The sequence below is a fragment of the Chamaea fasciata genome, unplaced genomic scaffold, assembly GCF_029207755.1.
Source record: "Chamaea fasciata isolate MVZ Bird 193981 ecotype frontalis unplaced genomic scaffold, bChaFas1.0.hap1 SCAF_1, whole genome shotgun sequence".
In the NCBI taxonomy this organism is placed as follows: Eukaryota; Metazoa; Chordata; class Aves; order Passeriformes; family Sylviidae; genus Chamaea; species Chamaea fasciata.
The window spans coordinates 95,721,969-95,866,147 of NW_027094086.1; the positions used below are offsets into that span (position 1 = coordinate 95,721,969).

Sequence of the window (144,179 nt, forward strand, 5' to 3'; positions counted from 1 at the left end):
TTAAATGCTGACTTCAGCCTGAATCCCAGGATCTTCACCCATCCATTGCAAACCATGGCTGCTACATAGGAGAGCAGATTTCTGGGAGCCACCTTTATGTCCTGGTAGTCCAAAGGCACACAGTGGACTTTCTCCACTTGTCCAAAAGGTGATTATAAGTCTCCTGCTTGGGCCTTCTGGATGCTGTCATCCCTTCAGTGATCTGGAGGATCAAGGTCCTGCAGCCTGGCTCTGGTTTTCTTTGGAAGGCAGTTTCTGTCTGATGGCATCAGAGAAGCAGCAGCCTGGTGATCTTAGTGCTGCTAGGATAACTCTAAGGCAAGGTTTGAGAAGAGGGGATGCCCCAGGCCCGTGCCCCGCCCTTCGGAGCTACGGTCTCAGCGCCATCAGTCAAACGGTGAGGGGGAGGTGGCACGGTGCCGGCCACCGCCCCCCCGCTGCGTGAGGAAATGGCTCTCACGTGAGGGAGGCGGCAGCGCCCGGTTCACCCTGCCCGCTGCCCTAGGAGGAGGCGCCAGCGGGTCTGGGGCCGTCTGCACCATGCCGACGAGCTTCACAGTGGTGCCGGTTGAGGCCCAAGACGAGGAGCGGCAGCGGAATGGGCAGCAGCGAGAGGAGGAAGATGAAGGCGACGAGAGGGACCGGGGCACTGGTGAGAGAGTGGGGAAGCGCCGGGGGTCAACGCGTAATGACAGCGTCGGCTCTTTGCGTGCAGAGGAGCGAGTCTGCCGCATGTGGCGGGCCGGCGGGCCGCCGGAGAGCCCCCGAATACTGTGGAGGGGCCGCATCGCCTCTCTGCAGCGAGCGATGCTGGGGCTACCTGTCCAAGTGGAGAAGTGCGCTGCGGGAAAGGGCGAAAGTCTGGCGCCTGGGGTGGCTGAGAGAGCTTATTTCTCTTTGTTTCCATTAGTCAGCGCCGCTGGCCGAAAGGAGGAAGTACTCATGGGCGGCTCCAGCTGGGGGAGCGAAGCAACCCGAGGTCGGGCGCGGCGCCTGCCTGGGGCAGTGTGGGGCGGTCAGTCTGGCTGCCGCCTTCGACGGGGAGCGGGCGGGAGCAGCGCCGCCCACGGCGCTTTAACTGACGGGGAAAATACGTAGAATCGTTTAGATTGGAAGAGACCTTTAAGATCAGATCATCAAGTCTAACCATTAGGCTCTCTTAAAAGCTAACTGCTGTTGGAGCTCACTAAAGAGAGGGCTAGGAGAAAAGATTCAGACTGTGGAGAAGAGCACAATTTTACCTGCCTTGCTCCAGGTGTCTGTCCAGCCATGTGCTTTTCCGTCAGATATAGCGTCTAGGGTTAAGTAGGTGTTGCTACGAGATGCCGTCGCATTTGGAGCCTTGCTTCTTGCTAGGCCTCGCTCCTGAAGCATCCTAGGGGAGAATCAGGTCGGAGGTGGAGCTCGGGGATCGTCAGGGTCTGCTCAGGACAACCCCTTCTGCAGGGACACTAGTATTTCTACCAGCGTTGCTGGGGAAATGAGTGATTTTTCACTTGGATGACAGGGCACTGCTGGGAAAGCAGTAATTCTTGTGGCTCTTAACACTTCTTTTTCTGAAGAGTGTTGCAGCAGCAATACCAAGTATAGTGTGTGAATCACTGCTAGTACTACGAGAGTTAGTTCACATCTTGCGCGTTATTTTCGACCCTCTGCTACAATCGGTTACTTCCGTAAAGGTGTGGGTAGGGGGATAAACTTTGTTAGATGATCACAAGTGAATAAATTGGGGTTTGTTAAAGGCATCTTATTTTTGTGGTACAGATGATAGATAAATAAGGCTAATTCCGTGTGATGTGGGATGTGAATGTAAAGAGATAAAACCAGAAATTTGACAAACTTAATATAATTACACTATTTTAGGAAGCTAATATAGTAAAACACCAAACTGACAAAGTTGGGTTATTTTCTTTCAAAACTTTCTAGTCTTAAACCTTACTTACCCGTAAAAGATATTTATTACATATGGTTGCTTTTCCCGTAGTCTATTCAAATGATGAGTGAGTGTTCTAATACCTGCCTCTTCTTTTTCCAAACTAAATGCAATAGAAAAACCAAAAGAACATAAGCTGTGGCAACAGTTTGTTTCTTGTACTAGATGGTACTAGTAGTATAGCATTAATATGGACAAATTTTCTTTCGGTAGAAGAGCTAGTGAAAGAGGCATGGTGTATGGTGTTTACTCAGATGGCTTCTCAAAATACTGAATATACATACAGGCATAGTTAGACAGGATTTGTTAGAGTATATGTATATATGAAGCATCTGAAAGCCTTGGAACATTTTTAAATCCTGGGAAGGTGAGAGGAAGAGTGGAACTGCTACTTTCATAGTGGTTTATCATGACCCTAAAGGCCAGAGATTAAAAAAAAAATAATTCTTGATGTGATTTGGTAGTTTTTTGGGGAATAGTAGTTAGAGTTGTGAGATATGTTTAAATACTGTTACGGATCTATATCAGTCAAGTGGATGAATTTATGTATGACTCTTCCTGTGTGTCTGTAAAATTGGAAGTAGAGAGGAAAACATTGGGAAGACATTGATTTGTACATAAATTATAGGTGAAGAGCTCTGACTTCATGAAGAAATTAAATGCTGCCGTCTGACAGAGAGTTGGGAAGTGAAAGATGTACTACTTAGTGTTGCTTTGGGTATTGTATGGAATTGTTTAGTTAATGCTGTGTAATCAAATAATTGTTCTTGAGTTTTTCTTCTGAAAACTAAAGAATTCTGAAATGTTAGTACAGCTAAAAGCTGCAGTAGTTAAGCCTATGTAAAAGCCTGCTTATCAGAGAAGGACTTCTTGCCATTCTCACTGCTCCAGCCTTGAGAAAAAGGCTAAGGAGTAAATGATTTCTTTCCTTGTCCTCCTCTGCATCATTGGGTTTACTTTTTTTTCACTGCACTTGACCATCAGATGCTTCATTGGCCTGGTTCAGCATCCTAAACCGTGAGTAAACTAAACTGCTGCAGAGGTAAAAATCATGCTTCCTATGTTTTTGAGTAAAGGTGAGTGCTGTAAAAAGTGAGAATGGCTAGGTTTGTTTGAAGGTGAGAGGTGGGAAAGCTGAGAGTAGAAATGAAAATAAAAAAGAGGAGAATGGGAACTTCCCATTTGACTTGTCCTTAGCCTGTATAGCTCAGCATGTTATTTTGTTCCAGTTGTTTAGAAATCTAGCATGTTAGCAGTTTTGATTGAATTATCTGTCTTAAAAACCAGGTCGTTTTTCCTTGCCTGCACTAGTACCTTATTTTAAAAAGAACCCCAACCTACCAAATGCACAAAAACCTGACAAACCTGTCCCATCAAACTCAATGCTTTTTTTTTTTTTTTTTTTTTTTTTTTTTTTTTTTTTTTTTTTTTTTTTTTTTGGGAATGTCTAGTCATTTGATCAACAGTGATTTTGATTCTTATTAGAGAGGCACTTATCAATTAGGGGACAATTTTGTGCATTTATCCCCTTTCGCACATTCTTACCTGATACTCATCTGTGTGGTAAAGGAGTAACCTGGGATATTCTTACTCTATGATCTGCACTCCTTCATAATAATCTGAAATTCCATAGCTTTGTATTTTCTGACTATATGATGCTTTGATGTATGTGAGGGAGGGGGAGACATTTGTGAATGGCTATGGGGTTGGAATGTAGCACTAGTCACAGTAGTACTTCAGAAGAGGCAGAATGGAAACTAGTACTTCAAGTGAACAATACAGTTAAGGGTGCAGTCTGCTGACTGAAATATTCACAAAGTAGCAGGAAGCAGATATGCCTGTGTCTTTTAATATGTTTATAATATACTACAAAGAAAGGGTAGTCAGGAGATAGTAAATGGTTGAAGAAGAGAAGGAAATATGAGTCTGTAGGCAGCAAGGTAGGAAGTTTTATAAGAAATTCTGGGTTTTATTTGTGTTGGGTATTTTGTTTGTTTTCTTCACATGTTTGTAGTAAATGTCTAGATAAACCTGACAAAATTTTGTAAAATTGATCAGCTTTCTGTTCCTTAGCAGCTCTGTGTATCAGGTGTTTCAAGGCATAGCTAGCATTTTTTGCATCCCATAGTATTATTTAGCTTGCCACAGCGGTTTCTTAATTAGAAACTAATGTGAGAAAACTCCTGCAAAATCTTTTAAAATTGAAGACTATTAAATACTAGGAGTAGCAATGACAAACCTGATCATCTACAAGAAAGTCATCATATAACTAATTGGTATGGAGGCTGTGAATTTCTGTAAAATGTTATTTATTGAAATACCAGGTAATGGTCGACACAGGTATGTGTGTATGTACATATATGTGCAATAAAGGATGATAGGTTAATCTCACTGAGAAGTCTAGTGTATTTTCAGTCAACTCTTCAACCTTTACAGCCTTTCCACAGTTGACCATGCTTGCAACAGATGTTATGATCAGAGAAAACTAGATTTTAGATGTTATTCAAAGATATGACCCCAGGAACTAGTTTGCTCCTATCACTAACATCCACTTAACAGAACTGAAATACTTTGAATGAAGTTGTTTAAGGCTGGTATAGAATGTGTAATACATTTATGCATAACCTAGAAAACAGGAACATATTTAATTTGAAAGAGGATGAACAAATTTTTCTGCCAATCTTAAAAAGAAACTTTTATAATTTAAAAATATTTGTTTTTAAAATGAGCTTACAAAATTGCTAGAATTATATTTTAAAGTGTTTATCTGCTACATCTTAAGTAGAATAAATGCCAAATATTTGTACATAAAATCAATGTTTAAAACTAACTAACTTGCTTAAGATCTACTAATACGTACTTGGTGCATAAAAGAGAGTTTTTTAATAGTAGATAGGTCTTTGGAATAGGCTAATAATACTTGTTGCTAATCTCTACTGATCTGTTTAGTGGAGATATTTTAAAGTGAATTTATTTGTTAGAAATAAAATTTTAAAAGTACTTTTTAGATTAAGATGTGGGATGTTTCAGTGACTTGATCCTTCCCATTTCACTAAGCAGGGTGTTTATTGCTGATGAAAATCCTTCAGCTTAATTCTGTTTAGAGAGTTCTGTGTCTGTCAGGTAGTTTGTGTCATGTGCATGCTTCTTGCTGCCTGAAGTCTTAATGACTTGTTTCAGGATTAATCCCATGCTAGTAAGAAACAGGATTTGAGGTCTTACACTAAGCTGGGAGGAAGGAACTGTCTGTTTCCTGTTTCAATTCTTGATACCTGAAGAATCAGCAGAGGAGACTGACTTAATTTTCCTTAATCATGAGTGAACAAGATTATGAAGAAAACGGACCAAATCCAAGTGAGTCTCTTTAAAAGACAATACTGTGGTTCTGATAACTTTCTTACTGAAATAGAAGGTTCCTGTACTTCCAGCCATATTTTAAAGAATTTATAGATTTTTTTAGTGTTTTTATTAGAAGTAAGTTGTGCTTGATTAAAATAGTAGCCTAAGTAAAGAAAAGCTAAAATTTAGCAATGTTGATAACTTAGGTGATGGATGTAATATGAGAATCATCCATTATGTAAAGAGGTTTATTTACAAGGGGCTTACATAAACTTCGTTCTGCATCTCAAGACAACATATAAGTTATGCTAATTGTTAATAAAAATACTGCAATAAATTTGTGATGTAGTAAATATATTTAGACATTTAATTACTAAAAAGAACCCAATAACATGAAACTTTGAGTTAGGTTGCGCTGAATTCTTAAACCAATGTGGCACAAAAGTTGATGCAAGATGTGTTCAGACAAGTTTATTGATGCCTTTTTCATCATTTGCATTATAGCAAGGGAGTGGCTTTTAAAAGCTTGACTATGTTTTAGAGCTCTAAGAAGTGCTTCAATATGTGGATTTAGATTAGAATTGTTAAAATATTTAATTTGTAAGATTCTATGACTTCTCTAGTTACCTGCCAATTAAAACCTTGAGCATACAGGAAGTAAATATGCATGATAGAGAAGACAGAATTATGGGTTTTGCCACAGGCAGCTTTCTTGGATATGTTGCTCATATATATCTGTTTTATTGACTTTTAAATTGTATGTATTTTACTTTAAAAAGTTTTGTTACATTAACATTAGATGTTTACTGTCTCTTGTGCAAATAAGATCTCATTTTCATCTTCTCAGTTTGCAGTGGTTTGTTTTTAATGTGACCAAATACTATCTGAATAAAAATGTTACCATTGTTTTTATTTAAAACTTACCTTTCGTCTTTGTGTGGCTAACTAGAACCTACCTCAAGGGACATGGACTATGATTAAGAGTTGCCCATTGCAAACTATGAAGAGTTAGGACTTTTCTGTGAAGGATTATTCTCCAACTGCGGTTCTGCTTTAGAAAACAGCATATAAAATAAGTGGTTTCTAGTGGGAATCAAAGCTTTTCTAGTGTTACTACATGTACTTGTTTGGAAAACAGTTATGTGTTATCATAGCTGCGCCATCTTATTTGAAGTCATGTGGTTCAAAAGTTTATATAATTCTCACTCCTTTGAACAACACCTGTATTCTTTTGCCACATACTTTTATTTTTCAGATAGATATTAAACTCTTACAGCATGTCAGGAGAAAAAGATGCTTGCTTTTTTTGAACAAAACGTGTTTGAATACAAAAGTAAATAGGAGCATTAGGAGATTTACTTGGATATGAATAATGATGGCAGACATAGTGTGGGACGGTGAGGAAGCAGTGAATCTGGAAAGGATTTAGGGGTCAGACTGGAATAGAATATCATGAGCTTGGTTTGATGCTGTAGTAAAGAGGGCTAGCCTGATCCTTGGAGTAGAGAGGTGACGATTATACTTCTGTAAATAGCATTAACTGAGACTGATGTTAGAAGGCTGTATTTGATTTTTAAAGTTTGAAATTTTTGGTATTATGTTACTTAAAACCTGTACAGAATGTTAACACAAAAATAATTAAAAAGTTAGAAAAATTTAAGTTTTAGGAACTTAACTTTTTCAATTTTTTCAAGAGATAGGTTGAGATGATTTGAATAAGTATAGTTCCCTTCATAGAGAGAAAATACTGTGAGTGGTTAAATTTGGAAGCAGTTACTAGCATGTTATAGCTAGAAGTTTGAAAGAGCCAAATTTAAATAGAAATGTGAATAATTTGAGATTTTTTTCAGTATTAAACATTAATCATTACATAAGTTAATAGGGGTTTTTTTCCTATTTCAGTTCTGAAAACATCAAGAGATACACTGCTTAAATGTCAGTATGATTTTTTCAAAGTTATAGAGCTTAATGCTCAAATGAAATTCCACAGCCTGCAGAAAGATGGAAAATCGATTAGATAGTCAAATGTTTTTGTCCTAATCTCTTGAACAGGGATCATAGTGCAAATTTAGGATCACTAAAATGATAGTTTCCTTGTCTACCTCTAGCCTTTCTCTGCCACTTTCTCTATAATAAGACAGCTGTAACTTTTTTTTTCATACTCTAGTTGTGATTCAGGGGTTGGGAAGGAAGCAGAAGTGGGAGGTTAGTGCTATTGTCATGAATGCTAAGGAAGTTGTTTCTCTTCGAGTAATTGCTCATTCCTATGCTGATTGTCTCTGGTAACAGCACATGCATTTTTAATTAATTGTTCAATTCCTGTGAGGAGCTGTATGATACGGGGATGCAGTTGGGTGAGTAATAAGCATGAGAGGGGAGTTGCAAAACTGTTAGGGTTTGAAGGGACTTCTGGAGATCATCTAGTCCAACCCCTGAATAAGAGGGCCACCTCTTAGATGAAAGTGGCATCCGCATGTTTGAGCTATACTGTTGGGTTCTGTTTTACACTGTATAAAATGGGCCAGTTTGGATCAGCTTAGAAATTTTTAACTGTTAACATACCTTAAAAGTAATCCACCTGTCAATGTTTGTGAGGATCACTACTCTGAAACTTCTGAAGAATATGAATTTGGACACCATGCTGTCTTTTGCCTCTGTGACCAACACTGAATTGTGACATACAAAAATTTTTACCTAAGTTTTGTTTGGTGTGTGGAAGTGTTAATAAGAAATCATCTGATGGCATTGTCAGAAAATGTAAGGCCAGCACAGCTCTGGGATAGTTTGTGATAATTTGTGTGGGTTACACTGCATTAGCATTTGGGGGACTGGAGTGTATGGGAGTGCACATTGTGATGATATGCATCAACACACTAAATATCACCTTGAGACATATCTCCTACCTTCTCTTCTTGCAGCTGTATGTCTTGCTTGCAAAAGAAAATTGTTGCAGCTAATTTCCATGCAGATATAACCGCTCATTACAGTGCTTGAGTATCTGTAGAAATCAAGAGTAGGGCTTTTTGCATGTCCCATCAACACAGCAAATACCACTCAGGCTTTTAGGAAAGGTACATTAGTTATAGCTTTAATTTATCTACTGGTCCAGCAGTAAGCACAGAATTGTGCTATGTTATATGACCATTCTGTATCAGATTAAAAATTGTAATAATAATTTTTAAAGTTGGTGTGGGGGTAGAAACATAATTTTTGAAACTTAAGCTTTGATGACTTGTGTTGGGTGACATAGAGTATGACAGCAACAGGCAGATTTTTTTTTTTTTTTGTGTCAGAAGACAGATGAAAGCATACCATAAACAAACCCAAAGAAGATTGTTTTTTGTTTTTCTGTTTTGTCTTTCTTGTGGTCCAAAATGAAATACTAGTCTAGATTTAAGATTTTGGCCTATAAACCCTCATAAACTGAGTTATTTTCAGAAATTAAGCAACAGGAAGTGAAGATTTTTGGAGCGCTTGGGTTGCAGAAACTGGATTTCAGAAGAAATGCAGCTTAAAGACATGTCTGAAACTACATTGGAAGTTACAATTTTTATTTTATATTTCACTCAGCTCACACTTGAGAAGAGTTTGAACAGATACAATTTCAGAGAAACCTAAGGAAAAGCTGATTTGCTTGCCAAGCATCAGAAGGGGCTGCCCAAGGAAGTGGCTGAGTCACCATCCTTGGTGGTGTGGGTGTGGTGTTTAGGGACATTGTTCAGTGGTGAATCTGGTATTGATAAGTGTGTGGTTGGGCTCAAGGGCTCTTTTCCAACCTACATGATTCTATGATTTGACTATCTGTGGTGGTTTAGCATGAATGTAAAAGGTTTTTTGTTCTTTAAGGAAGTTATAGCATGGATTGACAGTTTGGCTAATGAATAAGAATGTTGTACATGCCTCTGGAGACCCAGTCTTAAATCAAAGGTCCCAGGTGACTCGGCCCTTTCCTTTTCCGGCTGGCAAGGAGCCAACATCACCTCATAAGTCAAAAGTTCAGGCTAGGCCTCCCCAGGGCCAAGCCTGGCCAGGCTTCGGGGTGGTGGGCCACTGCCTGTAGGAGAGCTGCTTGGACTGGCAATGTCCCCTCTCTCTCTCGGCTCTTTTGACGGGGAGAGGAGGAGGATTGCAAATTGGCAGTGCTGGCTCTGCACCAGGGGCTGTGACGACCGTGCTGTTGGCTTGGCTGCCAGAGCCTCTGGTTCGAGAGAAGGAAGAATCTTGAAAACTTTTCTCCAGAGCTCCAGGGAGCTGATCCAAGTTCAAGTTGCCTTAGATCTGACCAGGAATGGTGAAGGGTCATCCATCAGCGTTCCTGAGCATGCTCCTTCTCCCTCTTTCCTTCCTAATCACCTGTGGCCTTGAAGTTCCAGGAGTCAGCTAGAGAAGAAAAAAAAAAAGACTCTGGGCAAAGACATTAACCCTTTTCCCTCCATGGAGGACAGACATATGAAATGTAGAGAGACAGCATTGAGACAAAGTCAGCAAAAGAACTGATAAAGACTATGGAAAGAAGGGATGGAGGAAGTGAACATTTCTGACTGGACTTCTCTGGATGTGAATTATGGAGAAATAGACTATCATAATACTGTTTGGTAGAATGCGAGTTCTAGTCAAAGGGTTATGTGTACTGATGTAAATGAGATTTAATTGAATAGAGTAAATCCCCAGCTCCTAGGAAAAAATAAGGAGGTCTCAGCCTTTGAGATGAAGATGATTCTGGAAGAATTAATTAGGCCCTGGCTCCTGGGGATTAAAAAGAGGTCTCTATTTCTTTTGAGATAGAAATGATTTTAGAGATAGAAGAATAGAATCCTTGCTTTATACTAGAAAAGCATTCTTAAATCGGTACCCCAAACATGTGGAAGCCCATAAGCAGCCTGAGAAACTGTTAAATAGATGGGACTGCACAGAATCTGCAAAATTTTGGGCAGTTGCAGATTTGTGACATTGAGAGCCACCAGACCTTTTCTTGTGGTATGTATCTCCATAAACTCTAGAGAGGCTCCTCTCCCCAAGTGATGCAAGCTTGTGTTTAAATGGTGGAAACTGACTGAAAATCATAGTTTTCTCTCTGTGTTCAGTGGGAAAATGAACAGTTTGGAGTAGAGGGGAAGGTATTTGAATATCTCATTTTCCTTTTTCCTCTTTCCTTAGTGTATGTTAACAAAATCTATCTGTTTCTACGTTTAAGTTGAGCCTGTTTTGCCTTTTTCTCCCAAAATCCTATCTCCCGATTAGTAAACAAAATTCAGTGAATGTTAAACCACTACATAAATAGTGCATTAGCCAAAAAACTAAACCAAAACCACTACACTATCTTAAAGCTTCCTCACAGAATTCAAGGGGATAGGGTTAAGATAAACCATAGATGGCTTGGGACTTACTAGTAAAATGAAGTAATTATTTCTTTTGTGTTCTGTGACACCTCAGTAGAAGTACCATAAATAGACTTTTCCATTGTCCACTTGTTGCATGAGAGGCAAGATTTACAGCGTTTGTGAAAAGTGTTAATCCTGTCTTTATTTAGTTCTGGTTTTCTAATAATTTCTTTTCTATGGAATCTTGTTTTGCAGGAAAGATGAGCTAAAGATGAAGGTAGTTTGTTTCGTTAATTTCACCATAGCTGTTGTCTCTGCCTTGAGATTGTGAAACTAGTTCTTTCTACTGAATGTTGTAATATGTGTCAATTTGACTTATGTGTTAATAAGGCTCACTGTTTATCTAAACATATTAAATAAGCATACTTCAAAAGGTGATTTTTTTTTTTAGTTTGAAATGAAGGTGATTTTGTTTACAGCAGTGATGAAAACTCAAAAGTGTTCATAGGTGTTTTTATAAACATATTAGCAATAAAAAGAGGATCAAGAAAAAGCTGTCCTTTATTGGATGTGAAAGGTAACATTGTAACAAAGATGAGGAAGTCTGAGGTGCCTTCTTAGCCTCAGTCTTCAACAGAAAGACCAGTTATCCTCATGGCAACCAGCCCCTGGAGCTGGTAGAGAGAGATGGGGCGTAGAACTGACCTCCTATAATCTAGAAAAAGTAGTCAGTGATCCAGTGAGCCACTTAGACACTCTGAAGTGTATGGAGCTGGATGGGACCCACCAGAGTGTACTGGGAGAGCTGGCAAAAGAGCTTGCCAAGCCATTCTCTATCATTATTGTTAGTCATGATGAACTGGGGAGGTTCCAGACAACTGGAGGTTAGCCACTGTGGTACATGTATGAGGTTCAATAATGCAAAGCACCAGGTCATGCACAACAACCCCATGCAACTGTACAGGCTGGGAGAAGAGTGACTTGAAAGTGGCTCATCAAAATAGGACCTTGGAGTGCAGGTCAACACCTGTTTGAATATCAGCCAGCAGAGTGCCCAGGTGGACAAGAAGGCAAATGGCATCCTGGCCTCTATTGAAAATAGTGTGGCCAGCAGGACGAGGGAAGTGATTGTTGCTCTGTACTTGGCACTGTTAAGGCCACACCTCTGTGTCCAGTTTTGGACCCCTCTCTTCAAGAATGACATTGAGTTGCAAACTGTGTCCAGAGAAGAGCAATGAAACTAGTGAAGGGTCTGGAGCACAAGTCCGATGAGAAGTGGGCTGAGGGAGCTGGAGTCATTCAGCCTGAAGAAGAGGAAGCTCTGGGGGTACCTTATCACTCTCTATAACTACCTGGAAGGAGTTGTTGCAAGGTGGCGCTTGGCCTCTTTTCCCAGGCAGCTTGCAATATGGCTAGAGAAAATGGACTTAAGCTGCACCAGGGGAGGCTCAGGCTGGACACAAGGAAGAATTTTTTTACTGAAACGGTGATTAAACATTGGAATGGACTGCCCATGGAAGTGGTAGAGCCACCATCCCTGGGGGTGTTCTAGAATTGACTGGATGTTGCACTTAGTGCTGTGTTAAGTTGGCATGGTAGTGTTCAGTCAGAATTTATACCTGGTCTTAGGGCTCTTTTCCAACCTTAATGCTTTTATGATTCTATGGTTCTAATGATTTTATGATAATTGTAGAAGTAGTCAGCAAACTGCAGATGACAGAGTACTTGTCAGTTTGCTTTTGTGGTCACTTTTTTAGCATTGATTCTCTTTCAGGTGAAGCTACAATAATATTTGACATGATCAGCATTACCTATCAAAGTTCTGTGCGCAACATACATGAATACAAAACGAGAGCTGTATTTGAGAAACAGGACTTTATTGCAGTCTGTCACTACCAGACTGTTTTGAAGACTATAGTTAGAAAGCTTTGAAATAGGCAGAATATTGGTTGTAGGGACTGAAAAAGGTTTCTTATTCTTCAGATCCTAAGTTCTGCATTTTTCCGTTTGAAGCCTGTTAGGTGCATTTAACAAGACAGGTTTGTTAGAGATATTGTGCTCTGAACTTTTTCTTATTGGAGCAAAGCCAAGTAACTCTTTGTTTAGAAATACAAACATATGAAGGACAGCTTCACTATTCTCCTGCCTACAATTTAAAATACTTCCTGTGTAGTGCTGAGATACTGATTGTTATGTTCAGAACTGGTTAGACAAAACTACAGTCTTTAATCTCAGAATTATGAATACTGATTCACTTTGAATTTTTTGCTACCCTTTTGGTGTTTAGATTACTCTAACGATACCCACTGAAGGAATAATTCAGTGGCATTATACTCTGCATGAATGCAAAACAATAATTGAAACTTCCCAGCTCACTTTTTGAAGAGTAATCCTTTCTGAAGATTTGGAAGTACCCTGAAAGGAGTAGTAATATTTAGTTAATAATTAGAGGTACCAGCTGTCAGTTGGTGAGAAAGTCAATAGAAGTGTCATCTCAGCAACACTGAAATCAAGCAACCTTATTTTTATTTTAACTTGGAATGCACTTTTTAATGAATGGTTTATAAAAACTTCAGAAGAAACAATGGGGTGATTTCAGGAATGGAGCTAAAAGTAAAACAGTGTTCCAAAAATCCTGGAAAGAAAATGCAATGTCTTAAGCAAGAAGTCCTAGTGCTCATACGCTTTAGCAAAAATGATAAGAGGAATCAGGGTGTATTTGTTTCAGGACAGAGTTGCTTTTTGTTGTCTGTGAAAAAGCTAATTGAACCTTTCTCTAAGTACAGTGGAGCCCATTAAAGGAAAAATGCCAATTTCTCAGATAATCTTGTGCGAAATCAACATGTTCCATATCCTGTGAAACATCTCAAGGTGTTAGTTCATGAGGGAGATTCCTATGTGTCACAGTACTCCTTCTGCTGGCCTTGCATTAACCTTTGTTGGAGGAGGGGCACCTAACCAGGCTGTAGGACTTTAAGTAGTGGGAGACCAAATGTAAACTGTAGAGAAACAGAAAAATGAAAGTTGGAGGATATGGATAGAAGGAGATATATTGGATGTGTGAATTCATCACCGTTTCTTTTCTGGACTGAGGAACTAATTTTAGAGCCCTAATTTTTAGGACAGTTGTTATCCTCTGTCTCTTATGATAGTATGTGGTTTCTATGTCATGATACCAACAAGTATAGTGATATTGTGGAGAGTGATAGGAAATTAGTGGTGAGAAATCCACAGTTCCTCTTACGTTTGAGGGACTGAAATTTATTTCTGTCTGGTTTACAACCAAGATATGTTGTGCTGAGGCTAGTGTACACATTTTCCAGAGCTTACTTCTGGGATTTCATGTGCGGGTAAGTGTCCTGTTGGGAGCAGAGAGAGGAGACAGGGGAAAAGAGTACAACTTTTTCCCCAACTATTCTTCAATTCTGTAGTGAAGAGACTGTGTAGGTGCTATTGTGTAATCTGTGAATATAAGGGCAAAAGGTGGACAAGCAAAGTGGCACAGGCAAGGACTTGAGATTATTTGGAAATGCCAGTGTTGTGACAGTATCAGTATGTAATAGTTTTTGTAGTTTTGTAGTTTTGTGGGCTGAAAGGCAGTGAAAGTAATGCTGTATTTTTTGAGAGGTGTGCCAGAGCCGGCCAGTAGTGCTACAGGTTAATAGAATTTATATTTTAATAAGGAATGGATTAAGTATAGCATGTCATAGAAGGGTCCCCACAACCTTTGCAAAATAATTCCTTTTGCATAGTATTTCATAGATTCATCTCCTCTACTACTGGAGATGTTTTGAGGCAGTCAGTAAAGTAATAAAAAGGTTGGTTGTGGGGTTATTTTATTCTATACCCAAAACCTTTGTGTGAAATGCAATTATCAAGTGTTTTTAGGAAAACTAGAAAGGGTAGGGGACAGATCAGTATATGTGTTAAAGAATAATATTTAAGAGTTAGGAGATGGAACACTATGCAAAGATTAGACTATTAAACTAAACTGAATTTCCTTAAATGTTTAGCATCTGCATGTCTGAGATGAAAACTGGGTTTGTACCCACCTACGGTGTTATTTAGAACCTGTTCTTAAATCAGAGCCTTTGACTATTCCTTTTATGGTATAATTTTTTTTTCTTTTTCTTTTTTTTCCCCTCCTCTCTTTTTTTTTAATTGTGTTACTTTTCCACTAGGGGATGGTATTGCCAGGGAAAGTAGTCCATTCATTGGCAGTGCAGAATTGGGCAGAGGAAACATGTATGAAGGAAAGAATATGGCTCTCTTTGAGGTAAGTTAAATACTCCAAAAACATATTTTACCTTTAATGGAGATGAGCAAACACCTCCTTTCTTTCTGTCTTAAAATACAGTGGGGGAGAAATGAGTTTTAGTAACTTTTTTCATAGTTTGGTTCCTGCTAACATTCCATTTCAGTGGATTTCAATGATATATAGGCAAGAGCAGTAAATATTGATGTGCATTAATGTGAATATGAAAGAAGTCTTCATGCATTTAAATTTTTTGGGCTCTAGGATCTAGACATTGTTAGAGAAAACTGCTGGAAATTAAATCTATTTAAGAAAGCATGTCATGGGTTTTGTAAAGAGCATGTTATTCTATTCCATCTGGGTGGAGCAGAATTGCTTATCTTTGCCCAAATGGGTCAGTGTCACTTATCAGATGGTGGAGTGCTACTTATCTCTCTTCACTGTTTCACTACTTCCATGAGAACGTCTTCTGCTAATAGACCATTAAAAGCTCATCAGTGACATTGCACATTACACTGCACTATTGTAAGCTGCTCCACACAGGGAGGAGGAGCCAAACCATCTTAACGTAGATAAAAAGGAGCCACAGTCCAACTAGGTATCCAGTTTTTCCACCAGATCCCTGGAAGAAGACCGGACCCATCTCACCATTACTGTGAATTATTAAAAAAATGTGAATATCGCCCTAATGCCGATATCCAACTATGACGGACGAAAGACTCTCTAACAGTTTAAAGTTAGAAAGTGTATGTTTAATTACGACGCCGGACAGCGTGCGGGATAGCTCCCAAACACACGCGCGCCTACAGAAGATCACAGGGTCTTTTTATGTACAGAAGTATTGAATACCCAAAACACAAATGTATATTCATGACTTTAGTACATCCCATTCCCCGCTTCGTATGGTAATTAGCCAAAAGCTATTAAGCATGCGTGGTTTGTTCTTTGAAATGGGTCAGTGGTCTTTTTTTATGGGGCAGGGTCTCAAAATGATGAAGTAAGTGAGTCTTCTTCACTTTGACTTTTTAACCTTTCAGTGTTGTGTGACAACTGAATCCTGTTTTCCCAGGAGTATTTGATTTATGAATTCATTGTCCTTCTTGAAGCCTATTGATTAGTCAGAATACACAAACATAAGTTGACAGGCCTCATGATTTATCGGTTCCTTAAATCCAGCTTCTGCATATCAAAAGGGAAGTCTATCTGTCTTACTTCAGCAATATCTGGTTTAACTAAAGTCTTTAATTCTTCAAAATTAATGTTTCAACTAGACCCCTTTTTTTTCAACAAAACCATCTCTACTCCAACAGAACCACATCTGTCACTCCAGGAGGGCTTAGTTTGGACTACTTCTAACACCCTGACCAACAGGGTGTCAAGTTATACTTCTGCCTCTGTCAGAGTTTTTCTAAGATTTCTTGTTTGTTTATTTGTTTGCTTATTCTTCTGTACTACAACATCTGTATTTTTATATCCCTAGTAAAGAACTGCTATACCTATTCCCAAAATCTTTGCCTGACAGCCTTTTACTTGCAAATTTATGATAATTTAGAAAAGAGAGGGAAGAGCTTACATTTAAAAAAAAAGCCAACCCTCCCTGGCAGATACCTGTCTCTCTAAATCAAGACAAAGCAGTATTCAGTTTTAAAAGGATTAGCAAAATAATTTGTTCAACGGGGCAATTACAGACTTTTCATAAAGCAACAAAGCTATAAAACAAAACTTATAAGCCATGACTTAGTTGTATTGTCTAACTACAGTGTAGAGCACACCATAGCAATTTCTAATGCAAATATAAATGTGTAAATAAATATAATATGTAATATAAATCCATAATGTATTTCTAATGTAAATATCTAAATATGTAAATATCTTTATAATGGATGTTTCATACCTTTTTAATCAACTGAATGATTGCAATCAATTGGTGAAAAAAGTATATTAATTTAGTACTTTTAAGTGCCACTTTTGCAATTAAGTAGTATTTGTAGTAAAAACCTTAGTGGTTCTGCCCTAGCAGGTCTTGCTCTGATGCTTGCTGTTAACAAAAACGAGGTGCTTCCAACATTGCTCAGCCACCTTGCCGTTGCATTCTTCTCAATTTTTTCTTGTTGTTCTCTTACGTTTCTCTCTTCTTCTTTCCAGTACCTTTGCACAGAGGACATGGTCTTTCATCTCACTCTGTGCATGACACAAATAATGTATATTTACTGTTTTTTTGCTGTTTTAGAGAAAATTGTGCTAAGGATTGGAGTAATGTTGATCATTAATTCTCTTTTTGACATGTATGCAATATCTTAGTATCTTTGGACAGGAACGATGTTATTAAAGTTCTGTCATTAATTTTCTCTCCTTCAAGCTCTATTCCATAAAGCCATTTCCAAAATTTTACATGGTTCCGATTAGTTGCTGTATTCCTCAGTGATGATAATTTGGCCATAGCTGCTTTTTGTCCAAAATCTGTTGTTTTGAATCATGGCTTACATTAAATCAGCTGATATCAAACCATTACTTTTACATATCCCAGATTAGAGACATTGCTGTTAACAGTATCATGTTGGGAGCCTTCTTGTGACTTCATTACCACTGGTGGTGTTGTGGTAAATCTTTTTTGATACTATGTGTGTTTCAGAGTAAGTTTCCTACAATCTTGTTTTTCTAGTGTTTTCACATGTTAGAGTTGTATAAACTGTTAAAAAGAAGTTTAGCTGTTATGACCATTATCGTTACCTAATCTCCCAGGCAGAGATACTTCTTGTCTGTGTTTGTCACCCTGATCTCTTGTCTTCTTTTCAGTGTTCAATTTTTTGTATTTAATTGAATTATCCATTTTTCTGGGATCCATTTTTCTTGGAATTCTTGTGTTGTATATTCTTCGAGATTTTATTATTTGTTTTAGCATGTTTTTGTTTCGTAGCAGATAATTGGCTAAAGAAAGATGGGCTGACTTCTGTGTCAGATGCTATTGCATGTGTCCAATTATATATTATATATAGAGTATATATTTTCAACAAGTTAACACTTTGGAAGTAGTATGCCTGGTGTAAGATAAAATATGTAAGCCTGCAGCAGTAGACTTCAGAAAAATACTTAAGTATTTTAGGGCTTGAGAAATCATTTGCAGGCACTCTCTAAACACAAGCAAGATGCTGGAGAAACACCCTAATGACTCAACCCTACCAGTACAATCCACTATAGACTGTGTTGTGATAAAAATAGATTTTCAAAATTACAGTGGTCTTTCTCTAGGTTTTCCTTACATTTGAACTGCATATTGTGAGATAGTGTAAAAATATGAATGAAATGGTGCAACACAGCCATGTAGAGAGAAACTTCTAGAAAGAATAGAACTTTCTTGTTGGTTTAAAGCTGACTGGTATTTTGTCATGCTAATTTTTTAATTTGGCTGAATAAGGGCTGACCTGTTGAGTATGTGTTTGAAGTAGTATCACAAAATGATGACTTTTAAAAAATATATATTTAATAAACGCAGTGTTCTTCAAAACCCAACAGGAAGAAATGGATAGTAACCCCATGGTGTCATCTCTTCTGAATAAACTAGCAAACTATACTAATCTGACTCAAGGAGTGGTGGAACATGAAGCAGATGAAGACAGCAAACGAAAGGAAGTCAAGGTATTTGGATTTCTAATAATTTATCAAGACAAAGCTATAAAGCTAGCTGTAAGAGGTGCATTTTTCAACCTGAAAAGAGAATATGTGGATACCTAAAAACGGGAGTAAGATTTGTAATGCCATGTTTAGAATTGAAGCATTTGCAGCAGTGCTTGTGTTATTTGATGTTCTTATTAGCGTATTTTAGCAAGACTTTGCTGTAAAGCCCCTGGGTAAAACATGCAAAGCTAGGATCTGTAACATAGAGTATACTCAGTTTCTTCTTCCTTTCTTTTCTTCTTCCTTGTGAACTTGTGCAAGCATTCCTTCCTTTTACCTATCTCTAGTCAGCGTACAGTAGGACTTTTTTCAAATTTATTATTATATTTTAACTGCCTAGGTTTTCAGGTAGTTATATTAAGGCAAATTTGAGATGAAACAGGTCACTTTAAAATCTATAAGCATATTTGCACCTCTTAACATGGTAATAGTTTTTTTGAGTAACTGTCTTGGTTTTGTATGTTGGAATAAGTATTTTTAAAACTTAATGGATGCATTATGAGAAAACACTTTGTTGCAAACATCAAAAAATATTATACTTGGGAGAGAGGAGGGCATATACTCTGCTTGACACATTGCTAAACACCCTTCTTGCTAGAAGTGGACTGAATTCATCAAGGGTTGTCTGTCTACAAAGTGTGCTTCTCTGTATCTGTAGAATTGGAATGTATGCTACAGCTGGAGTCTGCAGTGGCGTGTTAGATTGATGCCTCTGTGAGCAGGGGTTGTTTTGGAAGGAGAATGCTTGGATCAAAGCACATGACCTGACAGAATATAAGCACTTACAGGCAAAGGAGGGATTATGGGCTGCATGGTGAGCATGGTGACTGAAACTAAGAAAATTAAGGTAGATGCTGGCAATGGACAGTGCTGGGGGTCACCTGTCTTTGTATAGAGGAAGGGGTACTGCTACAGAATATATATGCTGAGCTATGAAGAAAAGAGGAGAAGCACATGCGAATGAATAAAAGGAAAATGAGCACAGAGCAGAAAAGACAGAGATGAAAACATTTTTGAAAATAAGCTTAGAAGGGCAGCTCATTTGATTGGAAGGGAGATTTTGAGTGGACGTTGGTACTAGGAGAGTAGGGAAAGGTCAGGAATAAAGTCCAGCTGTTTGTTTAACTTTTTGCTTTTCCTGCATTTGTCCATGAGCGTGCCTTCTTTGTCTAGTTGTGCTTGGGCTATATTTGTTTCAACTCATCTGAATATAAACTTCAGATGTGAGAAAAATAACACTGATCTTCTCACACTTTCCTTAGTGTGAACCCTGTTGTCCATTCAGCTGCTGTGTAGAGTTTTTTGTCAATGCAGCACTGTATTACTCTCTCTGGAGCTGATTAGCCAAATGAACACTGTGTCCTCACTTGCATTTGATCTTGTTTGTGTGCCGTGTGGTGGCCTGATAACACAATTATTATGTATGTGTCTTAATTTCATTTCTGAGATTGTGATAGTTAAATGGTAGCCTGTCAGAGTAGCATTTTTGATGTTGTGATTGAGACAGTAGTGTTGATGCTGCACATGGATATTGCCCAAGATGCTAAAAATAAAAAATATAGTCTAAATGGCATTCTATGTTTCCTTATAAGTACTTGGAAATTTAGTATTTTCTTAGTAATTTTGATAACTTCTAAAGCATCAATGCTTGCTTATTTATTTAAATCAATTGCCATTTTTCACAGCCCATGTTGTGATTTAAGACCATCTTACGTAACTGGAAATCTACTGTGTATAACTGTTGATTCTAACTAGAGTATTTCAAAGCCTAATTTCTCTTCCTAAGTGTAGAAGGCTGAAACTTTAGTGATGAAGCTTGAATGATTTTGTGTGTGTCTTAGTGTATGATGATCACTAGTAAATAAAAAGTACACATATACTATGTAGTGGCAGGTTTTACAGTTTTAGAAAAAAGAAATTGTAGTCAGCTCTGCATTACTTCTTGCTCTGTCTTAATACCTTCCCTTGTCTTTTCTAAAAAATGAGAATAGTATTGAATATATATTTTTTTATGCAAGCTGTGTGGCATTTTGTGATCAAATTTTGCAGAATATAAATGATATTTTGATTATGGCAGTAATTTATCTTCAACCTGTAACATTAGCCTGTAACTGGTATTTCATAAAAAGTTTGTTAAGTGTTATAATCAACAGATTAAGGGTCATCCTATCCCTATCAAGGTTTTATCCTAGTTCCTGTGGAACAAGAGAGTTTGCTATCAGAAATAGTGTTCTCTCTTTTCAGGAATTTTTTTCATAAATAGCATGTGAATATTTGTGAAGCTGAACACTCTGAAGCTACCATTCAGTTTCACTTGGTATTTGTTTGTGGAGCATTTGTGATAAGTGTTTGTGGAATAAAGTGCTTATGGATTTAAATTTTTTAGTGCAAAGGAATTGATGTTCTCACTTTGTTTCCAGGGTCCACAAATGGGCACTTTTATTGGCGTATATCTTCCCTGTTTGCAAAACATCTTGGGAGTCATCCTCTTCCTGCGTTTAACATGGATTGTAGGAACAGCTGGAGTTCTTGAGTCTTTTATCATTGTGTTCATGTGTTGTGCTTGTGTAAGTTAAACTTATTTTAAACTTCTTTAAACTTATTTTAAACTTATTTATACTTCTTTTTTAAACTCTTGGCCAAATCCGCTGTTGGAAGTGTAATGATACCTTCTAATATATGAGTATCAGGGAAAAATAAGCATATTTAATAATATTGGTTAAATTGTACTGATATTTAACCAATATGGTTGAACTGAGAGAAATGGGTTATATATTTAAGCAGTGAGTGTCACATGTCACTCTAACCCGTATGGACATTCTTTCAAGTTGATCAAAGTAAGCTTTTGTTTGAAGTATTATATGTGTTTTATTAAATTAGTCTTTAGCAAATATTTCATTACTTACTTTGAGATCTGAACTGTTCTGCTTTTTACAACTTCAGAACAAACAGAATAATAAACTACAAATCAAACCACAGCATTGCATCCATAAAGTAATTTTTCAGAATAAGTAATTTTTTTTACCACTTCTAAATGTCATCATAACAATGTTACAATTAGTTTTCACTACTTTTTAATTGGAATAATGAACATACTATTTAATGTCTTGTTTAACTTGTGGTCTGTATTCTTCCAGTTCTGTTTTAAAGACTGTGTCAAACATCTAAGTTAACTAAATCTTCTGCTATAAAGTTGAGTATTTCAGTTGCATGGATATCCAAAAAAAACCATCTTGGTTAAAAAAAAAAATCTAGTTCCATTTGATTACTGCTTTGCCCAGTCGTTCAAAAAAACCCTCCAAAACACTAATATTTTGTATTTCCTCTATTTCATCTTTTCACAGACTATGCTAACTGCAATCTCAATGAGTGCTATAGCAACAAATGGTGTAGTTCCAGGTAATGAAGAATTTTTATCTTATATGGCAAATTCTCATATGATGGAAGTTTAAATCTGGGATAAGAAATTCTTATAGTTCTCAAATATCATAAGTAATACTTTTGTGTCAAATGCATATTTTCTTTTAATTGATTTTATAAATAACTTTTTTATGAGAGATGCCGTCTTTAACTGGACTTTCTAGGAATTACGGTCTGCAGCACATCTTTGTCATCAATCATTTGATCCTGTTTAAATCAAAGATAAGATGTTATAATTTGAATTAATAGAGACTGGTCTTCACACAAAGCGAATATCTTTACAAGGCTACTACTTTTTTCTCTCCTGAAGTTGCCTACATTCCATCTAAACACTGGAGTTAGTTATCTTGTTTTCTGCAAGAATAGTAACTGGTCTCATGTCAGAAATACTTTTCTGTATAAACACTCTAGGTTCTGCCCACCTCCTTAAATTTTCAGGATAGATTGATAAATTGATTTGGCTTCATAAAGTAAGAGGATTTTTTAAAGTTGCAAAATCAGCCCTTGAAGCTCTTACCCTTTTCAGTTTCTCAGAACAATAATTGGTAGTTCTGGTGTTCAGGAATTGGTATGAACTCTGAGCAATTTACCTAATGAACTTAAACTGAAGTTGTTGGGCAGAAGTAAAAGCTAGAATTCGTGAAGGATGTAGAATAATTGTATTGTAATTGTATTTCGTGGATACAGTGCCATATATGAAATAAAAATACAATAGACAATTTTGTTTAAAATATTTGTGTTTTATAATAAAATGGAGTTACTCAAATCAGTGTGCAAGTAACTGAAATATTCTGCTCTTTTCCCCTTCATATTTTTAAAGTTCATCATAAAGGTTTTGTTAAACATCTGTCACAGACTTTGAAGCCTACAGCTCTTACATGAGGCAGGTCTTAATTTTCACTTTTTTGTTGTTGGTGCCAGTTTCTTAGAGAAATGATGCTTGTCCTGCAATATATAAAGAAGGCAGAAGGCACAGATAAGAACCTAGGACTGAAGGACACCTGAGCAGCAGGATCCTTTCTTTTGCCTTAATATGCAAAAGCATTGTATTTAGTAAAAGGATCGGTGATGCATCATAATATCTTTGTTAGTTTCTCGTTCATTTGTATGGAAAACACTGAAGCCTGTGGAACAGGCTGTGCAGGTGAATGGTGGAATCACCATCCTTGAACGTGTTCAAAAAACAAGTACGTATGGTGCTTAGGGACAGGGTGTAGTGGTGTACCTGGTAGTGTTAGGTCAATGATAGGACCTAATGAATGATCTTGGAGGTCTTTTCCATCCTTAATGATTCTATGAGAAACAGCTTTGGACTCTGCACACTGATGTATGTTATTTAGAATTACACACATCCTTTCTCTTGTCTCCTTCTTCTCACAAGCGGTACAAATATCATGAATTTAAGAATAGATGGAGAGGGAGCCAGAGAGAAGAGTTTGCCTTGAGGGAGTTAGTTGACATTCTGAAAGAAAGAGATGAAGTGCTTGAAATTTAGAGCCTTACTAAAATGGAAATAGTGCAATGGAAACAGGGTGGTGATGGTGTAGTTAGACTTAAAGAAAGATGATGCATACTTATGGAAGTAAGAGTGAGAAGAATTGAAGAACTGAGGGTCAAAGTGAAGTAATTGTAATATCAAGTAACAGAATAGAGCTCCAATAAGAAGTCACAGCACTGTTTGTTAGTTTATTATGAAGTGGAAGCATCCCTTTGTATTCACCGTTTGAACTGCTCTGCTCATATGTAAGTGGACAAGAAAAAGTAACCCCTACCCAACACCTTTAAACAGTACTAAAAAAATGTGATCTGTAGTGGAAGTTACAATGGTTTCATATACAGAAAATAAAAAGCATCAGTAGAAAATACTCTGTTTTGTCCTTCTCTCATAAAGCAATTATTTTGGAAAGTTATTGTTTGATGGGGAACAGCTTAAGGTTAGAAGCTGAAAATTCATTCACATCTCTTTATACCTGTTTATCCTTTTCTAATTTACTTCTGTTTAGCTTGTGGAATTTTTCCTCTTTCTGTGGTCTTCACTTTCTGTTCCACGGAAAATGCGCACAGGGATATTAGTCTTGAAATGTACAGTCTAACTGCCTGGATAGTATAGATATTGATTATAGTCTTGGCATGCGTGTATCAGTGGAGACACATGCAGTGGTTATCTTGATTTTGTTAATTGAACGATTCAAATTTTTGCTCTTTACTGCCATCCTTAATCTGAAGGCGTGGAGGTGTTTGTTTTGTTTTGTTTTGTTTTGTTAATTTCACAGCTGGAGGCTCTTACTACATGATTTCAAGATCTTTAGGGCCAGAGTTTGGTGGAGCAGTGGGACTTTGTTTCTACTTGGGCACGACCTTTGCAGGAGCAATGTACATTCTTGGTACCATTGAAATTTTATTGGTAAGTACTAGTTTCTGTTAAGACTAAATGTATTTGGGCTGTTTGGGGATATTGCTGATGAGTGTTCTTAATGGTCTAAAATGCATTCTAGTTTGGTGATTGTTAAATATTTTGATACTACGTTTTCAGGATGTTGATATTTATTCTTACTCTACTTGTGACTATTTGAGGAAGTTAAATTCTTATCAGTAATACAAAAATAAATTCAACACTATTTGATGTATATTTATTCTACTTAATGTAGGAACCAAGCTGAAATCTTTTCTTTCCAAACGATAGTCTGCAAGCCTAGATCAGGCAAGCATTACCAGGGTAACTCACTGCTGCCCAATGAAAAGTAGTGAAAAACATGAAGGGCATATCTCTGATGAGGCAATAATAATCTATCCCACTTCCTCATTTCCAAACTACTGGCTTTGAGTTTTCGTATATTTGCAAAGATGCTGTGGAAGGCTGCCTGTATGGCAGTGGCCCCGTTACTATGGCTTTGCTTCATCCAGGAGGGGCCAATAATTGATCATCATATCAGAAACTGACGATATGCACAGAAGATACTTCAGAATTCTTTCTTGTTACTATGATCCATTTTTCACTAGTCTCCACTAATGCCTGCTTGTGTGATCTGATCTGGCTTGTTATCTGGTCTATAGTAGTAACATGAGCACATGTTGAATTGTGGATTGAATTTGGTGCATTGTTCTCCCTCTCAGAGAGTCATGCTGGGTTTGTGTTGCTAATAAAAATGTACAGGGTTCAGCTACAGGATCTGAAGTAAAATGCTGCCCAGGATATCTGACAAAGACCTCAGAATAGACCCCTGACATAGCCACAAGGAATGAGTATTGCTTTTTTTTTTCCTCCACTGGGACATAGATTATTTGGGGAAGCAGAAATTAGTCATCTGCCCATGGTTTTCCCTGGCAAAGGCTGTGAACACAGGGCAACAAAATCCACAAAAAAATCTTCTGGAGTTCCTTCATACAGACCCTGAAACTTCTGCAATGTCACAGCGTAGGGTTTTCTAACAATATATACTCTGTAATTTTTTAGTTTGCTTTCTTTTTTTTTTCCATGATGATGTGACGATTTTCATCTCTTCCAGCATTCTAGTAAATATTTATTAAACTTAAATTTAATCTAAGAAAATTCTGGTAAATAATTATCTATGTCTGTTTTGGATTTTGCTTATGAATGTATCATGGTAGCCTCTTGTTCAAAGTTTCTTCCTACTTTTCAAAATTATGTTATTGAAAAATAGTAATTTTAGCAGATTTTTGAAGTACTAGAATTGCCTCAAGCCCTAATAGCTGAGCAGAGAGGAGTTTTTTTAGGTGTGCTAGAAGAAGGAATATAGATATTGTTATGTAGTATAGTACACCAATGTCTCAGAACTACGAATCAGTTGGTCTATAAAGTGCTATAAACAGTTTCCAACTTCTTTTCCAGAGGAACGCACCAAAATTTAAGAAAGAGAGATCTGTAAGAGAATCTTGATTGATTGCAGTAGTTTGAAATGTCTGTTTTAGTACGACTAAGCTTTTTACACGAATCTTAAATTGTGCTGTTGCAACTTTAGATCAAAATTTTATGAAGTATAATATTGGGTCTATAATACTGAAAACATTTTTAGTTTATTATGCTTTTGTTTGATTCTTCATATTTTGTTTCAATCAATGGAAGTCTAGTTTATGGTTTGGGTTTTTTTCTTTTATTATTGTTGTGTGCTACTTCCTTTCCCTGCCAAGTTCCTTGGTGGTTTTTCCCATTTGGCGGACACATGAATTTGAGGAGTGGAAGCTCTTTAACAGGAGAGAATAAGCCAGAGCAAAAGCTGTATCCTCTTCTCAAAAGTTCTTCTTCACCCTCACTTTTTCCTTCCTTTTATCTCTACAGTTTCTAAATGCCCAAATTATATGGCTAAACTCATTTGTGAAAACAAAACTGGTATAGAAGGTTAGATTTTTTAATGCAGTTAAATGATTTCTTATTGATGTTCATTATTATATGTACGATAATTTGCCACATCTCTTGCAGACCTATATTTCTCCAAGTGCTGCTATATTTAAAGTGGCAGATGTTGGTGAAGAAACAGAGGCTATGCTGAACAACATGAGAGTCTATGGAACATGTATTATCATTCTGATGGCCATAGTAGTTTTTGTGGGAGTAAAGTATGTCAACAAACTTGCACTGGTCTTCCTTGCCTGTGTGATTCTTTCCATCATTGCCATATATGCTGGAGTTATTAAGACTGCTTTTGACCCACCTGACTTTCCGTAAGTTCAATATCAAATTTGTATGGGTTATTTAAAAGAAAAAAAAAAAGGTGTGGGGATGGAATAACTACTGTAACCATTTCAAGTTTTAAGCTAAGTTTCAAAATACAACCATATTGGCTTCAGTGGTAGGTTTATGTAGTTTAAATACTGATGTACTCATTTGTTATTCTGAGTTACATATCTGAACCTTTCTCTCATTTTTCATAAGTTATGATAACTCTAGAAAATGTTCTTTGGTGCTTAAAATTACTGGCTGCTATTCCATCCACACCTAAGGAGCAAGAAGGTGGGTTTTGCTGACAGTAAATGTAACTGCTTTATCTAAAGATTTAGACTAAAAACCTATAGAATAAAGTAAAAAGGTCAAAAAACCATTGGAGCTATGAACCATAGTTATGAAAAAAACATACTTTTAAACCTTCTGTGTTATGAAGAAATTTTTGAAACTTCCATTTCTCGCTATTTAAAATTGAAACATTGAAGTGTTTAAATCCACTTGTGTTTGTGAAGGCTTTCCCATAAATAAAATAAAATTTTATTGTTGTTATGCATGACACACTGCTTCTCAAGGTCCACAATGTGCTTAATTCTTAGCTCAATATGAGTTAATTCTTTATTCCAGTTATTAGTTGCATTTTAGTTTACCCAGTTATGTGAGTTGCATTTTTGTGCATCTTTATATGTTGAAAGAGGAAACAATATTATATTGCTTAAGACATGATCAGAACAGGCTGAACTTCAGTCTTGCATGGCACTTCATAATAAGAGTTATCCTTTGCTGTATGAATGTTACAAATTCAATATTACTTCAAAGTGTTGGTAATTACATTACAAATTGAGCCTTAGAGCAGTACTTGTGGACTGTTTTGTAACATGATTTTACATGTAGCATGTAAAATGATAACATATTTCTGACTAAAACTTGCGTTTCTTACAGTAACTTCCAGTGAGGAAATAGCAATATCTTTTTGTCACCTGTATAGGTAAAAGAGTTTATGTGGATATGTAGCATAGGTAGGATTTATTATGAAGTTCCTGGAAACCTTATATGTGGCTGCTACTGAAATATTATTGTATTGGGGGAAAAATATAAAAAGACTTTATTTTCCACTGAATATAATGGTTTACATTTAGAGTCTTCCTCAAAATGAGAAACTGCTGCTATTGAGTCATCAAATCAGTAGCAATTAAAAAGAAAAATAAGCAAGGCAAGTGACAAGATAATCTCTACCAACAGTTTTCTGTTAAATCTGCTCAATTTCCGTATGATGCAATACCTTGAAGCTACAATGGTTTATCTGCCTAACATGCATGTTTTATTTCATGTTCTTTCTTTTGTCTTCATAGATATATATCATTCCATTTTTAAGCAAGCCTGAACTCCTAAACATCTTTTCTATAGTTTAACAAAGAAATATAAAAACCAAAGATCATTAATATTCTGTGCTAGTAGGAATTTACTTTTGACAACTGTTTAGACTTTTCTAATTTTTTTTCATTCCTCAAAGAAATAATTTGCTTCCTACTACAGGATTCTTTAATTTGTACTCCCATCACTGTTGTTAAATTTCACTGTTTAACCTTCCTGACTTATTTCCTACCTTTTGGACTGTAGTGTTTCTGAGGATCATGTAAATTTTTTAGTTGCGAGAAAAGAAGGGCATGATTTACTTGCTTAATCTTACTTTCATATTTTCTTCATCAGACTTTCTTTTAATTAAGTTTATGAGGTATTACTTAATTTTACTTCTTTCTTGTAGGACTGAATGCATCATGATCGCTGTTTTTTAGTTGCCTTAATTGATTTTACTTTCTAAAGAACAAATCAGAAGGCAAAATAGCTGCTGGTACCATAAAGTAGAAATATTTGATCCATGTTTTAAAGACTATTGATGATAGTGTTAGATGTAGAAACTATACGCTGTTTTAATAGATGTAGTATAAGCCTTAAGATAGATAGTGTAAATAAGAGGTTTCTTATTTCCTCTTTTAAGTACGAAGTCTAATGGACAAAAAATGGCTTAATTCACAGCCTTGTATTGAAGGAACATTGATTTTATTTTTCTTGTTTATAGTATCTGTCTCCTTGGAAACCGTACATTGTCAAAACGCAGCTTTGATGTCTGTGCCAAATATACTGAAAGCAATAATGAAACGAAGACTACACTTTTGTGGCGTCTGTTCTGTGATAGCTCTTTGCTTAATGCTACATGTGATGACTACTTTAGTCTCAATAATGTTACAGAAATTCAAGGAATTCCAGGAATAATGAGTGGAGTTCTGACTGGTAAGTTGGAAAGCATAGTGATTTGAAAGTTTTTGGACATTAATAATTTGGCCAGTGACTGGTCAGTAATATAGTGGTCCAGTCCGCCACTATTTCTTTACCCCTAATCTGTGTGAAAGATTGCTACCTTGAGCATGCTTCTTCCTATAAAATTTTTGTCTGGTTTTAGAATCTTAGTATCAAGTGCTTTAATTTGGAGGTAATTGGAGTTTTATAGGTACTCTTTCAAAAGCTGTTGTTCAATCAAAAAGATAGTAAAGTGTTTATCACAGCTTTTTTTTTAATGTGTATGCCAAACACACATTTCAATAAGCTGTTCATTAATACATTTTCAACTCTCCTGAGGGAGAACTTGTTTCCAGTTCACAGGTGGTGTTATGAGAATGAAGTTCTGTGGATTGTCCAAGTGATTAAATTCAAGAAAAGCGGTCTACAAAGTGTACAGATTTTCTTCTCTACAGATTTGTGTGGTTGTGGCAGCTTGGAATTCAAATTGCATCTTAATCTTAAATGTGTAATGATTTGTATTGTGCACACACAAATAATGTTTCTGGGAATGAAATGGATACTCTGATACCTCTCCTTTGTGTTCCCTTAAAATAAAGTTTATTTATATAAATATGCTCCATAGGGACCCTAGACCATCACTGCTGCCATAGTACTCCAGTTTAAAATATCACATATAAACTGTACAAATAAATTAAAAGATACTAAATGAAACGTAGGCTTCTCTGAATCTAAATTTGTGTTTTTAAAAAAGTATTTTTCTCAATGAAAAATGAAATTAATTGCTTGTTACAAGAAATGTAAACTTAGAGTATGTTCCCTGAATTTTATAATTTATCCTATGCATATCTACAATTTTTCATAAATAATTTTGCCTTTCCTGCCCCAGCTCAGAAGTCAACTGTATGTTATAATTTTTGCTACCCTGTAAGATTTAAATTGGTTTTTTTACTTTTTGGAGGCTTCAGGCTGAGTACTATTTTTTTTTCTTTTGGAAAGATGTACTTTTGTTCCATTCGCTGTTTAATGTTTCATTGAACAAACAGTCCTGTATAAAAGTATATTTTGCTAATTTATTCTCAAATATTGCTAAGATCTCTAAAGACCAGGAGTCTGCTGAAAGCTCAGAGAGACATGCTTTCCAGTATTAACTGCTCTTTGCTTACCAATAGTGAATTTCATCAGTTCCATTATGTTTACTCACTGAATCTGATAAATTTTCGGGTTTTTTGTAGTTTGTTTTTTTTTTTTTTTTTTTTTTTTTAAGTTCATTGCAGTTGTTTTACCTTCTACAACTTTGTATTAACTGAGAATTGCCAGCAGGCTCTCATCTTGCTGCTAACTCTTACTTTTGGGCTGTTGGAGTGTACTGGATAGCACTGGATAGCACTGGTTACATCCTGATGATCATTCTTGTAGAAACTTACTGGTGACTCTTCTGCATTACGAAGCTGTATTTCAATTTACTTTCACCTGTTGTTTTCTGTCTTTGAACTGTTTTTTTTTTAATCCATGTGAGATTTTCTCTTATCCAGTGTCTGCCATAGATTCCTTGGGTGAGGAATGTTTTAAAAACATGGCAAATACAGATGGACTGATCCAAGTGGTTTGTCTTCGTTTATGTTTCCCTCAAGGAATTTGAATACTTCTGACAATTTTCTTTTGCAAAAAAGAGTTGAGGCTTCCCCAGTTTTTCAAAACTCAAGAAAAACTGTGAATAACTACTAAGTTTTGTCAGAACTCAAAGATAACTCCCCTGTTTCTTGCCTCAACTGCTATTGTTGCTATCAACTGTTCATGTACAGATATGCAGATGCTATTCATGAGTCTTTAGTTTCTTAGTCTCCCTGAAACACTTTTAAATGAAAGAATTGGCTTTCCATTTGTCCTTAGGTATCAATACTATTTCATATCAACCTCAGTTCTTTCATTGTTCTTGAGGATTTCAGGCTGAGTACTGCTTTTCCTGCTTTTGAAAATATGTGCTCCGCTTCTTTTCACTTATTAACATTTCTCTGAACAAGAACTACTCCATAACAAAGCATTTCACTATCCTAGTTACACCTAATGCTAAAACTAGGTGTCTTACTTGTTGAGTGTGGGCACACATTCTGATTCCTAGCCTAAGCTTGAGCTCTCATGGCAGAGATTTCTCAAGGAGAGTTTTCTTTCATTTGATGTATGTTCTGCATTGTGTGAAGACTTTGGAGCTGCAGGTTCTGCACATTAAAGTTTCTTGAGCTGTGACTGGGAATATTCAGATGCCATGACTGGGTGTCTAAGGAAGTGTGCTAAGTCTTCACACTGTTTATTGGGCAGTCATATATAGTAAGTATTCCTCTCTTATATATCTTCTGTGAATGTTGTCCTAACATTCTGCAAGTGGCTGACTAATAAATCATTCTGCAAGTGGCTGACTAAATATGCCTATAACCCTAACAAAAATGATAGTCCTGCAAATAGCTTTAATCAACATTGTTCTGATGTTGGTATCATGTTGGTCTGATACATTGTACCAGTTCTTGTGTATGTATCCTAAATATTAGCTGCTAGAGGAGCCTTAGGAATCAAGGAGTGGTCTTAGAAGGGCCAAATGTCTGGACTTTTCTGAAAAGTTACTCTTTTTTCTCACCCTAAATTTCAAGTCCACTTGGATTATCACTTTTGGGAAAATGAGCATAGGAGAGCTCTGCGTGACATGTTAGGAAATGAGAAAGTGATTTCTATTTAACAAAATATGTAAGCTGATTTTACCCACCTGTGCTGGAATGCACAGTTCCACAATTAGGTTTTATGCATTGCAGTGCTCAGGTCATTGTCAATCCTGTGTCATAATCAATAAAGGACACAAACTCTTGAGTGCTTATTAAGAGTTTAAGTGCTTTTGATTGGCATTTCAAACTGATTTTTGGATTTTCTTATGTTTCATGACAAGTAGATATATGCTCATTTGGAGATCTAGTCTTATTTTACATCACTCATCAAATCTCTACTAAAATTCCTGAAATTTAAAATTCTCTTGTTTCATTAACTCTTCTTATGTCTTCAGTCTTATCTCTAGATCAGTCTGTTACATGTCTTCATTTTATTGTAGTAATACACATAGCATTCCTTTGCAAATAATACTTACTTTTAATCTTTGCTCTGCTTTTTCTTCTGCTTCTCATGCATACTTCCATATATGCTTGCCAATTGTAACATTTTTGTTAAAAATCTGGGTATGAGTACCCTGTCTTTGGCCACTTATGGTTCAAAGTCCATCTTCCATTGTGCTCAAGGTTATTTTTTGCGATTATAAAGGCTGTACTTAAATTCCCTAAACTTGTTCAGGATGTCTGAAAATCTGCTATTTGATCATCGTGGCAGTCCATGGGAAATGTTTATTTCCTTGCTGTAAAATCCTTTGCCTTCTTAAAAGGCCTGGGGAGTATCTACTTTCTTTTCTCACATATGATAGAACAACTTGTCTTATTTTGAAATGAGAATCAGTGTGGTCTGTTCTCACAATCTTATCACTTACACAAGCAGTGTTTTCCACAAATCTAAGCTCTCAAAAGTTACTGGCTCTTTGGCCTATCAGTCTTCAAACAAACATGCTTAGTTTGCTGGGGAATTTGAGCCATATTCTGCTGGGATTTTTTGCTTATCAGTGATCTTCTGGAGTCTGGTTACCCTGCTTTTGTCACCATATGGAAATCTTTTGCCATGAACAGCTGAACCCTGAACTGTTATCCAGGATTGTTCTGTACAGGAGGTTTCAAAGAACTCAAATTACTGTTAAGTGACATTTCTTTTTCATACTATTCCTCAAAATACAAGAACATGAAGTATTCGTGTATACTAAGATTCCTTGAACCAAGAGATAAATTTCGTTATTTTTTCACAATAGTACATCCGTGTGCCTGTGCAATGTAAGTGTACATTATACAAATATGTTAGAATTTAATTCTATATTTTCCTTTAAAAGAAAAGGAAACTTTGCAGGACACCTCACACTACTGCATTTTTTTACTGGCATGGACTGGAATGCCTACCAATTACAGTTGGTAGTAATCATACTGGGAAATGTAATTATTTTTGTATAAGAAAAAGGCATCTGATTCCTAAGATTATTGCATTCTCACTAGTTAATATCCTGAAACAGAGAGATGACACTGACTTGTTTTTTCCCCCCATCTTGTAGATAATCTCTGGAGTGCCTATTCAGAAAAAGGATCAATAGTTGAGAAAAAAGATCAGCCATCAGTTGCTGGATCAGAAGAGTCAAAAATGGGTGGACTTCCTTATGTTTTTACAGACATCATGACCTACTTCACAATGCTTGTAGGGATTTATTTCCCATCTGTGACAGGTAGACACAACTATTTTTCTTGTGTGAGGATGTGTACTTATATCTGGAAAAAAAAACTTTCATGTGAAAATTTTTCATTTTCAGCAATCTTATAGGTGACTCATGCTGTTCCTAGATTCTGTGTCCAAGGTTATGTACCTAAAACCTTCTGGTGCTAGGGAGAGAGATCATGGCTGGTGACTTTTGGAGGTTATAGGACTTAAACAAGAAATCTGTTTAAGGGCCATTTCTATGTCTGCAAAGAAAGCAAAACCCTTGTGTTACTAAATGCTTATTCAAAAAAAGGTGCATACCTTAGAATACTTTATTCTTCATAGACATGAGAGTACAGTTTAATATTAAAATTATTAAAATGAATCCTTAAAATGATTCTTCTGGTGCCCAAGCTGCCTGGTTAACTGCCTGGGATTTGTTTACATGTCCAATATTATTTTGCCTCATTAACTGTGTAGACTTTTTTGTCAAGCTTAGACTGGTTGTATTTCATTTTCCTCAGCTCACACTTGACTGAAAAAACCTAGACATGTTTGTTTTCAAAAGTCCCAACTGAAGTAATTGTAGTATCAAGTAACAGAATAGAACCCCAATAAGAAGTCACAGCACTGTTTGTTAGTTTATTATGAAGTGGAAGCATCCCTTTGTATTCACTGTTTGAACCTCTCTGCTCCCATTTCTTTACTTTAGACTCTTACCAACATTTCATCATATCTGAACCCATGGTAAACGTTTAATTCCATGGAGTTTGACAGTGTTTTTGCACTGAAACATCTTGACATTAGCTTCCACGTTTTTGCTTCTAGTGATCAGGTCAATTCTAGAAGAGATGGCAGAATTAGTTCCCGTATGGGTTTCTTTCCCTCCTGTCACAGTATGTGCTACAAAATAATTCTGTTCTCTTTTCAGATTCATCTGCATGTGTACATGTGATTTTTCTAACCATTCTTTTTCTTGCCTGCTCCTTTCTCTTTTGCTTCTAAGATTTTATTTGTTGGTTTATTGATTTGCTTGCATACATTTACTTGGTATTTTGATGTCTGTTTAGTAGAAAGTTAGTGCATTAGGTCACAATAGTTAAAATTCCTAAGTCCCTATTAATTCATAACATCAATCCCCAGTAGCAAAATTGCTACTCCTTGTATTTCTTCATTTCAAGAATGATTCTGAGGCAGTGCTTGAAAAATATTTTTAAAAATCTGTCTTTTTACTGACCTATATAGGATTTGCTTATTCAAGTGGGTAGTAACACAGATTTCTGAATAAAATTAAGGTATAAATTGAGGATTTGTGCGGGATTATAATATACTTCTGTAGCCTACTCCACTGGTAATTTTTGAGTTAAATTTGGCTTAAAATTAGATGTTCTTATTCTATTAGTTATTATCACAGAGTTGTTGTTTTTATGACATAAATTTTGTCTCTTTTTAAGGTATTATGGCAGGTTCAAACAGGTCTGGAGATCTAAAGGATGCTCAGAAATCTATTCCTACTGGAACAATTTTGGCTATTTCAACTACATCTTTTATTTGTATCCTTTATAATGTGACTTTTTTTCTTGTCTACATTTTGTAAATTCTCCAGGTATAACTGGTTTTTCACTGGAAAGTCATTAGAGTTCCCTGAGTATAAAATAAATGAAATCTAAACTGAAAAGAAAAATTTATATTTGTCTAAAATATAAAAAATATTATTTATAATATAAATAAAATGTATTTATTAGATATAAATTAAATAAATTTATATAAATATAAATATTTGTAGACTATCAGTATTTATAAATATTATTAAAAACATCTTTTTTATTAAAAATATATATATTCTATTAGTGCTTCAATTCCAAGATATAATTGATGCTTTAAGTCAAGTGATCCAAATGTTTTTAGCATTAGGTTTCAGTTGGCAGATTGTTGTCATACTGAGTAGAACCAGATCTTAAACCAAACAACCAGCAAGAGAAGTTGTCGGTCCTTCAAAACCTAGAGTACACAAGTGCTTGCTGAAATACCTGTTCCGTTGCATGGTATATGAACTGGCTACTTCCAATACTTCACAAATCACTATGAATCAAATACAGTCATAAAGAACATAAACTAAAAAATCATGGCAGGGAAGAACTAAAAAAACAAATAAAAAGCAACCAGGAAATAATTCACACATACTTCACTGTCATGGACATCTTAATTTCATACCTTGGTGAAAAATGGTGGGGTTTCCTTTATGTGATGTTTTAGAGAATATTCTTCCTTCAGTCTCAGTAACAGATCTCTCCTGTATAGTGTTGTTTGGTGCCTGTATAGAAGGTGTAATATTAAGAGATAAGTAAGTCATATTCAACTCCTAATATTACGTAATCACAGATTATATTAATAGGACTTATTAGTGGCTCTTCTGTGAAATGTCTATGTGGTATATATTTTTTTGCTTAGTTTAAAACTAGGGGAAAAGCTTGTCTGTTAAACTGAGATGGCTGCAAAAAGTGATCAGGTTATTAGACTGTATGCCTTCAAGAAGCAGAGGCAGAATCTAAGATAAATGTTTGAATTTGAACCAGCGTAATAAAATGTTCTTGATGAGGAAAGTCATAATTAGTATTTGCAAAGCTGATGGATGGGGATAAGGGGATATCCGTTTGGGGGAAATTATAGGCTTTTGAGGAACAAATTTAAAAATTTGAGGGTTATATAACAAGGGTAGTTTATAAGACTGCAGTGAACTATCAGACCTATGATTTCCACTTGACATATTTTTTGTTTTAAAATCTCAGTAGTACATTAGGAGTCATGCTGATTTTCAACTACGTAATTACTTGACGAATTTAAGGCATAATAGGAAGAATAAGGTGAATAAATGTGATGGACATGAGTATGAAGAGAATCTCCAGATTTTGATCAATTTCTCCATTAGGAGAAGTTGGTTAATATGGAACTGTTGTCAGGTTTCACAGTTGTTTTCTTGATGGTGTCTGGTTTTCTTTTCTGAGGTTCATGTTTGCTTATGGTGGTAAAACAGTGTCATTGGGGTACTGTTTAAAAGGTGGTGAAATTGATGCTGAGACTTGAAGGAAAACTGTAAGTTAAAAGCTGGATTCTAATCAAACTAATACAAGAAGCAGCAGAGGATCCACGAAAGGCTTTTGACACTGTTTCTCACAGCATCCTCATAGGCAAAGTCAAGAACTGTGGACAGTGAGGTGGATTGAGAAGTGGCTGACTGGCAAGTCCCAGAGGGTGATGATCAGTGGCAGAGTCTAGTTGGACGCCTGTAACTAGTGGTGTCCCTCAGGGTTCTGTATTGGACCAGTGGTATGTGCTTATTGGCCAAGAAGACTGTAATCCTGGTTTGAGTTAGGAGAAAGAGCATTGCCAGCAGTCGAGGGACAGGATTCTGCCCCTCTATTCAGCCCTGGTGAGGCCGCATTTGGACTGCTGTGCATGTTTCTGGGCTCCTCAGTAAATGAGAGACATGGAGCCTCTGAAGGTCCAGTGGAAGTCTATGAAGATGATAAAGGGATTGGAGCATCCCTCTTAGGACAAAAGGCTGAGGGAACTGGGCCTGTTCAGCCTTAAGAAGAGATGACTGAGAGGGAACCTTGTCAATGTATTTAAGTAACTAAAGTAGGGGTGCCAAGAAGTTGGACCTGGGCTCTTGTCAGTGGTGCCAGCCAACAGGACAAGAAGCAGTGGGCAGAAACTGATGCACAGGAAGTTCCACATGAATATGAAGAAGTTGTTTACTGTGCAAGTCAACAGATTGCTGAGAGTGGTGGTGGAGTCTCCCTCACTGGAAATATTTAAGACTGGACACAGTCTGGACACAGTCCTGTGCAATGTACTCTGGCATGAGACTGCTTGAACAGGGAGGTTGGATCAGATGACCCACTGTGGTTCCTTCCAACCTTACTCGTGGGTGAGGGAATTTTGTAAGCTGTTAGCTCTTTAGAGGAGGTTGCATTGTGGCAAGAGCCTTGAATCCATGGACTTTCATTTACATTCCTGCCAGTTCTTATTTGGCTGAAATCCAGCAGAAGAGTGAAGTGCATGGATTTCTAGTCTGGTCTGGTCTAAAAACTGGGTTTTGAGGCTTTTTCATTATGATTGTCATATCTGCAGTGGGAAAAAGTAGGTTGAACATTTTTCTGTTTATTGTATCTATTGAAATTATTCCTATCCTGTGTTCAGTTAAAAAATAGGCATTAGAATTTGAACTAAGAATAAGTATACAGTTATGGAAATCTTGTTATAGCAGCACAATATGGATTTTATCCTATAATTTTGAGGAGTGTGAATTATCTTTTTTTTCCCATCTGCTGAAAATAGTATGTAGTCTTGCATTCAAACTTGGGCATAAGGAAGAATTTGAACGCTGGCCTATTATATTCACTTCATTGGTGTGTTGCTTGACCCTATTTTAAAAGCAAGTCTGAAAAGACAAGCAGCACTTATTTTCCTTAGTTTTTGTCTTCTTTCACTTCTGTAGACTTTTCCTTTTATTAGGAAAAACCTGAACACATTGGGAAAAAATAATGGTGGTATCACAGTAGAGATAGCCTTAAAATTAATTTTGGCTGTTTACTAGCAACAGTAAGATTAACTACAAGAACCTTACCTAAATAATAAAAAAAGCAGAGTTAGTATTGGATGGGACACTTAGGACTGTAATGAGAGCACCTCTTCCTGACTTCTACCCGCTTGTTTGCTGTAGTAAATTTAAAATTGCATCAGGTTGCACAACAGGAAAAGATGTGGAAAACTCAAAATGGTTGTATCTAGTAATTTCTCTATTTACTTGTTGTATGTCAGTGTCACACTTTTAAAAGGAAAGGCTAATTCTTTTTGTGAATCTCCTGCTTATGTCCCAGGATATACTTGTATTATTAGTGGAACAGTTTTCTGCAAACTAGTTCCTAGCTGTCACGAGAATCTGTAAGATATACATGTACATACTCCTGCTATTGCTGTTAATTCAGAAAAGCTTGCCAAGATATCTGGTAATTGCACCACATCTGCTTAGAAGCAGCACTTAATGTGAAGTGATTATATCTTCTTTAAGACAGCACAATAAAGAGAGATTGCTTGGTTGGGAAGTCCTATAGTGCATGCTCTAACATAGTGTTTATTGTTAAAAAGTACTGTTATCCAGAAAGATTGAAATGTAGGTGTTAAAGCTATAGTAAAAGTTATTTTAAGCTTACTGACTCTTTTTTGGGGTTTTTTTTTAATTGTTTTTTGTTTCCCCTGTTCTTTCCTAAGGTTTGGAGAAGCAGTTAATGGAAATCTGGTGGTGGGTACACTGGCCTGGCCTTCTCCATGGGTTATTGTGATTGGTTCCTTCTTTTCAACATGTGGCGCTGGTCTTCAGAGTCTCACTGGTGCACCCCGGCTGTTGCAGGCCATTGCAAGAGATGGCATTGTACCTTTTATTCAAGTGAGATTTTTTGTGTTCTTGTTGTTATAGTACTTCCAATGTAGCTTCTATTTTGTAAAAAAAAAAACCAAAAAAAAACAAAACAAACAAAAAAAAGACTTAAAAGAAGCATTATTTCTGCTGTTCCTGTGGAGTGTGAAGAAAAGATTTGAAGCTTAGTTTTATTTGTGTAGAATAATAGATCAGGCTTTTGTAGCAAAAGATTTGAGCTTCAGTATTTTTGTGCAGTGCAATTTAATTATATTTGTTTTTACACATAAAAGTTAGTGATTCCAAAGTGAGAATATGGTATTCTATAAATGGAAATAAATGAACTAAGAAGCAACTAATAACTGAACTTTTAGACTCTAGGCTGTGTTTACTGCTTGTATTTGTGAACAGAGTTATTTAATCTCATTATGGAACTGCATGAAACTTCTCATGTTACAGGGATGAAATTCTAATTTTTATTCATTTTTGTAAGGTAAATGAAGTCAGCAAAGATATAACAATAGAATTCTATCCCATGACTCCAAACATGAAAATTTGTTCCCACATCTCTGCATTCTCTGTTTTGAGAAGAAATAAATCAGATTTTTCTCAAAGTAAGGGCACTGACAAACAGAAAATGATGAGAGAATTCTTTCTGGGCTGCTTCTGCAAAACTTAAAGACAGCTACACTTGAGTTAAAAATAAGTAAACAAAATTCCAAAAGATGATAGCATCTGGAGAGCAAAGCTGTGATCTCTTTGGTGAAGTTTGGAATTCGAAAGCTTACCTCAAGAATTGCAAGACTATCTGTATCTGTGACAGGAAATAAATACACTAACTATGCCATGGGGGTGGGACTGAATAGTGGTGGAGTTTGATTTGTCAATGGAAAGGGATTGTGATGCAGTAAATTTTAAGTTCTGGGTAGTATAGAGAAAGAAGCAAGAAAAATTTACATTTGCCTGTAGCAAAAATTTGGTAGAGAGAGGGTGATATTATGTTTACACGTCTGCAGAGTTAGACTTGAAAGGAATGAAGAATCAAAAGGAAAGATTTGTGGTTTGGGAAGTGAGTGATGCAGGATATTTAGAGGGATTTGACACTCAGGGATGCACTTGCTGTTTTGGAGTGATATGGCTGCTGCGTGGACAATCAAGGAAATGCAAGGAAATTATTATAGAAGCAAGAGTATGGCATATTTAAGGAAAAAACCCAAAAGGCTTGAAACATGAGTAGAAAAAAGGGGATTTTGTTATTATGGTAGGAAAATTGATGGAGGATAGGAAGCTAAAAGAAGACAGCATGGAGACTGAATGGGGACTTAATTTCTGTGGTTGAATGGAGGAATATGGGGAAGAAAAAATACCACTGGAACTTCAGGCAAAGCATTTTTCCATCTGTCACCAGTATAGCTGAATAGAATTCTCCACAAAGGAAATTACCACATGCAAAATGGTTTTTGGTAGGGCTCTATGCAGGATCATAGTCTTATCGAAGTTCTCTTTAAGGATCAATATTATGTTAACAAGTACTGAATTGACACCTAATTTCTATGTTACAAAATATACTGGCCTAAACGATATTATCTTTTTACTAGGCATAAATTTCTATGCATATAGTTTTTAATTTTCCTAAGATTATTTTGACAACAGCTGCCATAGGAGTTTAATGTTACATAGTAAATGCTTACTTTAGTAAGCATACTTCATATTGGAAATATGTGGTTTGCAATTTTAGTTTTGGCTTTTCGTAGTATAGATTGCATCATTTTCCTTTGTAACTAATAACTACTTTTACTTCCAGTTAGTACTAAATAAGTTAGTTCATGATTTGCACCAGGGTTTATTATTGTATACAGCTTTCCCTAATCTTACTGTAAACTTGAATTGAACTAGATATTTGGTCATGGAAAAGCAAATGGAGAACCAACTTGGGCTCTGCTCCTCACTGCTGGCATTTGTGAAATAGGAATTTTGATAGCCTCATTGGACAGTGTAGCACCAATTCTTTCAATGTAAGTATGAGTGTGGTGTTTTGTGTTCTTAAGATAAAGTATTTTCTTTTTAAATTAATTAGTTAATTATTTTTCTTTTTGAAATAATGCATGTTAGGCTTTGTTTTCTTAGCAAATTATATTCCTATTTGATCCTGGAGATAATATGATACAACAATATGTTTTGGTTGAACTGATTTCTAGGCACAAAAAAGTTTTTCCATGACAGAGATCTGGAATGCTAATAAAAATATGTTCAACGTTTAAAAACTTGGATTTCAAAATAACAATTACTGCTATTTTAGGTCAAGTGCATCTAAAAGAGACTGACAAAATTCAATATTTTAGAATATGAATAGAATTTTATTTTATTGCCTTTGTCCAGAACGTGATACCATCTGAGTTACTATAGAAAGAGAAGAAAATCGGCTCTGTCCCAGCCAGAAATGATACACCATTATTGTCAGTTATTTGCCATGTTTGTCTCCAGAATACATGTTTGTAGTAGTTTGAAGGCAAAACAAATGAGAGGCTCCAAGTCAGAGATACAATTTAATAGGAAAAAAAAAAGGAAAGAAAGTAAACTAGAATAGATACAATAATACAAAAGACCACTGACAGAGTCAGAATACAACCTGAGCGTAGTGATGGAAGCAGTCCAGATGAGGTGGTCTTCCTGAAGCAGTGATCCCATAGAAAGGTCTGGTAGCTCGGGTCCTCTGGGAATCCAGTGGGTAAGCGCCCCTCTGGTGTTCAGAATCTCAGCTTATATCCAGGCTTGAATGCTTGGTTCCTCCCTCTGGGCAGAGCATCTCACAATGGGATGGTGAGTCATGTGATAAGGCCTGATGGGCCCATTAACAGGAGGTAGTCCAGGAGGGGGTTATCTGTGAGCTGTGTAGCAAAGGTGCTGATGGGCCCATTAACAGAAGATAAGCCAGAGTGGAGGAGGCAGGGAACACTGCCTCACCTGGTTTCAACAGTTCATGAAGATGGTGATAGAATATACTTCAACCCAGGACAATGTTTGAGACTCTATATTATGGTAACACCATATTTTGAGGCCAAATATTCTGTAAGTAATCGTTATGTATGTCTTGTGTTCTTTTGGCCACCGTGAACACAGTGTACAGCAAAGTGGACACCTTCCTTCCCTTTTTTGGATTGTGTTTACATTTTAATGCACATCTGTCTAGTACATTTCTCATTAGAAAATGCTCTTCCTTTCTTAACAGGTTTTTCCTTATGTGCTATATGTTTGTAAATCTGGCTTGTGCAGTTCAGACACTTTTGCGAACTCCGAACTGGAGACCTCGTTTCAAGTATTACCACTGGTAGGGAACAGTTCTACACTCAGATAAGTTGAAATTAACTATACCGTGCTAAATTGTTGATTTTATTGCAATAATAAAACAAAATTTCCTTTACTGACTTAAATGAGTTATGATTCATGCCCTCAATAAGACCATAATTTGTTTTCATGTGTTTAGAATAACACCATAGTAATAAAGTGATCATGAAAACATGTGGCTATTATAGATAGTTTGGAAAGGGATTACAGGATGACATTTTGTTCTGATCACAACCCAAGTGATCTTCTGTGTGAAAATGAGGATGACAAACCGTAAAATCTGCCTTGTATGTATGCTTCAGGAGAGCTGGTATAAGTGTTCAGGAAGGTTAGGACAGTTTTCATTTTGGTTATGCAAAAAATACACAAACCCAAAACTTCTACAGAAAAAAATCTCATTCAGTATACGTCAGTTTGCTCATTGATGATGTGATGACTAGTTTCAAAATATGCTTTGGACATTGCATTTGATAACTGAAGTCAATCCTTTAAAAAGTGAGTAAAGATCAATAATACAAAATGTGAAAGTGTGGAGGTTTTATTTAGTCTTTTTTAATGGGTTAGGAGTTTAAACATTTCAAACTAAGATTGGGAAACCTCTTGATTTTTTTAAACTATATGTGAAAAGTACATAATTTAATTAAAAATAATTCTATTGAGAAATTTTAATGCTGAAATAACCTTAAATACTAGAGCATTTAATAGATCAGCTGACATGATTCAAGGATGTTAGAGTTACTAATGATTTTTGCTTTTAAAGAATTGAGTGAAAATTAAATGTTGCAGTTTTAGCTTTGAAAAAATTTGTTGAATCTGCTCAGTAGTTGCATACTAGTTTGACACCTAACCCTCCAAATACATACATTTGGCAACAATTCCTTTTTATATTTTTCTCAGAGACATCAGTGAGTCAGCTGACACACTATGTGACTACTTCTAGCCAAAGCAGGTGTTGGAACGTTTAGCTGAAATTGAGATGGCATTTTATTTTCTGAGTGAAAGTAGTCTTAGATTAATTCAGGTGTAAAAGACCAACTACTGTTCTTTTACACAAACTACAAGACCAATGTCTTCAGAACTGGTAGAAAGCATTTCCTTAGTTTAAAATTGAACTCAGTGTACTAAAGTACCAAACTAAAGGTACCAAACCAAAGTTGACCATATTGATGCCCTGCCAATGTAGCCAAAGTTAGCTCTAATTTGGAAATCGGGTGAAAATGAATTTGGGAGGTTGTATATGACTAAAAGTATACACAAAACTGTCCATTCTGAGGTAATTTACATCTATTTTTGATAGGTGTGGGTAAACCAGGCAGATAGAGTTAAGTTTGAAAATGCTTTTGTAATTTTTTCAGCTTACAGTTATTCTTTCTTTGTAACCTTTAAAAGATTGTTTTCTGTATTCTGTTGACTTGTGTTATTGGCCAAGAGACAGTCCAGAACAGAAATAAAGAATAGAATTGACGAGTCAAACTGAATTTAAACTAATCACCTATTTTTGCTGGAAGTAACAAAGTTGTTTATTACTGTTTGAATTTTTTTTGCTTAAATTCAAATCAACAGTAATAAGTGATAGTGTGTTTTGAAACTGACCTTACTTGGAGGTACTGAAGTTTCAACACTGACTAATGTAGTAAATCTATTGTTATATCTAATTTAGATGTATTATATATGTTGCACAAAGATTCTGAATGCAATTTTTTCATATAAGCTAAAATTAGGACAATGTATTTTTTATTTTATAGTAGCTAAAAATAGCCTTTGAAGGAGAAACGCCTTTCTGGAAGTTAAATAAGACATTAACTCTATAGAACATTTGCATGCCTATTTAAAACATGGAAAAAAATGGTTTCTTTTAGGACTCTTTCATTCCTGGGGATGAGTTTATGTCTTGCCTTGATGTTCATTTGCTCTTGGTACTATGCTTTGATTGCCATGCTAATCGCAGGATGTATATACAAATACATAGAATATAGAGGGTAAGACCGTATATCTTATTTATTCTATATTTAATATCTTTACCATTAAGCAAAAAGCTCTTTTGTATAAAATAGATACAACTGAAGTAATAAAGTTCAGAGTATTCTTTGAAACAAGGTAAGATCCAACCTCTGTTAAGGGTTGTAAGTTTTCAGATTTGAATTTCTCTGGAAGATCTGTTACAAACTTTTCAAGAGCAAGAACTGACAGAAATAAGAATCAGTACGTCTGGGAAACTCTCATTGGAGCTGAGATGATGGTGTAAACTTTTGTACTTCAGGAACATGACCTCTCAATATCAAGCAGCAGTTATTACAGAATTGTAAATTATTATTACCCTGTGCAGAAGCTCAAACTCTACTTTTTTGTGTATGTGGACCCAATTGCTTTCTAGAATTAATCTTTGAATTGCAACATACATTGCACTATATACATTTGTCAATAGATAATCGTACCTGTAGGACATACTGGACAACTATGAGTCGTAAAGAGCATGCTGTGTTCATAAAAAATTCCAAAAAATAAAACTAGCAAACAACAGAAAAAAAAAATTCCAAAAAACCCCTAAACAACAAATACAAACACTGCAGGTAATTATTATCAGTAAATGTGCATGCTATCCCTTTCTAAGGAAAGATAACCTATGCTGAAAGAAAACAGTAAGATTTTGGAGCAGAAAATTGAAGCTACGCCACTTATTTGGATGAGTGATTAAGCACAGGTCTTAAGTGGATCTGTTGGTAGAAACTGTTCCACCCTGTGGATTCTCCATCTTTTAATATCTCCATTTTCAGATTAGATGCTTTCCTGGATTATAACATCTCCATTTACTGGGCTAATGATAAGGAAATTATTTTCCCGATTTTAGTGAGGAAGTCAGATCAGATCAGTTCTGCGTGCGTGTATATATATATATATATATAGGTGTTTACATAAAATTATGCATAATTCCAAATTCATATATAAATTCTCCAAGGACATTTACATTGTTGAAGGAGATGCTTTTCTAGAGGCAGCAAAGTTCAGAGAAAATTCATGAGTGAAAATCAGAGGGAGGGAGGTGGGCAAGGGAGGTGGACCCCTTGCCATTATAGAATCCATTCTCCTGACCTCTTTCAACCATCCATTTTCTAATACTAGAATTAAAAGGACTAGAAAATGTAGGGAGACTGAAAATGGTCAGCAGAATGGGTGGAGCTTTAGGCTTTCTGGGAGAGAAGCTGGGAAGGAAAGAAGGTTTAGAAGCCTATAGTGGTAATGTTGAGGGCAAGACAGGTTATACTAATCCACGTGAAGTCAAGTTTCACTTGCTGATTTTGCTACTTTAAAGTAATTAATTTTAAGAATCCTTCACTTATTCATTCTAGTGCTAAAAATCAGCTTAAGTAGGTCTCACCATTACAAAAATTGTACTGAAGTATGAATAAACTAGACCATAGTAAATATTTATAAATACAGAAAAAATTACCTTGAAAGTGTCTGGAACTGCTTCACCTTGGTTAGTCTTCACTCTTGATTTAAGTCTACAAGACAAGGTTTTTTCATGCATTCATGCAAAAAAAGAGTGATCATTTTTTTCATCCATTATTCCCCACATGAGAAAAAATACTTGATTTGTATAAATAAATGGGACCCTGTTAAATTAAATCTCTTTTGTATCCTGAAGAGCGGAAAAAGAATGGGGCGATGGAATCCGAGGACTGTCCCTGAATGCAGCTCGCTATGCTTTGCTTCGTGTTGAAGATGGTCCTCCTCACACCAAGAACTGGAGGTAGTAGAGTCCTAAGTTTTTCAGGGTCACTTAATTCTTGAAATATGCAAATATATTTGGAATGCTGCTGGTAAAGCAGTGAAGTAAACATAAAATGAAATTCACTTGGTCTTGTGAAATTCACAACTTGGGCATGGCAATGATGTCATTGCAATACTAATATTTACTGAAATGGAATGTGATTTGTGGTCAGCATCTAATCAACTTTGCTAGAAGTATGGGCAAACTAACTTGAACTTAAATCCATATGGTGTTGACATGGTTTTTGAAAGTGTAGAAGATTTGTAGTGTTTGATTATTTATAGACTTTTCAGATTCAAAGTAACAGTTATCATTGAGTCTCACTGTCTCTATTGAAGAAACACTGCAATTCCATAAGTACAATATTTTATTTTTTGCTTTTGTGTATGTTCCCTCTGAAATACGTTGTACAAATCTACAGAGGACTCTTTATTTGTTTAAATTAATTTTTGTGGTATTCTTTTTTATATAGCTTCATTCAATAGTAGCACTTTCTAAATTGCTTAGATGCCATTTAAACAAAATCTCACATTTTACTGTAATGGAGTTAGGTGTCTACTGCTATTTTTTTTACTTGTAAAAATTAATTTTCCTCAAATCCAACATTACTTAACATTTAAAAATTAAGGACGTTTGCACATTGTCACTTCTGATTAATGTAATGTGATACTTTAATTCTAGTCACTGCTCAGTGATATTATCCTGGGGTGCATGCACATGCAGTGTTCTGTTAACCTTCAGTATAATGGCATTATTTTACCCTTTTTCCTGGGACTGATGAACTTGGCATCTCAAGAGACACCAATGTAATGTAGTGTTTACGATCCTGTCAAATATTTGACTGCTTCAGTTCCAAATAATGTATCTTTCTATTGTGTCAATGTAATTCCTAGAACTGAAGCATCTTGTTACATCTTAAACTGTGCTAGTTTTGAGGTAGGAAGTATGATCCAAATTGTCATCAGTCTTTTGAATTTGTAGCAATGACAGGAAAACTATAAAATGTTGATTTGGAAAAAGTAAGTAGATTGAATATTGATTAAAGGAAATAGAGTGTATCCTCGTCTATTATGCAGTTGAAACTGAACTTTGGATACTCTCGGTTTATGATTAACGGATATGGACCTTACACAGGTAAAGGGATGGGTCGTTAAGAACATCATGAAAATCCAGAAGGATAACTGCAAGTTCAGTACCTGATAGGTATATTCAGAGCAGTGATACAAGACTGGGAAGCTGCTCTAGTAAAAAGAACCTGTGGTTCCCCATAGACAGTAATCCAGCGGTGTGTCTTGGCAATGGCATGCTGGACAGTATTGAAAGGAGGATAGATAGTACATTGAGAAGTAAATATATTGGGAAATATTTCTTTTTGTTTAGCACTCATTAGAATACATTTAGAATATTTCTTCCATGTGTATGTACCGTGATGTAGGAATGACAAACTTGAATGGATATGACCGTAGATGATGGTTGGAGCACAGGAGCATCCCTCCTCTGGGGTGAGGCTGAGGGGAGCTATGCTTATTCAGCTTGGAGGAGGCTGAAGAGAACCCTAAAAGCTATTGTAACTAACTTATGAACATGGAAAAACTAAAAGAAGGATACTAAGAAGATGGAGTAATATTTCTTATGGCGCATTAGGATAGGAGAATAAGAGAACATGATAAAATAATTAAGCATTGAAGAGGTGACCCAGAGGTCTCTTTCTAGAAGTTTTCCAAATGCAACTGAATGGAGCAGTAAACAATGTGATGTGCATTCAGTGTTTAGCCATTTCAAGCAGCAGGTTGCACCAGATGACATTGGAAGAGTGATTTTATAATCTTCTAGGTAAAATTGGTATTTAAGGGAACTTTTCAAAATGACATTGTGATGGATTATGTATTCTGTACATCAGCTGTTGTTGCTATTGCAAATTATGACTTACCTACTTAGGAGTTGGGTGTTTTCCATTGAATTAAGCAATTAATCTGCATTTTATTAATTGTTAATTTTAGTTTTTCAGTTCTTCCTAATGAATGAATATGTGTGTGCACTAAACATTTTTTTTTCCTTTTTTGGCAGACCTCAACTTTTGGTCTTATTAAACTTGGATAATGAGCAGTTAGTGAAACACCCTAGATTGCTTTCTTTTACCTCTCAGTTGAAGGCTGGTAAAGGACTGACTATTGTGGGTTCTGTGCTTCAGGGAATCTACTTAGATAAATGTATGGAAACTCAGAAAGCTGAAGAGGTACGTAAAAGAGAGCTTGCAAATACTTGTCATTTACATTAGTATTTAAATGTTGAATGTGGATCTGGATAACTCATACATTGAATGAAAACAGACTGTTGTAAAATATTGGATAAAACATCTATTTTTGCTTTCAGTACAATCAGTGGTTATATAAAAAGAATGGATTTGTGTATGTAGCAAAATGTTTTATAAAATTTTCTAATAGGATAAGACAATACTGATACTTCCTAGCTTTTTCTTTAATATTGAGAGCCCTGGGCTTACAATCAAATTACATTAAAAAAAAATTTAACCTGCCAAAACAAGACAAAAAACCCCCACAAAAAAACCCAAGCCCCCCCACACAACACTCCCCCCCCAAAAAAAAAACACAAAACCCCCTCCCCCACAAAACAAACACCAAGTTTTAACAAATTATCTCGTAAAGAAAATGGCATATATTTAACAAAAAAATTGATATATGACTAACAAATGCTAATATTTGGCATATTAGCATCCTCATGATATGATTTTCTACATCCTTCTAGAAATACATAGCAGAATTAGGAGTAGTCTTTGCTGGAAAACGGTGAGCAGGATCCTTCTTAAGATGCTTTATTTTATTTTTCTATTTATACCATATCTCTAGAGACAGTAAGATAGGTACGAAAATAATAGTAAGTTGTCTTATAATTTAAAATGATCTCCAGCTATGCTTATGAACACAAGTGAATTTAATTTCAATATTTCTTTAATAATAATACTTGCATTTACTTGCCTATGCAAACTCTCCTACTCCTATCTTTATAGGGTGAGGAAACGTTTGGAGAAAGTATCATGTTTCCTGTATTTTATTGAAATGTCCAAAAGTAGGTTTTGATTACTGTTATATCTTCCATATTGGTCAATTTCTGCAGTGTTGTTCAAAAGAGTACCAGTTGATATGTCTACTATTTTGATCCAAGTAGTCTTCAAAGCTGTGTAAAAAGCTGTGATTTTTTCAGACCTCTTATCTCTTAAATAGATAAGCATTTAAAATCTTGAAATGGACTAGCTAACATAGCTAACTGCCCATTTCATCACTGTTTTCTTTTTTCTTCCTCTTGGTATTCAGGCTTATCCATAGTGGTTTTTAAAATAACAAAGTATAAAGATAGATGGCTTATTTGATATCACATGAAAAGGTTCCAAGATACCAATGACCTTGAAAACAAGTTGAAAAGTCTAGCCATGCTTTATTGTGAAAGTAGTTGTTGCTAAGCTGTTGCTATCAACATGTATGAGCAGAAATCAAGATGAAGAGTACAACATCAGGCTTATGAAATAAAACAGAAAAAATCCTTTAAACTGAAACTGTTTACCCATGAGAATTTGAAATATTATTTGTAGATGGCCTAACTGAGCTGTTTTTCTGAGAGATGGAAAATGGATGAGTTAAAGGGAGGCCTAATCAATGGGTTCTCTAGAAAGTCAGACCTGATGGTAAGATTCAGGAAACTATTGCTTTTAAAATGGAAATGAAGTTGAATTGTAAAAGTTTGAGCATCTGCAGGCATCATTGATTCTGGAAAATTTAAACTAGAAGCGTTTCTAGGAGACCTGTAGGAAATAAAGATTTCTTCTGTCTGTCTTTAAAAATCCCCATCTGTTTAAAATGATAAACCCTCAGTGTTGATGATTTGTATTTCCCTATGTGTAATTTTCCTATTGCAGAATGTTAAGGCCTTGATGGGTGTAGAAAAGACTAAAGGATTTTGCCAGATTGTAGTTTCTCCTAACTTCAGAGATGGAATATCCTATTTGATTCAGTCAGCTGGTCTAGGAGGGATGAAGCACAATACGGTCCTGATGGCTTGGCCACAGTCATGGAAGCAGACAGAAAATCGTTTCTCATGGAAAAATTTTGTTGGTATGTGTTTATTGACTTTCTCATTTGCATTTATAATTCGACTGTGTAACTAATGTATTTGCTGTGTGGAGAAAATGTGCTACTGAACATCTGGTGGAAAATTGAATATTTATCTGTATCTGATTTCCTCTGTAGTGGGTTTTCTCAGCCCTCTTCAACCACAGGCTTGCTTATTTTTCTTCTAAGCAGGTTGGTCACTAAAATCAGTGTCATGGTTTATAAATGCTACTCAGCAATTTAGTGCTCCCGCTGAGACTTTCCAAACAGCACCGCTGTTTGCTTGCCCCCTTTCCTCCTCCAGCACCCCTCTTGGGCTGGGTTAGAGAGAAAAATTGGAGGCAGAAATGGTAAAGATTGAGAGAAGAACAGTTTACTGGAAACAGCAATGAGATAACAAAATGAGCAGTAAGAGCAACAGTGTTAATAACAAAAAGTATACAAAAGAGAGTGATTCACATGCAAAAATGTCCACAATGGAGCTTGACCTAACCACAGCCATGCCAAACCCAACCAGTCCCTCTGGCTCAGAACTGGCGCTGCTCAGCCATTCCTTCTGGCTTTGAGCCGGCCCCATGTTTATTCAACCAGTAGAAACCCCTTCTCAGAAGAGACTCCCTTACCCCTGCCCCTGGCAATGACCTGAGTTGGTATAGAATAACCTCTGGGTCCTAGCCATGCCCCCTCCTGGCTGTTGCAAAAGTTAATCCTGTCCTGGCCAGAACCAAAACTTTATCCACCCTATATTCTATATCATTTATGTCATGCCCAGATCCTACACCTTCCAACTTATATATATATGTATATACACACAAACAAGTATCATTTCCACAGTCAATATCCATTCCTCCAAGATGTCTCTTGAGTTCATTTAGTCCATGACTGCGGGTTCTATTTAAGTGTCTTCCAGAGCAGGAGGGCTGGTTGCAAGCTGCATCAGGAGCTTAAAACTGGTGCATCTGTTGTAGTCCATACTTATTGTCCATGGTTAAGTCCACTTCTTGATCACAAGCCCATCAGTATGTTGCATCTCTTTCCTGACAGCCTAAGATATCATTGGTCCACTGAGTCAGAAATAATTCAGCCTATGTTGTCAATCCGCATCCATTTGAGGGACTTCATTCTTGGCTGCCCAACACACTCGTCTATTGTTGCAATGTACTTCAATAACCTGACTTTTGGGTATGTGTGCATCTACACAGCATGCTTTTACAGCCAGTTCTCTACCCAGGCAGAGGTCTTGCCACAATTCAGCAGCCCAGGTGGCTTTACCTCTGTGCTGCCAGTAGGTCTTTTTCCATAGTTCTAGCCATCCCCACAGAGCATTTGCTACCATCCATGAGTCAGTGTACAGCTAGATCATTGGCCATTTTTTTTTGTTCAGTGATACTTAAAGACAGCTGGATGGCATTCAGCTCTGCAGCCTGAATCTACCTTGTCTCTCAATAGCTTCTGTGACCACATAGGACTCCATACAGCAGCTTTCCATTTTCCATGTATCCCTACAATATGACAGGAACTATTAGTAAAGAGAGCTGTTCTTTTCTTTTTCAGGTAGCTGATTATACAGTAGGATATCCTCAGCATGTGTCACCTTTTCCTCCTCTGATGTTAGTACAAAATTTTCACCTTTAAGCTAGTTTGTGATTACTTCCAAGATCCCTGTGTAATCGAGTTTTCCTGTTTAAGCTTGCTGTGTGATCAGCATGACCCAGCTACTCTACATAATATCAGTGGCATGATGTGTGGAAGGGATTTTCCCTGTGAACATCTAGCCCTGCACTGGCAGTCAGGATGCCAGGAGGAGCTGTGCTTTGGTGCCAATCAAGCTGCTAGGGAAGCTTGAACCCCCTTTATAATATTCAGTTATGCCAGTAGCCCTTTTTCAGTAGGAGTGTACAGGCTTCAGATCCTTTGTATCCCAGATTCCTCAACCCCAGGAATCATTGTTGAGTCTCCCCAGGTACTGTTTGCCAGAAATTCCAGGAAGAACTAATTTCCCTAGCTGCAGTGTAGAGCCCATTTTTCACATCTTGTCCTGTCCTGACTGGCCAAGGGCTACTGCATGAACAGTCTTCTGTTTCATTTGTTCAAAAGCCTTTTGTTGTTCAGGACTGCACTTAAAATCATTCTCCTTCTGAGTCATATGATAGAGAGAACTTATGATTTGACTGTATTCTGGAACATGCATCTTCCAAAACCCCACACTGCCTAGGAAAGTCTGTGCTTCCTTCTTGCTGGTTGGTGAGGATACAGCTGCTGTTCTGTTGACCATATCCATGGCAATCTGATGATGTCCATCTTGTCATTTTATTCCTAAAATCTGGGTTTCCTGGACAGGTCTCTTGACCTTACTTCGCTTCATTGCAAAACTGGCCTCGAAGATGATTTGGGTTATCTTCTCCTCTTTCTCAAAAACTTCTGCTGTGTTGCCCCACAAGATGCTGTAATCTATGTATTCCAAGTGTTCTGGAGCCTCACCCTTTTCCAGTGCAGTCTTGCTTCTTACAGCAGCAACTCTGGTCCATACTGGCAGGACATGGGACAGCTCTCTAACTTGCTTGAGCTTTTCGAATCTGTCTGCAGTCTTGGACAGCCAAGGCACAGGTCATTGGGGGGAAAAAAAAGATGATCTTCATATTGTTAGAGGCAGATAGTTGCTTGAAGCATTGTTTGTTTTCCTTTCATTGACATCAATGCCAATGAATTAGCATACAATGATGGCGCATGCTGTACATATTTCTCCCATGTGGATTGTGTACAATAGACCTCATCTGGATCTACAGGGGACTGTTTGAATTTGAATCCCTATAGATTGCCTTCAGCACAGCTAATTCTCTTATGTGCTGGATACCTTTCTCCATGGTGTTCCACATGCTAGGGTGCAGTACTAGGTCATCTTTGAGAAAATACATTCACTTCATGCTTGACAGGAGTTGCCTCCAGAGGCTGAGAGGTTCTGTCTTCTTCCCAATCCCCTTGCCAATGCTGATATCCCAAGTCCGGGATTTCAGTTGCTTGGCTTCACTACCATCTAGTTTCATATAACAGGCAGCAATATCCCAGCATCAGAGCAGCTAAGTCACTAGGGGCTCACATGACTGGTGGCTGAAATTTTTTTTGCATATCTCATAGCTGACCTGGAGATAGAGATTGGGTGATTATCTCCAGCCCTGCTTGCTTTCCTTCCTCTTTATCCTTCACTAAGTGAATTGATTTTGTCTTTGATTTCTTTTTCTATATAAGGGCAACTGCTACTGGCACAGGTTGTTCCTCTGGTTCAGCTGTAGTTTGAGTGGCCACAGTGCCTGTCAGTCTGCTTTCCTCCTCTTCCTCCTGAGACTGCTGTCTATTATTGCAGAATGTCCAATAAATAGTAGCCAAGGCCCAATATGCTGTAAAACTTCACATCTCCCTGGAATTGTCACAGTGTATTTTGTGTCAAGTATTCTGTTATTTTACCATGATCCTGTAGTTGTTCAGGATTGAAGTTCCAAACCACTGGAGCAGACTAATCTTTCAAAAGCTGTCCCGTTTTCTCCTACTTTCCATGTCACTCATGACCATACACCCTTGGGACAGATCTCTGAATAACCTCTCTAGAAAACTCCTTCCCTCTAAATGTGGTATAGACTGAGAAGACGTGGCAGGCTTAACATCAAGAATATGATTTTCTTAACATCCAAATGGAATTCAGAATTCTCAGAGTGTAACAAGCTGAAGGGGGTGGAAAAGGCCAGGAAAAGGGGGTGAAAAGCTGGGAAAAATTAACCTCCCCCGTTCCCCCCGCAGAGTGTGGATTAGTAAACATGTAAAGGTAGTGCCCGAGGTAAGAGTAGGAGAGCAACAGTCAGTATACATCCCAAATGATTGTCATTGCCCTTGACATTATCACATCATAAACTGATATCCCTCAGTATGTTAGCAAAGAAATCCTGAGCCCTCTTCCTACTCTGAAATATATCATAAGAAGCACATACAGGAATATATACAGGATTAGGTACCACTCCCACATGAACAGACCAAGCAATATTGCGACCAGTTGCTCCATACCTAAAACAAAAAATGCCTAGATCAAATTTGTTTCCAACCTGCTCTGGGCAGTCTGTTACCTCAACACATTGTGCCTCACATCAGACACCAAATAAAGGTCGTTGTGGCTTAAGAATAGAATTCCCTAATTTAGTGTTCCCACTGACACACTCCAAATCATGCTGCTGCTCGCTCATTTTTCCTCTTCCCCTGTGTCTTATTTGGAGAGGGGAATTTGAGACATAAAAGGTAAAGATCACAGGTTAAGGACAATTTACTGGAAACAGCAACAATGTTAATAACAAAAGGTTTACAAAAGAGAGAATGAGGCATGTGCAAAAATCCTCACCATGAAGCTCCAGCTGATCACAGCCATGCCACCCCAACCTCTCCCTCTGCCTTGGAACTGCTGCCACCTAACCACTCCCTCCACCTCAGAGCCAGCACCGTGCTTACTCAACCAGAAGGAACCCCTTCTCTTTGGAAGACACTCGCCCCTCCTTTCAGCAATGGCATGAAGTAATGTAGGGTAATGTCTGGGTCCTAGCCACACTCCACTTTGCTATTGCAACGATTAACCTTGTCCCAACCTGAACTAAGAGACCCAGGATATTCCTCTTTTGCCAAGACACTGAAGATACTCCTCTTCTGCAGCAGAATCTGGGGGGTTAAACTTCTGAATTTAAAACAAAAGCAAAATCTTTGTATGAAAATGAGGAGTTCTTGATTAAATGTCTTGTTTTCCCTTGCAGATACTGTACGAGAAACAACTGCAGCTCAACAAGCGCTTTTGGTGGCTAAAAACATTGACTTATTTCCAACAAATCAAGAACGTTTTACTGAGGGAAATATAGATGTGTGGTGGATTGTTCATGATGGTGGTATGCTGATGTTGCTGCCTTTTCTCCTTCGACAGCACAAGGCAAGGACAACAGAAAATGGCTGGGATTTAATTTTCTAGCACTGAATGGTTCTAAGCATGTCTAATTAAATACTACTTCACCTTGTTCAAATTATGCATGGTAATAGCAATCACAGTGTTACAAACTGTTATAATGTATCTTTTTGGTAGGTTTGGAGAAAGTGTAAAATGCGTATCTTCACCGTTGCTCAAATGGATGATAATAGCATTCAAATGAAGAAGGATCTTCAGATGTTCTTATACCACCTTAGACTGAATGCTCAAGTGGAAGTTGTTGAAATGGTTTGTTACTACATATTTTTAAGTTGCAAATGGGACTAAACTTGGGAAAGCAGATTTAGCTTTTTTCAAATAAAGGGATATTAGCCCAAATATAGAAATTGAAAGATTGCAGTCCCACAAAGAACAAGAAGTTAAGCATCATTATCTTACCATGTTGCAATGCTAGTGTGGTGGTGAGTTTAATGGGTTTGTCAAGTAGAGTTTGAGGTGTTTTATGTGTTAATTCTCACTTTATTTATAAGGACTAGTCCATAGAGCTGGTTCATTCAGGAAGGAAAAAGCTTGAATTTTTAGCAAGCAGTGAAATGGAAGGCTGAATGTGCTTAATCTAATAATCTATGACATATGGTATGAGACAGGATGGACTTGTTTATGTCTCCATGTGTTGTATTTTAGTTTTAAGCCAATATGAGAATATATGCCAGAATTTCGTGCTAGTGTCTTCTGTTTATGAACATTTTTCACTGATGAAAGGATAATGTGTTTTCTGCCTAGCAGTTACAGTTTTGAAGAAAACAAGTGTACACACATGCTCAGATGGCAGCAGTGCAGACTCAGCTTAAATACGTGCTTTCAACTCTCACTTCTAGTTGGAACAGAATAGTAGGAAGTCTGTTCCAAGTGCCTAAAATGTCGATAAAACCACAACAATGTTGTTACAGTAGGATAGTTCACTGTATGAAATTGCTGTTTGAAGATTAGGTTTTAAGAATGAGGACAGAAGTGATTGATCCATTAAATGCTTAGGATTACTCTAATACCATGAATACATTCAGGACCACCGAATGAATACTGGTATGATAGATACACTGTCTAATTGTTGTTCTTCTAAATAGTACTTTTCTTCTGGTGTTTCTAATGCCAATTTCTTTTGCAGTTCGAAAATGATATTTCTGCGTTCACATATGAGAAGACACTTATGATGGAACAGCGGTCTCAGATGCTGAAACAGATGCAGCTATCAAAGAATGAAAGAGAAAGGGAGGTAGGAACTTTGACTTTACAGGATGTTCCGTGAAAAATCTGAAAGTACTATCTTTTGGCTGTGGCTTCTAATCAGTTCCTAGCTAGTCAAAAACTTCCATAACTGCATCGTGTTTCTCTACAATCAGTTTTACTTGCAAGGTTAAAGTTATGTTGGGAAAGAAATAATTTTTTGTTTAAACAGATTTTAAGAGTTTTCCTTTTTTTGTAGAGTGCAAATGTTGGTTAGCAAAACATTTGAGCATCAGTGTGGAATACATTCAGAGCCTTTCCAAACTTGACATCAGTAGCTAAGGTTCATGATTATGCAGCTATACTGATTATCTTTGGTTGTGATTTGGTCTTAGGATCATAGAATCATTTACGTTGGAAAAGACCATTAAATCAAGTTGGATCACTAACCTAACACTGCCAAGTCCGGCACTAAACCATGTCCCTAAGTGCCAAATATACACATTGTTTAAATACCTCCAGGGACTCACCTTCAGCCACCTCCCTTGGACAGCCCATTCAAATGCTTGATAACCCTGTCTGTGAAGAAATTTTTCCTAATGCCCAATCTAAATATCTTCTGGTACTACTTAAGGCCATTTCCTCTTGTCTTGTCATTTGTTACTGGGGAAAAGAGACCAACCCCCACCTCACTATAACCGTCTTCTAGGTAGTTGAAAGCCGGGGCTTCGGAGATTTGAGGGAAAACACGTCAATTGATGCCAAACATAGGGTGCTACAAGGCGTAGAATATGCCTAGGCAGGACCTCCAGGGTTGACAACCCCAAGCTAACGGAGTGATTCAGGATCAGGTGAAAGAGAAGGAGGAGGCTCTCAGTGTGAGATTCCAGCCACAGGTTTATTGTAGCTGAAGGGTCCAGGGAGAGAGAGCAACGATCATGGGGATACAGGATCTTTTAAACTGGGGTGGAACAAGGGGTGGGTACAAAACAGTAACCAATAACCATCCAGTTGGGAAGGTTCACAGGGAGTGGCTTACAAGGTTATGACCAATGAGGGAATACAAAGGGAGAGTACAAAGCCGAGGAGCCAACAGGGTGTTGAGGAGAGTAGAACTTTCTGGAACGGGGAAAGAATCAATCATTGATCAACAGGTGAAGGAGGGAACAAGCCTGGGACAGAACCAATCTTGAGAAAATCATAGGGAGGTCAGGGACAAACCATTGGGGAAATCAAGCACCACAACAGTTGAATAGAGTGAGAAAGTTCTTCCTGGGCCCCCTTTTCTCCATGCTAGAGAGCCCTGCCTCCTTCATCCCCTCCTCATATGACTTACAAATATACCATATTGCACAATGTAATACAAATTTGTTCAAATCACACTGGCTGTGTTTTAGTTTCTGCATTATTTTGAATGCTTTACGAGTCAACTAATTTTTTTGGAAGCAAAATTAGGTGAACAAACTATAATCCTATAATATCAAGATGGAAATGCTGGTTTTGCTGCTCCCCTATCCTTACTGTTTTGCATATTGTTGCAACAAACTTCATTCAGCTGTTTTTAGGAATATTTGTAACTTATAAGTCCTTTCCTTTTGGCTTATGCTTCTACTCCCTCATCTATTCTGCAAACTGTTTCAGTATTATCAAGACTTTTTAGTGGTGTAGAAGATAATGAATGCTCTGACTTTGCCATCACATAAATGATTTCCATACCATGGCAAACAAGAGAATTCTACTGTGTTTAATAGCTTATTTGTAAAACAGCTAGCTTTTTTTCTTGTGGCTTTTCTTTTTTGGTGTTAACCACACGAGTCCAAGCAGTTTGGGGTTTTTATGGTTTTTTCCTTTTTTCTCTTCTCTCTATTAATATTTCACCTCATAGGATTTTTTTAAGGATCCTAAAGATGCCTGCTATTGTTACAGTTTATTGCTGTAAATCCTCTTTCTTACCCATGTCAAGGTAGTTTTCTTTCAATTTGAGCCTGCCTAACATATTTTCAGTAAAAATCCAAACTTTTCTGTACATCTTATTCAGTCTTATTGTTTCTTTGCTGAACAGTAGTATTTTTCCAGTGGAGTTTGAGTGATTTATCTGCTGTAGATTTTGAAGGATTTAACTTTCACATGGTTAGTAGGAGCTAATGCTCTGTATTCTATAGCACATAAATTGCAGAGGAGATGAAAGAATTTTTTCTCAGCTCTGAGTTGGTTGGAATCTGGACTATACTTCAGAGTACTGTTTACTTGGAAGTTTTTATTTCTTTCTGTTCCCTCCATATAATTTTCTTTCTTTATTACTCACTTTTATCTGAACTTTACCATCACCATTATAGCATCAATTTCTTCCTTCATATCAGGCAGGGTAAAATCTGAGACATTCAGAATAGCACTGAATTTATTTCAGGGTCGGAAGTAAAATCCATGATAATTCCAAGAACCTCTAGTACTTACTGCCTTGTCCAAAAATAAAAGTCATATCCATTTATTGTTTCTGATTACGATATCTAAAGCTACCTTGTTCTTTTGAATTTTCATAAGAAAATGTGGTTTGTTTATGTCTTCACTTCCTCTGGAGCTACAAGATTAGTATATGCATTCAGTGTGCCCAGCCCATTCTTACTTTGATCATCTTTTCTTAAATAAGCGGAACCATTCTTTTCAATTTTTTGCTGATGTCCAAAACATTTATTTTATTAGTATCCCTAGTTCAAATTAGCATTGCTTTTCTTTTTAATATCTGCCTTCAGGCATTCAAATATAACCTGGTATTCCAGCTTTGAATAGTGAGTGTAATTTGGTTTCCTGTTACCACCAAGATTAGTACTTTAACCTCACTTCTGTGCCTGTACGCCTTCAAATGAGACTCAGACCTTCCCAAAGAGGAGAATTTAGTTTTGTACAGTGTTCAGTTGCTGTTTCAGTCATAGCCAAGCTTTTATCCCTGAGCAATCACCCTCACCTTCCATTCTCCTGTCACTTTTAAAACAGAACTGATTTGATCTTGCCTCTGGGTTTTCTTGTAGAACTCACCAAATTTTTGTTTACTTTTTTGGAAAATTTTGTCCATCTGCTTCTGTTCTAGTGTAAGTATAATATGTGCCCACAAAGCATAACAGAGGCAACTTAGGTGTTGTAACTGGCAAACATTTATTTCTTTGACTTAGTTATAGTGCTACAAAGCGGAAAGAAAATGTAGAGCCTCGTTCACTTTCTTACTTCCCTTTTTGGTGGTTGGCTTCTTTCTCTGGTTAATCCTCACTAAGGACTCTTGGGCAAGGCAGTGATAATGGGACTTGTGAGAAAGTAATAATTCTTTACACCAACAAATTGTGTTGGGTTGGGCTGTTAGTTAAGATTGGCAGAAATTTGGGTGCATGCAGGTGAGGAGCACAATTATAGTTTGTGAATCATTGGATTTTTAGGTTTTTACAGTTGAAAAGTAGCTTTCTCACATGGTTTATTTTCTTTTTTCATGCTTTTGATTGTAATTGAGTGAAAAAATTCACCAGAATATGTACAAATATGAAAGGATGTGATCCCCAAAAAAAAGTGAATATTTGATCTTCCCATAGAGACTGAAGGACTCAATTGGCTTCATGTTTTCACAAATGTCTGTAAAGGGGCTTCATAAATAACTACTAAACATTTTAGAAAGAGCCTTACAATCCGATACCACATCTCGTCTATTAAAATGAAGAATAGTATGATATCTGCTTTTTTCTGTAGACTTTTTTTTTTTGTCATTGGTAACCTTTTTGTCCCAGATTCAGAGCATCACAGATGAGTCTCGAGGCTCAATTAGAAGAAAAAGCTACTCCAGTCCATTGTCCATTGTCCAAGATGCTCAGGCACTGCTGACTAATGATTATCGAGAGGAAGAGGTAGTTGGACATAGTGCTGACCATGACTAGACATATTTTCCATTGCAACACTTCTAGTACCACTATTGCAAACTGAACTACACATGAACAACTTAATCATTCATTGTTATAGAACATTTTAATAATTTTTTCTAAATTATCTAACCCTATATTTCTTGTCTCTAGATGATGCTTCTGTGACATGAATTATATTCTCACACTTATTTTCTGTAAAAGAAACGTATTTCTGCCTGTTTTTGTAAGAACCAGAAGCAGGCTGTTACATTAATAAACATATTTCATGCTTCCACAAACTATTGACTTTCTTTATAGTTCCTCTGTTGAAGTACTGAAGATTCTTGGAGACCATATTGATATACTAGGACTTTTAAGGAGCGCAAGCCGTTATTAACCCATATATGTCATTACTGCATTCTTTGTGGTGACACTGAAAGGAAATGCACTGATGTAATCAATGAGTTTAGTGTGCACTTGAAGTGTTGCTCATATGTAAAATGTGTAGACTAGTTTGTAGAAGTGCTATATACTTTTGTATTCCCTTTCATCATGGAGTGAAAGAGCAACGTGTTTTGTTTCATTAATTGAACTTAGTATCAAAATAGCACTTACAAAAATGTGCTTTTGTGTTTGCGTTTTTATAAATGTATTATAGGTCCAGAATTTCTCTTGGTCTCACTGTCTTTCTAAAAATGGTAAATTTTCTTCCATTGAAGCTGAACTCACAGTTCCTTTGAAATTTTGTTTCATTGGATACTGCTGCATAGTATTTACAATATTGGCATGTATTTGTTAGCTTTTTTAATTCTTGTGATAGAACTGTATTCACAGTAACTTCTGATTTGTTGTCTTTACCCATCATTTAATCATCTGGGAATGTAGAAAGACCATACTAAGAGATATTTATGTGAACCTCAGAACCGAATTCCAGAATTTGAGAATCCTGAAGAACAGGGACTCGGAAATAATTTGGGGAATACACCAAAGTTCAAAGGCATTTAAAACCACCTGCAGTTATGGTTTATGAGCCACTAGTGGAATTGCTTTTCTGAGAAGAAGAGTAGTATTCGCATCTGCTTCGATTTTATTCATGCTTTTTATTGACCTGCATGAAATTTTTAATTACCATGTATATGGAGGGACCATGACCATGTTTAACATGTGAGTAACTGAGGTTCCCAAGTGGAACAGGAGCTTCATCTAATGATTTAACAAGTCTCTGAATAGCTTTCAGAACTATTAAATATCTTAAACAAAAAGCAAACAATCACAGGAAAAAAGAAATACCACCTCCAAAACAGAAGACTCCAAAGTACAAAAAGAATTCTGCCCCCAAATACCAATTCACTTATAATTTTCGGAGCCTAAGGTACTGTATTTGTGCTACATTTGATGGAAATAGAGAAGCCCATGGATAAAATGTTATGAGGGAAAGTAAATATTTCATCTCTTTTTTCTTTCAAAGAAGCAAGGGGAGTGGAAAATAGAAAACACAATATTCTTCCCACATGCATATGCACTTGTATATTCTTGAAGTTGATTTGAGTTTCTACTGTTAAAAGGGAAGAGAGGGCCTTTTCATGGCTAGATTGGTTGAATGTGATATGCTCTTGCAGGCATAAATAATCTAATATAATAGTCTAAATCTATAGCTGGCCTTCATTTCAGCCAGCCGTATGCTGGCATCATGAGAGTCATGTTGTGTTTCAGCTAAAGGCATGTGAAATGGACAATGTTTACAATATCTGAGAAAATAATGTAACTTGTCAACAATGAGATAACTGGCTTTCAAGTTTTTAATTGTCACAACACCCTGATGTTAATAAAGTACTCTCTGGTGGAATTCAACCTCACTTTAGTTCATTACAAAAGTAATGCTCCAGGCAAGATGTAGTCTTGCAAATATTAACAAATAAGAACATTTTAACAAGCAATTTCACTTCGTTCTGAAGTCACAGTAGTCTCATGTTTGTTCTCAAAGTAAGGTGTATTTTTCTTTAGCTTCTTTGGTTCTACCGCTGTAAAACTCCTTTTCAAAATTTTAAAAACATGTAATTTACAAATGCTGGTTTTGGCTGAACCTTGGGGCGATTGTTTGTTTTGTGGCCAGGCCCAGCTTATCCATGATAAAAATACTGCCTCACGCTCTGCTCCAGCAGTTGAAGCAAGTGTGGCTGCTGCTGTGCCAGAGAAAGTGCAAATGACCTGGACTAAAGAAAAGTTTGTAGCAGAAAAGCATAAAAACAAGGATTCAAATATGTCTGGCTTTAAAGATATTTTCAACATGAAGCCGTAAGTATGCATGTGGTATTTTGAGCTTTTTATTTCATTGTGTGTATTCTAATTGGGGGTGGCGGGTTGGTGGGGGTTACTTGATTTTATCTGGGTTTTGTTTTTTTTAAGAGATTCTGCTTTATTTAAAATTAAATACAAAAATAATCTTTTCATGCACTTAACTTAAATGGCATCCTTGTAAAAATAGCATGGACTTGGGTGGAATGACTGTAAAAAGTCATTCACAAGAATGTTGTGAGTGAAGTTTAAATATGACAGACTTCAAGCTGTAAACTCAACTTCTGGATTGTACCAGAAAGCATGTATGTTAAAAAGCTTAATGATAACTTTTGCTTTCTTCCTGTGGGTAAAAAATTAATCTATATGTTCCTGTATTTTTATTGTGGTTATTATTAGAGGGAGTACCAAAGAAGCAGATAGTCTTTCAAGACAGTCTTTCAAGACGTTTAGCTTATGTTTTTGATTTGGGTGCATGTTTTTTGGATGTGGGGGGTGTTTTGTTGGGTAGAGAGGGGGGTTGGGTTGTTTTTTTTTTTGCTTGCTTGTTTGGTTTTTTCAATGGACATTTAGCCCTCATCTTGTAAATTAAAGAAATACAGAACTTGTGTAAATATATATGTCTTGCTATATTAAGTATTTCCTGTTTAAATATTCCTTAATGTCTTTTTCTTAAATAGGTAAGAGCTACTCCCTGCGTCAAACCAATGTAGTAGACACAAAAACAATGACAGAGGGGAATCAGCTTGGTTTTTTCCTCATGTTGCAATGATTTTAAGCACTCACATGCATCTTTTCTTAGTTCTGGAAGAATGCGCTTAGAAGCATAGCTGAAATTATTTTCTGCACATGACCAAACGAAAACTCTGGATGTCGAGGGAAATCTTAATATTTAAATGAAACGCATCTTAAATCTAGGACTTGTAGGCAATACAGTTAGAATGCATATTTAAAATTAGTACCTTAAAGTCCTAAGTTGTGGATTTGCTTTGAGCTCTTTGGAAACAGTTTGCTTTCTGCATATTCCAAAAATTATTCTGCTCATGCTCTAAAGCATTGTCCTAGGCTGCATTACACTCTAATCATTAGGGGGGTTTTAGATTGATATGTTTGAAACATTTCTTATTACTACTTTGAAATTGTGCAAGACACTGATTTCAGATATTATTATTTTAAGACTACTGTGTGTAGTTGGGTAGAAATTACAGTTCAAACTTGGTGTGCCTGTACAGTATATTAATGTTGTTGACTTAAAAATATACCTGATGCCATAATTTTTTTTCTTATGCTTTTGCCTCCCTTTCACATAGAGAATGGGGAAATCTGTAAGTCTAAATTTCACTTCACTTAAACAACATAGGCTAGGTTCCCTGGTTCTTGTGATCTTGTACATTGTATGCATGCTTCTAAATCATAATTTGCAATGCATGTATTCTTTTGTTCCTTGTTTAATATACTGTGATTTAGCACGTCACTGAAAAAATATTCATCATTGTGACTTGTTAATGTTCTCTTAAGTATGATCAACTTTCTATTCAAGGTAAGTCACAAAACGTGTGTTATAGTTTCTGTAAGAATATAAAACTTGATAGTACTTCTCGGCACTAGCATAATATTTAGTGTTCTAATTAACTACATTAAAAAATGAATATATTTTTATTCTGGAAGAATAGCCTCCCATTGTGTTATAACTACTTGGACAATGGGGGATATTTGTTCACAAAGGCAACTTTTATGTTTCATCAAAAGTCAGTTTTTGCCTGCCTTCTACGAACCCATGCATGTGTAGAAATAATGTAAGTTTGGACATACATTGCATATGGCAGCACACAAAAGTGGAATACTCTATCTCTTGAGTGGAACTCACTTGACTGCTCTGCTTTTTTTCAGAGTTCAGCATTTTCTTAATTTTATCTGCTTAACAAATTGAGCTTCTTATGAAAATTTTTGAAGTTTACTTTGTCTGCTATGTATGATTTCAGTTCTACTAAGACTTGAAGGATAAGTGATGTCAGCCTCAGTTCACATTTGACACAACACGAACCTTTATTTCAGTGCTGAATTTTTGCCCACTCTGTCACAATGTTACACCCTGCATTTTATTTTTAGTTTAACAATGTTTCAGTTTCAATATTTATACATCTCAGTTATACAGTCTTGCCTCTCTTCATAGTTCTTGTTTGGTCTTCTCAAAATGCAGTTCTGCTTCTTAAAACAGCTTCAAGCATTCCTTTGTTCCATATGTAGTTTTTGTACAGTTGGTTCTTAGGACAGATAGCCACCGTGACAGAAAATCCCCCAGGAGGGACTGATAAACTCAGTTTTAGAAATGTCATTCTCTTGTAGGGAGAAGATGGGAGGTGGCAGAGCATGAAGAATCAATTTAATTGATAGAGCTGGTTTCCACTGGCCACTAAATTTCAGGCCAAATGCCTTTTAACTATTTTTTTAAACCCTACTTTTAGGCAGCAGATCTTTTGGATAAGGTAGAGTTTGAATATTTTGGTCACACTGTAGCATATGACTAATTTCCAGCTTTGGCTGACTTTACACAGCTGTTTCTCAGGAACTGTAAGGAAATTCTTTTATTTTGTTCTGAAAAAATCACTACACCATACAAGAGAGATATGAAAATAAGGACATTTTTAAAATCCTAGCAGTTTTTCCTTCTTGTGCACAAATCTGCAACAATTATATTTGTAGATGCAGCAAGGAAAATAGTAGGAAGTTTTGATAATGTAAAGGGGTGAGCTCAATTTCAGTTCACTGCTTACTGCCTTTCTGTTACAAAATGAGAAACTAGCAATGTTTTCAAAATTCTGTGAAGTTTCTAAATTTTTTTCACTGGCTTACAGAATTTTGTAACATTTCCAGAGGACCATGAGTAAAGTCTTGTATTGTACAACATAAATACAGTGATCTTTCCCCTGCATTCCTGTAGTTTCATTGTTTGGAAATTCTTGTATAAATCCAGTTACTTTTTTATAGAAGTCATTGTCCTGGTTTAGGGCAAATTTGGAATAAACGGATTCTTAGTGGTTCTTGTTTGAACTTTAATATCTGTTGAAACCATGGTTTTGATTCATCTGGGTAAAAGATAAGTGACAACTGAAAGATTTGTGCATTTTGACAATTTACTTAGAACTGCTTGAATTTCAGAGTTAAATGTTCTTATCAAAGGTGTTGCATTTTATTTATTTTTAATATGTACAAATACTAGTGTCTATGAAAATAGCTAGTTTTGCATACTTATAATTCCAAATAAATAATGTATGATTCAATTACATAAGTATTATGACAATGCTTAAAAAAGTTTCTTTGCCTGCTAGGAATCAGTCAAATGTGAGAAGGATGCACACTGCTGTGAAGCTCAACGGAGTAGTGCTTAATAAATCACAGCATGCTCAGCTAGTTCTCCTGAATATGCCTGGACCTCCTAAAAACAGAAAAGGGGATGAAAACTGTATCCTCTACTGTATTGATTCCATGTTCCTTGAAATTGAGAATTTAATTTTTGTGATTCTGCTGTTACCTGTTGGGATAACCATTAGTAAGTATGGTAAGCATAAGTCTGCCTTTAAGAAAATGACACAAAGAGAGTTAAAAAAGAAAAGATTTAAAAATCTTGATAGTTGGGGGGAGGGTGTTATTGGTACAAAGGATTTCTTAACTTTGAACTAAATTTAAAATTTCCTCTGCTTATCTTTTTTTGTAAATGAGTAGGGCAAAACTAGGAATTTCCCCCAAGTTAGGCCTCACTTCCACTTGAATAACCAGGTAGCAGGACAGTAAAGGGTGCCACAGAAAAACTCTTTGATGAAATTTTTGAACTCTATTTTTGCATTATATGTCAGACTTTTTGAGAGATTACTAGGTATTTTGTTTCTCTTCTGAAAAAATTCCTTAACCAAATGGTATTTCAGATATGGAATTTCTGGAAGTTCTTACAGAAGGTCTAGATAGAGTCCTCCTAGTCCGAGGCAGTGGACGTGAAGTGATCACCATTTATTCTTAATCTATTTGCATGTGTTTTTCAAACACAATGCACCCCCACCAAAAGAAAAAGTTTTTTGCCATAATTTGAGTAGCTTCATTATGCTCTAGTGCATTGAAAATTAGCTTCAAGCTGAATCTTCTGATGATGTGTTCTTTTTTTCCTACTAAGATGTTCTAATTAAATTATATTTTAAGCAGATTTATGTAGAAAATTAATAAACCGTGAATTAATAAATGGTGGATGGCTTAGGATATTTATATTTAGCGTATTCTGACACTTCTTAAGCTGTGGTAAAACAAAAAAAATTGGTAATGCAATCGTACTTTTAAAGATAGAGACATGTAAGCAACTTTTGATTATCTTAATCTTTGTTCTATATCTAAATAAAAGGAATGGATTTAGGAACAGTTGTCTTTTTTTCTTACCAAAATGCTGCTATGTTGTTTCTGTTGGAATTTGTCGTGGTTCAAGAACCTTTTTTCAGAGATGTAAACAGCCAGTCAAATTTGCCTATGATGTGCATTAGGTGTTTCCCAAAAGTTTGTTATTTGCCATAACTGTTAAAAATAACATTTCTGTAATTAAAATACTTAGGTAGCTGAAACCTCGAGGTGATAGTAAACAGACAAGCTGTGTGGGTTCTTTTCTATGAGGTATAGCAGTTACCGTTATTTTGCACAATTATACCAATGATGAAACAGGAGAGCATCCAACCCATAGGAAGGCTATGGTGCAGAAACTCCACCTGGTCCAAAAATAATTCAACAGTTGATAAACCACAGCAATGTGGTTAATAAAATGCAGTCTTTTGTTTTCAGATATTTTGAAAATTTTGTATGTGTATGCTGCTGTTTGAAATAAAATATGCTCTTCTGAACCAAAGGAGCTCTTAAGTGTTTTTCATTTGAAATTGTTTAGTAATTTAGTTTAGATGCTAGATAGAAACATTTTGCTTGTTACAATTCTGTTCCTTTTCAGGCAATCTTTAGTTTTGTAAATGTTGTTTAAGACCTGAAGTGTATCAGAAGATTGTTCTGCTCTAAAAATAATGGGTCATTTTAAACATATTGTCCTGGGGTGACATTGTGAGGTTTGTATCCCCAATCGTCTGTTGGGTTTGTGTTGGATATGGCCTTTTGTGCCTTTGGTGTTGGGTCTGAGAGCAGAGGGAAGGGAGAGACGTGCAGTTTGTTTTCAGAAACTTTCCTCTGCCACCAGCTGGCCTTGAGAGTCAGATTCAGCACCACACAGTGAGGGATGAAGAGTTTTTTTTTTTCTCCTTTTTTTTTTTTTCAGTAGGCAGTTAGTGAGTGGCTGCAGCGGGGGAGAAGCTTTGCGCTTTTTTTTTTTCCCCTCCTTCCCCCCCCCCCCCCTTTTTTTTTTTTCCTGTTTTTTTCTCCCTTTTTTTGCCTTCCCTTGGAACTGTTAAAATCTCTCTGGACTGAGGACCCAGGGGAGTGCCATGGGGGCTTGCACCTGGAACCCACCAAGATCCATCTTGCTCAGCAACGTTTCCCAGCACCAGAGGGACTGAGACAGAGCAACCACCTCCAGGAAGGACTTCTTTTCTAAATCTGTCATCTCCCCAGAGCGGCACAAAGCTCTTGTCATTGGGTATTGTAGAATTTATTGTGCTGGGGAGTGCTTTGCCTGTTTAGTAAACAGGGTTCTTTCCACTTCTCCCTGAGGAGGTTTTTTTTCTGAACCAGTTGGGGGAGAGGAGGAAGGGCCCCTTAGGAGGTTTCCTCCCAAATCTGCCTTAAATTTCTACACATATAAACCATTATTTGAGGTTTTCTTTTTATTCCTTTATAATACAATCAAGATGTCTGTTGCTCAGACTAGAACAGCAGCGATGCCGTGCCCAAGTCCCTGGCTAGGCTCAAGGCCAGTGTTTTTATTATAACACTCTCAAGTGAAGACAAAGCTATAAACAGCAAAAGCTGAAAGCAGCCATTAATTAGCCATTAGCAAAAGCCATTTGCAGCCACTAGGAAGACAGCCATCCTGTCCCTGTAGTTTAATGCACAGGAACAGAGGGAACATAAAGGTAATCAGGTGGCCCAGTGAACTACTGATGTGCCAAAACCACTGCTGGGATACATCAAAAGGCACTTGGAAAGGCATGATGCACGCTAGAATGCCATCATATACTGCTGGGTTCGACTGCAGCTGTATGCCTTGGGTTACGAATAGGTTTGTGCACAGGCACTCAGAGGTACCTTGGAGGTGCACCAGAGACAATCCAGGGGCTCTAAGCTTGAAATGAAAGGCACAAAAAGGCCCTATGGTCAGACCAGAAGGCACCTAAAGGTTCTAGATTTGCACAGTAGATCAATTGAATTAAAAAACATTCTCAGACCAGTGAGGAGAAGAAAAACATCAGCAGATGCCCCTACTGGACTCCTGAGGGCTCTAAGGATCTGTATTAGGAAATTCTTTCTGCACTGAGCATAAAAGGTCTTAAAGCTCTTCCTTGGGTACAGCATGAGAATTAGATCTGATCAGAGCCTTAAGGCTCTTATAAACATCTCTGGGTTGTTCATCACATTCCCTAAAGCCTACCTGTTGTCATGCAGCTGGTGATAATACCAGTCTGAGTTGAACCAGCGGCACAGGCAGAGGTTCCAACTGCTCCTTCTTTGCAGGAGGACTATAAATCCCTAGGGTTTCTGCTTTCTTGCAGCAGTGCTTACCAAAAAGTACTTCAGGCCAACCACTCAACAAATTAGCTGAATTGCATTCCTTACATGGGGAATCAATTGTTGGAAAAACGTAGCTCTACAGAGATGAGGTAACTGAGAGGCATTTTTAAAGATTTTATTCCATTATCAATCTCATAGAAGGGTGAGACACAAGAGATGTAAGACTCAACACCATTCTATTAGAAATCAAACTGTCTCTTTGTTACCTTATGTTTTTCAGCGTATTGGCTTTTGCCACAGAATGCTACTAATACTTCTAACACCAATCACCTATTATTTTACCCCATGTAGTCTTGCTACAATGCATTTTTCACAGTTCTAATTCTCCGAAATACCTCGTCTGTTTATAAGGCCATTATATGAAACTTGTTTCCAGTTCAATTTCCCTCTCAACAATGTCTTCTCTCTTCCGTGGCCTTTCTAAATCAGCACACCTTAGCTCAAAGTTTTACATGCAGATGTACAAGACTATGTGAACTTTCAGTCAGGCTTTGAAAATCCTATACGAATCTATCTCTCACAACCTGGCAGCAATTTGCGGGTTGTGTAAGAAAGAGGACTGCCCCTTGAATGTGGTGCAAATCCAAGTTTCCACAAGTCACAGGGCAGGCTCAGGGCAGGCCTTTTATCCTGGCGCAGTTACTCTTTGAGAGATGCAGTCAAAAAGCTTTCCAGAAAGATTCTGGTGAAAAGAGAGGTAGAATACGGTGCTAGGTAGCGCTGAGAATTTAAGTACATGGCCTTAGCGTCTTTTGGCAGAAGCAGTGCGCCAGAGCGTTTCGCAGCCAGCACAATGGTCTGTGTGAGAAGCAGACGATGATTCGCCTCCAAGAGAATGAAAGCATGACAGGTGACAAAAGGCAAAGAATGAAGCCACTGAGCATCAGGCTTGTTAATGCACAGCGTTCAGGCTGCAAGAGGAACGTGGCTGCTCCTCACCGGCCTGCTGAATTCACCTTAGATGTCATACAGAAAATGTTCACTGACAACTTGCTTTTGCTGCTACCTATTCCTTCTGCAGCCCTCGGTGGAAGCCCTTGTGCTCCCTGTCAGCTCTGAGATCCAGAAGAACACTATGGTAACTGCAGCAGACAAGGGTAGTATAGCATGCACCAGTGAGATTGAAGTGGTTTACGTGCTGCAAGGGAAAAGGTACAGCCCTGAACTGCCTTTTACTTCTACAGCTTTTTGCTATGGGAGCAGCTGCTGAAAGTTGCCAAGAGAGTTGGGATGGCACCTCTATCTGAGAAGGAGAGTGCAGAGCCACAGAGGGTTGTGCACTTTTTCAAGGCTGTTTAGAATTGGTCAACTTGAAGTCAGCCTTGTGTTCTGCAGAAGCTTACCACACAAAATGCATATGAAATTGCTTCTCTGCATGTTTTGTGATGACGTCCCATGGCTGCGTGTCACATTTGCAAGCAGCAAGACAAATCCCAGCTATGTCTGATTGTGAATGAGCTGTTGCTAGACTTTTGCAATTCGGTATTCTGCTCACAGAAGCCTGGTGCTCTGCCACTTCATTCCTCATTATGTGATTGGGAAAGAAGTGAAACCCTGTGGTAGCATTCTTTCCCACTTTTCAGAGTGTATGCTGCACACAACCATGTGTGGTGTGCACGCTTCTTCCTCAGCTTGATGAACAGTGACACTCTTTCTGTTTTGCAGAGTCTGAACTGTCCATGTTATTCTCAGGAAAAGAAGCCAGGAGAGAAGCACTTTTCTTGGATTAGTCTTTTATGGTCAGCACTTTCAACATAGCCCCACTGTCTAGGGGACAAGAAGGGGACATAAAGAACATTATTCTTCCTGGTATATTATTCTGTGCCACAAGGCTATGCAGACTTTAAGTCCTTGTAAGATTTTCATGTGTGCAATTGTCCTTCTAGCTGAGAAGGATAGTATAGAGTGCATGGCTTTCATCTGAGAAAAATCCTGTGATGTTTGTAATTTTAGGAAGGAGAAGCACATCCCCAGCCAGAGTACTTTAGACAAAAACCGTGGTCTTTACCCTTGCAAACAAAACTCATCCCACCAGGTTTCTGGTGTTAGTTTGGAGAAGGTGTTTAGCTCTCCAGGGGCAGCCAGAGTCTTAAGTTATGGCAGCTTTTCTCTGGGAGAAGTCCTTCAATATTCGTAATTTTAGAAGGCAGAAGCCAACTCCCAGCCACAGGCTGTTGGACAAGAACGATTGCCCTTTTCCATGGGAAACAGAACTCAGCCTCCCAGGTTCCTATTGCCAGTTTGAAGGAGGTGTTTGGCACTCCAAGGGCAGCCAGGGTCCTAGTTTTTGGCAGATTTGGTCTTGGAGAAATCCTGCGATATTCGTAATTTTAGGAGGCAGAAGCACGCTCATAGAGACCCCTGGAAAAAAACAGTGGCCCTTTTCCATGGAGAAGCTCCTGCAGCATCGCAAGTGCGTCTCCTAGCCTGGGAACAGAGAGAACACTTAAGGCATTTCTAGTGGCCTTGGAGGGGGTTTCTGTGGCTTTGCTTGGACCAGGAGCACTGTGTGTTTTCTGTGCTCTCCACAGAGTGAATGCTGCGCTCAAGTCTAATGGTCTCGGCAGAAGATTCTGTGGGTTAGCTTTGAGCAGGAACACTGTGTGTTTTCTGTGCTGTCTGCAAGCAGAAAAGCTAGTGTAGCGTTGCTCATGTCTTTTCCAACAATGGAACAGGGAGAATGCTTCACAGAGCTCTACTGGTCTCGGAGGAGGATTCTGCTGCTTTGCTTGGACAAGGAGCCCTCTGTGTTTTCTCTGCTCTCCACAAGCAAAGAAACTAGTGTAGCGTTGCTCGTGCCTCCCTGAGGCCTGGAATAGAGTGAACACTGAATGCAGCTCTAGTGGTCTCAAAGGGGGTTTCTGTAGCTTTTCTTGGAGCAGCAGCCCTGTGTGTTTTCTGTGCTCTCCACAAGCAGAGAAGTTCCTGCAGCATCATAAGTGTGTCTCCTAGCCTGGGAACAGAGAAATCGCTTTAGGCAGATGTAGTGGTCTTGGAGGAGGTTCCTGTAGCTTTGCTTGGAGCAGCAGCGCTGTCTGGTTTCCGTGCTCTCTACAAGCAGAGAAGCTACTGCAGCATCGCAAGTGTGTCTCCTAGCCCAGGAACAGAGAAATCACTTTAGGCAGATTTAGTGGTCTTGGAGGGTGTTTCTGTAGCTTTTCTTGGAGCAGCAACCCTGTGTGTTTTTTGTGCCCTACCCAGGCAGAGAAGCAAGTGTAGCGTCGCTCGTGTGTCTTGCAGCCCTTGAACAGAGAGAACGTTACAAGCAGGTCTAGGGGTCTCTAAGGGCAGTTCTGTGGGTCTGCTTGGAGCAGGAGCCCTGTGTGCTGTCTATGCTCTCTACAAACAGAAAAGGTAGTGTACCATTGCTCGTGTCTCTTCCAGCACTGGAAGAGAGAGAATGCTTCACAAACCTGCAGTCGTCCCGGAAGGGTATTCTTTGTGTTCACCTGGAGCAGGAGCCCTGTGTTTTCTCTGCTCTCCATAAACAGAGAAGCTAGCATAGCATTGTTTGTTCCTCTCCAAGCCTTTCAAGAGGGAGAACGTTATAACAGCTCTAGGGGTCTTGGAGGGGGATTCTGTGGCTTTGCTTGGAGCAGGAGCCATGTGTGTTTTCTGTGCTCTCCACAGAGAGAACGCTGCACTCAGGTTTAGTGGCCTCGGAGGTGTATTTTCAGGGTTAGTTTGGAGCAGAAGCCCTTTGTGTTTTCTGTGCTCTCCACAAGCAGAGAAGATAGCGTAGCTTCATTCATGTTTCTTCCAGCCATTAAAGAGAGAGAGAACGCTGCACGCAGGTTTAGTGGTCTCTGAGGGCGGTTCTGTGCGTCTGCTTGGAGAAGGAGCCCTGTGTGTTTTCTGTGCTGTGCACAAGCAGAGAAGCTAGTGCAGCATTGTCTTCCAGGGCTGGAAAAGGCATGAGCATTCTTCACTTGGAATTTTCCCTTGTCTGCAGGAGCAAGAAGCAAGGCACTGCTGCCTAGTTGCTTCTTTGCCATGGCAGAATTGCATGTCAGCAATTCCATGTTCTCTTGTGCAGAGAGAACACTGCATGCAGATCTAGTGGCCTTGGAGAGGGTTCTGTTGCTTTGCTTGGAGCAGGAGCCCTGTGTGTCATCTATGCCCTCCACAAGCAGTGAAGCTACTGTAGCATTGCTCGTGCCTCTCCCAGCCCTGGAATGGAGACACTGGACAGCGACCCCTAGCAACGAGCCAGAACTATATAGAGACACAGGAATGATCAACTTAGGCTGGTGAATCATCTACAAATCCTAGAATACCTAGAGCTACACCTCGACCTCTCACTGTAAGTTGACCCAAGGTCAACTGGACCGACACCCCTTAAGCTGTGAGCCCACAGGGAGCCTTAAAGGCCTTAAGAGCCTTCTTGAGGACTGCCGCGAGGACGGAAGGCCCAGATCTGCCTGCACTACAGTAGACAGAGCTGAAGACTCCTCCTCCAGTGTTTCGTTCCCGGAGCAGTGGTGGTGTGTGTGTGCCCCTTGAACCCCCATTCCAAGCTGTTTAATAAAGGCGGTCTAAAGAGGAGCTGGTCTCTCTCTGCCAGTTCATAACAGCTGGGCACTTATCCGGGGTCTGGCCACACCTGAAGAGGACTGTGGGGGATGAGACGGCTGCTCACCACAGCAGACCTCCAAGGATAGCTGGCCGCATCTGGACAGAAGACAGCTTGGGATCGGCGACACAGAGGAGCCTGTAAGTAGAGCCAGTGGCAGGAGTAGGGGACAAGTGAGTGGTGTGTGAATGAGATGGGGGCTGGCAGCTCGGACCCCCGAAGCAATTGTAAACCCCTTAGTACCGCAGTTCCAGACTTCTGCGAGGGGGCTGGCCATGAACAGGGGGAAGCGAGTGACCAGTGAGTGATTGAGGCATCCCCTGGGGATAGTGGGCCCCCGCTCCAAGCGTGCGCAGGGTACCTAGGAGTGTCAGTGGCATGCAGGGGTAGGGCTCCCCCCACTAGGGCTAGGATGGATTGGGTTGCGGGTTCCCAGACCCTACCAGCACCAGATGCCCAAAAAGCCCCGACTTCCCACAGTAGGACCAGAAGTGCAGAGAGGTGTCAATTGGAGTCAATAGGAGTTGCCTATGGGATCCTGACCCAAGAGTGGGGAGGGTATAGAGAGCCCTTAGCCTTCCTATCAAAATTCTTAGATCCAGTTTCAAGAGGATGGCCCACATGTCTACAAGCCATTGCAGCCACAGCAGTTTTGGTGGAGGAAGCACAAAATATAACATTACAGGGAAGGATTAGAATTCACACTCCCCATGATCTGAGAGCTGTCCTTAGCCAAAATGTCCACCGCTGGTTGACTGATTCCAGAATCCTAAAGTATGAAATCACCCTCATCAGCACCAACAGATTGGAATTAGTGACATTGAAAAGTCTCAACCCGGCACAGTTCCTTTCCGGAGAGCCTATCCCCAATCTAGAACACGATTGCCTAGAACAAATAACCCTGCAAAATAAAATCCAAGAAGACTTGGATGACACCCGCCTACTTTATGGGAGGAAGTTGTTTGTCGATCTTCAAGATCTTCGGGTCTTCAAGAGTCATTGAAGGAGTAAGAGCTTCTGGCTATGCCGTGACAGAAGTAACAACCTGGGGAGAGATAGACATTTTAGAAAAGGAGTGGCTGTCTTCAAACTGGTCAGCCCAACACTGTGAAGTGTATGCTCTTGACAGAGGATTGAATATTCTGGAAGGAGACCGAGGGACCATCTATACAGACTCCAGATATGCTTATGGAATAGTGCACATGTTTGGTAAAATCTGGTAAGAGAGAGGATACTGAAATTCCAAAGGAAAATACCTGATCCACAAAAAACTGATAAAATCTGTATTGAACTCTTTATTTAAACTGTTAGAAATTGCAGCAGTGCACATTAAGGGCCACAAGAAACCGACCACTCTCGAAGGAAAAGGCAACCAGATGGCGGACCAGGCAGCAAAGGAAGCAGCATTGGACCAGAGCAAACCCATAAGAGTCCTAAAACTAGAAGAAACTTCCAACTATGGACTGATTAACACCATAGATTCAGACCGAGGATTGCACTTCACTGCTCCAATACTACACCAAGTGGTCAAAGCTCTCGGCATTAAGTGGAGACTACACACCCCCAAAGTTCAGGAAGGGTAGAACGCATGAAGAAAACAATCAAAAATGTGATCACTAAATTGATGGAGGAAACCCAATTGAATTGGTTAAAATGCCAACCCTTGGCCCTACTGTGCATAAGGACTAGGCCATGCGCAGACTTGGGAGTCTCCCCCTACGAGATGCTGTTTGGGCTCCCCTTTTTGATTTCCCCATTTAGCACCAGGAATTACTTAGAGAGAGAAGAGATATCTCTTGAGTATTTGAAAACTACAGGAAAAACCCTGGAAAACCTTAGGAAAAGAGGTTACTTCCCTCAAAGTCACCTTTTGATGCAGACACACATAACATTAAACCTGAGGACTGGGTATTGGTAAAAGTCTGGAATAACACCCCTTTAACCCCAAAATTTGAAGGCCCCTTTCAAGTCCTCCTGACCACCTGAACAGCTGTAAGGACCGAAGTGAAGCTCTGGACTCCCATCACACGGGTTAAAGGACCAGTAACTCCGCCAAACAAAAACCCAAACTCAGGTACAGACCCATCTGAATGGATTGTGACCCCGACCCCTGACAGTCTCAAAGTAACTTTTAAGAAAAGACTAAAGAACTGATTAGAAGACTACCAGATATAGTCAAAAAGACCAAAATCTGCATCAAGTTGAAAAGTGTTACTGTTGTGATTATTATTTAAGTTGTTACTGTTTTTATATATCAATCTGTTAAGGAGTAACCATAAATAGTCAAATAAGTTTCTATCACTTTTAACACTTGTAACTTTCCACTATAAGTCCCCCTTCAGCTCAAAACAAGACTCAGATCTGTAGAACACTCCTCAATAGGCCACCAAATTAGTAAAGAAAGGGGAGAGCAAGAACCTTGGGATGAAGAGAAAGGCCCCCATATAAGGAGGCAAGATCGGGTACTGTGTAATGGAGTACACTGGACTCCTCAAACGGATGGTGTTGATCCTGGTCCTGATAGGAGCTGCAGTAAGCACAGAGGATGAATGCACCAAGTGCTACCATCCCTTATACAACGGAGAGAGCATCACTGCATTAATCAGAGACCATATGGGCATTAGTCCCAAGTGCTACAATGCCTCCCAGTTAACCATCTGCCAGGAAGGCAGGAAGACATATTGGATTACTAAGAATACAGCCTCTTTTAAGCAATGGCTTCTTGGAGAATGTCCTGCTGGAGTACCCTGGTTTTGTTTTGACCATGTCAGTAATTCAGAAATAGCAAAAGATGTGATAAAAGAGAAGCAATTGGCCAAGTCCCCTAAGCAAAATGAATTTGAGATTCCCACAGAAAAGAATTTATTTATAGACCTAGTAGAGAGGATCAGTAAAGAATTAAATTTAACTAATTGCTGGGTATCTGGAAACACAAAGATGACTGAAATCTGGCCTTGGGAAGGTACAAGTTTAAGACCTCTAGACATTCTAATGTGGAAGCAAATGACATCAAAACTTCAAACATTCGGACAAAGAACAAGAGATGGGATTTAAAATCAAAAATAATTGGAGAAGAATGTATAATGAGATCTGGCAAGAGGTATACTACCATAGTAGGGAGGATGGCCTGCAAGAGATACTTGATTGTAAAAGACTTAACCATCAAACGGGTCCCTCAAGAACCAAATAGATATTGGTCACTTGGCAAAAAAAAGAGGATTCATGAGGATGAATGAGCTGAAAAGGGGATAAACCCTTTTTGGCGATTAAGGTTAATATCAAAATACTGGGCGTATCCATAGGAAACAAAAGATAGTTTTCGGGAGGCCCCAGATAATTTATTTTGGATATGTGGTAGTACTGTCTACACGAGTCTCCCTGTAAACTGGACTGGAAGTTGCACAATTGGTATTATTAAACCATCCTTCTTTCTACTCCCTAAAGAAGCTGGATCAGAGTTAGGAATCCCTCTCTATTATAATCTCAGAAAAACCCACTGAAAGAAAAGAGACATTATTAACATGGGAAGTACACAAACCTGGAAAGGTAAGACCTGGACTGCACAAGAAATCATAAGAAGGTATGGGCCAGCTACCTGGGCCCAGGATGAGTCCTGCGGATACCGCACACAAATCTACATGTTAAATAGGATTATTAGACTCCAAGCAGTGCTCGAGACTATATCAAATAACACCGCCCTTGCCCTCGACCACATAAGCACACAATTAGAACAAACAAGATCTGTAATTTACCAAATCTGACTTGCAGTCAACTATTTGCTTGCTGACAAGGGGGGCATATGTGGTAAGTTTAATTTGTCCGAGTGCTGTTTGGAAATAGATGATAAAAGTGCAGTTATTAGAAACACCTCAAAGGAAATCAGAAAGATTGCATATGTTGGTACTCAGGAGTGGACCCCACTAATGGACACTAGTTGGTGGGATGATTTCTTCTCACTAAAAGGGAAATGGTGGAAAAAAGTGGCATTTCTAGCAGTTGCAGCAATCTCCAGCCTATTGTTCTTATCTTGTTTACTTCCCTGTCTTGTCCGAGTTGTACTCTCCACCCTCCAGACCAGTACCCAGCTCTCAGAATCGATCAACCAAAAGCAAGCAAAAAAAATGATGGTTGAGAGCCAAGAAAAAGAGCAAAAGATAGCAAAAAGAGCATATGACAAATACCAGAAAGTAAGCAAATTCTATTTTAAAGAAGAGGAAAAAATTACCATTGATGTGGGCCTAAGCCCAATCAAAAATAAAGAGGGGGTACTGTGGAGAATAGAATTTGGAGTATCCGTTTTACTACCGAGCAGTTTCCCTATCAAACTCTATTTGTTAATTGTGATAAGGTTCCCTCTTGTTAGTTGTTAATTGTTAATAAAGTTAAATTCCTGTTTGTACCTTTCCCAGTTCCTACTTCCCTTGCATTGGGTAAGACACTTCTGCTGCTCCCATAAGGACATGTGCGCATCTCCATATTCAAATGAGGAGGCCTGAAGACTCCTCCTCCGGTGTGTTGTCCCGGAAGCAGTGGTGGTGTGCGCGCGCCCCTCGACCCTCATCCCAAGCTGTTTAATAAAGGTGTTCTAAAGAGGAGCTAGTCTCTCTGCCCATTCATAACACCTTGGTCTGGGATAAGTCCTTTCAGTGGCTTCACTTCCTACTGGCTGTCTCCTTTTTGCCACCAACCTGGAAGAGGAAAAACAACAGGAATAAAGTTTCAAACAGGATGTTATTTGTTCAGGCAGACTGAAGTGCAGTTCCCAGGGAGCGAGTCCAGGCTGTGCCTAGGGGAGCTCCAGGAATCTGGGTTTGATCGTGGGATTAATGGGCTGAAAAAGCACACCCACCTGCAGGGTTTAGTGCTGGGACACAGCAAGGCCTCGGCTCAGGGGCAGCAGTTAGAGCTGGGACTGCAGGAGAACACCTCAAACCCAGGTTAAACATCTGGCATTACACACAGCATGCTCCAGGAGAAACTCAGGTGGGAGAAGCCCCCTGGATGCTCCATGTTCCTTGCCATTGGCAGCTTTGCCAGGGCCTCCTTCAGAATACTGACTTCACCATCCAGCTCCTACAAAACAGAACTTATGGAAATCATCCAGCAATCCATTGATTTCCAGCTAAGAACCAAAGCTGCAGCAAAATGTGTCCAAACTCTACTGCAAACCAGCAGGTCTGAGGAGACCCAGGAATTTATTCCAGAGATGGCATGTTGGTGTTAGTGTTTTAATCTTCTGACACTAGAGCATATTTGTACAATAAAGTCATTATTGAAGCAGCTAACTTTAAGATTTTTTTTACAATAAAGTTGGCCAAAAAAAGAGAGTCTCAAGACATAAGCTGCACAGCTATTTAAAAAAAAAAAAAAAAAGTTGTCTTTGGTGTGTATAACTTGCCAGCCCCTCATGTTTTCAGTCCTTATACTTTATTTTTACCAAGTTGATGATTAAAACCTTGTAGAAAGCTCAAAAAAAGTCCAGGACAAAGCTAGGCATTTTCCCAAGTACCCTCAGTGTGGAGCTGTGTCAGTCCCAAGTGTTTGCTCCCTCAGCCCAGCCTGGAGTAGGTGCCAGCTGCTGCCCAGGGGGTTAGCAAGGGACTCACTTGTTTGAAGCTGTAAATGCAGGTCGCCTGTACTGGAATGCCAATAAATGTGAAATATGTGATTCTTGTCTTGAACAGTGACTGATCTTCTCAGGGGAGCCCCAGGATGGGGCACTCTGCCATGGATTTCATCCATCTGCATCTGAAAGAAAGTTAGGACAAAAGTCAAAGTGCTGCAGGATAACTTGACAGCTCCAGACATCTTGTGGCAACCTAGGAATACCCTCTACAGGCCAACTATACCCTACATGACAATCTTCAAGTCCCCAGGACTTGTCCTGTTACCCCTACACCCAGACTAAGCAGCAAGGCAGAGCAGCCCCAGGCCAAACACACACTGACACCCGTGACACAGGGCAGGACAAACGGGGACACAAAACTCTCAGCAAGAAGAATGACCGTGAGAACTCAGAATGACATGACTGAGGTAAGACTGAAGATGAGCTGATCAGGCTCAGAGAACCCTGCAGGAAGAAGATGCTAACGGGATGACTAAGCCCAAGAAACACAAAGATGGATGCCTGAGAATCCTACAGTTGGAATCCTCTACCTATCTTGGCATTCTTACAAGACCTAATCTGCCGGAATGGATCGTGGTGGTGCACAGCTGTCAAGACAGCTCAGAACAAGACTCGAAAAGGCATCAGACTGGATGCTTATGAGATGGATTCCGATGCATGTCTGAGCACAAGGTTCAATGGTAGCGGTGTCTGGCCAAGGAATAGGGAGATGTTAAGAACGATGCCTGGCATTTCCAACAGGCCCCTCAATGGGCCAAGGCAAAACACCCACCACATAAGGCACTCAAAAGACACAGAGTGCACAACAGACAAGTCACATGACATGCACCAAGACTGCTCTGCCCTGTGCACCTCAGCACTGTGCAATCTTCCCTTGATGCAACCTAAGGGGTCACATCTTGGACATCCCCATCTCCAAACCTGACTCAAAAATCCCTCCTGGCAACTCACAACCCAGTACCCCACTTTCATCCCTTCTGTGGCCCTGAGCCCTCCACTTATCTCTCGGATGTCTAGGGAGGCAAATCTGCATCAGATGCCAAAGAAGGCTGCCTCTGCCTCTGGGAATTCCCTGCTGGCACCAGGCAGCTGTCTCTTAGTCAGCTACAATAAAGAAAACCAAATGTGATCGTGTGATCTTAGCAGCACATCGCCCAAAACCTGCTACTCCCCATCTCCTAAGCATGCTTAGGTCCTCGGGCAGCACGCTTCAGCTGCACTCAGAGGCTGACTCTTGCAGTGCCAAGGTCTTAGAGACATCATTGGCACTGAGCCCACTCACCACGGCCTCCACTAGGGGTGTGAGCATCCCCAGTTAGAGCAGGAAAGGAACACAGGGTGGACATCCCCAGTGAACCTCAACCCTGTGGACTCTGCCCCCGTACGGTCACTTCCCACCTAGCCCTTGTCTTACAGTTACTGTCTGCACCTCTCAGGGCTTCTAGCATAGTCCTGCATTAGGGCTGCTGCCTGCACCTGCACTCAGGGAAACACAGTGTTGGTAGTGGTGCTGTGAGGGCCAGTATACCTGTACTGACCTGTATCCTAGCCTGTACCCCTGATTTTTACTGTGTGCTCTCTAGCCCTTGACTCCTTTACCTCTCAAGTCCTCCCTCAGCCTCCGTGCATCCCTGTAAACTCCTCCTGCTGAACCCTACTACCCTACACCTTGCAACTAGCATTGCTCCTTATCACGGTGCTCCTGGGACAAGGGATCCCAGGGTGTGCTGGGCCAGGAATCCCCTGCTGCACCCTAACCCTTTGGACTCTGAAAGAAGGCCAACAATGTGAAGCTCCCTAGAACATGGAGATAGGTCAGAACTGCCCTGCCTGGCGAAGGCTCTGGTGATGCTGAGGAGAAACTCTATCCCTTTACTTCTGAGGGGGCCATCCCACTAAGGCCCTCTCCTCAAAGGTAACTTTAAATTGCCTCTTGGAACTGAAAAGGTTTTCCCCCTTCTCCCGACCACCAGCCCCCAACATTTAGCTTTAAGAACACAAGTGGAAAAAATCCATCCTCGACAGAAATGAATGTGTCAGCACTGTGGATGTCGAGACGTTCTCTGCATCCACTTTGGGGCTGCTGTATCCAGACTTTGCCTCCACACTGCCTCACACTACCTAGGATCACAAAACAGAAAATGTGACTATCCCCCACCAGAAGCATAATCCCCAGGGCTCCTCAGCACCACTGACCCGGCTTCCCCTCAGATCTTCACTTCACAGGCTGCCCGGAGTGTACCCAGCAAAAGTAAAAGGTAAATGCTTAGCATGTTGCTCACCTATGGGTCATCCTGCCTAAGTGCCAACTCACCCACTCCCTCTATTTCTTGGCATGCCTAGGACAGCAGCAGCACCGGCAAAGAAGCAAAAAAGCATGTTGAGTTACTGTGAAGTAACCGGTCTGACTGAAGTATGCCACAAGTAAACCTTAATGTTGCATCCATCTGGCCTCTGACATCCTGGGTCAGCACATCTGGCAAGGGGACCACCTACAAAAAAAAAAAAAAAAAAGAACAGTGAATGCTTAGAGTTGCACCAGCAAGTGACACTTGAACAATAGCAATTGCTTCTGTCCACCAGTCACTGCTCACCTCTCCCACTTCACCTTGACTGCTGATATCCGGCTTCACCTCCTAAAAATAGAGACAAAGAACAGAGCTGTAACGTGGCCACCATTTACACTTCCCCTGTAAACACAAACGGTGACTGATCTTTTCGGGAGAGACCCCTCACCCAGGATGGGGCACTCTGCCACAGATTTCATCCATCTGCATCTGAAAGAAAGTTAAGACAAAAGTCAAAGTGCTGCAGGATAACTTGACAGCTCCAGACATCTTGTGGCAACCTAGGAATACCCTCTACAGGCCAACTATACCCTACATGACAATTTTCAAGTCCCCGGGACTTGTCCTGTTACCCCTACACCCAGACTAAGCAGCAAGGCAGAGCAGCCCCAGGCCAAACACATACCGACACCCGTGACACAGGACAGGACAAACGAGGGGACACAAAACTCTCGGTGAGAGGAATGGCATGAAGATCCAGAGAACTCGGAATGAGATGACCAAAATAAGACTGAAGATAAGCTCATCAGGCTCAGAGAACCCTGCAGGAAGAAGATGCCAACAGGATGACTTATCCCAAGAAATGCAAAGATGGTTGTCCAAGATTCCTGCCATCAGAATCCTCTACCTATCTTGGCGTTCTTACAAGATGTAATCCACTGGAATGGATCGGGGTGGTGCACAGCTGTCAAGACAGCTCAGAACAAGACCTGAAAAGGCATCGGCCTGGATGCTTGTGAAGAGAGATGGATTCTGATGTGTGTCTGAGCACATGAGTCAAAGGTTCAATGGTATTGGTGTCTGTCCAAGGAATAGGGAGATGTTAAGAACAATGCCTGGCATTTTCAACAGGCCCCTCAAAGGGCTAAAGCAAAACACACACCACACTTGACACCAAGAAAAACAGAGAGTGCACAACAGACATGACATGCCCTGGAACTGCTCTGCCCTGCACACTTCAGCCCTGTGACACATCCCCCTGATAGGCCCTAAGAGGCCACATCTTGGACATGCCCACTTCCAAACCTTACTCAAAAACCCTTCCTGGTGACCCCGGGCCAGGCACCCTGCTTTCATCCCCTCTGTGGCTCCGAGCCCTCCACTTATCTCTCAGACGTCTGGGGATGAGAATCCACATCATGTGCCAAAGAAGGCCTCCTCTCCCTCTAGGAATTTCCTGCTGTCACCAAGCTGCTGTCTCTTAGGTACCATAAAGAAAACCAAACATTTATGTATGATCTTAGCAGATCCATTGGCCAGTCAGTGAGGGGGATCTCGGTGTAATACAAATGGACCACCTAAAACACACAAACAATACTGGATGCTTAGAGTTGCACCAGAAACACCACTACCCTGACCACACAAATATATGAATTTTAGAAAAAAACCCCACAAAAAAATAGTCAACTCTTATTACTCTTAGTCCAACTACCAAATATAATAAAAATAACCCCTTGTCCATTCCCCTCAAAAAACCTGCAAAACATAAACCCAGGACCCCCCAAATTAAAGACCTGCCTCTAACCAAATACGAAGCAGAAAACCCACATCTTTTGTACTATATAAGTTCATTAACCTAACACATCAAAACCACAGAATTTTAAATCTTAAGTCAACACTAGTACACCATATATGCTAATCCCATCACTACATACAAAATCAAAACCTATTTTCTATTACTAACATAAAAAAGTCACGACTTTAAACTGTAATAAACCTAAAAAAACCTAATTAAAAAGAAAATAATCCCATTATAACTAACCCAAAACTCCAAACATTCCAAGCAAACTTCCTCCAGAACAAATATTTAAAGTGCCCAAAACCCTCAAACATTTAAAATGACTACCTCAAAAATGCCCTCTACCCACCACACCACCAATGTCACATAAAACAAATAAATTACTCTCTTCGTACAGTGCACCCATATCAAAACCTAAATCTCCCTAAAAATTTTTAAATAATTACAAATTAATCCAATAAAAACTTTAATCTCATTCACAAAAACCCCAAAAACAAACACAAACTAAAAAAACTCCACAATACAACCAACCACCAGCCAACAAACCACCCTACACTCTTTTCACTAGTAATTCTTACCACATCATAAAAATGGAACAAAATAAAAAAGCAACCGTATAGAATCCCACACAACAAATCACAAAAACTAAACCTACTAAACTCAAAACTCTACAACTGACCCTAAACTTGACCCCTCCCAAAAAAATTCCAAACTCTATCTCTACACTAACTCAAAAATAATAACCAATACCCTATAAAATTATCTAAAATACCCAAACTAATTAATATTTAAAAATCTAAACTACTAAAAAAGAGAAAGTAATATTGAATAAAACCCACACATAAGTATCACTATTCATTAAAATTCCAGGTGAAAAGAAATTCCTTCCAGTTTAAACACAGACAGCAATAGAAGAGGAGTTTCTCCATTCAATTTCAACTCCTTTTGTCTCCATAACTCCTTTTTCTTCTGGGAGCACCACAGAGGAATTGGTAAGACAAAGCTGAAAACTAAAAAAAAGTCCCCCCTATAAACCCACACTAGCTTACCTGTTGCCCGGCACAAAGGTTTTGTCCATCAGCACCCCCCAAAGAAATGCTCCACATCCAGGTGCTCCTGCAGGTGCTGTAAGCGACTTTCCCTGCCACTGCATGAACCACACCCAGGAGCTCAACACAAGCTCCTCCTCACCCCCCACAGCTCAATGGAAAATGAGCCCACGCTCCTCTCTTAAACCGCCCCCAGCTAGAACCGCCCCCTCCTCATTGTAACAGCTCACACCTGGGGCTTGTCTCCTTATCCTGTGACAGCTCTCACCTTGCAGCTGCTGCCACTCTGAGTGTGAGGGCAGGGGCAGAGAGGACTTGCTGCTCTTTCTCTAGACAGTTTATTGTCTGCTCCTGACACGCTGGGGCACCAGGCTTTCCTTGCTATGGATAAGGACCCCTCTTCTCCTGCAGGTGCCCAAGGCTGAAACTGGGATTCCACCTCTGAAAGTCCATATGCCTGAGATCCATAATTCCTAAGGAAATTCCCCAGCAATCGTTACCCTTCATTTACAATTTTTTCTTTGGAATCACTGCTAACTTGTATTTCTGTGGAAGTGTTTCAAACATCCATTGAGAGTCAAGGAGGTGGCTTGTTTATGACTTAGCTGACAATCCCAGGCTAAATCCAAACATCCAGAATTACAGGGGAATATGGAGACAGTTTATAAATACTGCCCTCCCCTGCAATTTAATTCTTCATTGCATATCCCCAGAGCAGACTTACTCCATTCTTTCTTCCCAACAGCACCTCTCCAGCATAAATCCCACTTCTCACACTTGTCTCTTCCCACAAACCAAACAGAAATCTACTATAGGGCGGGGTGGGGGAGAGGGGCCTGTGTCAAGGCAGAGCCCCCAGGCCATCAGCGCGGGCCGGGGCAGAGCCCGGGCCGGAGTAGCGGGGCCGGGACAGAGCCTGGGCCAGGCCGGGCCTGGTCTGGGGGCAGAGCCCCCGGGCCCTCAGCGTGGGCCGGGGGCTGGGGCCGTTCCCAGGGCCGTTCCCGGGGCCTGCTGTCCAATCAGCACTGCCGATGCCTCAGCAAGCCCGCCAATCACTAGCTGGGCAGGGATTCAAAAGGGTGCCGGACTAAGCGGCTGCTCCATGGGCTCGGTGTGGAACTCTCCGGTGGGGTCCTGGGGCCCGTGCACCTGGGACCCGCCCAGCGCCCCTGAAGCCGCGCCCCCAGTACTGCCCAGCCCCGCTCCCGGCCACCTCCGAGCCCCGCCTCAAAGAGCCCCAGCTCCACCCTGAGCCCATCCCAGTGCCCCACACTGCCCAGGATGGGGGTGGGACCATCGCCTGCGGCCCCGCCCTTCTCCCCTGGACCGGGCCCGCCCTTCACAGCTGAGCCGAGCCAAGGTTGCTGCCAGCCCTGCGCACAGCCCGAGGCGGTGAGGCGAGGCCGGGAATGGAAGCGGGCGTTCTGCTTCAGGTCCTGTCAGTGTCAGCTGGGGGTCCCAAGAGGTGCCGCCTCTCCCCCAGCAGGTGGACTGTGGGTCTTGGGGCCAGGGTGGCGTTTGAGCCGGGATCGGGACCGGGATTGCTGCAGGCGGCAGGAGCCGCTCCTGCTCCGCCTGCAGCCGGCGCTGCGCTGGGGTCCTGCCGTGGCTCTGGGCACAAGAGGATGGCGGCAGCGATTTCCTTGTGCTGGCTGAGACTGGCCGGGGCACGGGGAACTCCCGTGCCGGCCCCAGGACCCCCCAAATCCCACCCCTCCCCCATGGTGCTGGGGAATTTTTTTTCAGTGTAGGCAGAAAATTCTTTATGAGAAAGCTCAAAACTCAAGGCTACGGGGTCTGAGGGGAGAGGAGAGATTCTGGTATAAATTCAAAACGCACTGGGAAAAATAAATCTATGCAACAGCTCATTTCCTCTCCCACATTAGCTTCTGTGTGATCGTCTGTGAATCCAACTGCTCCGATGGGATTTTCAACCTGCGGGGCTATAATGACCTGCCAGGTTCAAAGCACGACAGAAAATGGTGGGAGAACTCTCTGGATCAGGCAGTGGAGCTTCTCAGTAGTGTCCCAAAGGCCCAGCAGTACTACCAATATCTCTGACTGGAATTTGAGGGGTCCCAGCACAGCCCCTCTGTAGTGTTCCTCCTCTGGGGTTGACACTTGCCAGCGTCACTGACCAGGGTTTGGGGGTCCCAGCACAGGCCCCCTGGCACATCCCCCTGCTTCTTCAAGTCCCATTTAACCAGGATAAGTTTTTGGGAGTAGGAGAACCCAAAGCTGGCAGCACTGGCCTTAATCACTTTTTGGGGGATCTCTCCTTTTTTCCTCACCAAATTCCCACTGCCAAAACCCAGCCTGAGGCTCAGCTCCCCATCCCCTCAATCTCTCCAAGGAACTGGGCTTGGATTTCCCAATCCAACAAGGCAGAAATCCTGTAGTCCTTATTGTATACCCTAATTGCAGTAATTGCTTAAGAAATAATTAGAAGACATTAAAGGAATGAAGAGAAATGAAGCAAGAGCTGCCTGCTCCAAGGGTCATCCAAGGGATGTTCAAACCCTTTACGAATAATTTACTTTAATTAAGCAACTCAGAGTAATTAACACCACATTGATACAGTATAATTCTTTGAAACTGAGGTATAGATAAATACTGCAGAATGTAAAAATCTTTCTAAACCCAGAAACTCTTTTAAGAGATGTACAGGGCACAGCTGCAGACAGAGTCTTGGGATTCAGGGGAAAAAACCCAAAGTTTTCAGTCTTTAGCATCTTCCACTATGTCATTGTTGACAGCAAACATGGCTTCAGCCTCAGGAAGACACGGAGAGTCAGAGATTTTGCAGATCCTGGTCTCACCTCAGCCTTTCAGCAGGTACAGTCTGCAAGGAGAGAGAAGAAGATGGGTCAGAATGGACAGCCTACTTCCAGAAAATCATCATCATTCATAAAGTATTAAGTAGAGCTGGAAGAACTTCCCCAACGGTCCATTTCCCTGTGGACTGAGGGCTCCAAGTTGAAGCACAGGCTGGACCTGCCATGGGCAGAATATGGAAGCCCCAGAAGTAAAACCTACTTGGCCAATTCCATAAAGCATTCCAAAATCAGGCCCCTGGGATGTGACCATCTCTTCTCTCACCTTCAAACATCCAGAATGAGGTCTATTGCTGTTGAGCAGCATTCAAAAACTTGTTAGAGCAGAAACTGCCTCACAAATTACACTGGAGTAATGTAAGCTCCTCTGGCAAGTATGTCAATCACAAAATGTTTTAGTTACCTGAACAGAAAAGGATGTAACACATCAGTACAGGCTAAACTGGAGCATTACTTCAAAGCAGGGCAGTGAAGATAGAGGGGAGAACCTTTTCTAAGAGATACAGTGCCTACCAGTGAGGCAGAATGGGGAAATTCATTCCAAGTTTTTGGAGAAAAGTTTAAAACTCACAGTAGTAAAGCTAACTAGTGTTGTGTAACAAAAAAATAAAAAACCAAACTAAGAACCCCCAAACCACCTTTTGAGATTATTCTTGCTTTATACCACAACTGCTTGCTTTTATTGAAAAACACTAGGTGGAACACCCATTCTGTATGAGAAACACTGACAATTAGTCGAATGCACAGAAAACCAAACACAACCAAAATATGAGCATTAACACCAAAAAACTGCTGAATAAATTGCTCAGATACATACCAAGCCTTGCTTAAAGGAGTGTGGCCATCAGCCTGGTTTGGTTTGCCTCCCTTTGAAGTCATTAAACAACTGACCTTCAACACCTCATGCAAAAGCATTTATCTAATGCTGCAAAAAAAAGCCTTTTCTTACATCGTATTTTAGCCCTGAACTTGCAAAAACCTCCCAACCAAACTAACAATAATCACTGCATATAGTTCTTGAGTCATTCCTGTCTTTGAGCACAAGTCAAGCTAAAGCTATGGAGACAAGAAAAAGAAAAGTGACTTAATGCTGCTCCTTTGGAAGTTACAGAATCACAGGGAGATTTCTCATTAGCTTAGGAAAATGCACACCCAGTTCAGTAAATACTGAATAGCAGGGAAGTCAGGAGATAAATGCTTTGCTTTCAGAGACAAAAATTTAAATAAATACTTATATTAAACCAGAAGTTTACAGATCAACTGCTCAGAAGTCTTTGTTAAGAACAAACCTCTTGGGGTATCCTCTTAAGGGACACAAGAGGAGCTCCTTGGCTGGGACACAGCCTCAGTCAGCACTGCTCCCCCACGGCACAGGCCACTCATGGCTTTCAGCTCTTTCACAGCCTTTGCAATGTTCTCACGCATCCCAGAGGATTACGGGGCCAAGTTTCACATTCGCCGTTCTCCTGTAGTTCAACAGGTGTTTCCTCTCAGACCTGCCCATGCAGAGCAGCCATCCACGACTCAAGAGCGGTCAGTCTTGTCTCCAGAGCTTGGAGTATCCTATTTATCTGCAAAATAGCAAAGGAAACTACTGTACTTGGTTACACACCGAATTTGACAATGCAAAGAGCATGTGTGGATGTCAGAAAGGGATCAAATTTGATCTCACACCATGAATTCTTTTCATTTGATTCTTTCCTTGCAACTTTCATGCTTTGAAAGCTCAGCCAACTCTAACATTCACTGTCCACACAGGAACCCTTTCCAGCCTTGCTAAGTATCACAGCGACACACTCAGCTTTTGCTGGACAACCTGCAGCTTCCATGGTCAACTTCTTTACACTATTTGCTCCCGACTCTTCCTACCTGCAGTCACAAGATTTTAGTAGAGCAAAACATCAACTTGATTTATCATGATTATGATTTATGATTGATATTTCAATACAAAGTTACAGCAAAAGCATTAAGTCCATTTGCACAAAAAGCAGAAGAAATGGGACTCAAAGTTAACGTCAAAATCTGGAGAAGTGAATCAGAACTAACTAGAAACAACATATCAAATGACTGAGACATAAATAGGAAGCTAATGCTGTGCTTGGTAAACACAAAATGCTAATTGCCATAAAAGCTGAAGGAAAAGTTGCTGAAGATCTTGCATAACACAAGATACCGATTACATGAAGCAGTCCAGTACATGTTACAATGCACTGAATTGCTCTGGGTGAAATCTGCTGTTCTGCAGAAACTATTGAAGCATATAAAGGTTTCACCTGCAGCTGCAGGTCTTTGCTGACAAGGCTCCACTTGTCCAGCTCCCAGCTGGAGAGGACGCTGTCATTGACCGAGAAACACCCATCTCCCTAAAAGCCTCAACAACAACAGCACAGTATTCCAGCACAGAGCTGAGGGGGCTGAAGAACTCAGTCATCTTGGCCAGATCTACATTAGTCCTGTCAAAAGAAAACATGAATGCCACATGTTTTCCTCCATGCTAATTAATGAGTACAGTTTTTAATCCTTACTGTTGGAACGACCAGGAATGAAGGACATAGGACTTGACAGCAACTGTGCATCATACTTTACTTTATGCCCCATGTATTCAAACACCTAAAACCTCGTGTCAAAGAAATCACAACCAAATTCACTACTCAACACACAAATTGAAGGTGAAAAAAGCCATTCACCTACCAGAGATAAAGAAATCCTCCTGGCCTTAATAAAGTTCAAACTGGACAAAGGATAAAATGCAAACTGACTAAAACAAAAAACAAAACAAAGGACTTACCGAATTTGTTCGATTAATGTGGCCAAAACATACAGAAATTCATTTACAAGCTGAATAGGAAGAAGTTTCCTCTTCTCCTGGGATTGATTCTTGTTTTTTCTCCTGTCTCCTACATTTGTTAGCCACAGAGTATGGAGTAAGGAAATCATTTTATTTATCACTTTGTTTTACAGAAACCTGAAAAACTGTCTTGGTTTAGGAAGACAGGTATCTGCTAGGTAAAATTACAATCAGAGGCTCTTTGGCAAAGATTTGGGAAATAGGAATAGCAGTTCTTTACTAGTATGTAATACAAAGCAAACAAACACAAAAAAAACTCCCCCCCCACCAAACAACTACAGCATTAATGACAAACGACAACAGTACCAAGAACCTTGAGGGCTTTGTTTCACAAAACCCAGGGCAGTTTGGTTTCGGTGTCCCTGCAGGATCCTCAGAGCACTAAGCTGGAACAGTGGAAAAGTCCCGGGCTGGTAGCTGGGATGGCAGGGTGTCCCGGCAGGCAGGGGCAGGATGTCCCGGCAGCGCAGGGGGTGCAGGGTCACGCTGCAGCAAGAGGAGCAGCGCCGAAGAAGTTCGAAGGCGAGGCAGAAAAAAAAACGGCCCAGCTTCTGCTCGGCGTGCTTTGCGGCGGCTGAGATCCTCGAGGAGCGGCAGACACGCGTCTCCCGAACGCCGGAAGCAGAAAAGCACGCAGCTGCCTCAAGCTGTGTCTTTTACCTGCGTTATCTCCCCTTTCCACCTTTTGTCCATCTCTTTGTTTCAGCCAAGCACTCTCAAGTATCCAACACCCGGTCCCCTTGGCAACCCGTGGGGAAAAAATTCCCCAGAGAAAGAAGGAACAAACGCAACCCCCAACAAAAACAAAATGAAAAAACAGACAAAAGCAACCAACCAACAACAAAACAAAACAGAAAACCATGTTTGGAAGGCAGATCCTCACCAGCAGCTGGTCCATCACCTACAGGGGACTACATTCTAGTGCACTTTTGGTGCAATTGCCTGAACCTGTCAAGGCACTCTGCGCAGAAGAGATTTTTGGTGTATGTAAACATATGTGATGGAGAGGCAAGGGGAGGAGGAATGTTCTAGACAGCTCAAAGCCATCCATTACCGTGCCACATCCTGTGCAGCAGGTCCTGTGACAGGATGTAAACTGAGAGTGTTTGAATTTTAAAAGATGAAGACACCAATACAAGGTGCCATTTGGCTTTATCAGTTTTTCAAGGAAGTGTTTTCCAAATCACAAAACCCCTCCATGTCCTGGGTTGTAGTATAGGATGTGCACAAAGTATTCTATCACCATCCTCATGAACTGTTGAATCCAGGTGGGGCAGTGTTTTCCCAGACCCCCTCCCTCTGGGCCATTATCTTCTGTTAATGGCCCATCAGATGCCTTGCCCATGACTCAGAGATAACTCCCTCCAGGGGCTATCTCTGTTTAATGGGCCATCAAGGACCCCCTGCATGACTCATCATCCCCTTGTGAGATGATCCGCCCAGGGGGAGGAACCAAGCATTCTCACCTGGATATAATCTGGGGGTTTGGGACAGTACAGGGAGCCCTTACCCACTGGATTCCCAGAGGACCAGAGCTACCAGACCTTTCTATGGGATCACTGCTTCAGGAAGACCACCTCATCTGCACTGCTTCCATCACTCTGCTCAGTTTGTATTCTGACTCTGTCAGTGGTCTTTTGTATTATTGCATCTATTTTATTTTACTTTCTTTCCTTTCTTCCTGTTAAATTGTATCTCTGACTTAGAGCCTCTCATTTGTTTTGCTTTCAAACCACTACACTCCACCATTATCCCTCCTACCATAACCTGAAAGCATCTTGATTCTGTTTTCAAAAACACAAGGGACACCTCAGAGTTCAGCAAGTTCTACCAGTACAGGCCTTGATGCCTCTGTCTCCCTGCCTGTCACCCTTGTTTTCATACTCAGTGACACAATTATTCTACTGTGAACAGTAAAATTGTTCCCATTTCTCCTGTACTTCTCTGGTTACCTTTTTTCTTAGCTGTGTAGGACCCAGGTGAGGAGGCTGTGATCCTGGATCAGATCATAGGCAGCTCAGGTGGCATGGGCAGCACATTGTAATATCTCCAGAATACGACTCTGAAACAGAAAATGTAACTTCTTCTTTTACAGTCAGAATCTAATTATCTAACTTGGAATTGGCAATTGGACTGGCATGTGATCAACTTCAAGGTGAAATGAATTCCACCTGCTCTCAGCAAGTCCAGGGAAGGAAAGACATTCTCTGTTCAAAGGTACTCTTACAAGAAGTCCTTAGGTAGCAAGACAATTTTATCTTTTTGTCCAATGTTTCAATACCTAAAATACTCAGGGTGGATGCTCCCAAACCTGAGAGCTCCTGGCACGTGAGTTTTCCTCCTGCTGAAGCACTGCTCAGGTACCAAATGTGCTGGCTGGGGAATGGAGACCCCCCAAAAATGAAAAGGCCCTGACTGTAGGCACAAAACCACGGTACCCACGTGAGGCTCTGTGATGGCAGCAACCTGTTCCAGTTTCAGGGGATAAGGGTGTGACTGGTTTAGACATAAGCAATTATTTCCCCCTCCACACACACAAAATCAACACGGAACAGATTTTCAAGAAGGCAGAGGCAGAGTCAGCTGCTTCTTTCTGCATTGTACTTGAGATCTCAAAGCCGTGCAAACCTCTGTGCTTTGGGGTGTTTTGGTGCTTTCTTTTTAAATTCTTACCTGGGAGCCCTCATCACACAAAGGACTGTTGAAAAGGAAAGAATGACCTGGAAAATCCTCTGGCAGTCATGAAGCTCACAGCAATGTTTGTCACACAGCCCTTCCCCAAGAAATATGAGAATTCAGTCACGCTCTGCTTTGTACTGGAAGCCACAAAAAAACCCCCACCATCAGATATTTAGACATTTCCAAATAATACCTGCTCCTAAGAGCACAAAACTCTGGTTCCCTGTGAGTGCCAGCTCAGGGCTTCCTACAGCTTGTTTTGGACTTCTCAATTTCCATTCCTATCAAATTTAATCGCTAACATCCACCAGGAACAGTCAGTCTGCAGCTCAAACATGCAGTGGAAATGGAATTATAGAAGTTGCTGTTCCTAAAACACTTCAGTTGGACTCAAGGTTACTAATCTAAACTCAGAGATGAATGTAAGCTAGCTGGGGCAGAATATTCTGTTTATTGTGCTCACAGAGCATACACAGCACTGTCTTGGTTTAGATAGACAGGTATCTGCCAGGGAGGGTTGGAGTCTCTCTTGAAATGTAAGCCCCTCCCCCTTTTTCTAAATTATTATAAATTTGCAATTAAAAGGCTGTCAGGCAAAGATTTTGGGAATTGGTATGGCAGTTCTTTACTGGGGATATAAAAATACAGATGTTGTAGTACAGAAGAATAAGCAAGCAAACAAACAAACAAGAAATCCTAGAAAACTCTGACAGAGTCAGAAATACAACTTGACACCCTGTTGATCAGGGTGTTGGAAGCAGTTCAAAGTAAGCCCTCCTGGAGTGGCAGATGTGGTTCTGTTGGAGTAGAGATGGTCTTGTTGAATAAAAAGGGTCCAGTAATGGTGAGATGGGTTTGGTCTTCCTCCAGTGATCTGGTGGAAAACTGGATACCTGGTGGCACTGTGGCTCTTTTTTATCTTGGTTAAGATGGTTTGGCTCCTCCTCCTTGTGTGGAGCATCTTACAATAGTACAATGTAATGTGTCATGTCATTGGTGAGCTCTTAATGGTCCATTAGCAGAAGACATTCCCATGGGAGCAGTGAAACAATGAAGAGAGACAAGTAGCACTCTGTCGCCCCAACTTTGCCTGCTTTTCAGAGTTTGCATTTTGTTCTCATGCAGCTTCAAGAAAACAATGTATATTTTTAGAATTTATCTTTTTGTTTACATATTTCTCCTCTGGGAGGAGAAAGGTGACTGATGGTGGTCTTCACCAACGAGGTCAAAGAGGTGGCAACCCATGTAGCCAATCTTGTGCCTTCTGAAAGAATTGTATATAAGATGGAGTCAGAAAATTAAATATAGAACTTTCCGGCTGACCTTCTTGCTGCCTGCTTCATTCTTTCTGTCCCAAAGTGAGACAGCACTCCACCATCTGATAAGCAACACTGACCCATTTGGGCAAAGATAAGCAATTCTGCTCCACCCAGATGAAACAGAATAACATGTTCTTTACAAAACTCATGACATTATCCACTCCTTATTCTATTACCATCTGCATCATACCTAACACAATGAACTTTTATACTCAATTCTCACTTAGGATTAGGTTTCCTTGTGGTACACAACTGGTTTCCCCATTTTTTTGCATTACCCACCAAGTGTAACCAGGTCCTTGAGCAAAAACAATCCCATGAATGGGTTCACCTTTGCCTGAGGTAGGGCTAATCCAAACAGTCTTTTTAAAAATACTTTTCATGTGTACCACAGGGACTTTATCTTCATCCACTGTGTGCAAGGGTTCAGACTGGGCAGGACTAGCTCGATTGATGGATCCTCGAGTATTGACCATCCATGTGGCCTTTGCCAAGTTCATTTCCCAATTTTTGAAGGTTCTTCTACCAAGTGCTTTCAGGGCAGTTTTTAGTAATCCATTGCACCGTTCAACTTTCACGGCAGCCGGTGCATGATAAGGAATGTGATATATTCATTTAATGCCATGTTCTCTAGCCCAGGTGTTGATAAGGCTGTTCTTGAAATGGGTCTCATTGTCCGACTCAATTCTCTCAGGGGTGCCATGTCTTCACAGGACTTGTTTTTCCAGGCCCAGGATGGTGTTCCAGGCATTAGCATGAGGCACAGGGTGGGTCTCCAACTATCCAGTGGTGGCTTCCACCATGGTTAGCACGTAGCACTTGCCTTGGAGGTTTTGGGGAAGGGTGATATAGTCAATTTGCCAGGCTTCTCTATACCTGTATTTGGACTACTGCCCACCATACCATAAGGGTTTCACCCACTTGGCTTGCTTGATTGCAGCACACATCTTACAGTCATGGATGACCTGAGAAACACTATCCATGGTTAAATCTATCCTTCGGTCTCGTGCCTACTTATATGTGGCATCTCTGCTCTGATGACCTGAGGCATCATGGGCCCATCGAACTAGGAACAACTCTCCCTTGTGTTGCCAATTTAAATCTATCTTTGACACTTTTATCTTTGCAGCTTGATCTACCTGCTCATTGTTTCGGTGCTCCTCATTAGCCCGACTCTTGGAGACATGGGCATCTACATGGCGGACTTTCACAGGCAGCTTCTCTACCCGAGTGGCAATGTCTTTCCATTCATCAGCAGCCCAGATTGGTTTTCTCTTATGCTGCCAGTTGGCCTTTTTCCACTTTTCCAGCCAGCCCCACAGAGCATTGGCTACCATCCACAAATCAGTGTAGAGGTAGAGCTTTGGCCACTTTTCTCTTTCAGCAATGTCCAAGGCTAATTGAACAGCTTTGAGTTCAGCAAGTTGACTTGATCCCCCTTCTCCTTCAGTGGCTTGTGCAACCTGTCATGTGGGGCTCTATACAGCTGCTTTCCACTTATGGTTCATTCCCATGATGTGACAAGAACCGTCAGTGAAAAGAGCGTAGCGTGTTTCTTCTGCTGGCAGTTGGTTGTATGGAGGAGCTTCTTCAGCTCGTGTCACTTGTTCCTGCTCTTCTTCCTCTGTGAGACCAAAGTTTTCACCTTCTGGCCAGTTGGTAATTACTTCAAAAATCCCAGGGCGATTTGGGTTTCCAATGCGGGTGCGCTGTGTGATAAGGGCAATCCATTTGCTCCATGTGGCATCGGTGGCATGGTGGGTGGAGGGAACCTTTCCTTTAAACCTCCACCCCAGCATTGGTAGTTGTGGTGCCAGAAGGAGTTGTGCTTTCATGCCAATTGCCTCTGAGGCAGCTTGAACTCCTTCATAGGCAGCTAAGATTTCCTTCTCTGTGGGAGTGTAGTTGGCTTCGGACTCTCTGTAACTTCGGCTCTAGAATCCCAGTGGTCGGCCTCGAGTCTCCCCAGGCACTTTCTGCCAAAGGCTCCAGGACAAACCGTTGTTCCCGGCTGCAGAGCAAAGCACATTCTTCACATTTGGTCCCATCCTGACTGGGCCAAGGGCTACTGCATGAGCAATCTCCTGCTTGATCTGAATAAAGGCTTGTTGTTGTTCAGGGCCCCAGTGGAAATCGTTCTTCTTGTGGGTAACCAGGTAGAGAGGGTTCACAATCTGGCTGTACTCAGGAATGTGCATTCTCCAAAAACCTATGGCACCTAGGAAAGCTTGTATTTTCTTCTTGCTGGTCGGTGGAGACATTGCTGTGATCTTGTTGATGACCTTGGTGGGAATCTGCCGCTGTCCATTCTGCCAATTTACTCTCAGGAACTGGATCTCTTGAGCAGGTCCTTTGACTTTGCTCTTTTTGATGGCAAAACCGGCTTCCAGGAGAATCTGGATGATCTTTTTTCTTTTCTCAAACATTTCAGCTGCAGTCTTCTCCCATACAATGATGTCATCGATGTACTGTAGATGTTCCGGAGCCTCACCCTTCTCCAGTGCAGCCTGGATCAGCCCATGGCAGATGGTGGGGCTGTGTTTCCACCCCTGGGGCAGCCGGTTCCAAGTGTACTGTATGCCCCTCCAGGTGAAAGCAAACTGAGGCCTGCACTCTGCAGCCAGAGGAATGGAGAAAAATGCATTGGCAATGTCAATAGTGGCATACTACTTTGCTGCCTTGGACTCCAGCTCATACTGGAGTTCCAGCATGTCCGGCACAGCAGCGCTCAGCGGTGGAGTCACTTCATTCAATGCACGATAGTCCACAGTCAGTCTCCATTCTCCATCAGACTTGCGCACAGGCCAGATGGGGCTGTTGGAGGGTGAGTGGGTTTTGCTGACCACCCCTTGGCTCTCCAGCTCACGGATTATCTGGTGGATGGGGATTACAGCATCTTGATTTGTCCAATACTGCCGGCGGTGCACCGTCGAGGTGGCAACAGGTACTCATTGTTCTTCTACCTTCAGGAGTCCCACTGCAGATGGGTTCTCTGATAGTCTCAGCAAGGTGTTCAATTGCTTAATGTTCTCTGTCTCTACAGCAGCTATCTCAAAAGCACATCTGAGTTTTTTAGGGTCTTTATAATAGCCATTCCTGAGGAAGTCTATGCTCAGAATACACAGAGCCTCTGGGCCAGTCACAATTGAATGTTTCTGCCACTCCTTCCCGGTCAGGCTCACCTCGGCTTCAACCAGAGTCAATTCCTGTGATCCCCTTGCCACTCCGGCAATGGAAATTGGTTCTGCTCCCACATGTCCCGATGGCATTAGAGTACACTGTGACTTAGTATCTACCAAAGGTTCATATTTTGATGCCTCTGATGTGCCAGGCCATCGAATCCACACAGTCCAAAAAACCCGATTTTTCTGTGCCTCTTCCTGGCTAGAGGCAGGGCCCCTCTAGCACTGGTTATTATTCCCTTCTTGGACATACATGGTAGAGGTTCCTTCGAGGGAATCCAACAGACACAGCATTCCCACCTCCATAATACCTGGCAGCTTGCTCATGGGAGGCTGAGGCTACCTTCATTCTAGTGGAACTCCCTCTGTTAGTGTTTCTCTCCTTGAGCTCACGTATCCATGCTGCCAGGACAGAAGTGGGTTTCCCATGCCACACTCCCATGTCCTCCCCATGGTCATGCAGATGAAACCACAGGTCAGCTCGAGGGGTGTACCCTCTCTCTCTTGCTGCGGGATGTTGCGGTCTGATTCTGGGGCTTGTGACTCGCACCAGTGCTACATGGGAACTGTTCCTTGTCATCTCCTCTCTCATTTCCCTCATCTCTTCTTCGAGTTCCTTCACCACCCCAGAGACATGAGCCTGCATTGGGCTACTGATCATACTTTCATAATTTCTGAGCTTGTTGGCAACAGAACCCACCGTCTCTCGGTTATCCTCAGCATTAATTATTGCGATGAATATGGCGTATTGAGATGGTCCATGAGTTGCCAGATTCCACAACATGTGCCCTGTGCATCTAACCTTGTCGGGGTCATTATTATGCTGTCCGGTCTTCCCAAAAAGTACTTCCAATACTGCCATTTCTCTCAACTGTTGGATTCCTTCCTCAAGGGTCTTCCATCGCATTCTATTGTTGTGCTCTTGCATTCTGTCTATGTGGACAAATCTCTCTCTCACACTTATTAGAAGTCATTCCCAAAGGGAAAGGGGCCTTTGCTCCTTTACAAATACTTGATTTATACCTGAGTCCTGGGTTAAGGGTCCCAAATTACTTGCTTCAGCACTATCCAGTTGTACGCCTGTACCCATAAGGTCCCAGACTCGAAGTAGCCAGGCTGTATAAGCCTCACATTCTCGTCATACAATATCTTTTTGCAGATTACGTAGACTTTCATACGTCAGGGACTCAGTGCTGATCTCAACCTGTGGCTCTCCTGTGGGTTGTGAGGGCCCTCCTTTTTTATCCTTAATACCAGGATCCGCCGATTTCACTTTAGACTTCTTTGTTTCTACAGGGGCAACTGCTGCTGGCTGTGGCTGCCCCTGTGGTTCAGCTGGAACCTGGACAGTTGTAATGTCTGTGGGTTCCACTGCTGCACCATCAGACTCTGCCTTCTTGGGGCAGGGGGAGGGTTTTTCATGAGCTGGGGAAATGTACTCCCTCAGCATCTGGCCCATCTCATCCATCTCTTTTACCAGAACCTCAACCCAGTCCAGGTGGGTCCTTTCTGAGGCAGGCTGTGGGGCAGAGTCAGGCTCTGGAGTATCATCCCTATTCTGTGGGGTAGGTATCAGGGTGGTTATCCGGGTCAATCTTCTCTTATCTCTGAATGCTAAATAGAATACGCATATTAGCAGCACTAACCATTGTATGATATCATTAGCATTCAGAGAGGATCTAAACCCTTCAAAAACTGGTGGGGTAGACCCAAAGAGGTGGATAAAGGGTTGGGAAAAAAATTCCTCCGGTGTCATTTCCTCACAGTAGGTACCATTGTTAAAGTAACTCCAAAAACACACAGTTAGTGTATGATAGCCCTGAATCCATGTGCCTGCCTTCCAGAGGAAATTAAAAATCCATGAGTTCCTCACCTTACTAAGCCATAAAATAAACTGGATGACAGTCACAGTAGCTTTAGTTATGGGGCTCATATTTAGATAAGGGCTTGCCAATGGCAGAAATACAGCCACAATATTATTTTAATAATCTTGGTATATTTTCTCTTTCTGTGTTTTTTCTTGGGGGGTGTTTGTGGGGGCTTTTGTTTTGGTTTTTGTTTTTTTGTTTGCTTTGTTTTGGATTTCTTTGTTAATAAACAAGGAGGTTCGGAGAGTTACAAAATAAAATGTCAAGTTTGTTTTATTGCTACCTCTGAAATACACCTCGACACAAAGTTACTGCTAGTAATAGTGTGCATGGGTAGAATGAGACCTGTTCCAGGGTTGAAAGGAAAAAAATGGCATCACAGTATTCACAGCTTTCTCCGTTCAGGTTTTTTAATTTAGCAGAAAATACAGAGGTTTTGCTAACAGCACTGAAACTGCAAAAACGCTGCAAGCCGACCTAGTGGTCTCAGAGGGGTGTTCTGTACCTTTGCTTGGAGATGTTGCCCTGTGTGTTTTCTGTGCTCTCCACAAACAGAGAAAACCAGTGTAGCCTTGCTCGTGTCTCTTCCAGCCCTGGAACAGGGAGAACGCTGTACGCAGTTCTAGTGGTCACTAAGAGCAGTTCTGTGGCTTTGCTTGGAGCAGGAGCCCTGTGTGTTTTCTGTGCTCTCCAGAGAGAGAACTCTGCACACAGGTCTGGTCTCGGAAAGGGACACTTTACCTGAGCTTGGAGATGGAGCCCTGTGTGTTTTCTGGGGTTACCACCAGCAGAGAAGCTTGGGTAGGGTCATTCATGCTTCTGTCAGCCCTGGAACAGAGAGAACGCTGAATGCAGGTCTAGTGGTCTTGGAGGTGCGTTCTGTGGCTTTGCTTGGAGCAGGAGCCCTGTGCGTTTTCTGTGCTCTCCACTAGCAGAGAAGCTAGTGTAGCGTTGCTCGTGCCTTTTGCAGCCCTGGAAGACATTCTCCTGCACTTGGAATTTTCCTGTGTCTGCAGCAGCAAGAAGCAAGGCCCTGCTGCTTAGTTGTGTCTTTTCCGTTGCAGAGATGTTAGACGCTAAACTCTCTTCTGCAGACAGAAGGTTGCACGTAGATCTGGTTGCCTTGGCAACAGTTCTGTGGTTTTGCCTGGAACAGGAAGCCTGTGTGTTTTCTGTGCTCTCCACAAGCAGAGAAGCTAGTGTAGCATCAGTTGTGCCTTTTTAAGCCCAGGAAGACATTCTTCTGCACTTGGAATTTTCCCATGTCTGCAACAGCAAGAAGCAAGGCTCTGCTGCTTAGTTAGGTCTTTTCCACTGCAGAGATGTCAGACGCTAAAGTTTCTTGTGAAGAGAGAAGACTGCACGTAGATCTGGTAGCCTCAGCAAAGGTTCTGTGGTTTTCCCTGGAGCAGGAGGCCTGTGTGTTTTCTGTGCTCTGGAGCACAGAAAACACACTGGGCTCCTTCTCCACATAAAGCCACAGAACCGCCCTTAGAGACCCCTAGACCTGCATGCAGAGTTCTCTCTTTTCCAGGGCTGGATAACGCACGGGCAACGCTACACGGACTTCTCTGCTTGTGGGGAACACAGAAAGCACACAGGGCTCCTGCTCCAAGCAAAGCCACAGAACCTCATTCTGAGACCACTAGAACTGCATACAGCATTCTCTCTGTTCCAGTGCTTGGCAGAGGCATGAGCAAGGCTACACTGGTTTTCTCTGTTTGTGGAGAGCACAGAAAACACACAGGGCAACATCTCCAAGCAAAGGTACAGAACACCCCTCTGAGACCACTAGGTCGGCTTGCAGCGTTTTTGCAGTTTCAGTGCTGTTAGCAAAATCTCTCTATTTTCTGCTAAATTAAAAAACCTGAACGGAGAAAGCTGTGAATACTGTGGTGCCATTTTTTTCCTTTCAACCCTGGAACAGGTCTCATTCTACCCATGCACACTATTACTAGCAGTAACTTTGTGTCGAGGTGTATTTCAGAGGTAGCAATAAAACAAACTTGACATTTTATTTTGTAACTCTCCGAACCTCCTTGTTTATTAACAAAGAAATCCAAAACAAAGCAAACAAAAAAACAAAAACCAAAACAAAAGCCCCCACAAACACCCCCCAAGAAAAAACACAGAAAGAGAAAATATACCAAGATTATTTAAATAAAAATTAAATCTTTACCCCTTAGAAAACCAGGCTAATTTAATTCTAATTAATTGTCGTTCTGATGTGCTAGGTTAATGAATTCTTCTAGTTTAAAATATCGTTTAAAATAAAAAAAAATCAACACAAATTTAAGAAAATAAATACAAAAATAGAAAATTATAAGTAACAAAAATAGAAATATGAAATACAAAAAATATCAATAATACAAATAAATACAATACTTACTATTGCATGTGAAGTATATTATAATGTACTATATCTAGTAGACATTGATTTGAATATAAAAGATAAATGGTAATAATAAATAAAATATAAAAATAATAAATACAAAAATATTGATACATAGCTTAAAGTAAAGGCTTTTTTGTTTTGAATTTGGTTAGAGGCAGAATTCTTGAAGTTTGGTTGGGGGTCTTTTGGGGCATTTATTTTAGAGGATTTTTGGAAGGGCATTTTTGGTCGTGTTCTTTTTTTTTTTGCCTCTGCTCTGTGCCGCTGCCCGGGGCGTGTGGCAGCCCCGGGCTGAGCTATGCGGCAGTGCTGCTGTCGTGTGGACAGAGAGCGGTACTGCAGCTCTTCTCTGTGCCCGTCGCCAATGCGCGTTGCAGCCCCGGGCTGTGAGCTCAGGGGCAGTGCTACCGCCCGACCGTCCAAAGCTTGCAGGAAAATAGGCGGGAAAAATGCAGGACCCTGGGTGCGTCTGGCCAACTGCCTGCGCGCGACCCCAGCCACAGCGCCACCTGGGCACAATTTTCTGCAGCATTTCCAGGTGTGCGGACACGAGCTGTGGGCTCAGCGACGCCGTGGCTCTGTTCAGACATTTTATTCAGTCAGGTGATTCTGTCAGGAGCCGGGGGGGGGAGGGGGGGGTGGGGGGGGTGTTAGGTGCGCCGCACAGTGCGACGCACATGACCTTTCAAAGATGGCAGCCAAAATGGTGGGAAAAAGGCAAGGACCCCAGCGGCGTCTACCTGACTGCCTGCTCACGACCCCGACCACGGCGCTGCCTGGGCACAATTTTACACAGCGTTTCCAGGTGTGCGGACACAGGCTGTGGACTCAGCAGCGCCATGGCCATGTTCAGACAGTCGATTTAGTCAGGCGCCTCTTTGAGAAGCCGGGGGGCCTTAAGTGTGCCACAATGGAGGGACTACCGGAAATGGCTTCACCCACAACCAAGATGGCAGCGAGGAAGGGCGGAAGTCACGTGACGCCACTTTCAAGAGGGCAGCTCGGCACGACGCGCTTGACCTTCCAAAGACGGCGGGAAAAAGGGCGGGACAAAGGCAAGGAACCCGCGTGCGTCTACCCAGCTGCCTGCGCTCGACCCCGAACATGGCGCCACCCGGGCACCATTTCCCGCAGCGAATCCAGGTGCGTGGGCACGGGCTGTGGGCTCGGCAGCGCCGCGGGCGGGCGGGAGCCGTGCCTGTGCCGACAGGCAGCGGCGGCGACGCCTCTCTCTGCCAAGGTCCTGCCGCAGCCGGCGTCTTGGGAGTGGCCACTGTGCCAGGCGCCCGTCCCGTTTTGCACGTTCCCGCTGCTCCCTGCCATCCCCACTCACCACCCCCGCTCCCCTCTGGCCTGGGGAAATAGAAGAAAACACAAAAGCATCGGGGCAGAACAGTCGGCGGAGCTGCCCCGAGCCATCCCCTTCCCGCAGTCGGCAGCAGCCAGCAGCAGGAGGCAGCAGCAGCCAGCAGCAGGAGGCAGCTGCTCTCTGCTGGCAAGCTGAGCATTGCGGAGGGAGCGGAGAGATTGGGGGGGGATGCCCCGGTTTTCTGGGCAGGATTTCTCAGGGACAGTTTGAGCTCCCCGCAGCTCTGGCTGAGTGCTGCACGGAGTCTGGGCTGAGCCAGCTGGGAGCGGGGTTTGCTGTTCACATCCCCGGGAGCTGCTGCCGCTGCCCAGAGGGGACTCCCAGCAGCATCGTGTTGTCTATGTGTAGAAGTTTTTGATTGGCTTTGTAGCAAATGTGAAAGGTGTTTGAAGCTGGGAGCGCTCGGTTCCCTGCCTGGGAAAGTCCTTCAAGTAGCCAAGCTGAGCAGTTGCTGAGAATTCCAAGCCTGGGATTCTTGAAACAATGTTTAAATAGCTTCCCGTGGTGGAGTCGAGGCAGGGGATCAAGTCAATTTGTTAGAGTGGCAGAAATGGTTTTTTGCCTGGAAGCATCTTGGGATAGGCAACCCTCCCTCATGTCAGAATGAATTGCTCTTTCTTCATTTGGTTTTTTTTCTTTCTAGATTGCAGAGCATCGGGGAGACTATTTGGGATAAAGAACTGAAAGGCACAAGGGAAACTCCACGTTCTCAAGAGAATGCTTTAGGCACCCACGGCTTCTGAAGCGCACTGAGAATCCCAGCTCCCACAGAAACCTTCCGAAGCTGGAAGGGACAGGCAAGTCAATTCCAAGAGTGGTGTGGGAAGCACTTTCTCCCAGGTCAGGACAGCCTTGAGATCGAAATGACTTCACAATGTTCCTTGTGCCTCTCCTGTTGCCAGTCCAGGACTAAGTCGGTGTTTCCTGAGTGGCTGCAGTTCCCTTCCTGTGGAGGGAGGAAGCCTGTGCTGAGGAGCAAGAGAAAGGCCCCTGCTGCTTTCTGCATCCTCAGTGGGCAGGGAACTCTGACCTTGACCAGATGTGTTGGTGAGGATCGAATCAATCCTGCCCCTTTTTGAATGAGTTGTTTTAAGGAGTCGTCAGCAGGGGATGCTTTTAGCTGGCTTTTGTTCAGTTTCTTTTTCACAGGGTTCTGGTTGTTTTAATTGTGAAATTATACCAAACCCTTAAGTTTCCTAAATGAACCCTGAAGAGGTTCAACAAACCAGTCCCGAGGGAATTTGGGCTTGGATAGCTGGGATCTTACAGCCCTTTGAGGCCACATTGGGTTCACCCCCTGATATTGGTGGCCAGAGAAACTCCAAGTTGAGGCTAATCAAAATATAAAGCAGTTCTCATAAAATTCAGCTTTCCAAACCTTGAATTAGGACCAGAAATGATGGCAATGCCCTTGGCATAAAAACACCTGTGAAGCAAAGCAGGCTTAAAATGCCTGTAAGCAGGAAATACGAGAGAAACGGCTGCTGACTCCTGGCATCCTGGGCTTGCCAGGCAACCTTCAGGTCAGAGGAGCCCTCTGAGATCATGGTGCCCAACCATTCCCCCAGTGCCACCCTGTCCCATGTCCCCACGTGCCACGTCCGCACGGCTCTTGATCCCTCCAGGGATGGGGCCTCCACCACTGCCCTGGGCAGCTGTGCCAGGGCTGGACAGCCTTCCCACTAGGAGACTTCCCAATATCCAGCCTAACTTCCCCTGGGATCACGGGAGGCTGTTTCCTTGCCCTAGGTCTCACAGTAGCTGTCCTAAGCAGCTATGATTCCAACATGAGAGCTTCTGGCTTCCTTATGATCCCATCTGGAAGGGGCTTGCTTCGAGAGAAGAGCCGGTAAGGCTCAGCTCGGTTACCAGTTTGGCAGGTGAGACCTTGTAGGTCATGGACATGTGTGGGAGAGGTGTTGCCTTGCTCATCCACCTGCATGGATGTAGTGAGACAGCTAAAAGAAGCTTTTCATCCTCTCTCCCTTGTTTCTCCTCTACTGCTTTGTGTTTCCTCCTGTTACAATCAATGGACAGAGAAAATGGGAAATTCTTGTGAATTTTGCTTGTAGGAATGGAAATCCCGATGGAATTGATATTTGACCTGTACAGCCTATGAAATGTCCCAGAAGCTGGTTTATGTATTCATGCTTCTGTTCTGTTCACGTGGGCTATGGTTCAGGCTTTTCTCCCTGGGTTCTTGCAGTTGCTGTACCTCTGGGATGCTGTGCAGAATGGAATCAGGCAGCCAAACCTCAGGTTCACCTTCTCCCTGACCCTCTGCATTGCTCGTGTGGCACAGCAGATCCTGAAGCCAGGCACTGGAACTTCCTGCGTGTGTCACTGCTGGAGTGAAAACCAGAGCCTTGGGGAATGTAGATTTCCTCACCTGCTTTGTGCTCAAACACTCTTGACTGAGCTTCTCATTCTGGGGAAGAGAAGGGGAGGGATGGCCAGCAATACAATGAGCCTCGGAGCAAAGGCCTTCTGCAGTTCCTGGGCTGTTCTCCCAGCTTGAAATACTGCACAGTACAGCTTCCATTTATTATTGTCCACGGTTGTGGATTGGGAACGTTGTCCTCCTACACGATGCCACCTTTTTCTCTTCACAGAGGAGCACATGTAGGTAAAGGTAAACAGATTCCTTCTGTCACATCAGTACTTGGACCTGAGGGAAGTACCAGTTTCTTCCCAGGTTTTCTACAGTATTGATTTTGAGGTAAGATACTTTAGGTATCCAGTAATTCTTTAGAAATTGATAGAAAAAAACCTTAAAAATACAATGTAATATCATTCTTTCATAGGTGGTTAATTAGAGCAATCTTTCTTTTGTTTCACATTGGAATTTAAACTGCTGTTTCTGTGGTGGTTTTGTTGTTTTCTTTATACTAAAGCACAATTTGTGCTGTGTATGCTCTGTGAGCACAATAAACAGAATATTCTGCCCCAACTAGCTTACATTCATCTCTGAGTTTAGATTCGTAACCTTGAGTCCAACTGAAGTGTTTTAGGAACAGCAACTTCTATAATTCCATTTCCACTGCATGTTTGAGCTGCAGACTGACTGTTCCTGGTGGATGTTAGCGATTAAATTTGATAGGAATGGAAATTGAGAAGTCCAAAACAAGCTGTAGGAAGCCCTGAGCTGGCACTCACAGGGAACCAGAGTTTTGTGCTCTTAGGAGCAGGTATTATTTGGAAATGTCTAAATGTCTGATGGTGGGGGTTTTTTTGTGGCTTCCAGTACAAAGCAGAGCGTGACTGAATTCTCATATTTCTTGGGGAAGGGCTGTGTGACAAACATTGCTGTGAGCTTCATGACTGCCAGAGGATTTTCCAGGTCATTCTTTCCTTTTCAACAGTCCTTTGTGTGATGAGGGCTCCCAGGTAAGAATTTAAAAAGAAAGCACCAAAACACCCCAAAGCACAGAGGTTTGCACGGCTTTGAGATCTCAAGTACAATGCAGAAAGAAGCAGCTGACTCTGCCTCTGCCTTCTTGAAAATCTGTTCCGTGTTGATTTTGTGTGTGTGGAGGGGGAAATAATTGCTTATGTCTAAACCAGTCACACCCTTATCCCCTGAAACTGGAACAGGTTGCTGCCATCACAGAGCCTCACGTGGGTACCGTGGTTTTGTGCCTACAGTCAGGGCCTTTTCATTTTTGGGGGGTCTCCATTCCCCAGCCAGCACATTTGGTACCTGAGCAGTGCTTCAGCAGGAGGAAAACTCACGTGCCAGGAGCTCTCAGGTTTGGGAGCATCCACCCTGAGTATTTTAGGTATTGAAACATTGGACAAAAAGATAAAATTGTCTTGCTACCTAAGGACTTCTTGTAAGAGTACCTTTGAACAGAGAATGTCTTTCCTTCCCTGGACTTGCTGAGAGCAGGTGGAATTCATTTCACCTTGAAGTTGATCACATGCCAGTCCAATTGCCAATTCCAAGTTAGATAATTAGATTCTGACTGTAAAAGAACAGAGAGAACGCTGCCCGCATGTCTAGTGGTCTTGGAGGGGGTTCTGTGCATTTGCTTGGAGCAGAAGCCCTGTGTGTTTTCTGTGCTCTTCACAAGCAGAGAAGCTAGTGTAACATCGCTCGTGCATCTCCCAGCCCTGGAACAGAGAGAACATTGCACACAGATCTAGTGGTCTCTACGGGAGGTTGTGTGGGTCTGCTTGGAGCAGGATGCCTCTGTGTTTGCTATGCTCTCCACAAGCAGAGAAGCTAGTATAGTGTTGCTAGTGCCTCTTCTGGCCTGGGAACATGAAAAACGCTGCAAGCAGGTCTTGTAACCTCGGGGGGGAGTTCTGTGGCTTTGCTTGGAGCAGGAGCCCTGTGTGTTTTCTGTGCTCCCCGCAACCAGAGAAGCTACTGCAGCACTGCTTGTGCCTTTTCCATCCCTGGAAAACATTCTACTGCACTTGGAATTTTCCCGTGTCTGCAACAGCAAGAAGCTAGGCCCTGCTGCCTTGTTGGTTCTTTTTCACGGCAGAGCTGCCAGCAACTCCAAACTCTCTTTTGCAGAGAGATCGTTTCACGCAGCTTGTGGCCTCTGTGGGGGTTTCTGTTGGTTTCCCTGAGGGAGAAGCCCTGTGTGTTTTCTGTGCTCCCCGCAACCAGAGAAGCTGCTGCAGCACAGGTTGTGCCTTTTCCATCCCTGGAAAACATTCTACTGCACTTGGAATTTTCCCGTGTCTGCAACAGCAAGAAGCTAGGCCCTGCTGCCTTGTTGGTTCTTTTTCACAGCAGAGCTGCCAGCAACTCCAAACTCTCTTTTGCAGAGAGATCGTTTCACGCAGCTTGTGGCCTCTGTGGGGGTTTCTGTTGGTTTCCCTGAGGGAGAAGCCCTGTGTGTTTTCTGTGCTCCTAGCAAGCAGAGAAGCTACTGCAGCACCGGTTGTGCATTTCCAAGTTTTGGAAGACTTTCCGTCACACTTGGAGTTTTCCCGTGTCTGTAGCAGCAAGAAGCAAGGCCCTGCTGCCTATTTGCTTCTTTTCCTTGGCAGAGTTGTCAGCAGCTCCAAGCTCTCTTTTGCAGAGAGAATGCTGAACGCAGCTTGTGGCCTCTGTGGGGGTTTCTGTCTGTTTGGAGGAGAAGCTCTGTGTGTTTTCTGTGGTTCCAGCAACCAGAGAAGCTACTGCAGCACATCTTATGCCTTTTCCAGCCCTGGAAGTCATTCTGCTGCACTTCGAGTTTTCCCATGTCTGCAGCAGCAAGAGCAAAGGTCTTGCTGCCTCGTTGCTTGTTGTCCATGTTAGAGCTGCCAGCAACTCCAAGCTCTCTTTTGCAGAGTGAACGTTGCACTTAACATTTGGCTTTTGTGCTTCTTTCTGTCAGTTTTCTTGGGGCAGCAGCCCTATTTCTTTTCTGTGTTCCCAGGAAGCAACAACCCTGCTGCAGCACCGGTCATTCCTTTTCCAGCCGTGGGAGTCATTCTGAGAGTTTTGGTGTTTTCCTGTGTCTGCAGCATCAAGAGCAAAGCCCTTTGTTGCCTTGTTGCTTGTTGTCCATGTTCGAGGTGTCAGCAACTGCAAGTTCTCTTTTGTAGAGAGAACGCTGCACTGAGCATTTGGGTTCTGTGCTTGTTTCTGTCGGTTTGCTTGGGGAAGGAGCCCTGTGTGTTCTCTGCGCTCCCAGCAAGCAGAGAAGCTACTGCAGTACTGATCATGCCTTTTCCAGCCCTGGAATACATTATGCTACACTTTGAATTTTCCCGTGTGTCCTGGGTTGTAGTGTAGGATGTGCACAAAGTATTCTATCACCATCTTCATGAACTGTTGAATCCAAGTGGAGAAGTGTTTTCCCAGGCCCCCTCCCTCTGGGCTATCTTCTGTTAATGGTCCATCAAATGCCTTGCTGCATGACTCATAGATAACTCCCTCTGGAAGCTATCTCTGTTTAATGGGCCATCAAGGACCCCCTGCATGACTCATCATCCCATTGTGAGATGCTCCACCCAGGGGGAGGAACCAAGCATTCCCACCTGGATATAATCTGGGATTTGGGACAGTACAGGGAGCCCTTACCCACTGGATTCCCAGAGGACCAGAGCTACCAGACCTTTCTATGGGATCACTGCTTCAGGAAGACTGCCTCATCTGGACTGCTTCCATCACTCTGCTCAGTTTGTATTCTGACTCTGTCAGTGGTCTTTTGTATTATTGCATCTATTTTATTTTACTTTCTTTCCTTTCTTCCTATTAAATTGTATCTCTGACTTAGAGCCTCTCATTTGTTTTGCTTTCAAACCACTACACCGTGTTTACAGCAGCAGGAATGAAGGCCCTGATGCGTAGTTGCTTGTTTTTCATGTCAGAGCTGTCAGGAACTCCAAGCTCCCTTTTGCAGAGAAGATTGCATTGGTTTGTGTGCTTGTTTTTGTTGATTGACTCAGGCTGGTAGCCCTGTTGCTTTTTTGTGTTCCCAGGAAGCAGAGAAGCTACTGCAGCACCAGTTTGGTCTTTTACAGCCCTGGAGGATATTCTGCTACAGTTGGAGTTTTCCTGTGTATGCGGCAGCAAGGGCAAAGGCGTTGTTGCCTAGTTTCTTGTTTTCCATGTCAGAGCTTTCAAGAACTCTAAGCTCTCTTGCAGAGTGAATACTACACTCAGTATTTGGCTTCTGTGCTTTTTTCTGCCAGTTTGCTCAGGGTAGAAGCCTTGTTGCTTTTCTCTGTTCTCAGCAAGGAAACAAGCTACTGCAGCACCATTGGTCCCTTTTCTAGTCCTGAAGGACATTCTGATACAGTTGGAGTTTTCTCGTGTCTGCAGCAGCAAGAGCAAAATCCTTGCTCTCTCTTTGCTCCTTTTCCATATCAGAGCTGCTAATTCCTAAAAGCTCTCTTTTGCAGAGAGACCTTTGCTTTGCATCTCAAGAGTAGAAAGCTGTGCAGGGGCTGGAGCGTGATGCAGAGATGTTTCAAGTGACCTGGGGAAGGATGTGGAGCACAAGTCCGGTGAGAGGAATTGCTGAGGGAGCTTTCATCAGAAAAAACTGCAACCTCATGAGTGTCCTTCTGGCAGATTTCCAAAACTCCCTTCATTCCTGTGCTCCACATGTAGGCTCTTTTTTCTCTGCCTAATATCACCTCCTTGGTCCCGTGTGCTTCAGCCTTTGCAGTAGGTTGCAGGCACTCTCCGTTTCTGTGCTTGTGCTTTTTTGGTTTGCTTGGTGCTTAAGCACTTTTTGTTCTCCCTTTTCCCAGCAAGCTGAAATGCTACTGCACCAACTTTCCTGCTTTGTCCAGCACTTGATGAGATTCTGCTACAGTTTCAGTTTTTTATGTCTGCAGGAGCAAGAGCAAAGGCCTTTCTGGCTCTTTGCTACTTTTCCATGTCCGACCTGTCATGATCTAAACACTCTGTTTTGCAGAGACAACAGTGCTTGCCACTGGGAAGCATAAAGCATTGGAAGGGCTGGAGCATGTGTAGAGAAGAACAAGGGAGCTGGGGAAGGATGTGGAATACAAGCCCATTGAGGAGGTGCCTAGGGAGCTTTAGCCAGAGAAACTGCAATCTCATGAGGGACCTTCAGGCAGACTTGCAGAAACCCCTACAGGACAGTGCTCAGCACAAGGGCTGCTTCCAAACATGCCCTTGTCTACTCAAGTGCTGTAGACAGTGCAGCAAGCGGCAGACACTTGCCTATTTCGATTTGTGTGCTTGTGCTTGTTGGTTTGCTCAGTTGCAGAAGCCTGATTTGTTCTGTCTTCTCCTAGCAAGCAAAGATGATACTGCACCAACTTTTTTGATTTTTCCAGCACTGGATGGGATTCTGCTAGAGTTTGAGTTTTCCATTTGTGCAGCAGCTAAAGCAAAAGCCTTGCTGGCTCTTTGCTACTTTTCCATATCAGAGCTGCCAAGAACTGAAAGCTCCATTTTGCAGAGAGAACAGTCCTTGCTGCTGGGAAGCAGAAAGCAGTGGAGGGGCTGGAGCGTGGTGCAGAGAAGGTACAAGGGAGCTCGGGATGGATGTGGAGCACAAGCCTGGTGAGAGGATGTGCTGAGGGACCTTTAGCCAGAAAATCTCCAGGCTCATGAGGGACCTTCAGGCAGACTTTCAGAAATCCCTACAAGCCAGAGTCATCGGTTTTGGCAGGTTTGGTCTGGGAGAAATCCTGCGCCATTTTAATTTCAAGTGTTAGAAGCCCACTCCCGGGCACAGGCCCCTGGACTTTAATGGTGGCCCTTTTCCATAGGAAAAAAACCTCACTCTCCCAGGTTCCTGATGGCAGTTTGGAGGAGGCATTTGGCCCTCAAAGGGAAGCTGGAGTCCTTGGTTTTGGTAGCTTTGGCCTCCAAGAAATTCTGTGCTGTTTGCAATTTTAAGAGGTGGAAGCCCACTCCAGGCCACAGGCCTATGGGCATGAACTGTGGCCCTTTTCAATGGGAAACAAAACACAGTTCCCCAGGTTTCTGATGGAGGAACAGGTAAGTTGTTGGTGAACTTTTTCTGTATGACTGCTAATGTGAATTTGGCAAGCAGGCGAGTGGCAACCATGTTCCCCTTGCAGTCTGAACTCTGCGCACACAAGCCTGGTGCTCTGTGGCTTTGTTCTTTGCTATTTTGTCACATGTTGTGCTTTCTTTCTTCCTTCTGGAGGCACATCGTTGTCTACTTCTTGTGCAGACCACTGTGCTGTCAGCAAAGTGCTCCAGCTCACTGCTTCTGCCGAAAGATGCTTGGACCACGCACTTACCTTCTCAATGCTATGTAGTAGCCCTGTATTCTGCCTCTCCTGGCCTCTGAATCTTACCAGTAAGCTTTTCGACTACATCTCACATGAAGAAACTGTGTCAGGACAGCAGACTTGCCCTGAGTGTGCCCCTGCAACTTGTGAAACTTGTATCTGCACCACATTCAAGGGGCTGTCTTTCCTATATAACCTGCAAAGCACAGTCAGACTGCCATGCTCTCTGCACTGTCCTTATCAGCTTGACGTACCAGTGTGAACATTACAGGCTTGCAAGGACTAAAGATCCAGATAGATGTCACAGTGCATGTGGGCAGCACACACACTTGAAAATGGCAAAGCTGAATGCCATTGCTGATCTTCAGTTCTGTACAGCTCACAGAAGGTAAAGAATAAAGCAGCAGAGCACCGAGTTTGTTTGCGCAGCATTCAGTCAGCAAGAGGAGTGTGGCTGTCACTTGCCAGCCTCCTAAATTCACATTTAGCAGCCGCATGGAGGAAATTAATCTATTAACCTATTCTTCTTCCAGCTCCCTGTGGAAACTATTACTCTTCTCCTTAGGCTCTGAGAACACTAGGATAGATGCAGCAGAAAAGGGTAGTACAGAGTGCAGCGGTGAGTATGATGTGGCTTACATGTGGCAAGGTGAAGGTACAGCCCAACACTGGCTTTTTCTACTACAACCTTTTGCTATGGGAGCAGCTGCTGAAAGTTGGCAACAGAGTTGAGGGTGAAAAATGTGATGGCACTTCTAGCTGAGAAGGAGAGTGCAGAGCCACCATGTGTTGTGCACAGTTTCAAGGCTGCTTATAGAAGAATATCAGGAACACTTTCTGTTTTGACATGTGCTTCTGGGTAATGTATAGCTGCATAGTCTTTGCAACACTGAAGGTGTAAGAAAGTGCTTATCTCCAGGTTTTGTGATGAAGTACCACAGCTGCACATTACTTTTCCAAGCAGCAATCATATCTCAGCTGATTCTGATTGTGTCTGAGCTCTTGCTGGATTTTTGCAATTTGGTACTCTGTGCACACAAGTGGGGTGCTCTGCAGCTTCATTCTTTGGCTTCTGTGATGTGCACAGAACTGAAGCTCAGCAATGTCATTCAGCTTTGCCACATTTCAGCGTCTATGCTACACGCATACTCTGTGTGCTCTGCAGTTTCTCTTTAGTTTGAGGTACAATTACACTCTTTCTTTTGGAGAGTACAAACTGTCCGTCTAGTACTCAGTGAAATGTGTCAGGAGAGAGGCACTCGCTGGATTAGTCTTTCTGTGTCCAATGCTTTAAAGACAGTACAGTCTGAGCTACGAGGACGGGTAATGAATAATATGTTTCTGATGTAATACATTTTTCTGTGTGAGACTTGTACCAGGATCTTTAGTCCTTGCAGGGCTGTAATGTGCATGCTGGTACTTCAAGCTGAGAAGGACCGTGCAGAGAGGTGGTGATCTGGTGGCACTTTGCAGGTTGTAAAGGAAGAAGGACTGTCCCTTAAATGTGGTGCAAATACAAGTTTCCACAAGTTGCAGGGGCGCACTCAGGGCAAGTCTGCTGTCCTGGCACACTTCTCCTGTGCAAGACATAGTCAAAAAGCTTTCCAGTAAGATTCAGAGGACAGGAGAGGTAGAATATGTGGTACGTAGCATTGAGAAGGAATGTGCATGGTCTAGGAGTGTTTCAGCAGAAGCAGTGCACTTCAGTGTTTTGCTGCCTGCAGAGTGTTCTGCTTGGGAAGTAGACGGTGATTTGCTTCTGGGAGAATGAAAGCATGATAGGTTAACAAAAGGTGAAGAGCAAAGCCACTGAACACCAGGCTTGTGCGCGCAGGGTTCAGACTACAAGAGGAGTATGGCTGCCACTCTCCTGCCTCCCAAATTCATGTTATCAGTTGGAAGGAGGAAGTTCAAAGACAGCCTGTACTGTTACTTTTCCAGCTCTGTGTGAAAACTATTGCCCTTATGGTTAGGCCCTGAGATCCAGAGAAGAAAATAGTAGATGCAGGGAAGAAACGAGGTACGGACTGCATCAGTGATTTTGATGTGGCTTAAGTGCAGCAAGGGGAAGGTGCAGCCCAGCACTGACTTTTATTTCTACAGCCTTTTGGTATGGAAGCAGCTGCTCGGCATTGTCAACTGAGCTGCAAGAGTGAACCAAGTGATCTATCTCAGAAAGAATATTATTGTGCATTGCGGGCAATTAAAATGCTGCAAGAGAAAGGGATAGTTTAAGAAGGTTTTCTGTCCTGACACTTCCATCTGTGTTAGCTCTCGCTGCTTGGACTTGGAGACACTAAAGGGGTGCGAAAGGGATTACTCTGCAAATATCAGATTACACAAAGAAAAGGGGTCAGCAAATTCTTTCACATCTCTCAGTGTAAACTCCAGCTGAAAATGCTTCTCTTTAGCCATGAACTCTGACCAGTTTTAGAGAATGTGAAGATGCTATATATAGTTGAGAAAGAAAGTGCGAATCATGAGTGTGTTTTATCTAGTTACCAGACTGCAAAGAGACTTTAAAGGTGAGTACTGGCTTTTTTGTCGAAGGACTTTTTCTTTGCAGGCAGCTGCTGGATCCCAGTGTGGGATCTGCAAGAGTGAGAAGGTAGGATGGTACATTGAGTTTGAGGGAAAAAGCATATCTCCAGGGAGTTTGATGCAGTTCAGTGGGTGCAAGTTACATGTGGAGCAGCTGATCAGACAGAAAAAGTTCTAAAAGAAACAGGTTGTGCTGAAATTGCCTTTTCTTTTGCAGCATATAAATTGCACAGACAATAACGAAATAATTCCTCTTCCTTCTGTGCTGCATACAGGATCACATTCTGTCACTCTTCAAGAGCCAGGATGCATGGCGGAGCTCTTCCAGGAACTGCTCCCACACGAATGGGGCCGGGTCAGAAAAGCACTTGCAGTTTTACCTGGGCACTGTCTGCGCTCATCAAAACAACCACATGGTGGCACTGTCGACTTGCAAAAGAAGGAAACGCACCAAGCCCATCTCGAAACCACCCATGGGACATAAGCGAAGTCAGAAACGTCCTTGCTCTCAAATCAACTGTGTCAGGACAAGAAGATTTCACTGATCTTTCCCTTTCAAGAGCAAACTCTCCTTTGCACCACACTCAACTGTTGGGTTGCCAAGTCAAGGCAAGGCAGGTGAGAGGTACATTCAAGGATTGCTGCTACATTAAAGTGGCCAGGAAAGAATGCTCTTTCCAGCCTTGATCTCACATGGGCCGTCTCTAATGCGCACCCTAAAACACTTGAGCTACCTGCTTTCCTTCCTGTGCTTAAGAACTGCCATTCTGGTCCTGGAGCTCAAGGGTGAAATGTGAATTGCCTGTCCAAAATTAAAAACAAGAATTGGTGCCAGATAAAAGCTGCCCAGGCAGATGAGTGTGGCAGGTGCTGCTGGCACTGCCTGTGCTGGTCGTGAGAGCAAGAAGCCAAGGCCAACCTTCCCAGGGAGATGAAGGGGGAGCCACCTTTGCTGCCCTCCCTGCTGCCCATACTCGATTCCAGTGAACCTGGGGTCTCTGCAGGCATGCGGGCGGCAGTGAGTGGGGAGCGTGCTCAGTGCCCTACCAGCTGCTTCCACCCAGTGCTGTGCTCTCTTGAGGCGTTTTTCCTGCCCATCTTGGGACGGAGACATAAGGGACACCGATTCTGGAGGTTAGCTGTTGGTGGGAGCAACTTCCCTCCATTGGCAACCTTTATTTTCCCCGTGATTCAGCTATTTTGTGGTTAGTGCAGTGGTGCTGAAGAGGGGTGGCTTGGCAGAGATGCTGGCATAGGTGGTGCAAGAGCTCAATGAAAAGAGCTTTCAGTGGTATGCGTGAAGCTAGGAGGGTATGGCATGAATAGCTGAATAGCTGAAGGCAAAAAAGTTGGAGCATGTCATCAGCTGCAGTAATGCTAAGTTGTTAATCCTTGCAAACTTCTTGCTGAGTTGTTCCTTTCTTAGGTCAATAGGGGTTTGTATTAACCAGAACTGCATGTGGTCACTATCTGTAGATGATGTTAGCTGGACTGTTGGTAAAGAAAACATAGCAGTTTAGATGGAATTCTGCAAAAAAAGTGACAGGTCTTTCTGTGTTTCTCAATTCTGTGAAGTTAACAAAACCCTGAAAACTGGCTTTGCAAAACATCAGATTTTTTTTGGTTTTGCTAGTACTAGAAAAAAAGCACAGTCACCTTGTCTCTGAGAAAGTAAGGTTTACCTATTTTACTCGAAGACCATCAAGTGCTTTTTATCAGTGTTTGTGTGCATGCATTAGCTGTCTACTTGTTCTTCGCTGGAGAACTTTTACAAGACTCAGATGATAATGTGTAGGCTGTATATGGCAGTGTGGACTTCAAGGCTTCCAGCAGAAGGGAGAAGCTGTCCATGTTTTGGATTTTCCTTTGTCTGAACCTGATCCAAGGCTTCAATTTTCAAGCAGTTTCAAGAGCTCCATATCAAGACATTAACATGTACTTGTTTTTTCATCACCTCAGTTTCCACTGATGGTTTAGTCAAGTTATCCTGTGCGTTGGATTTAATTGACGAATGAAGCATGTGCTAAAAATACATACAGTATCTCCTTGATTACCTTTCCAGAAGGGTTTGATTGGACAACAGGAATTCTGAAGACAAATATTCGGCATACAAGAAAGAGAATTTAGGAGTTGACTATAGAGTACAAATAGTCAAAGAGGACCCATCTTTTATGCCCCCTCAATGCTTGTTCTCATTTGAAATACTGAATATTTTGCAGTTTGGTTTTGTTAGGGTTGTGGATTTTGTTGGTTTTGGGGGGTTTTTTTTGGGTTTTTTTGTTTGTTTTGTTTTTGTTTTGGGGGGATTTGTTTTTGTTTGTGTTTGTTTTTTTTTTTGGTTTTTTTTTTTTTTTTTTTTTTTTTTTTTTTTTTTTTTTGTTTTTGGCTTTGGCTTTTTGCATGGAGGGACTGTGGTGGGGGAGGATGTGAGTGTTGTTTTTTAATTCCAAGAGAGTGTACAAAGAACTTGTGTCCAGAAGCAGCACTATGAAACAATACAGGCATAAAAGAAGGTCACAGAAACGTAGGATAATATGAATCTGAAAATGCTTCAGTACTTACCCCGGTGTTTCACTCCAACAAGGTGATTGTCCTTCACAGAAATGTAGTGGCAGGCTTATACCATACTAGAAGTGATGACCTTTCTCTGCCCCAAATTGACCAGTGAAATATTTTGGCTCTTGATTTAAACCCCCGAGCCAGCTGTGTTTCAGGCTGCCGAAGCTGCAGCTGGTGTGGCAGAGGCAGGGTGCAGCCCTGCCCACTGGTCCCGACCTGTTACCTGCAGGCTGCAGCCATCAGCGCCCGTGGCCCACTGTGCTGCCTCACCAGGGCTTGACCTGCCTCCCTCCCACCCTGGGTAGCCAGAGGGAAACAGCACCCTACTCCATCAGCTTTAAAAACAAAGCAAACAAAAAGCCCACTGTAAAAATATGTAAAAGTCTTCAAACTACCAGTGCTTGCTCAGAGTTTTTTGATGGAGCACACAGATTTTAGACAAACTGGTATTGCTGGTACTGCTTTTAGATTAGGTTCTTAACCTAGATTAGGTTCAGAAAGAAGGAGGTGGTGGTCATGTACCCCTGAGGAATGCTGGAAACAGTAAGACAGTTCAGTCATTTAAAGGGGGCCAGAAAATGGGTGTAGCAATGGAGTGGACACTCTGTGAATAGGTAGCCTTAAGTCATGTAATGACTGGCACTTCAGTGGGAAGGTCACTGACACCAAGATGTTGTGTCATGACATGTTGTGTGACAGGAAGCAGATGGGGCCAAAATTCTGCCAATTTTGACCAAAGTGGACAGGCCACCTTCACTTAACCCAGAAAAGTGACATACGTCAATTATGTTCAAAAAGCAACCATAAAAAATAACCCTTTTAGTTTATTGGACTTTGCAACTGTGGAGTGCTCTGTTGACAGGTCACGAAAAGTAGCTGTTGGATTCTAATTGCAGTTTGACACTACTCAAATCAGTATCACTAGGAGGGTTAATGGTTTAGATTGAGAGGTGGTGTGTGTTTTTTTCAGAGTTATGGCCTAATGAAGAGCAGTGTTCACTGCCATGGACTGCTGTTGTACCCTTCAAGAGAAATGGGCTAGGCTTAGCACTGGGTGAAACTTACTGTTTCGTTCTAACAGAAGCTGGTTTGGTTTCACAGCTGGAGCAAAGGTACAGCATGGGAAGCAATTCAAAGGGCAGAAGTGGAACATATCCCAAGTACTAGTCTTCATTGTCCTTCAGCAGCACAGTGTAATTGAGTGTAGTCTACTGTTGCATTGTGGCAGGATGGTGAAATGCTGCTATCTTCTCCAAGTGTCTCCTTCAGAAACTGCTTGGAGTAGGCCACAGGAACAATACTTTCCAGTCCATCCACACACACCGCCACAGATAGCTCAGTGAAGGAAAGACAGGAAGGGCCTTCCGTATGATGATTTCCAGTGAGGGTTTATTACATTCACCACGCCAAAGGGAATCAGGGACAAAAGACAAGGACCATGTGGTGCTCAGTGGTTAAGTAAGGGGTCAGTGGCCAATGACCAGAGGGCAAAGGGGCAGTACAAAGGTAGGCCAAAGGGCAGCAATCTGTAGAGGGGATGAGGGATGAACAATTGGAGTGGATAGGGTCAACTGCCCAATGGGGGAAGCAATCTAAGGTAGATTGGCAATAGTTCTACAGGGCACCATGGGGGAAGTCTTCTCTTTCAGCCTAGATGGGGAAACTCCATGGTTGGTCTTTCCAGGGCAAAGCCTGGAGGTTTCCCTGAGGGGTTCAAGGGATTCCACAGTCTAATTGGAGGAGTGATGACCATCAGTGATATCAAATTTTTAAAAAGTTCTTAATTCTGTCAAAATGAGAAACAAGGAAAGTGATGAAGATTAAATACTTTCCTCTTAAATGTGCCTACCCAACAAATTCAGGGGTAGCATACTCACTTACTTTAGCACTGAAAGCTAATGGAGTCACTTAGAGAGGTTTCCTATGGATTACTATGAAACTGCCGTAGCAGTAACGAGTTTTCATACAGTAGTTTGAGCCTAGAGGTAGTACAGGTGCAGTCTTGGATGTTTAATCCTGTTAGCTCAAGAGCTAGTGTTGAACTTTGCTGTTTTAAATCCAGTCTGAGAACTCTGCAGGTAGCACTGCAGCATGAAATTATGACAAGGGGATGCTGATTAATGTCTAAACCTTAGATACTTTCATGATGTCTCCAACCAGCTTTGAAAACCTATCTATGACTATCTGGCATGTTGCAACTTGAGAGACACAGCCAAAGTTTTCCCCAAACTTTTTATAATTGAATGCTATGGCTTTCATTCCAAAAGAAATAGCATTGAGCGTATTACTGGCAAAATGCCAAAAGAATAAGCAAAAAAAATCCTTTAATGGGAAAGATGGAAAAAATTCAGACCAAAAATTAAAAAAAATTAAATAAATTATGTGGACCAAGCCTGAGTGTATTAGCTGCTTGTGTTTCAGTTCATTTTTATTCCTGGTGCTTCTCCTTTCCTTTTCACTATAAACCATTCCTCAGGCTCAGTGAGCAGATGTGAAATAGGTTCTGTACATCCTTGTAATGCAAATTGTCAGGATGAGTTTCTGCACTAAAAGGATACAACAAAGCAGATATGTAGCCTACAGTGGGAACTCCTGCATTTTTTCTTCTCTCAAAACATTTCTCCTCTCAAAAGTGATCCCTGTAGCAAACTTTACACATTCTCCTGCTCCTGAGAGTGATTAATAAAGAAATTTGGGGTATTTATTATGTGACACTGCTGTCTCTGCCATGCACCTTTGTGCCTGGATCACAGACCATTTTCACACAGAATGTGGGCAGATACAAACCCAACAGTTTTTTCATGTCTAGTTGACTTTTAAAATTCTGACTGTGTTAATATTGCATTAGTTTTGTCCATAGTATCTGAAATAATTTACCATGCAGTTTTGAATACAACACAAATATATAAAACTTACTCTTAGAAGAGAGCAAGATCAGCGAACTCTCTCTCTCTCTCTCTCTCTCTCTCTCTCTCTTCCCCCCCTCTCTCCTAGCACATTTCTCTGTGCAAACTCTGGCTGGAAACCCTTCTGTTTAGATTAAGGCTGCAAGAGTGCCTGAAGACCATAGTACATAGAGTTGAGAAGGAAAGTGCATAGCGCCAGTCTCTTCTAGGACAGGCAGCAGCGTCATCTGAGAATGCTCTTCCTTGCTCAAGCCCTATCTCGCGGCTGATGTACTGTGTCACACAGCCTAGAAACGTGCATCTTCCCTCAAGTTCTAGGTACCAGTGGGGGTCTCTCAGATCCCCAAAAGCTTGAAACATCTAACAGCTGCTTCCATGCAACAAGTCCTATGGACTCTGCCAGGCATACAGGTGATTCTCCGTTCCCTACTGCACCACACATGCTCTCAATGTCACAGAGTCCACAGCAAAACCACACAGCCTTTCCACTTTGAAAAGCTAAATGCACCAGGACAGAAAGCTTTTGCTAACCTAGCCCCTTGCCTTTTCCTCACAGCCTTTCATCTTCAGAGCAACGACTGAAGGTGTGCACTTGCTTTCCAGCTGAGTACATTGTCATTTTCTCAAGAGTCCAATATGTGCACGTCCTTCTGGTGTAGAAAAATGTCAGCATGGACAAACTTCGGTCAAAACACACCGATTTTCCTTTCCTTTCCTTCTCAGCTCATCAGACCATACTATTCTCTGTTGGCCTTGCCAACACAATCTACACTGAAAAGTTTCCAGCCACATCTTGTATGGATAAATGTGCCAGGAGAAAAACTTCGCTCAACTTTGCTCCTTATGTTTGGAAACGTCCATTTGCTCCATCCTGCAAACTTCATTTACACCACCCACCACCCCACCCCAATACCCTAAAACCCCTTGCTGCCCCCGTCGGCCGGAGCCTACCCTTCCCTGTGGTGCTCCTTGAGAGCTGCTCAGAGGTGTACCGAGTGCAGTCAGTCTTGTAGAGAGTCTGATACATTTCTGGCACAGAAAAATACCCTAGTTCTTCCAGAAAACCATTTTTAAATTGATGGACATTTGGGACTCTGAGAGATTAAAAGTTTGTGATCCTACTTTTAGGTGAGATTTAATTTGCAGTGCAGCTTGCTTTGTAGAGATTTTAAGGAAAAATAAGTGCTACTTTTTTTTTCATGGATACGAATCTGGAAATTGAAAGCTAGTGAGGTTTTCATTTTTGGGCACTTTTTTTTTAAAGACTTGGACTTAAGTGGTTTACATTTAGTTGTTTGCTGGTAAATAGAATACATTTTGTTTATTAAGTCCATCTAGTTGAGTTGTCCTATGTCGTTGTTCATCATCAGCACTAGATAGCATTGTGTAAACACACACTCCCCCAATGTGCAGCTCCAACTATGAAAACATCTAGTCACTCAAACAACATGCATATATGTTTTTCTGACCTTCATGGTCATGTGCAGGATTAAGCACAGCACATCCAAACACCCAGTTATATGTGCTAAAGATGTTTTTTGACTCTTGGAGAGACCAGCAACCAAAATGCAAGCATCTGATAAAAATATAACTCATGCAAGTGACAGGTGAGAAAGCTGTTGCTTGCTCCACCCTTAACTGCAGCTATCAAATTGCGGCACACAGCCTTTAATCTTCACTTTACTTTTGACATCTATGAAACACGTAACCTTTGAGTCTCACAGAGTCAGGATGCAGGGTTTCCAATGAAACCACCACTGAAATTTTGATTCTACCTCCAAAATTCTGTGCATCCAGGGATTGCTCCCAGAAAGCTTGAGTTGTTATTACATACTTTGAGTGGCCTCTCAATTGTACTATAAATACTGGGTCTATGCTCTTTCCTTCTTATGAAAAAGAATGTAATCATTCTATTCCAGGAGTCTACCATTAAAATTTGCATTCCACTTTCAAAATTGAACACATTGAAATATTTTTCTCAGGACAAAAGGTTCCAGAATAAAATGGTCTTGCCTGTTATTACCCCCTCACCAGCCTTTCCTTCTTTTGTCAGTGATCTTTAACATTCTTGTATTATGTTATGGTCACACTTTGGAGATGGGAAAATGACAGGGCTCACCAGGGTTCATGTGACAAACAGCCAAGATTTATTACGGACTCTTCCTTTTATAGCAGGTTCAAAATTCCTGCGCTTGAACAACTGATTGGTTGGAATCTCAGCACTCCCCAGCTCACTAACCAGTTAGATGTTTGCATTCAGGACTGAATGGGTTTGGCAGGGGTCCCTGTTGGCATGAACCCCATACCCCCAGCCAGTGTTCCTGTATAAAGAGAGAGTTTCAGTTTACCTCTAGACATTTTAGGAAGTTTACCTAGAATTTTCCATACCTTCCTGACAGTAATTGGCTCAGTGCCAGCATGAAAGCATTGATTGGGCTTGAAGAGTGTAACTCAAAGCCTCTTGCTGCTCTCATTGGACGAAGAGCCAAATAGCCCACCTAAACTATTGAGTACTAAAGAAAGAGAACAAAGAAGCTCAAGGCTTTTTGAGGTGTTGTAGCAAGTAGGAGACTTGTCTCAATACTGTTTGGCTTTGCCTTTGTTTTTGCATTATTTTCTTTCCTTATTAAAACCTTTTTGATTTTTCAAGACACACTTGATCATGCTGTCTTGCTAATTGATTTTAGCCACTTCCCTGCCAAGGGCTGGACCCTCAGAGGTAGTGGGAAAACTCATAGGTCCCCCGTTTGAGTTCAAACCCAACCTATCATTGTTCACCCAGGGACTTGTTTACTTCTTTTCTGTAACAAACTAGGCTAGCCGAATTGGGTTTCTTATTATGGTCATATCCATCTGTATAGCCTCAGACCAGCTGTGGATGTGACGTTCTTGTTTTGCTCATTTCTGACATTTATCATTACATAAATATTTAGTGAATATAAAATTATGCTTAAGGCTTACTAAGTAGATTCAGTTAATAAAAATGGTCTCTGGGGACCATTTATATTAAGAAAGTATCTGCTACCCTTTCCTCTAAGAATCATCATGGACAGCATCATATTCTTTCTGTGGTGCTTCTTTGCAATAAACATGTTTGGCACATATTTTGTTATTACTCGTCTCTCCCCAGCTACTTCATCTTGTATAAGTTGGTTGCCCTTGTTATTACAGATGGCTATAACCAATAAGTTTCAGGTCTCCTTAGCAATATGGTCATTAATGCAAGCTGTACAATCACACGATTCTCATATAAAGAAGGCCAGCATGGAGTTGTGAATGCTTCACATTGTGGCATCACAGCATTCTGCCATATATGATCTGTTGCTGCTACTTGTATTACCTTAAACATCAAATTTTCTTAATGTAAATAAAAAAATAAATATGGTCTTACGGATCTTAAGGGTCTTCAGATCTTATAAGATCTGATGCATGTGATCATCCTCTCATATTAACAGAGATTTACACTGTATATACTTAAAGAGGATTATTCTTAAAGGCTTGGCTTATTCACTGCTATGATATAGTGTCTTCAAGCACTTTTCTGAGCAGGTGGAACATAATTGCATGATTCTTCAACACCTCTTTAAGGAGTGGGGAAATAATTTTGATTTTTGTGCAATTGCTTAGGATTTATAACTACCAAGAAGAGAATCAATACTGGTCACACAGTAGTTACTGAGAATTATTTTTAGGTAATACTTCTTTGTTTAAACAAACTGGCCTGAAGTTTTAAACCCTTTGTTTTGGTTTCACTGTCAGGGAGAGACAACTATTCACCAAGGAAGGTTGTGGCAGGTGAAAATGGGTGAAACCTTCCATGTCTTTTCCACATGTTAACTTGTATATGTAGAACCTGTGCCTTCTTTTAGTACACAATGGCTCTTTCTTGGTTTAGGAAATGATTATTTGGGAAATACATAGCTTCACACAAGCTTTCTGTTTGAAATGCACAGCTATTATAGACACAGACTTTTATTAAACAGAAAGTAGCTTTCTGTTCAAAAATATCTTCTGATTTAATGCATCATTTTTTATTCTATTGACACAACATTTTCTTCAGGTTTTCCCTCAAACAGTTTCATCAATTGTACTGTCTTTATTGACAGTCTTGTGAAACACTGGTCTTTAATCTTTTAAATAAAATCCAGGTCAATTACAATCATTTTCTTGTCCCATTATACTTATCTTCACAGCATGGTTTTTGTTTGGAAGCAGCTCACAGACCAGGTAGGAAGTTGTGGAGATCTGTAATCAGTTTGCCACTTGTGTCTCACAAGCGACTTAAATAGAAGATATAGGAATGATTTAAACTACCATTTTGCTGTTTTTTTTCCATTCCCCTGTCATTCACTGCAGTTAGTTCCTCTCTTTGAAAACACTGATAATTGAATTCATAAACCAAATAAATAATTAATTCTTCCCCTACCAGCTGGTGTTTGACTGTTTTTATTCCTATTGGTACACATAAACAGGAAAGACTTTCTGATGTATTAAATATCCTTTTGTAGTGGTTTTGGTTCGCTAATCTGAGTCACGGCACCATTTATGTGGTTGTTTCAGGTTTGCCGAATTTCGTTTGCCAACTGGGAGATAGGATTTTGAGAGAAAAAGGCAAAACAGGCCCCAACTTCAGGTAAAAATATAGATTTTATTAACACACGCTAAGAGAAGCAAGGGAAAAGGAAAAACACAAATAAATTTCTAAACCAACCCTTTCTCCCACCACAAACTGTTCATTTTCTACAATGCAAAGAGGCAAAACTTAGAACTCCAGGTCAGTACCACTTATAAAATAGTCATTCATTCAGTCTTTGAGAGAGAGAGAAGTCTCTCCTGTTGTTTTGGTAACTTTCCACAAGAAAAAGAGTCTGCTTGTGGCTTCTAACTCACACAAAAGCAGCCCGCCCAGGAAATTATGCAATTGTAGAACCTCCCAATTCATAGCCTTTCCCATGACCACACATATGGGTCATAGATTCACAGATTGGGGTGGCACTTTTAAAGATAAACAACTTTAAAGGCAAAGAATTCTTCATCCCAGAGAACAGAGATGTCTTCTCACTTCTTCACTGGCAGAGGGCTTCTTCTCATCTCTCTCTGTTCAAACCTCTCATGGGATCACCCAAATCACAACTTCTAATTCAATATTCACTCAGTAAATCACAAATACCTTTGCTCAAAGAATCCACAGATCATCTCCACAATTCATATTGTCCACGATTTAAAGGATTATTCTAGCGTATTCATATTACAATCTATTACCATAATTCATAGGAGATTTTCAGCCTAGAACCAAAGCAACTGGTCATCTCTTCCACCTAAGAGGTCACTCTTCCTTTACTGACTTTGAGATCTCCATATTGTCCATTTATATGTCTCCAATTTGGCTTTTTCTCTCATCTCTGAGAAGGGTTAGAATTTAAGAAAGTATTGATTTGTGTCAGGAAAGAGTTAAAGCTTGCCCAGGCCTGTGGTGGTCATGTGATCTCTGCTGCGGCAGCCCAAAGATTTCACAGCCATGCGGGTAGGGGGCTTGTTAAGAACAGGCCAGGAGACCAGTTCCTTTTTAATAGCTTTTATTGAAAACAGCTCTGGGTGGGGGCCCGAGAGGTTGCGCACACACTGCTCCCAATGGACGACACTAAGGAGGAAGTGTTCAGCTCTGCCGCACAGCAGGGCTGGGGCTTTCGTCCTCGCAAGAGTGCCTGGGAAGAGACTGGCTTGTTGTAAGTCCAGGGTAGTCACGCAGAGCGGGTGTTATTCAAGTCATGGTGATCAGGCAAGGAACCCCAGCAAGTAGCCTGATGTTTTTCCCTGCTCACTGATGTAGTTTGAAGTCCTGTCTGGGCAATGGCTCGCTGGCTCTAGGGGTTTTTAGATGTCCATTCCACTTCCTCTTGGTGCTAAGATCCATGGGAGTTTGCATGTCAGGTGGTGTCGTTGCCATTAGTGGCGTGTGGGGAGCAGTGGAGCAATACCTGACGGGAAGGATACAGTTACAAAAAGGGTATGGGTAGGGAATGGGGGATAAGGGATAAGGGTAAAGGGATACGAATGAACAAGTCTTTAACCTATTCAACAATATTCAACAAGTAAACTCGGAACAGTAACTTCTAACGATCACAACTTTAACCAAGAGCTTGTTCTTTAGGGTTTTATTTTTCACAGGCTGGTGGGTGCCTTTTCTTACCCCCCTCGATCTGATAGCGTGAGCCACTCGCAGCTGGTCTCTGAGGCCCGGAGCAGCATGGGGGGGATCCCATCCTCCCCTTAGGCCAGGGATGCTGGCAGCCAGGGGGCCAGGGCACAGCCCTGTTACCCTGCAAGGAATTGAATGCTCTGGCTGTAATCCAGCAAGAGTTAGGCATGCAATTGAATTCTAAAGTCATAAATTGTCATACTATATTGAAATCACTTTAGTGCTTAAAGAGCTCAGGTGCATTAAGTGCTTTTCTGGATTGAAGCCAGAATGTAAAGAGTCTTCCAAGTTCAAATCCTTAATTAACAAATTGATTCAAAGCAATTCTTGTATCCAAGGTGTAATAGATGCATTGTATAAATTTGCATATTAAAGTTGTATGTGGGAAATCATACATTGAAATTAAAAAACCTGGATTCTTAGAGGCAGTCCGAGGGCATCTCCAAAATTCCAAAGTCTTTTTTTGGTCTAGAGGTGCCACCACGACATTTGCAACAGAAACAGTGGAGATAATGTGGAGATGGCCCATTAGTCAAGGGTGGGCTGCATTTTTGTAGCTACTCAAGAATCTGATACCGATCATGATGGAAAATCTAGCAGATGATTTCATCAAGTGCCCAAAAAAAAGATTGAGTAAATCTTTTGGGACGTCTTTTCAATTCCACAGGAAATTCTTTCAAAACCTCACTCAGGGAGAAAAGAACACTGAAATATTTGGTCTTTCCAATGGACATTGCCTCTGGGCAGAAAAACTGTATAAGAACCCTGCATTGAGACTCAGAATTTGTGGGCAAGATTGGGAGGCACCCTTGTTGCTGTCCCACTGTCCACCCAACATTCGATCGATGTTGTCCTGATTTATTGTGGCGTTTTGAAATTGATTTTTGAAATTGCTAAATAAATCTTTGAATTTTGAATTGGCTCTTGATCATTTATAACACAAGGCAACAATAGCAATGGGATAGTTGGGTTTTGAACTCTCTCAGGGCATTTAAGGACAAGGTGTTTTGTTAAATTATGGTTAAATATGGCTAGGTATGGTTTGCTGTAATCTGTTCTTCTCAAACAGGCAAAATCTGGCTTGATGATTTTGTGTTGATGAATACAAATGAAATAAATGTGTCACACTATGGGTGATAGATATAAACATTTATGGAGTTTTACTGTTTGTTTACTAACTTAAAACAAGTCTTTATATTACTATTTCTTCAATGGTAAGGGAATTTTTCTATTTGATTAGAAGGTCTTTTTCATTAGAAGGATGTTGCTGAACCTCTGTGATTTGAGAGACTTTAAAATGCATATTTCTTTTGTGGAGAAATGGAGAATACTTTCTCATTCGTATTCTCTAAGATTGAATTTACCTCTATTATGCTAAATTATTAAGTAATCCAAAACTATTTAAATATTGGACAAAAAGTGAAAGGCCCTACTTTTTCTGTGACTTTACATCTGAACAGGTGATCAACCCTGGCAAACAGATGCATCTCCTGATAGAAAGATACCTTGCCAACTGCAATGAAAATCAGCAGCTTCTCACTGTGGCCTGGCCACAGTGTGTTTTGGGATACAACTCAGCACTCTCAGAGGACTGTAGTTGAGGCAGGAACCTGTACTGCATTTGAGGATACTATAGCTGAGACAGGGTGTCTTGGTTTGGGAAGACAGGTATCTGCCAGGTAAAATTACAATCAGAGGCTCTTTGGCAGAGATTTGGGAAATAGAAATAGCAGTTCTTTACTAGTATGTAATACAAAGCAAACAAACACCCCCCCCCCCCCCCCCAACCAACTACAGCATTAATAACAAACGAAAACAGTACCAAGAACCTTGAGGGCTTTGTTTCACAAAACCCACGGCAGTTTGGTTTCGGTGTCCCTGCAGGATCCTCAGAGCACCAAGCTGAAACAGTGGAAAAGTCCTGGGCTGGTAGCTGGGATGGCAGGGTGTCTCGGAAGGCAGGGGCAGGATGTCCTGGCAGCGCAGGGGGTGCAGGATCACACTGTAGCAAGAGGAGCAGTGCCGAAGAAGCCGAAGGCGAGGCAGTGCCTGGCCCAGCTCCCACGGGTGGCAGAGAAAGGTCAGGATTCAGGCCAAACCGGTGATAGTAGATTTCCCAGGACTGGATCCCTTTGGCCACAGTGAAACTCTTCCAGCCAGCAACAGCCGTTCTCTCCCTCCCCGAACACCGAACACTGGAAAAACCAAAAGCCCGCAGCTGCCTCAAGCTCTGTCTTTTACCTGCGTTATCTCCCCCTTCCACCTTTGTCCATCTCTTTGTTTCGGTTAAGTATCTCAAGTATCCAACACTTGGTCTCCTTGGTAACTTGTGGGGAAAAAATTCTTTAGAGAAAGAAGGAACAAACCTAACCCCCAACACAGGGACTCAAACTATAGCAACTACAATAACTACTCTAGTAGTGTAAAAGAAAAAATGGATAAGGCAACCTATGCATCTATATCATCCTCCTCTCTTTATGTTTAAAGAAGTTCTTGATTTTGGAGACTTTTTCATGGTTTTTTGGGGGCTGGGTTTTTGTTTTGTTTGTTTTTCCATATAACTAACATGACAGTTCATAAGAAACAGAAAACTGAACCAGTTTTTCAGTAATTTCCTTCAAATGCTCAACTGCTTTACAATAGTTAAAACATAGTTCATCTCAATGGCCTAGGGTCCAATAGACTTGACTGAAAAGGCTCAGATGTCTGTCAGTGTAGGCTCTTCCACAGTTAAATATTATGTAATGGAAAACAGCATGTAATCTTTATCTACTGTTTCCCAAGCTAGCCATTTTAGGATTGTTCTGTCTGTAGTTGTATGTCTTGCACCATAGATGTGTCTGATTTGCTGTTGATGTTGCACAGCATCAGAATTGTCTTGTGAAGCACTGCACAGTGGCCATGCTGCTGGTTCCTGCTGCTACCACTTAATGTCATCTTCAGCTAGTCAACAGCTAGAAAACAGTACCCAAAATTACAAGGCTGGTTTAGAGATGATTCAGACCCTAGTTGCTCCTCTTGTCCAACTTGTATTTTAGCTTTTGGAGTTTATTTTTCAAGTTTTTCCCAGACTGGCTGTTGCTGGTGGAATTTGAAGCCCAGTGTAAGATACTCAGTGTTTCCATTCTGCACCACTGCAAATCTCCAAAAATGGAGATTGGTAAAAAGAAAGGAAATTTACAAAAGAAAAGTGCATGTCTCTTACAGATGCTAAAGATCAGCTGGAGAGACTTTAATCTTAAACTACTACAATGAAGGATTGACTTATCAGGGTTGGGGAGAAATTTTAGCATTTATACAAAAATCGTCATAACTAGAGGTTACTGTGTAATACCAGGTATATAATGGTACTTTCTGCTGAAGATGTTTGGGGTCAGGTTTCTTTCCTTTTGTTCCTTTTTCACTTACAGAATTTTTCCTGTAAGTTGCTAGGAAACACTAATGACTGAGTACTTAAAAAAAAACAAAAGATGTGGCCAAGATCAGTGTTAAGAATAAAATATGAATTCCTGATTATTATACAAAGGTGTTAACCCAGTTGAATGTTGTTGTAACCATAAATGCCTTCTCGGTTGAATGTCACTTACCTCATACCTGTACCCCTTTTTTGTGTTCCCCTTCCCGTCGGATATTGCCCCCGCTGCTCCCCGCACACTTCTAATGGTGATCGATGACATCATCTGGCATGCAAATGAGAGAACTCCCATGGGCTTTAGCACCCAGCGGAAGTAGAATTAACATCTAAAAGAATCCCTAGAGCCAGCGAGCTGTTGCTCAAACAGAACTCTAAACTATGTCGGTGAGCAAGGAAAAACACTGGGCTACTTACTGGGGCTCCGTGTCTCCTCACCGTGAGTTGAGTAACAACTGCTCTGCATGGCTATCATAGACTTTGAACGAGCCAGTGTCTTCCCAGGGACTCTCGTGAAAACGGAAGCTCCAGCTCTGCCATGCAGCAAAGCTGAACACCTCCTCCTCTGTGTCGTCCATCAGAAGCAGCAGCGGCGTGTGTGACCCCTGGGGCCCCCCACCTAGAGCTGACCTCAATAAAGGCATTGAAAAGGAGCAGGTCTCCTTGCCCATTCTTTTCACTCGTTCTTTTCAGGAGGGCATCTGGTTGCACTTACCTTATCTGGGAGTTTCTCTCTGGAAGGCAGAGATACCATGAGAATTAGGCTGATAAAAGATGGGGTGGGGCAGCTGCTGCCTCTCTCTCTCTGGGCTTCGGAGGGCGACAGTCCTTTTCTTGGTGAAAAGAATTTGCTGCTGCTGCCAGAGCCCAGAGCTGCTTCTTCTGTCATGGGGTGAGCCTCTGCTTGAGAGCAGCCACTGAACTGGGACCTTATTATCCCCTCCTTTACCAAAAGAGGGACCTATCACCACCTACTTGTGTGCCCAGGATCCTGAGCTTGCCTCTCCCTGCCCTGCTTGCAGTTCCCGCTGCTTCTTCAACACTGCTCCGAGTTTTTCACTGTACCGCAGTCCTGCATTTCCTGCCTGCTGAGATGTCCTGCCGTACCAGCTTGCTGCTTCCAAGAGTCCTGCTGGTGCACCAGGACCGGCTGCCCCAGGGGTTTGTGAAGCAAAGCCGCTCTTCTGCCCCTTCTCATCTCAAGTAAGCTGCCATTACCACATGCTCCCCCAGCCTGTGCCACAGTGCCCCCTGCAGCCGCAGGAGACTTGAAATGTAACATATGCCTATGGCTTTCAATGAATTATTCTAGTAGATGTTTACACTTAAATGGTGGAGCTTGTGAAATGAGCTGAGTACTGAAACTGAGAGCAGAGTTACAATTAGGAAAAAATTTTTAAAAGTATTATAAAAGGTTAATATCTTTATAGAAACTACATACAATTGTTATAAATGATTAAGAGCCAATCCAAAATCAAAGAATTTATTTAGTTATTTTCAAGATCAATTTAAAAAGCCACAATAAAATTGGACAACATCGATCGAATGCTGGGTGGACAGAGGAACAGCAGCAAGGGTGCTGTCCAACCTTGCCCACAAATGCTGGGTCTTGGTGTGTGGTTTTTATACAGTTTTTCTGCCCGGAGGCTATGTCCACTGAAAGTCCAAATATTCATCTATTTCTTTATTTCCAAGTGAAGTTTTGAAAGGGTTTTCTGATAGTATGAAAAGACATCCCAAGAATCCTCCAAGAATCCTCCTTTTGGGGTGCTGATTTGATCATCTTCCCGGATCCTCCACCAAGACTGATATCAGATCTTGATTAGCCATGAAGTGGAGGTCCACCCTTGATGAATGGGCCATCTCCAGTTCAGCCTTGTCGTTTCTGTTGCAAATTTTGTGGTTTCACAGCTGCACAATGGGCCTTGGAATTTCGGAGACGCCCTTGAGCAGCTTTTGAGAATCAAATCTTTTAATGACAATTTATAAATTTACCACGTACAGTATTTTATACGCGAATTTATATATTACATCTATCACACAGTCACCCCAAACCATTAAGAACAATAAACAGTATTCATACTTCAGGGGATTCGATGCTGTCTTCTCCAGACTGAGGTATGATTTCTTGAGTTTTCTAGATGTTTATATTGCTCCAATGTACAAGATAGATTGTGTATACCTAACAATATATCTTGAAAAAGCTGTATCATGGATGTATGTAAATAGAGAGCAAAGAATACTTTCTTTTTTCCTCCCCTAAAAAAATAGGACTAAAATTGAAATAATTTACAAAGGATAGATAGACATCTTTCTAGCGTAGACATCATTAAGAACAATGACCAAAAACCAATCAACATTCAGTCCCAGTGGCTTTTAATGTTATTTTATTTCTAATATTGCAAACTAGTTCCATGATACAGTTTTGTGTATATAAAATAAGTAACATTCCTGTGAGAGAGAACATGAAGTTTTGACATTAAATATCCACCAAAAAGCATCATAAAGTATAATATTTTATTGGTTATTGATCTACTATTTCTCTCTTTTGGAATAACAGACTTCCTCTTCCATATTTTGGACAGCCTAACAGTGTGGTTATTTACTTTAAAAGTGGGCTCTATTTTCAGACACTGAGCTATGTAAATTTGCTTTTTACCTTCCTTGGTACAAAGGTTTTCAAACGTATAGGACTTTTAAAACACCTTTATCTTGTTTTAAATTGTCATTAAATTCGAATGTATTAAGAGAAATATTAATTATGACTTTTCCATACCTCTAAGAATCAAAAGGAAAAATACTAGGAGATGAAAATACTTGATGCCAGTTCATTTGCTAGTAAGTTTACAAATACAAAATATTGGTGTGAAACCTACTGAGAAGTTGCACATAAGGTTCATAGTATTAGAAGCTGCAAGAGGCTGAGGACAAAATTTGCCTAACCTTAATTGATTTCATTCATATAGATTCTTTTTTTTGTTCAGTAGATAGATCTGTAAGTTCCTGTAGCGTAGATAAAAAGGAATATTTGCATGTTTCCCACAAAAGTCAAAAAGGCTGCAGTTCCTTAAAAAAAGCCATATTTATCAGCAGAGGAAAGTCACTGCTATGCACAAAGCAGATTTTTTTTTTCTGCACTCTGCTGGAGAAAGGGGAGATGAAAGGAATCAGAAGGAGAAAATAGAGATGAATTATTTTGAAATAACAGCCAGAGACACTAGGTGGGGATAGATGTCGAACCAAAGATGCTGCTTCCAAAATGCACTTTTGCTGTCAAGAATCTAGGTCATTTTACATATAAGGAATGAACTGGGGATGCCTTATAAGTTCTCTGTGATATCTATTTTATTTTTATATACATCTAGAAATATTATAATCTGGGCTGGTAAAAAATTACAATTTTCGTCTTTTTTTTTTTTTTTTTTTTTTTTTTTTTTTTAATTTACAGCCTCTACGTCATTCATCTGACACACAAAAGAAAGGGCTAAATAAAACATTCCTAGATTTTCACCAGCAATTCACCATCAAATTTTAAACAGAAGTCTTCCATTAGCCTTAGTCTGCTTTGCCTATTACTGATACTTGAAGCTTTGCCTGCCTAGAAATGGTTTTATCCCAGGCCATATTTTACACTTGAAATTTAAGGAAGTAGCTTTAATGAAAGCAAACTAGAAAGCCATTATGGTGGCTGTGTCAGCAGAATGAGAGGCTTGTCACAGGAAGTTAGGTGCCCATTTACCTATTCTTTTGAAAAATTCAAAGGGTATTTAAAGAAGAGCTTTGAAACATGGGAACAGACCAGCTTCTTTGGCAGGGTTCTAGAGGTTTCTTTGTAGATGTTCTCCTTGATCTCTTGGAAAATTTTGTGTTCACATTCTCGCAAACAACCCATAGCACAAGACCCAGAGTTTCCCATTGCCAATGCACTTCTAGGTGCTGGGGAAATCACTGACATGATAGAGATGCAGACACTGATATGGCACAGCTGCATGGGCAGAAAGGCAAGACATGTCTCCCCATTTGGGATAGGTCAAAGTAGAAAATCCAGGGGAAAAGCACAGTTGAATCTTCCCTTCAGAAAAAAATATGGACTTTTTCTGATCTTATGATAAATGAGTTACATTTAGTTAAATCATTTAAGTTAAATAGCATGCTTGAAATTAAAAACAAAACAAAACAAAACAAAAAAAAAAAGAGAGAGAAAAAAAAGGTCTAGAAACAGCAAAAGAACTACATAATCTTTCATACCGAACTGCAAAAAACCCTCTTCCCTTCTGAAATCAAGTTTACGTACACATAGACTAGATTGAGGAAACATCTTAAGAGCAGTAGAACTTTGATTTATCTACACAAATAGGGCAGAAGTAACATCAAGAGCTGCTGACATGGAAAAGTTAGTGTGAAACTCATTTCTAGGATAATTTTAGAATAGAGGATTATATCCTGGCAGGTATGATAGCTCTTATAACATAACCCATTTGAAATTGAAAGACAATTTTTTACTTATATTTATTGTGAACATGGTACTGACTAGCATTTGATGTCAAAGAGAAATGAGAAGAGAGAAATGAGCTAATTATTTGGATAAATTAATTCCCTAGTCTGATGTTCATTACATCAGTGACTGCAATGTTGCCAGTGAGTTCTGATACATCCCATACAGAAAACATTATGTATTTTATGGAATGAAAAAAGACATGATTTGATGTGTGTTAATAATTGACAGAGTGCTTATTGTCATCTCTGCAACAGATTTTTTCAGGTAGCTGTCTGAAATAAAAAATTCTTGGCAGTGGAAGAATCCTGTGCAGCCTCTTCACCCCCTCACAGCATCCCTGCTTCTCAGGTGTGCCAGAAAGTCAAGGTTACATACAGACACTCATTTAGATTAAAAATCACCTAGAGAAGTAACCAGAGATGTTGTATTGCATAAATTAGCACTGTGTTGAAAAAAGTCAGCATTTATTAAAGTCTGTGGGAAAAACTCAGGCTGTACTGTTATAACAGGCGTCAAATGTAAACACAGAATATGAATAGTATTTTTCCTAAACAGACGGAATAGGTGTGGTTTTTAAACCTGATAATTATTTTTTATTATTATTATTTTCTAAGGGAGATAGTATTCTCCATCAGCTGTTCCTAAAAATTACATTTTGGCCCTTAGTATATACATGCATGTATGGGGGCAGAAGGTTGTCACTCTGTCTCTTAAAAGATGGAGACAAAGAGCAAGCACAAAGAATGAATCCTGTCTGAACCCTACTGCAGGAAAAAAACAGCTAGAACTGTGAATTTATGATGATTCAGCATGAAAAGACTAATTCTTGGAATGTTTTCATATATAGCACTTCAGTTTTTCACAGCTTTAAACATCAACAACAAAGTAATTATGACCTCAAATTGAAAGGCATGATTTTGTATCAAAGAGGAGTTATTGCTTTCCTCAGGACAATTTGCTTCTCATTACCCCATGATGGTCAGAGTAACACTTGATTTTCTGGTTAATTAATACTCCCTTTTGTTTGCATTTTTCAAAAGATGTTGGCACCAGCTGGTACCACTGCATCAAGCTGGAATGCACATTGGTAACCTCCACTGATCACGCATGGCTGGAAGTAGCCAGCCATCCTTTCAAACTTGTAACTGATGTTGATCTACCATAGGTTCATTCCTCTGAGATTACCGTTTTCTGAAAGCTGTATTTATGTATTTGCTGTTATTGCAAGTGAATTGCTTTTGTGTCAAAAATCAGACTGGTGTCTGAAACCTACTCTAACATCTAAAGAATTGAGTTACAACACGATTTCTTCCAGTTTCACAGATCTCATCTGATTTAGTCTTTCTTGAGAAGAGTTGGCCAAGAAACTGTTTTCACATCTTGAAACTCAGAGGTTACTATTAAAAGAAAAAAATCCATTCTATATTGAGAAAATTTTAAAAACATGGAAAAGAGACAAACCTAGGTAAATCAACCAACCTAAGAATCCCTTTCTCTGGTTTTGAACAGTTTCTATTCTAGAGCCAAGAATCCTTTCCTGATGAATATTTAATTAAAAGATGGGAAGTTGATTCTAAAGCATTAAGAATATATTACAATATGAAAGAGTCTCATCAGAGAATTTCCTATCTGATTCTTCCTAGAGAACTAGGAATATAGAGGTCATTCACTGGCAAATTTCTATTCTCAAATATGCTCACAGGTGTCATTGTATCACTGATTTCCTGTCCTTCATTAAAAATCTGTGTTCCTTGGTCTTAGTAGTTAATTACAATCACTGGTAGCAGCAGCTTCAACAGCTGAACATAAGTCAGTGAACAATTTAAATCTTGAGCTATTTTTTTTTTTGCATTACTACTATCCTTTTATCTACTTATTTTCTGGACTCCATGGAATGTATGTGTTCATTACACTACATTATAAAATTCTGAATTATTCTTTTACATTCTGATGATTTTTTTTTTTTTACATCCAGAAGACCTTTCAGCTGTAAGGAAGGTGAGCACCTTTAGATCATCTGACATTTTTGCAACAGCAGCTGCAGTGTTGAGTGTATCCTACAAGTGCCAAAAAAATCAAGGAAGATCATTTAAAATGAGACAGCATGAACAGGTCTGGTTCTTTTTGTATACACAACAGTGGGAGTTGAGAGTAGTGGCAATGACACTCTGGCAGTTTCTGTAAAACTAAAGACGTCAGCATCTTGATTTTCAGGTGGGAAAAATAGAGAAAATACTTTTTGACTGTTTTTTTTCCTAGACATTGTACAATGGTGTAACTCAGAGGAACAGCACTACAGTAACAGATACAGAATGACTTGCATCTTGAGAATCTACCTCAAATCACTCTGTGTGTAACACACTGTGATTTTAAGCATTTTGCAGCTGTAGTTTTGCTTTTTGCTTAGAAAAACCAGACATCAGCTGTTTTTCAGCAGCTTTGACTGCTGCCTTCTGCCATTTCCTCTGCCACTCAAGGCCAACTGCTCACTGTTCAAGGGAAAAACATTCAGGATCTAAAATAAGTGCATTTCTCCAAAGACAGCAGAACCCTTTGAAATAATTTCCCCATAATAAGATGTGATGAAAAAATCATTCCAGTTTAATTTGCTCTTCAACATTCATAATATACCATTTGGTATTTACTGCATGCCTTTGTAGAGTTCTTCACTGACTCCCCTGATGTCTCAGCTATTTCTATACCTCTTACCTAGGCTGAGAGATGACCACTGACTTCAGATGGCCCCAAACCATTTCCTGTTGTAAATTAACAGCAGTTGAGTTACTCTGGTGAACTTCAGCTGTGTCTGTAACCCAAGCTGACTATTACTGACAGCTGTTTTCTCAAAAACCATGTGAACAGTCTTTACCTCCAACACCTTTTTGTTTTGTTTTTTTTTTTTTTTTTTTTTTTTAAGACGCTACACAGGACTTAAAAATTTATAGAAGCTGTGTTTGTGGGATACCAGCCAGATGGATAAGGCATCCCACACACCATGCCTTTCTATCTAAAAGAGATTTTTCCTCCAGAATTGCAAATCCAGAAATTAGAAAATTACAAACCATAACCTATGAAGACAGCATTAACCAAAAATAAGACTATTAGAAAACCTCCTCTGATTTAAAATTGAACAGTTTTATTGAAGACAGCAGAATTACAGATGTTTAAGTGAAAGCAGAACATGAAGATTATAAAGATTAACAATTCCTGTGTGGTATTTTTAACTGGGGTTTCTCTACATCTCATTTGATTAACTGGCATCACATTTTTTTTGGTACAATACTTGCAGCATTTGTATAGAGAGTGATAGGGTTGTTTTTTAGGATGCATTTGCTATGTGGTAGTTAAGTCTGCATGAACACTTAAAATTTGTGATTTTGAACTCCTGTGCTTTTGGCATTAACAACAATTCATTTAGTAGTATTAATTTGTGTGCTCTTCACTTTTAAATCCATTTTACCACCTAAAAATATTAATCTGTAGATGAATAAACCCTGCTTCCTAGGAGATAAGTGAACTCTATCTCTGTTTTACAGGTCAATACACTGAGGCTCAAAAATGTTAAAGATGTTCAAAGGTGAGACAAATCTTATTACAGGAGTTGATTTCCAAAATCCATAGCATGACAGGCATCACAGGCAATTCTGCAGATTTCCTCATGCTTTGGCATACCCAAGGCTGTAGAGCAGCCAATCTCACAATGTTCCTCACTGTCTCACAGAAACCTGGCAGAGCAGCACAGGGCATGCATATGGATGTGTACATATAGCATATGCTTAACCCACTGTGTAAATAGACAACAATTAGTAGGGTTTTGTAACACTACTACACCTGCTTTGCACATAACCATTTGCTTATCTGCTTGTCTCAAGGGATAGGAATATTTTTAAACCTAAGAATTCATCTTCAAAACCCCTTTAGTCAGTATAAATCACACCCAGTGATGTCAATGGACTTGGAATTCACGCCCCACCCTTTGGGATTCATTTCCAAGAGCTAACCCTATAGGACTTCCCTCTAATGCAAGCCTCAGGTCTCTCCTTCACCCTGATCCCATTGCTGTCCATGATGAGTCCTAAAGCAGGAGGAAGGCCACAGAATATCTATCACACCAGGGATGTGAAACATGAGCCTAATATCAGAGGGCATCAGGTGTCAAAACCAAGGGGGTTGTGAGGGCAGCTCCAGGCCTCTCCTGCACAGGTACCTCATTCACAAACCTATTCCCTGCCTGCCAGATGGCTTCTCAGGTCATGAGTCAAGACTGCATGAGCTGAAAGACTAAAAGACTGCTTTAGTGCTGTGAATGATCTCTTTACAAAGGAATTGAAATGGTTTAGAGAGGCCCAGTGGGGAAAATAAATGTATTGTTGCCTAGTGTTCCTGTTCTGCAACTATATCTAAGACTTCAAATTCTACTTCAGTTCCCTGGCACCAAAACAAGGAGATTTTTTTTTTTAAATGAGCAAAACTCCAACCTTAGCAACGTTTCACTACAGAAAACATGATGTGAATGTGAGACCCACCCCTGGAACTTATTTAACAGAAAATTTAAATCTATCTTGGTTAAAGCTGTGGCACACATCCAAGGGCCTATTTAAAAATATGTTTTTAAAAAAAGCAACCAAACCCCTAAAAAACCTGAAAACAAAGCTACCCCCACCCAAATTTCAGATATTTTTCTTAAGCCTAATTCAAGCCATTTGTGTTAAAAAGTTCTAACAGATGTAAACACACATTCACAGACAATCTGGATACCATTGCTTTATGTGCAAGGTAAGGGATTGGGTTTGTATATGCTCTTGATAAATGAGAGGGAATTATTCCTCTGTCTTTGGCTAGTTTCCCCAACACATCATGAAAAGTCTAAGCCTTGCCAGTGAGTTAAGAGCAAATTGTAGTTGATGAATACCATACAGTGCCGTAAGTTATACTGATTCATCTCTACTTATATTCCATGGGCAATTTTTCTCAGGAAGGGAAAGTCCCAGACTTGTTCACTCCCTCCAATGCAATGTTAAATTTTTTTCAATTAAATTGTCAAACCATTTCACAGATGCAGGTAACATTTTTGTTAGCTTGTTTTGTAAGAGAACAGAATGGCTAATCTTGTCTGGGGTTTTGTTTTGATTTTTTTTATAACAACCTTACCAGGCGCCGCAACGCGTCATAGCAGGTCACAATATGCCATGTTTCTTTTTGTTGCTGTTAAAAAATAATATAAAGAATTCCATTACTTAGAGAATTAAAGATAGCTGTAGGCATATGCTAACAAAAATGATTTTACTGCCTGTCTAGTTTTAATGGATTATGGTTAAGCAGCAAGCTGTTATTAGAAAAGTAAGACTTTCTAATACCATCTATAAAAATATTCATAAAATCCTAGTAATGGTAATCAAAGAATATAAAGATAAGTCTTACTAGTGATGACTTCCAATTTTGCAGGACTAATAAATTATAAAATGGTTATATTAACCTAAAAAAAATTAACCTTTCTCTATTTGGACATTACACATGCATTTATGTACCTGCCACGAATCAGATTTATAAATAGATTTTTAAAAAATCCTCGAAAAAACACAAGTAAGAAAACACCTTAAACTCTTTAAAGATATATGGAAATTAAAATACTTTTGGGAAAAAATATAGACAAGAGAAATGTGAATTGTTTATTAGTAGCAGGGAAAAGGGAAGCAGGAAAAAATCCTTTCCATGGTATTATTTAGGTACAAATGCATAAATACAAATAGACATGTTGTCTATTTATTATACGTGAATTTGACTTAATATTTAACTCTTTACAGAAGTAAAAAGATATTTCAAAGATTTTTCTCCTATCTAGGCCACAATATGTTACTGTGTATATATATATTACTGTTCTGACACACACATTAGGATAAATACATATTTAGAAAGATGAATAATTCAAAGACTGATATTTGATGAGTTGGGTGCACAAGAATGTGTTTATAGGTCTGTTTTTGTCTGAAGAATATTCTTCCATGAAAGGGAGAAATTGAGATCTACCCCTGAAGAGTTATGCTGAAGTCAGGACAAATAGCTCCAAGCCCAGAAGAAATAAAGAAATAGTAGTAAGTACATGAGTGACTGATATTATAATGATAATATCATTATAATAAGTAGGAGTAAATCCAAAGCTGCTATACATCAGCATTCTTTATTCATTACCCTCAAATTTATTGCCTATGCTAAGAATATAAGAAAATTAGCCAATATGTAGATTATTCTTAAAGACTAGTAAAAAAACTATTTAAAAACATAGGGTGAAAGTCAACTCCACACCAGGAGCCATAAAAAAGTCAGTTTTTTTAGTTCTGTTGTTCTCCCAAATCTTCTGATTCTAATAATCAGTTTGGGGGAAAAAAAAAAAAGGATCTTTTTTTCTGGAAGTTTCTATAAAAGCAAGCTATTCAGACTCCACTAAAATTATTTCCCAAGACTGCCGAAAGAGTTGTTGCTGAATTCAGGCTGTACATTCAGGAACACCAGGCTTATTGTGGTGAATCTAATTTAATATGCTCAATTGTGCAAGTTTTTCTTCTTTAATCTTGTGTTGCAAATACTACGGACTCACTTCACTGTAGAAATTCACTTTCTAGCTCCCCTTTCAACTGTATCAGTCTTAAGAGTGGTCTAAGGACAACATTCATTGCTTCTATAAGATGAAGGAAACAGTAGCATTTCACATTGCTTTTAGTTTAAAAAAGTTGAAGTAGGTTTACCCACGCTTTTCCAGATTATTTCTCTTTGGAAAAAGACCAAATCTAGGCTTTAAAAATGACATAGAAAAAGACCCTAAATGCAACACTTTAGCAATAAGAGTAAAAACTGAAATTTTGAATATTCCTTATTTTATTAATCCATATTTTTATTTTATGAATCCATGTGCTCAGATATCCTTCTGAAAATTATTAAATCTGAAGAAAAAACCATTTCAACATTAATGATAAGAAAATTGGACTGAGGAGAAAATTTGTTTATGGAGTCATAAGTTTAGTTTTGTAAATGAACAAGGTAAATATTGTATTAATACATGCAAAATATTGCTTAATGCTCAAGCACACTAAAACATGCAAATAAGATGTACAATCTTGTGCTATAGTTGTGTACTAAAGATAAAATTGAGATGGTATCCTAGGGTGGCTTTATGATGGATGTATCCCCAATCGTCTGTTCTGTTTAATGCTGTATGTTGTGTTCTGTACCTTTAAGACTGGTTCTGAGAGTGAAGCAGGGAAAGAAGGTGCACGCAGTTTGCTTTGAGAAAATAGCATTCACTCCTACACATTTTTTCTCCAGACTCGGTGTGTTCATCGGAGGTATGGACAGTGGCTGGAGAGAGAATTTTTTTTGCTTTCAGTTAGTTTAGCTAGCTGAGGCAGAGAAGCCCTCTGGAGTGTTTTTTTTTTGGTTTTTTTTTGTTTTTTTTTTTTTTATTCCTTGGAATTGTTTAAACCTGTCCTGGACTGAAAAACCCAGAGAGACACCAGGATCTCATGCCTGTGGCCCACCAGGGCCTAGACCTCGACATTTTCCTGCACTGAAGGGACTGGCACTGATAAGAGACTGAGAGAGCTGAGCTAACTCCTGGCAAGGACTTCTCTCAGTTTTGCCATCTCTCTTTGGAGTGGCGAGAGGTTTTATTGTTTCATATTATTAATTCTTTATGCTTGTGGGCATTTTACTTGTAAAATAAATAGTTTTTTCCACTTTTCTCCAAGAAAGTTCTTTTCCCGGACTGGCTGGGGAGAAGGGCCATTTGGGTTTGCTCTCCAGAGGAACCCCATTCGGAGGTTTCCTCCCAAATTTGCCCTAAACCAGGACAGATGGGAATTTTTATTTTTATTTTAATTTTTTTTTCTTTAAACACCTGTTCAGGAAATCTAGATGAAATGCAGCATTGTGGTCAAATATCATTTAATATATGAAGAAAAAACCCAACACAACCCTCCAAACTCCCTGCTAGGTATTTTTGATTTAGTTCATCTAGATACTTGTATTTTAAATGAAGAGGCTGTATTAAACAGACATTGAGGTGTATCTAGATTTCTTACCAGCAAGAACATAAACAGCAAGAATATAAGCACCAAGACATTAGACATATGAATTTCTACTGAAAAATGACAGAGTATAAAAGCTAAAAATGTCAACCCGTTTCTTTTGAAGTATGGGGAAAAAAACCCAAATATTAACTGCCTTTAGTTTAAGTTTCAGAAAGCTGAAGTACACTCAAGTTCCAAGAACAGCCAAGATTTAAAAAATAATTAGAAAGTTTCAACAAGCATATATCCTGGTGTTTTCAACTTGGAAAATATGACAGCTTTTTATTTTGCTCCTCCAGGTGATGCATGATATGACATGAGATTGCAAATACAAGTGCGTGCCCCTCCCCACTGGTTTTTAACCTGTCTTCTGTTTCTTACAAGTCAGACAACATTCTATAATGAGAGAAAACAGTAGAATGCATTGGCACAGTACACAAAGTAGTACTCTGGTGGGTATCTATCATTACCTTTCTATTTGAAGGAAAAGCAAGACAATTCAAGGGTTGCAAGTGATGTCTTGGCCACTTAAGAGTGACCATCAGGGCTCTGGGCAGATGAATGATCAGAGCTCAGTCAGCAAAGGTCAGGGTGCTGTTGCTGTTCACAAGACTCTGCTGCATGAAGTTATCATTGCAAGGGGAAAGAAAAAAGACCAAGACCAAGGCTCTCCCGTACCATACCAGACAGCTCTTTTAATTCTTACTTGATTGTTTAGGTTTTTCTTCCAGCTGTCTAAAACTGGGGTACCCCCTGGAATGACATACTGCCTTTCTGCTCTTTGTATCAACCTCTGGCAGAAAAGTGACGTCCAAAACCAAAGACGGTAACACCTGAATTCACGAAACCTGGAGTTTCTCTTTCCAAGCCACTTGCCCATGCCTAAAGTCTGACATTTTATCCTATCTGATTAATATTAATGATAGTAACAAGGAAGATTTTCTTTTTCTAAACCTCCCAATGGATAACAAATCAGAAACTCAGTACAGACACTGTAGTTCACTATGGGGCTTGATTGTAATGAACAGGTCTCCAGGAATGAAGACGAAAACAGGAATACCTGTTTTTATACCTTTTAAATGAAGGAATACCTTCATTTAAATGTCTTCTTTTTTCACGTCATGAGGAAGCTCAGTTCTTTGTTCTCCATGACAATTTAATCCCTCAGTAAACACTCCATTTTGCTAAAAGCTCAAGGGCCCTACAATCATGTCAACAGAACTGTATTCTGGAGTTCTCTTACTGTTATGAAGAGGAATACTACTACCTGACAAGCAAGAAACCTTGCATTTCCTTTCTTCTCATGGTGCACTGATTTTGGCTAAATGCATTGGCAGTGCTATTTTCTTCCATTTGTAAAAATGCAGAAGTTTTAGATGTTCAGATGCAATAACACTTTGATAGAATTTAGCAGCTGCTATCAGTTTTTTATGTTCATTTATTTGCGTTAACATCTGTATTAGGTTTGTGTGGCCAGGTTTTTGGAGCAGCTTCCATGAGAAGCTGCTAGAAGCTTCCCCCATGTCTGAATGTCAACGTCAGCCAGCCCCAAGAGAAACCCACTGCTGGCCAAGGCTTGGCCAACCAGGAATGACAGTAACACCTATGTGATAACATATTTAGGAAAGAAAAAATCTTTGCACAGATAAAACTGTGGCCAGAGTGGTATGCAAGGAAGTGAGAGGAACACCTCTGCAGACACCAAGGTCAGTGGAAAAGGGGGAGGAGTTGTTCTAGGGCATGGGAGCCGAGATTCCTCTGCAGTCTGTGGTGAAGACGATGGAGAAGCAGCTGCCCCTATGGAGCCCATAGAGGACCACAGGGATGCAGAGGTCAACCTGCAGCTTGTGGAGGAACCCACACTGGAGCAGGTGGATGCCTGAGAGGAGACTGTGAACCTGTGGGAGGCCCATGCTGTAACAGGCTCCTGGTAGGGATCTGCAGATCTGTGAAGAGAAGAGCTCAGACTAGAGCAGGTTTCCGGGTAGGATCTGTGACCTTGTGGAGGCCTCGTGCTGGAGCAAATTGTGCCTGAAAGGACTGCGCCCCATGGAAAGGGATGCATCCTGGAGCAGTTAATCAAGTTAATAGCTTGTGGGAAGGACTCATGTTGGAAAAGTTCATGGAGGGCTCTCTCCATTAATCCCACCCTGGAGCAGGTGAAGGACTCCTATCCCTGAGCTGCAGCAGGAACTGTGATGAACTGGCCTTAATCCCTATTCCCTGTCTCCCTGTGCCACTGTCGTGAGAAGACAGAGCCAGGGAAGGAGGGAGAGGTGGTGGGAGGGTGTTTTTAAGATTTGTTTATTTCTCATTATCTGCTCTGATTTTGATCAGTAATAAATTCAATAATTTCCCCAAGTCAGCTGTGTTCTTCCCATGGCAATAATCAGTGAGTTACCTCTCCCTGTCTTCCTCTCAACACGTGAACTTTTCATTATATCTTCTCTCCACTGTCCAGCAGTGGAGGGGAGTGCTAAAGTGGCTTTGGTGGGTGCATGACATCCAGCCAGGGTCAACCCACCACAACATG

General features: G+C 40.6%; 1 protein-coding gene and 1 long non-coding RNA gene across 5 annotated transcripts; both read left to right on the plus strand.

Annotated features, from left to right (window-relative positions):
* The first annotated feature begins 435 nt into the window (after positions 1–435).
* Positions 436–67,126, plus strand: SLC12A7 (solute carrier family 12 member 7). Of its 4 annotated transcripts, XM_066190150.1 has the most exons (25): positions 438–652; positions 14,775–14,869; positions 18,362–18,484; positions 20,944–21,090; positions 21,868–21,922; positions 24,217–24,347; positions 26,382–26,623; positions 28,702–28,913; positions 33,103–33,270; positions 34,697–34,795; positions 35,529–35,586; positions 38,517–38,691; positions 40,558–40,676; positions 41,891–41,989; positions 43,866–43,985; positions 45,653–45,757; positions 47,846–48,014; positions 49,710–49,905; positions 54,687–54,856; positions 55,007–55,138; positions 56,016–56,123; positions 59,842–59,958; positions 62,066–62,247; positions 65,577–65,710; positions 66,171–67,126. In XM_066190150.1, the coding sequence occupies exons 1-25, from the start codon at positions 541–543 to the stop codon at positions 66,260–66,262; spliced, it is 3,360 nt and encodes a 1,119-aa protein (XP_066046247.1). In that variant the 5' UTR covers positions 438–540; the 3' UTR covers positions 66,263–67,126. The 4 variants fall into 4 exon arrangements, 3 of the variants coding, with proteins under 3 accessions (XP_066046239.1, XP_066046247.1, XP_066046225.1); XR_010722141.1 differs by lacking the exons at positions 59,842–59,958; positions 66,171–67,126 and adding an exon at positions 62,928–63,572 and having other exon boundaries at positions 436–652; positions 65,577–65,666; XM_066190128.1 differs by lacking the exon at positions 59,842–59,958.
* Positions 67,127–102,449: 35,323 nt separating this feature from the next.
* Positions 102,450–105,716, plus strand: LOC136293441 (uncharacterized). Its single transcript, XR_010722151.1, has 3 exons — positions 102,450–102,551; positions 103,421–103,824; positions 104,984–105,716. It is a non-coding gene; the product is annotated as an uncharacterized lncRNA (long non-coding RNA).
* Positions 105,717–144,179: the final 38,463 nt, after the last annotated feature.

Bases quoted from the DNA above. Each gene is read 5' to 3' on its own strand.
- SLC12A7 (XM_066190150.1), top strand. From the start codon at position 541: ATGCCGACGAGCTTCACAGTGGTGCCGGTTGAGGCCCAAGACGAGGAG. The intron at 33,271-34,696 runs GTAGACACAACT...TCTCTTTTTAAG, and splicing joins TTATTTCCCATCTGTGACAG to GTATTATGGCAGGTTCAAAC. The intron at 59,959-62,065 runs GTAGTTGGACAT...TTTTGTGGCCAG, and splicing joins ATGATTATCGAGAGGAAGAG to GCCCAGCTTATCCATGATAA.